At 34.0% G+C, this 144,179-nt stretch overlaps 3 protein-coding genes, 1 long non-coding RNA gene, 2 other non-coding genes and 4 pseudogenes across 7 annotated transcripts; 5 read left to right on the top strand and 5 right to left on the bottom strand.

The window, feature by feature from the left end:
* Positions 1-3,566: 3,566 nt before the first annotated feature.
* On the bottom strand, positions 3,567-6,016 carry LOC120182757. 2 transcript variants are annotated; one of them, XM_039187630.1, is made up of 5 exons: positions 5,616-6,015; positions 4,822-5,507; positions 4,544-4,728; positions 4,360-4,432; positions 3,567-4,205 (listed from the first exon to the last, which is right to left on the bottom strand). In XM_039187630.1, the coding sequence occupies exons 2-5, from the start codon at positions 5,114-5,116 to the stop codon at positions 3,874-3,876; spliced, it is 885 nt and encodes a 294-aa protein (XP_039043561.1). In that variant the 5' UTR covers positions 5,117-5,507; positions 5,616-6,015; the 3' UTR covers positions 3,567-3,873. The 2 variants fall into 2 exon arrangements, with proteins under 2 accessions (XP_039043561.1, XP_039043562.1); XM_039187631.1 differs by lacking the exon at positions 4,360-4,432 and having other exon boundaries at positions 3,567-4,163; positions 4,537-4,728; positions 5,616-6,016.
* Positions 5,143-5,921, bottom strand: LOC120182920. The gene is made up of 3 exons (XM_039187746.1): positions 5,616-5,921; positions 5,371-5,507; positions 5,143-5,215 (listed from the first exon to the last, which is right to left on the bottom strand). Exons 1-3 carry the CDS (start codon positions 5,919-5,921, stop codon positions 5,143-5,145), a joined length of 516 nt encoding a protein of 171 aa, XP_039043677.1.
* Positions 6,017-16,873: 10,857 nt separating the features above from the next.
* On the top strand, positions 16,874-19,655 carry LOC120182759 (annotated as a pseudogene).
* Positions 19,656-20,206: 551 nt separating this feature from the next.
* On the bottom strand, positions 20,207-25,331 carry LOC120182921 (annotated as a pseudogene).
* A 22,395-nt stretch (positions 25,332-47,726) lies between these two features.
* On the bottom strand, positions 47,727-67,732 carry LOC120182847. The gene is made up of 3 exons (XR_005521879.1): positions 67,722-67,732; positions 51,150-51,156; positions 47,727-47,829 (listed from the first exon to the last, which is right to left on the bottom strand). It is a non-coding gene; the product is annotated as an uncharacterized LOC120182847 (long non-coding RNA).
* On the top strand, positions 50,347-50,411 carry LOC120183177. The gene has a single exon (XR_005521926.1). It is a non-coding gene; the product is annotated as a small nucleolar RNA U49 (small nucleolar RNA).
* On the top strand, positions 50,615-50,770 carry LOC120183175 (annotated as a pseudogene).
* On the bottom strand, positions 67,036-67,108 carry TRNAK-CUU. Its single transcript has one exon. It is a non-coding gene; the product is annotated as a tRNA-Lys (tRNA).
* A 5,400-nt stretch (positions 67,733-73,132) lies between the features above and the next one.
* Positions 73,133-77,183, top strand: LOC120182826 (annotated as a pseudogene).
* Positions 77,184-97,117: 19,934 nt separating this feature from the next.
* Positions 97,118-99,438, top strand: LOC120183163 (plant UBX domain-containing protein 4-like). The gene is made up of 4 exons (XM_039187917.1): positions 97,118-97,632; positions 97,714-98,005; positions 98,672-98,767; positions 98,859-99,438. The coding sequence occupies exons 1-4, from the start codon at positions 97,133-97,135 to the stop codon at positions 99,246-99,248; spliced, it is 1,278 nt and encodes a 425-aa protein (XP_039043848.1). The 5' UTR covers positions 97,118-97,132; the 3' UTR covers positions 99,249-99,438.
* Positions 99,439-144,179: the final 44,741 nt, after the last annotated feature.

Consider the following 144,179-nt stretch of genomic DNA (forward strand, 5'->3'; position numbering starts at 1 on the left):
ATGAACCTGAAAGAGTTTACAGTATTGGATGTATTATATAGTATATTCATACCGGCTCATTTATGTATTATGTCATATTATAAAGGGGAAAATCGCCAGTATTTTGAGGACACAAAATAAATGTGTAGATTTGTTTCTGAATATTATTGGGATAAGATCTATTACATAGTATACTTTTTCTTAGTTTTATACCTATTAAGAATTGTTAGATGAATGAAAATAGACGTTGAGATTAATTGTAAAAAAAGAGAAGATATTCACTAAAAAATAAAAAATTAGTCTCAACTAAAATTTAAAGATCGTTAAATGAGTAAAAATAGATAGTTGAGATTAATTGTAAAAAATGAAATATATATTCACTAAAAAACCAAAAATTAACTTCAACTTTTTAGTGTATAAGTTCATATATATGAAGAAAAAAAAAGCAAAATGATTTAGAGCTAGATTCATGGGCATCGAGATCTTCTTTAATAAAAATGATGTAGGGTCCATATTCGAGAAGCAAAAATGGATTGATCAGAAAATTTTGGTCGATTTTGATTAGGTAAGGTAAAAATACATGAATTTGACGGGTCTCGACTCGATCTTATAATGGTGCTTTTTTTTTAATTTCATGGCTCAAGCGAGGCAGATTATTGTAGACACTCATTTTTACCCGGGGCCCGACTACAAACAACATCTCAGGTCCGATACAGTTGTTCAGACCAAGCCCAAAAATAAAGTCCGTTAGTGAGACCAAAAATGATGTTGGCCACCCACTACAGCTACCAACACCATGCCCTGCTATCTGTTGACTCTGTTACACACCACCACTGCCCATACCTCCACGAGAGCAGAAGCACGACCACCATCTCCCCCAAATCACGGTACCACCAACTGCATCAACCAAATCAACGAGCAATTTTTTTATTTTTATCCTTGACAGTGTAATGGGTATATAACCTGAAAATAACAATGTAAACAAACACATTATTAGGAATAAAAAACATAACCAAAAATTAAAAGTAAAAAGGTATTCTAGCCACTGGTTTTTCGTTCTTGTTATGTATGTATGTTAGATCATTCGAAATGACAAAAAAATGATAAGAGGGAAAAGGGTTAAGACTTAGCTTGTTGTCGAGGGGTTCGGTCGAGGCCAAGGGTATCGTCGGGAGATAGATACGGGTTGGGCTAGATTGGTTTAGGTCGCGGCGCCACCACTCGTGGTGGTCTGCCTTGTGATTTGGACCTCTCGATCAAAGAGAATGGTTGGATTTACGCCTTGTTTCGTTGGGGAGGGTCGTCGAGTGAAAGATTTCCAACGCCTTGTTAGGTGTTGGCCGAGAGGAAATCGGCCACCCATATCCGATTGCCGAAACGTCGCATGCCTGGGGACTTTAGGAGTCGGTCGTCGTGGGTGTTGTGAGGGGAGAGAGTTGAGTTGAAATAAAATAGATTTTAGGGTTTTGTTGGCAAAAGTGTTTGAATAATGCAATGGAAAAAAAATTCTTCACATAGTACAATCGAATAATTATTTGCTTAAGTAGGGTGATTGCTACAGTGATCACCATAGGTCTCCAGGACCACATGGCGACCTCCAAAGGTCTCCAGGAGCACACGGCGACCTATGGAGCACTTGGTGACCTATGGAAATGCAACAGCGAGGGAAGAGAGAAGAGTTGCTGCAACTGAGGAAGCTTTGTCGCAAGGAGCACTTGCCGACCTATGGAACACTTGACGACTAATGAGGTCACTGTAGCAAACACCCCAGTTCAAGAAATAATTTGGGTAGAGCCCTATATGAGGAAAAAATTTCCAACGCCCTACATAGGCGAGGAAGTCGGGTTTTGTTATTTTCGGTTGAAGAAGGGAAGGGATATAAGTCTTTATTTTTTTTGGGTAAATCACGCTAAGGTCCCTAGACCTTATTTAAGTAAAAATGAATTAATCAAATTTATAAGTATTAATTTTCATTTAAATTTTATTTATTTATTTATTTATTTTGAGTTGTGTCTGGTGAAATCAAATAGATTTCTTTAAATTTTTATTCAAATTTAAATGTAATTATCTTTAATGTTATAATTTCAATTTAAATTATTTTCTCTAACCATATCCAAAATACATATAGATTATTTTCATATTTTTAACATCGATAAATAAGTTAGTAATTTTATTTAATTATTTAAATATCAATTAAAAATTTATTATATATTTATAATATACTTTTTCAAAGAATATATATTGAGAAGAAAGTATTGATAGGTGTCAAAAATTGATTAAATAAATAAAATGTTGTAATAAGATGATAAAATTAAATAAAATACAAAGTTAAATAGAATAAGTTGAAAAAAAAATATTATCAAAAAGAGAAATTAAAGTTTCAAAAGTATTTATAATGATTAAAGAAATATAATTATCAAAAATAAACTTAAAATAAAGGATAAATTAAAAATTAGAAAATCATATGCCAATTATTAAAAAATAAAATTAATTATCTAATGACCAAAAGATATCGTTTCAGTTTTTTATTTTCATATTTTTCGAATATTCGAATTTATATAAATTCAAACTCAACTCACACTAATAATTTAATTAATTCAACTAAATTTCAAATTGAATTGAACAACTCGAAATTTAAAAACAATTAATACTTTCGAGTCAAATCATCGTATTGTTAGAGATTAATTGTTTTTAAGAAATTTAAGAAATTTGAACTTAGATCATCGTTTCATAATACATTCAAGGAAGGAAGACAGACGACCAGCACAGGATACAAGGGATGAAATAATACAAAATACGTGGACCAATCAAAACTAGAAAACAAGGCAACCAAGACTCAATAATATAATAAAGAACTCGAATTGCTCCCACACATTAGAAGGTTAATCACATTCATCTACTTTTGCAGGTATTGAAAGATTGCTTTCTGACATAAATGAAAGATCATGCATTTGTGACATCAATCTCTCTAGTTCATCACTTTTTGAACCTGTTGATGCTGTTGCATTAGAGACATCACCATCTTTTGCACCTTCACCTTCACTACTGCTTCTTGCATTTGCATCACCCATCCTGAAACATGTGAATGCACATATTAGAAATTTCTCCTCTCTCGGCAAGTGTTGGAAATAAAAATACTAAACAAATACTACCTTGTAATGACTCCAAACTATTAGAAAAAAAAATAGTCGGAAACAAGCATGTTAATACTCGATTTTTTCTAAGTTTTCCCATATATGTGGAGAATCATTTTCATGAACCTTTGTCCAAAATATGTATCGGACAAAAATATGGAACATGGAGACTTGAGAAAAATAGAGGGATCTAGACAGCATTAATCTAATATGTAAACTAAAAAATGTGAAAAATTATGTCTATTCATAGTTAGGCTTTGTCAAAAGTTCTAGTTACTCCCTGGTTCTTCCCATAATATTCTCTCAAATATTCCCAACAACAACAATAAAATAATTGACTTGAAACTAGACATTGTATTTGCCATAATGAAGTAGAAAATGCCAGAACCAAAATGCAAGTAAAAAATCAGTTCTATAGGGAGTAAAATGACAGAACAAGTGTACACACCAGTCTGAAAGAGGAGCTGCAGACCAGAAAATATCAGTTTCGGTCGAGCCATTTTAATTGCTGAATGCCCCTGAAAAGAAATCATGTTGTGATAAACTACCGAAATTGTTAATGCCTGAAGTTTCAAGGGAAGACATTTCTTGATGGACAGCAGTTTGTTCTACAGAAATACTTGAAGGGTCTCACTCTAGCTGAGCTTGAAAAATCATTCCAGGCAGCGGACAAGCTGTTATTATCATCAATGGTCTGATTATCAGTTCTAACAGCTTGTTTCGAAGAATTACTAAGAGAATCTTGCTTAGTAGTTCAGCTTTAGAAGTCAAACCAATCACCAAACGAATCATCTGGTTCATCAATAGGTTTCGCATCAGATGCCTTCAGGTTACCTGTTAACCATTGATCATCAGGAAACCAATCAACACCCATCGAGGGGGGATCATGCACGACCCTAGCTGTTCCAGAATCCATAATGTTACCAGTTTCATCCAAGTTTTCAGCTTGCTGAGTTAAATTTGAGGTAAAATTAGACCATAGATCATCCTGAAACCACTTGTTTGCATCAGAAGCATTAGAGCTATCTTTTGCTTTCCCATCAAATAAATCTTTTCCCGATGCAAAGACAGTATCAACATGATCAGAAAGATCTACCGAGGAACCCACAAAAGGATCAGATGATTTGGACCCCACATGATTATTTTCTGAATTAGTAGACTGAAACTCAGGGTTCCATCTAGAAAAAGGGTCGCTACTCTTTACTTCAGTAGTAGTAGCATGGATAGCATGTTCAGTCGAACAAACCAATTGAAGAATTCAGGACACTTGAGCTTTTAAAATCATTCCAAGCTCCAAATGAATCATCATCTTCATCATTGGTTCCACTGTCAACTGCTTCGACTTTACCCAATGGCCATTGATCATCTTGAATTTTGTTTAGGCTCACAGAAGAATTATTTATATTTGCTAATGTACTCCTGCCCTCCTTATCACCCACATTCTCATCAGATTGCTCAGTATGATGAACCGTCTTTGAGGTGGAACTACCCCATAGATCATCCTGAAACCAATTAGTACTGTGTGATGAAATTGTGCTATCTACTGCTTTTCCCTCAAAGAAGTCTCCTGTTCCAAAGACACTATCCAAGTGAGTAGAAAGATCGGCAGAAGAACCTGCAAAACGATCCAAAGATTTGGATTCCTCATGGTGAGTTTCAAAAATAGTAGATTCAGATCCAGCCCCCAATCAAGAAAAAGAATCACTACCCTCTTCATGTATTGACTTCAAACCACCAGAAGTCTGGTCCGAAGAACTCTGAGCAACATCTTGTGCAATGGTGGAACCCTTAAAATCATTCCAGTCATCAAAGGAATTGTCATCGATGTCAATAGTCCTGTCACGGGGGGCGTTGCTGGTACTGCTTTGTGCTTGATCACTGGAAATGGAATTACTCTTTAAATCACCTTGAAACCAGTCTGGTGTTTTGGAATCCAAAGAAGTTTGATTGCTTTTTTCTTTTCCATCAAATAAACTAGTACCCTGTCCGAAGACCATGCCCATGTTGGAAGAAATATCTTTTGAGGAACTCACATAAGGATCAAACGACAGAGAGCTAATTGCACCTTGATCAGCTCTAGAATCGGAAGACTGAAAGTCAGCCTGCCAACCAGAGACCGAACCCTGAAAATTGGCAGTAGAATCAATCCCTTTCTTTACCGGCAGTGCCCCTTCAGAGGGAATCGGATCAGAATCTTCTTTCCTTTCAGCTAAAAAATCATTACCAAGATCAAGTCCGTCTAAATTCAACGGATTACTTTCTTAAACCAGAATCAAACTCCTCCGGCTCTGAATCATTCCACCTTATTTCTAAACCTAAAATATCAGATAAAGCAGACTCCTCTCTACGCTCTTTATCCCTTCCATTCCCGTCTAAAGACTCTCCCACAATTTCCTACAACACCCATTTTTATTTAATTACGAAACTTCAAAACAACAACTAAAATCCGTCATTCTTTTATGATAATATAAGAACATAAACAAATAAAAAAAAGTGACTTACAGATCCATCCAAGTTAAGAGAGTGAAGAAACCATCTGTAACCCGAAGTGGACTGGAATTTGATGGGCGGAGGCGGCGTCTCAGTGGGGAGTTTGCCGCAAAAAATGCAAAGGAGGAAGTCGGAGCCTCGAAGGAGACGGGCCTTGCAGTGGTGGCAGCGGAGGCGGGGAGAGCGATCGACCGAGTGAAGGAAGGAAGGGAGACCGGGAAGCGATGGGTCGTTGGGATCGTAGGAAGGCACGTTGGCTTGCTTGTGAAGTGAGATCTGGAGTTGGGTTATTAAATCCTTTGATATTCCCACCGCCATTTTTCTTCTGAATTAACGATCTTTTTTCTAGTTTATCGGCTTTGTGTCATGTCTGATCTCATCGGCATCGCTTTATCATTCGAATGGCGAGCCGATGAATGACGACCGAGGGTGGGGAAGAATTGATTAGCAACTCAACGGTGCCGTTTTATAACTGGTTTTCGTTCCCAGTTTTCGGTTTAATTGGGTGTTTAGGTGTCGGCCCATGTTCTATTTTGATACTATAATCGAATCAAATAGTTAAACTTTAAATTTATTTATTGGATCTAATCTAATCAAACATTCATTTTAAAATGATATACGGATTTTAATTTAATATGATTTTAATTAAATTTTAAAAATACTGAAGTTAAGTAATTAAAACAGAAATAATGAAAAAGTTAAGCAACTAATCAATGAGTTAATTCAAGTATTAAATAATTTGATATTGTTTAAGTAAGATTTTGTTTAGAGTCATTAGATATGTAAAAAAAATCATTGAGAAACTTGTGTATTAAGACTAGATGTGCGATACGGGTTGATTCGAATTAATCAGAATAAAATTCTAAAATAGATTTTTCTTTAAAAATTAGATTGGGGCTGAGTTAAATTTAGTGTGCTTTTTTTTTTAGTTTCAGTCGAAATTAGATGTAAAATAAGAAAGTCATCAATTTGATTCGAGCTCAAATATTATTAATTATGTTATATAATTCAACTATTTGCAAAATTACTACAACAACAATAAAACCCTATTTCCATGTGCAATGGGGTAAGAGGGAGGTAGGTTAATAGGTTGCCCCCAACACCAAATTGAGAGTAGCTTCCGTGGAAGATCTCCGGCAGTCAAAAAATTAAAAATAAAGATAAAATACCATGCATGTATAAATAAAATAAATAAAAACATAGTTGAACAGTATTCATATGCAGTCATTCATATGCGCATCTGTAATGGGAAGTAATCTCCGCCAATAAATCATTGCGTAAAAATATCTGCATATAGACAAAAATACTACTACACTATATATAATTATTTAGGATTTCTTTCATCTTATTTTTCTTCTTATACAACCGTTAAGCTTTTGTTTTCCTCTTTATTTTCTCCCTCAAATCTTATGGTCGGAATGAATTTAGAACCAAGAATACGAGTTACGGTGTCCTTGGCTCCTTACCAAGGGCAGTTGTTCAACCAATTATCATCTTAATTCATTTAAAAAAGATTCTATTCAGATCTTATTTCTAGATATCTTCTTGTACTTAAATAAATTTGATCATAAAGGAGAATGCTCCAGCCATGATCTACTTACCCTCAATCCTTTTACAATTTGAGAAGCAGAGAGATCCCTTCCCATTTTTAGTTCCAGAAGCATTTGTTATTTTTGAGATTTTTCTTCTGATTATTTCTTTTAAACTTTTTCTTCAATAATATATATATTCCTTGATAAAAGAATTGTTGATATTCTTTGAGGACCCGAGTTTGAGCATCATATATATTAGGAGTGTCAACATTTAATGTCACATAAGTTTGAGTGAATTAACAACTAATTGATCTAGTGAGATTAGATATTATATTCCTTAAGCAAGGATAGAGTTCAAATCTCGGAATTGTGAATATTGAAAACTATCTCTCAAATATATATTTATATTTTATTTTTAAATTAAATATTATTATTAAAATCAGATTATAATTATAATCTCATTATATTAAATTAAAATGGGAATATATAGAAATCCAACCAAACTCACTGTTCTCAAAGGCCTTGCCGGTAATAAAAAAAAAGATTTAATATACAAAAGGTACCCAACGTATGCTCATTTTTTCAGTTCAGTACCTAAGGTGTTTTTCGTTCTAGTTTGGTGTCTAACGTTACATTCCGTAACTCATAATGAGTCAAGTTGTGACGGACCGTTAATTTTCTCCATTAAGTGACATATGTCACAATATGATAATTTAAAAAATTTCTTTTTAAAAAAAATATTAAAAATATTATTATATTTATAAATAAAACCCCTTATTTTTTTAAAATTACAAAAAAACTCAAATCTTAACACCGAAGCTTACCCACGACTGCAGACAGTGACTATGATGTGACCCACCAGTTGGGTTTTGAGCGGACGACGAAGAGGAATCTAAAAATAGTGGCGGTGAGGCGAACGGAGGTTTGAGGCGGTTGTAATCGTCCAAAATCCGAGGCGTCGGGTGGGTTTTTGGCGAAACTTCAAGGATTCGTTTCCGGTGAACGGAGACGACTATCCACGAATTATTTTGGGGGCTTTGATCAGGGCGGCGAGGCGCTTTGACTGGGTTGGGCAGTGACAGGAACGGAGGAGCGACGACGGCGGTCGGCGTGGTTTAGGGGTTGAAATGAAGGTTTTTTAAGTTTTGAAATTATTTCGAAATTAATGTATTTTTTATTTTAAAAAATATATAATTTTTGGATTAAAATCCACGGTTCATCGCTCGACAGAAAAGAGAACAGCTAAGTGGGATCTTGCACCTTCAGAAACAAAAAATGTGGTTTCTGATTCAGCTTCTTTTAATTTACAAGCATCAAGTCAAATGGTTTCCTTAAACAAGCATGCTATAGTCAATCCTGTTCCCAGTGTTTCAGCAACAAGGAAGCCTCTAGTTGTGGCTTCAACCAGTTCTTTATCCTTTGACTCAGTTCAACTGACAGAAGCTACCGGGCCTAAGGGTTGTCTCAGAAAAGTCGGGCTAATATACGGCTAATATATGACGTTACCGGATACATTAAAAGATATTTAATAAATTCGGTTTAGCGCTACCGGAAATGTTGAGTAATAATAATGTAGTAGGTCTAAATCATAAAGAAATATTAAAAAATTTGGCAACCGACAAACTTAGCTTGTCGGTTTATGTCGATACTTTATAAAAATGTATCGATCCATATCAATATAACATGTAAAAATATGACAAAATCGGTCTCAAAAAGACAAAAGCGGTAAAGTGTTACCGGATATATTAAAAGTGTCGATACTTTATATAAGTATCGACACTTTGTGAATTTAAAAGAGAAGCAGTTTTTGTGCCTATAAAGTGTCGATATTTATAACAATGTATCGATCTACAACGATATAACAGGTAAAAATATGACAAAATCAGTCTCAAAAGGACAAAATCGGTATAGAGCTACCGGATATATTGAAAGTGTCGATACTTTAATATAAGTATCGACATTTTGTGAATTTAAAAGAGAAGCAGTTTTAGCGCCTATAAAGTGTTGATACTTTATAACAATGTATCGATCCACAACGATATAACAGGTAAAAATATGACAAAACCGGTCTCGAAATGACAAAACCGGTATAGAGCTATCGGATATATTGAAAGTGTCGATACTTTAATATAAGTATCGACACTTTGTAAATTTAAAAGATAAACAGTTTTTACGCCTATAAAGTGTCGATACTTTATAACAATGTATCGATCCACAACGATATAACATATAAAAATATGACAAAACCGATCTCGAAAGGAAAAACCGGTATAGAGCTACCGGATATATTGAAAGTGTCGATACTTTAATAAGTACGCGTAATAAAGTATTGATACTTTCAAAAAAATAAGTAATTATACTATCGAAAGTATCAACACCTGATATAAAAGTATCGACACTTTGATAGTTGTATCGATTAATTATAAATAACATATACGGGGAAAATATAAATGGCATCCTTTGAAAAATAGATATAACGGACGAGTTTTTGAAATCGAAGCGTAATTATTGCTGCATTTCAGAAGGTGTTTCTAAAGCGAAGTTTGTTTGTTTGTTGCTGCAGTCGAATCGAAAAGTATGTTGTCGAAACCCTAGTTTTTTATTATTACAGTAATCGAAAATAGGGTTTTTATGTGTTGTTTGGGGTTTTGGAGTAAATAAGCATTTGAGACCGATTACAGGTAGAAAGTGATATTCTAGGTAAAATATAAATATCGATACTTTTATTAAATATTATAGGTAGAAAATGATATTATAGGTTGTATAAATGTGCTGATACTTGGAGTATTGAGTGTTCTCATTCGTTTGAATGAAATAGGGATTAGGGTTTGATTTGTTGATTATATAATATTATAGGTAGAAAATAAATATAAATACATGTTTATAATATTGTAGGTAGAAAATGATATTGTAGGTTGTATAAATGTGCCGACACTTGTTGTAGTGACCATTCAAATTCTTTTGAAGGAAACCGTTTTACTACAAGAGTAGTTATCGATTTTTGTATATTGAATAAAGTGTATGTAACCAGTATTTGATTTTATTTGCGTAAACTAATATATGAAGGAAAAATAAAGTCAAATGATCTTGGAATTGTTGGTGATGAAGATGACGTTGAAATTGAGGTCGAGATTCGAAAGTAACCAAATGGTGGATATATGTATTTCTAGTAAGTATCAATGTCTTATTGTTATTATTGTTGAAATGGTAATTGGATTAAAGTATTTAAGAACTTTAAATTGATTACAAATTCTAAATGTTGATAGTATGACCGAATGCCAAAGGATGAAGGAATGTGACGAACACATCGGTTCGGTATGTAAATTGAAATTGACATTGAGTATTATTTAGCGTTAATATATTGAATAAGAAATTTTTATGCTTAATATTAGGTGAGAAATGATGTGTTGGAGAAATGGAATTCGATGAGTGATTCTGACAATGAACCTTACATTGCACATTCAAAGATGGATAGTGAAGATTACAAAGAATGGAGGAAAGCACATGAAAAAAAGGTATTCATTAAACTTGTAAATACGTTGATACAAAATATATAAGAACTATAACAATATATATTGTTAAAAATGTAGGAAGTGTCGACAAGGTGCAACATTAAAAAGGTGAATTCATTAATTAAACGCCTTAAAGAGAAGGGCCAGTTGAATGTGCTGGGAGAAATGGGGTTTGGATTATTGGTAGGAGTAAGGGATCGACCTATTCGGAGGGAATTGTGTCGATCATTGATGGAGCAATTTAATGTCGAACAATGTATTGTTAAATATGATGATATTCATTTCCTCTGGGGATATCATGTGCTGCAGCCGTCTTGGGGGTAGGAAATGAAGACAAAACTGTTGTAGAAGTCTCTAAGAGTAAGAACTGGAAAACACTTGCCTCCAAATATGGTTTGAAGTAGAAGGTGACATATCCTGAACTTGAAGAGGAAATCAAAAGTGGATCTTACGGGGGGATGAGCTGAAGGCCCGAGTTCTATTGTACTTTGTTGGTATCTTTCTTTGTCCAACGGGTGATACGTCAACGAACAAGGATTATATGAAGCTCATTTGCGATGAAGGCTTGAAGGGTGAATTCAACTGGGCTGAATATGTCCATTCAAGATTGATTGAATCAATAATCACCTTTAAAAAGGGCAGTCAGAGATACCTCAAAGGGTGCATAACAATCTTAGAGGTAAATGAGTTTAAGAATGTTTTTGTTTTTTATATAAAATGATAGTATAGTTACTATATAAAATTATAAATTTTATTATAAATACAGGTTGCACTGTTTGATTTTTGGTCGGGCTGTGAGGCAGTGCCGGCTTATGAAAGAATCGGAGTGGCACGCATCTGTGCATGAGGAAAGGAAGAGATGGTTAGAGTGATGGCGAAGTTAAAGTTGGATAGACCGAGGAAGCAAGAAAGGGTAATAAATGTAATTAAATAATATTAAGAATATAATCAATGTCTTAATATTGTAATTTAATTTTTGAAGGTTATTGGCAAGGAGGTAGAGGAGACAGAGGGGAAGGAAGAAGAGATGGTTGTATTGGGGGATGACGGTGAGGGAAAACAGAATAAATTCGACATTTTGACGTCTGAATTGGCTGATATCAAAAAATTCCTTTTTGATATCATGCAAAGACAATCAAGAGTCGAAGAGACACTTGAGAGAGTCGAAGAGACACTTGAGAGGCAAAAGGGGGAAGTGAAAGGAAAAATAGATGGAGTGGTGAAAGAAGTTGAGGTGTTGAGGGTGAAGTGATGAAAGAAGTTGAGGTGTTGAGGACTGAACTTAAGATGGTGACGGGTGAATAGATTGATGGAATGGTGAAGGAGGTTGTGGAATTGAGGTAAACTTATAGGTGTGAAGGGGTAGTTGATGAATACTTAGATGAAGGGGAAATATTGAAGGGTGAAATAAAAGAGATGAAGAGCTATGTAGAGCAAAAATACGATGAATTGAAAAAATATGAAGAAAAAAGATAGAGGAAATGAGGAGGAACGATGTCGATGTGATCTATACACCGGAGAGTGTTATAGATTCATATTTGGATTCAGAATGTCCTTCACCCCAAAAGAAGAAGCAGAAGGTTGTTGTACATGTTTCTTATACACAATGGGAGTCATGTTGATACTTACGATATATGGAGATGTTGTCATCACGTGCGGGACTGAATGGCCATTTCATTCCATCTTCGAAAATATCAGTTGATGTAGGTTATGTGCTTGTATTCAAATTGAACTTCACTTGAGGACATGTTAGTTTGTTATGTCCTTCACCGTTGCAGTACCCACATTGCCTAATTTTTTTCTCGACCTTGTTCTTCGGTACTTCTTTTCACTTACGTTGTTTTCGTTGAGGGTCACGAACATTGTTTACTACACTGCTCTGGTTGACTGAATCATTCAAATCAAATGAGTTTTAAAATTCTTCTGTTAGTCTTTTCATCTCATCTCTTGCGGTTTTGAAAGACGCATCTGTCTTTGATGCAATGTAACATAAGCTACTTGATGTGTTGAACGTAGAACAGCGAACCTTGCCATTTGCATCACTTCTGGAGGCACATTCAAGTCAACATAACTAGGTGCAGAAGCCTTCGTATCCTTAGTCCACCTACTTTCAATCAAAGTCTCGGGCAAATATGTGTAATCCAAGTGCTTCAAAATGTGAAGTTGATGGCAACACGGAAGTCCAACGGTTTCGAATTTTTTATATGAGTAAATTAGGGTTTCCGTACTAGAATCAAAACTAATTTCAAATGTCATGTTTTTTTCTTTGTACTTTGTCAAAATATAATGTTGACATTCATCTGATAAAGACTGAATATCTTCCTCAATCTGGTACAATGTCTCCCGTAGAAGTTCATCTTGGAACACACAAAAAGATTCGCGGGTAAAAATCTCAGCAGCATGGCTTTCAAGGTCGACCCAGTTTTGTGATCTGGAAGGGCTTCGTCTGGGAACTTAAGTAATCCACTTTCAACTCGTTCATACGCATTCTTCTATTTCCATCTTCAATTGCACGAACAACATCTAAATATGTCTTCTTGTGTTTCAGTACAATCGTTAGTGAAGCATTCATAGACTCGCACCTTTGTGCTGAGCGAATATTGGCAAAGAAATGACTGGTTAGATATGCTTGTGCCCATAAGTGTCGAGTATTTCCCTTCTCAATCACCAATGGATGTTTTTCGACGTTGAATTCTGAAACAACTGAATTCCATTGAATATCAAATTCCTCGGTTATCCACCAGGAAGCCATGTATTTTGAGAATGCTGCTGTAAATTTTGGGTCACCAATGTTAGCTTGTGTATTGTGAGAAAGATGACAAGAATATAATATGTGCTTAGCATAAGGGATAACAGATTTAATAGCCCTCTACGTTACTCTATCCCCATTGGTGACAACTGAAATAGGCGATTTATTCATCACGGCTTCTAAAAAATTTTGTAGCACCCACTCGAAAGATTGGGACGTCTCGTCAGTGATTATGGCAGTGGCAAACACAATTGTGTTATGGTGATTATTGACACCAACAATAGGCATAATTGGTCGATCATACAAATTATCTTTGTACGTTGTGTCGAACGTATTTACATCATCGAAGCATGTGTTGATCTCGATGTAGAATCCGACCAAATAAGATTATGCAATGCCCCTGATTCGTATATCGAGTATGTCATAAAATACCCGGGATCATCATGTTTCTTATAATCAAAGTAAGCAATAAGCGCATTCACATCCCCATCGACGATTTCCTCTGTTTTACCTCTTTGAAGTGCATTGTAGAGGTCTTTATGTAAATCCAACATTATGATAGCCCCCTGCCTATTGCGTTAAATAGTTCATTACTTGTGACGTGCCAACACCGACCTCTTTCAATGCTGTTGCCTCATCGATATCAGCCTTACTTGTAGCTCTATTAGAACGCATAAATGGTGTCATGGAACGTGTGCACAATGCATGATTATGTTTCTGATAAGACTTACTTATAACCAATGATCGTTTGTATTTGTTGTTGTAACTACGACTCTAACCTTGCATCCTGTTCTTGTGACTGGCGTATGAGCACGTTGACGATCAACAGTATTGACTTTTGATACTCGAAACCCTTCTTTGGAACAACAAAATTCTTGTGTCTTCACATTCCCTTCCACGTCAAGCCGTGTTGTTCCCTTACGTTCACTAAACCCACGTTCCGTGTGAATCCCTTGTAAAAGTATCAAGCTTGATCACGTGAAGAGAAGAGCCCCAACCAATTTGTCAGATTCATCAACATTATGTACTTCATGGCATTCCTTGGCTGGATTAACATTGTCTGCATCAGTATGATCATTGGAAAAAATTTTGTTGTGCAAGTTCAATGGTCCCGGAGTTGATGGAGATGTAAGTAAAGGTTCATTGAACATGTTTCAGTCGTGCTTTCAATAGGATGTAGTATTGGTAGTGGTAGTTGAAAGGTAGGTACAACATTAAATTCGTTGGACATATTTAGGTATGTACAATAACTACCTAAATATGTGTTGATACATTTTCTAAAAGTATCGACCAAAAAAACATCGAAACCAATAATTATAATGTAATAGGTAAATTAACAATGTAACCGGTATAAATATACCGGTTAATTAGAAAATAGTTCAACATAATGTATCGACACTTGTGGAATTTGTGTCGATACTTATTGTCCAGAATGAATACCCAAACGAGGTGCACGCATAAAGTGTCGATACATTTATTAAAAGTATCGATCCCAAAAACATCGAAACCGATAATTATAATGTAATAGGTAAATTTACAATGTAACCGATATAAATATACCAGTTTTATGAGAAAATATGCCAGCATAAAGTATCGACACTTGTTAAATTTTTGTCGATACATTTTGTCCATAATGAATGCCAAACGGGGTGCACGCATAGAGTGTCGATACATTTATTAAAACTATCGATCCCAAAAACATCGAAACGAAGATTACAATGTGATAGGTAAATTTAGAATGTACCATGTATAAATATATCGGTTTTATAAGAAAATATGTCTAAATAATGTATTAACACTTTTTAAGTTTGTGTCGATATTTTTTTCCAGAATGAATGCCCAACGATGTGCACGCATAAAGTGTCGATACATTAAAATGTATCCCAAAAAACATCGAAACCGATAATTATAATGTAATAGGTAAATTTGCAATGTTACCGGTATAAATATACCGGTTTACTTAGAAAATAGGTCAATATAAGCGCTACTTATTACATTATAAAAGCGCTACCTAATATGTTATTGTACTTGATAATATTTCCGGTTAAATGCATATTTTTTTATATAAGTGATACCTAATATATTATTATACTTGATAATATTTCTGGTTAAATGATATAACATAACTAGTCTATATTTTAACCGGTCACGTTATTTTTTAGGCGTCGTACAGCAGAAGTTCCCACCAGACCTATGAGAAGGGTTTATGTAGAAAATGTTCCTGCTTCAGCCTCTGAAAAAGCTCTGATGGAATCCTTTAATAATTTTTTGCTTTCATCTGGAATTAGCCATATCCATAGGACCAAACCATGTATTAGCTGCATTGTAAGTCTGATATATTATTCTGATGGTGTACATTTTCTCCTGCTAAACATATGAATGCCATAAAGAAAGATGTCATGTTATGCCCTATAAATTGAAGATACACAAAGGAAAGGGCCAAGCTCTTGTTGAATTCCTTACGCCAGAGGATACTTCTGCAGCTCTTTCTTTTGATGGCAGTACTTTCTCTGGTTCCGTTCTCAAAATCAAACGGCCAAAGGACTTTGTCGAAGTGGTAGTACAAATAATAACTCTATTACTTTAATTATTGATTATTGATGGTGTACAAATAATGTGTTTTAATTTTAAAAAATATAATTTTTGGATTAAAATCAGATAATTTTTAGATTAATTTCAAGCTTGGAATCAAGCTTCGGCCGGTTGATCGGATACATTTCAAGTATCTGATTTTAATCCAAAATTATATATTTTTTAAAATTAAAAATACATTAATTTTGAAATATATAAATTTTGAAATATTTATTTCAATCCCTAAACGTACGCCGAGCGCCGTCGTCGCTCGTCTGTTCCTGTCATCACCCAGCCCAATCGAAGCTCCTCGCCGCCATGATCAAAGCCCCCAAAATAATTCGTTGATAGCTGTAGCCGTTCGTCGGAATCGAACCCTTGAAGTTTGGTCGAAAACCCACCCGACGCCTCGAATTTTGGACGATTCTGACCGGCTCGGACCTCCGTTCGCCTCACCGCCACTATATTTAGCTTCCTCGTGGCCGTTCGCTCAAAACCCAACCGGTGGGTCACGTCGTAGTCGCCGTCTGCTACAGTGAGTAAGATTCGGTGTTAGGATTTAGATTTTTTTTAGAATTGAAAAGAAATAAAGGTTTTTTTATAAATATAATAATTTTTTAAAAATTTTTTTAAAAAGAAACTTTTTAAAACTATCATATTGTGGTACGTATTACTTAACGGAGAAAACTAACGGTCCGTCGTGGCATGAATCATTCTGAGTTACGAAATGTAACGTTAGACATCAAACTAGAACAAAAAAAATTTTAAATACTAAACTGAAAAAGCAGACCTTCATTGGACACCTTTTGTATATTAAAAAAAAATAGCAGTAATAACGCTTTTACCTCAAACTGCTCTCTGAATCTATAAGATTTTGTCAATATTCTATCTTAAGAACAGCGACCGATAAAAAAAAAAAAAAAAGAGATGGCCGTGAACCATGCGGCGACGGTGAAAGTGGGGTTGGGTTTATTGGGCATTTGTTTGTTCGGGTACATAGTTGGTCCAACACTGTACTGGCACCTCATGGAAGGCTTAGCCGCCGTCAGCCGCACCTCCAACACTTGGCCACCTTGCCTTTGTGATTGCTCTTCTCATCCGCTGCTCACAATCCCCGAAGGTATTTCCAGATCTCTTTTCTTCATCCGATTCTTCTTTTCTTCATTTGATTTATCTTGGATTTCATCAATTTCCCAAGCTCAAAATTGCACCGTAGTAGTAAGCAATCTAGTTTGGTCTATCTGGAATCATTTGATTCCTTTATTTGGTTAGCTCATATTGTTTATTTCTTTCTCCTTTTTATATTGGTCCAAATCTATGCTAAATTTGAGATTCTGTTTGCAGCAGGGATTTAAACTGCTGTCGTCTCATTTTTAGTCACGATGCTCTCATCCCGATTACAAATGTTACAGATATTATCGTAATTGTCACAGACGTAAATTCTTTTTAAAATTTACATCACTTATTAAAATATAATAATTATATCACGATTCTCATCCCGATTACAAATGTTACAGATATTATCGTAATTGTCAGACGTAAATTCTTTTTAAAATTACATCACTTTATAAAATATAATAATTATATTATAAAAATCATCTTTACTGATTTTGGAGAGTTTTCTAACACATATAAACTTCTATTAATACGTGAATATAATTTTTAAAAGTTGAGTTCAACATGAAACGAAAACTGTACAAATTTTCAATGCAATAATTAAATATTACTAAAAAATAAATGTTTATTGAAATCTTAAAACTATTAAAGAACAAATTAACTTATAAAATTATCTATTATTTATATACATAAACATGAAAATAAAATTATAATTTAGAAATATAAACAATTCATTGCTTGTATTATCAATAATATAGATAATAAACATTACTAATAATAAAAAAAATAAGCTTATTGCATAAAATAATAAATTATAAAAATAATTTTAGTGTATAAAATTTAAATTGAACATTTAATCTTACAAATAAATCTAAAAAGTATTAACCCATAAAATTACTCATTATTATTCTCTTACCAAAATTAAAATATAATAATTTAAAACTCATAAAATTAAAAATAATCTATCATTTATTTAAAAGAAAATCCATAATACTGTAAGCTTATAACCCAATTCTAATTAAATTATTAGATCTGTTTTGTTCCAAACCCAAAACACTAAAAGTAAAAAAAAAAAATTAAAACATTAAACATTAATAAAATAAAAAATTATTAACTCTTTAAATCCCTTCTTCTTCTTCTGTTGCGTGCTTGAGTGAAAGAGGGGAGACAGAACAAAAATTAAGAGGAAATTAAGTTTAATTTTTTGAAAAAAAACCGTCCATTTTCTCGTTAATATTTTAAGTTCTTAAACTTACTTTGCTTTCCACTTTATTTTTTTTTATAAATTTAAATTTTATTACTTAAGATGGAGAATTCTTCTGTAGAAAAAATCCTAATAATAGGGTAAAAGATACAAAATATTATTCTAACATTTGGATAAAAGATTGCCTACTTATAACATAATTGGGTGGTCAACACTCTAATTATTACAAAGGTAAATATTAATATTATCTAATTTATTTATGTTCCTTCCTCTTAATTAGATACGTACAATCTCTTTAATAGAGTTCAAATATCTTTCACACTTCTTTGTTCCTTGGAATAGTCTTCTGTTGCTTTCCACTTAATTCCCATTGAAAGTATTCAAATTTTTTCTCAAAATTGTGCATGTTACACCAGAAGAAAAACAACACGAAGAGCAGTTATAGAAAGAATCAAGATGATCAGGTACTATTCAGTTGGGTTATTTTTTCTTTTGTTTTTGAATTATTGAATCTTTATTCTTGACTTGGTGTAACGTGAAAAACGGCAATAGCCGTATGTTATCACCGCGATCGACCGTTAGCCGTTAAGTTGCGGCCGCTATTGAATCCCGGGACTCTGCAGGACTGAGCAATGCTTCCTTAGTAGGTCAGTTTTCTACTGTCTATATCATGGATATATTTACCGGAATATGGAACTATATAAACTTAATTCTAAGGAAATTTGTGATTTTGGTTATCACTGGTTTCACCCTTGTTTATCAATTTTATTCTAGGGTAATACTAGTCTATCTGTGTTTTTTATACAGCGTGTGTATTGAAGGTTTTACGTAAATATTCCGCAGATTGAGCGAAGCATGATCCAGAGGTGAACGAGGATACCGAAAAGAACTTTGCAGAACTTTTGACAGAGGAACTGAAGCTAAGAGAAGCTCAAGCTTTGGAAAGTCAGCAACGGGCCGACATGGCATTACCCGAGCTAAGAAGATAGCATCGCAGAATCAAAGGAAGCAGACAATTGTAGTTCAGGTATGGAAACATGTGAAGAAGCAAGGGAGAAAGCCGAAGCGGCACTGGTGGCTCAGAAGAAACTGACAGCGATATGGGAAACAAGAGCTCGTCAAAAAGGGTGGACAGAAGGGGTTGCTAAATCTCATACAAACCGCAAGGTAATGTCCAAGCTGTCTAAATGATCCAGCATGGCCTCATAAAAGAACTACTAGAAAATGCATTGCATTTTTCACACTGCTCGGTGCTAGGCATGTTGATTCTGGAGTAACTTGTTGCATCTTACCGTTGAAGCTGGTCTTATAGTCGAGAATTCCAGAGTTATACTATAGGTAGTCTAATTTTGTTTTGTTATCTTTTAAGTAAGTGCCACTTGATACAGCGACATCCATTAAAAGCTTGAAGATGTTGGTGTTCTTGATGAATTGTTGCTCTTGTAAGGCCGTTTTAAATTCTTTTGGATTCTTCTAGGACTCTTAAAAGTGATTATGATTTGTGATATAGGAAAAAGAGTAGTTTGGAACATAAACTTGTGACCGGTCCATTGAGCATTGAGGTTCACCCCATTTATAAGATCACAATATTCAGTTATTTAGTGGGAATTTATTTGATCTTTTATTGTGATTAAATAATTTCAGCATTATAATAAAATTCTTATAGTTAAAACAACAATTGGCGGAAAGTAACCTTCCAACAACATTATGTAGCAAAAATCAACAGTTCTGAAAGAATGTTGGATTCTGAGGTACAGAGCATCAATCTCTTAGTGTTGGATTCTGAGGTAAAGAGCATCAATCTCTTAGTTTGAGGCAGAGATTATGCAGCCTATTTAAAAGTATGAACAAGATCAAGTTTACAACACTGTTAAAAGCACCAGCAACTCAGTTAATGTCGACCTACCTTACAAACAATTTTACAAGCAGTATTGAGTTTTTGGAGATGAACTAGATCGTTTCTGTTGTTGCTTCCAGTGAGGAAGTTGTATATCAAAATCATCCAGTTGGGGCAACCATGGAGGCACATTCCATGCTCATTGGCCAAATGTAGCAGGCATATGAAACATAGATGAGGGGAGATCTCCTTGGTTGCTGAAGCAGCGTTGCAATCGGCAGGAAAGCTTGCCAAGAGATGCTTGAATGATAGTTTCTCTACAGGGCTCTTCACAAAAGAAACAAGCTGAAAGTTAGAGTGATAGAAGTGAGTGCCCCGATCCACATTTTGACTCCGACAACATCAATGTTAGAGCTCAGTCAATGAAAGAAATCAAATTTCTAGGGAACCAAATCAAGTTCTCATTTCATTATCCTGCTTTGATTTTATTCTTCATTAAACATGGTAGTGGTATTCAGCTTCATTTTATAGCTCACCTTTTTTATATACTCTTTCATCTTTTTATGAGTGGCCTTACTTAAATGTTTTGTGTTTGCACTCCTAATGGTGCAATCGTTGCGGATGAATTTGAGGCCTCCAGGTAAAGGTAAAGCCAATTCGAGGATATTCTAACCACTTACTACGTGAGCAAACATAAGGACATTAAGATAACTATCATCTATGTTTTCAAAACAGTGTTACAAAAAGCAAAAGAAAATTGTACCTCAAATGATGTTCTTGAGATTGTTGTTGTATCTGATCCCAAAGAGTTTCTTTCAAAGCTTGGACATCAACTTGTTGATGTCTTATCATACTCAACTTCAATTTACTAACCTGAAATGAAATGAGAGGTGAGAAGTGAGAACCATAAAATAACTAGCATTTAACGACATATTTCAATGTATGAGAGAAATTTTAAATTAAAAATAATCCATCCCAAAAACTCGCAAAGCAGTAGTTAAGGTTGTAATTACTAAAATAAAACAGTAACTTCAATTCCTTGTTTCAATCTAGTGGGGACCAACAAGGGCCAGCACGGAGAAACACCAGAAAGCTAAGAGAACAACCTGTCGAGGCTGAGAAACAAGCATGCCAGAGTCATCAATATCGCTATGATCAACTTCATCATCAAAACCACCAAATGCACCTTGCTCTTCCCAGGATGGCTGTGATCATAATCATCACACTGTTCCCTCGATTCATCTGAAAATCAATTAACATGTGAAGATAATAACTATGCAAGAGCACATCATTAAATGTTCTACATTTTATAATCAATAGATGCATTTGAACAAGATCCCTTCTTTTTAGCCATGAGACAAGATATAATATATTAGATACAAAGCAAGACGAAACCATTAAGATGAACATTTTTGAAAAGGCAAGTTCATACTATGCATTCGTGAGCCGAAAAGAATAGTTTCTGTAAGAGGTTATAATCAAATTACATATTTTAGAACATTTTAAATGAATAACATTAACATTGTATCCTCTATGCTGAAGAACAAGTAAAAACCATCTTTTTAGCTTTAACTCATTCAAACAACAAACTCCATCCATCATGATGTGAAGGGAAAAATACAAGAAACAACTAGCAAAATATGACAGACTACAATGTTGTTAATATCAACATGGGAAAGATAAATTATACTGATTGGCTGTTCACAAACATTCAAGAAAAATACTACCATTTGAGAAGTATTTATGAGAGAATTACCTGACAATTTCCTTCTCCTCCTTCTGCCAAGGCACTGCAAAAGAATGTCATATTAAAAGAAAATCAAAAAATGAGAAAAAAATTTGACCAAGTAATATTTTAGTAGCAAACTTGTGATCGCACATTACCATCACATCTGGTAAAAGAAACAATTTGACAAGATCCTCAGGTTGATAGTGGCAATCTTCAGGAAGCTTTGTATTACAAGGTGCTCTATTCGAAGGTAGCAATAATGACTTTAGATTTTTCGGAGGAGCAAAGATGTCTGGCACTTCATTATCCAAGGCTTTTGTGAAATCAATATCAGGCTCAGTTGTTTCTTATTTCTGGCTTTCTTTGTTGTTAAAGTTGCTGTATTTTCTTCATTAGAGACATCCTCAGAACCTATGGTATCAAAGCATGAAACCATGTTATTGAGCCATGAAAAATAAAAATGTTGATAAAATATAGCACCTGTCACTAGCTTCGCGACATACCTTTAGTTTTTGATATTTCCAATGATCAGGACCGGCCCAAGCATTTTGCTTCAAAGGAAATCCCAAGCTCAAAACAAATATTCATCAACTTCTTCAAATATGCCATCTGCATCAGGATTGTTGAAAGAAAATTGCTCTGTATCCTGTGGAATTCAATTACGATTAATAAGCACATAATTTATTCTCAACCACTTTAAACTATTAAGAGAATAAAATATGTTAAACCTCATGATAACTCATGAAAGATGGCTCCACTCCATTAATTTCCTCATCAACATAGCTTGGCTGGTCATCATGATCAAAACCATCAGTTTCAAAACTCTCAAATGCAACACCGTTGAACTCATTTTCATTATTTAGAGTATAAGCTTGGTCTGCTGATCTCTGACTGCAGGAAAAGTTCTCCAGTGGCCTTCTGTTATCTTCATCAAATCGATTGACTATTCTTGAGAGTTGGTGAAATCTCATCCTTTGCTTGCATGTTCAATACCATACGCTCAAGGTATTCTGTAACAGATCAAAGAATGGAAGTAACAAATATCAATACCTACTTTTCTCAAATAAAGATGTGAAAACACACCAGAGGAAACCAAAGACAAACCTTCAGCAAAAGACAGATTAATTGTTTCAGATACATCATGTTGATTTGAACAAGGAATTTCCTTCCCTGGCACTTCAAATGAATCAAGAGAACCCGGCATCCAGCATAAACACCAAGATTATTCAACAAAGACCTTTGGCTCCACCTTCATCAAATTGTGCAGATGTTTGATGATATAGAGGATCCACTGCAAAGGGCAACTGAACAAAAAGATGGTGTCATAATCAAAGCTTGTGCCTCATACTGGAATCAACATTGTCGGTATGTGCATTTACCATCAAATTTCTTTACATTAAGAGCCTCGAAAGAAGATTCCAGTGTTGATAAAGGTGACATCTGTATATATAGACAATCATTAATATATTGTTTGAGTTAGAAATTTCTTTGAATTTAAAGACCACAAACCTTTTTCTCTGACTCTTTCTTTGGATTTCCTTTCTGTGCGGTGGCAGCATTGATATCCTCCATCTCAGAATCTGGCATTGTAACATAACATCACATTTAGCTAAAATCAGACAGATAAAGTTGAGCAAGTCAACATATAGAAATCTGACCATAACCTATTCTCATTTTCCATGAAAAAGCATATTGATTAGTCTGCATCAGTTGAGGTTTTAGAACTTGAAGTCGGTATAAAATGTATGTTTGGACTTTGGATAGCATAGGTGGATTAACTTGTCTGTTTTATCTACCATCTACCACACAATGTGTGCTTATAGAAAATGATTAGTTAAGTCCAAAGAGTTTATCAACAACAATGTCTAGTAATATTTGTTAAATGTTTAACATAGCATGCCTTTGTACAGACTCTTGCATTTCATTCCGAGCAATTGGGCAGATTACGCTCTTAGCATAGGCTGCTCCTTTAATTAACAGGTTTAAAAAAAACAAGAAGCTAATTTGAAGAAAAGCAAATGCAACAGAGAGCTTATGTAGCAAAATGTCAAATCAGACATGCAAAAAGTGATAGAGAGAAATAAGGTAGGCACCACCATAAAACAAATCTAACCTCGCTCATTTTCATAACCTGCTCTGTTTATCCCCCACCAAGAACCTTGTATGCCTCTGAATGAACCGAATCCACCCTCAACGAGTAAATCTTAACACCAGCTTCCAGTGTACAACTGGCCTGTACAAGTATATTGCAAGTCCTTCATTAAACATGAAGAAACAATGGTAATATAATCAATTAATCAGGCTATAATTTTCTTAGCCTTTTTCTCCGAACATTTCTTATAGTTTTGGCTTCCACAGTTACCACTAGACTTAGCAATATTAGACACAGACACGAATAAACAATATATGAAAACCTATATAAACAAATTCATTAATGTATAAAAAATATGTATGCAAGTATACAATACTCTAAACATAATTATGGCACAACAAATATATGATACGACAAGGATATAGGAGTTGCAAGGTCTAGTTATAAACAGCTGGTTCGGCTCACATTTACACAACAGGTACTCAGTCAGACACACAGTCGAAAATGCAGATGCACTGATCCAGAACAACATAAGTAACTTCTGTTTTGGACCTTCAGTCTAAGCATTGACTTCCGTATTAGATGGTAAAACACTATTAATAACTAAAAGGAAATGCCTTCCCTAATAATAAGCCATAAAGGTGAAACATAATCCTAACTTAATCCACCTATTATATTCCCCAGCATTAGCCTAGGAATTATTTTGTTGATCTTGTTATTAGTGACAATATCTTGTTTATTCACTTCCTACCATATTAAACATAAGAAAAACGCTAAACATACCTTTGAAAGTTCGTCTCCACATCATTGTCTTCTTCAACCTTGAAATGTCGCGAAGATGGTCTATTAAATTCAGCTCCCAAGTATTCTTTTGATTAATTTTCTGCACCACATAAAAAAAGTAAAATAATAAATTAAATGCACATAAATGACGCTAGAACAATTCAACCACAAAAGTCAAACGCTACCGCTAACTGTTTTCTTAAATTGAAAAAAGAAAGGCATAATGCACAGATTTTAAATATCATTTACTTAAATCTACAAATAAAAACCCGCATTAATGAGATAGAGAGAGTGAACGGGAATTAGAGACATTTCACTGGCAATTTGATGCAATTTTGGAACAACTCGAGAATCTGATCTTTATCGAGGCAAAGATCGGGATCAGTAGGCGGCTGAGCATGGGAAGTAACGGCCTTGCGGCGGCTAGCGGCGGCTCGCGCGGCTCGAGCCTGCGCTCGCTCGAGTTTGTCGCGTTAGAGCCCAAGAAGAAGGGCTTGTTGGGGACTGGATGCGAACAGCCATAGGGATCCGTGGCCTAGGGTTAGGGCTTAGCGCTTCGGCCATTGGCTTAAGGAGGTTTAGGCGTTTTGCTTCTTCAACAGTTCGACGGGGCCCCTTGTTCAGAGCTTCTGTAGTCTGAAATTAGCGAAAAAAGCAAAAGGGAAAAGGCAGTGTCTTCACTCTCTCGTTATAAGAAAATAATTAAACAATGAATATTATTTTCATTTCCCTCCAATTTCATGGTTTGAATCTTTTGTGGTCTTAGTGGCTTGCGGATTCAGAGATCTATGGATCAAAAAACCGTTGGTTATTTTACTTTAAGCTTTTCCATAATCCCATTGACCCTGTAATTTGTTGCCAGAAAAACCTTAGGGGTTTTGGTTCAAGATTGTGATATGGGAATCTCAGATTCCCAATTTGGTTGATCGGGAATCTCATTCTCGGTAATATTTGTTACCAATAGTAGATTTTTTTTGGGTATATTACCGGGAATGTCATTACCTCCATTCCCTTAGGTATTGTAACATTACCGGCGTTTTGGACTAAATGCCTTAAATTTTTATTTTTTTTCAAAAATATCTTCTTCTGTCATTGAATAATAAAATTCTACAAAGGTTAAATTACAAATTTATCCTTAAATTATTTTAGATTTACAAAAAAAAGTCTATAATTAAAATTTATATGAAGTTCAGGGATTAAAAAAAATTTACCCTTTCATTAAACATTTTTTATATTTTAATTTTGTAAAAAAATATAAATATTATGAATTTAATTTTTTAAAGAAATATATAAATATTTTACAATTTGTAATATTATACAAATATATAATAAGGACAATTTGGTCAAATATACATTCCAATAATCTTTTATTCCTTTAACCAAACCGGTAATCTTACATTCCTGCTAAACCAACCAAACACAAAATACAACATTTCAGTAATCCTATTCCCTGGTAATCTTTATTCCCACTGGTAATCTTACATTCCGTGAACCAAACGCACCCTATAAATTTGATGAATAGATAATTTCATGTAATTAGAAGTTTAATACAAAATATTTAAATTATATTTTCATTTAGATATTTGAATTTTTTAATATAGACGTTTAACTTTTTATGTTAACAGTTTAAATATTTGATCCGCTATAATTATTTTATTAATAAAATGGGATTGCGCCTAAGAATAATGATTCACTAAGAAATAGATTGTGATATGGAATGTTAATATTTTTATTAATAAAATTAATTGCATCTAAATGTTATCAGTGTTTAAGCTGATAGAGTCTTGGTTTTTCCCCTGAAAGAAAATAAGATGAAATGTTATAATTATATAAACGAAATACGGTTGCACCCAAGAATGTAATGATCCACTAAGAAATAAGTTGTGATATGAAATGTTAATATTTTTATTAATAAAATGGGATGCACCCAAGAATGTTATGGTTCAATAAGAAAGTAAGTTGCGATCTAGAATGTTAATATTTTTATTATAAAAAATTGAAATTGTGGATACTTTTTCACAAGTATCGATACTTTAGAATTAGAAAAACATGAAAATGAGAATGTTACAAAGTACGGATATTTTTCCAAAAGTATTGATACTTTTAAATTCAAAACTTAAAATATCATCTTTTATGTTTTTTTTAATTCGAAAGTATAGATACTTTTTCACAAGTATTGATACTTTCGAATTAAAAAATATGAAAAATGAGAAGGTTAGAAAGTATCGATACTTTCTAATTTACAGAAAAACATAAAAAAAGAGAAGAGACTGCAAAGTACATCTATTTTTCTAAAAGTATCGATACTTTTAAATTTTAAAGTAAAATATAATTTTTCATGTTTTTAAATTTAAAGTATGTATACCTTTTACGAATACCGATGCTTTCGAATTTTTTATAAATATCAATGTATTAAATTTTGATCTTTTCTTTAACTTTTTCAATATTTAAAAGCATCATAATAATATATTAAGTATCGATATTTAAATTTTTGAACTGTTTTTTAATATTTTAGGGCACAACTTATTTAATTATAAAAATATTAACATAACATGTCGCAACTTATTTCTTTGTGAACCATGACATTCTTGGGCGCAATCTATTTTATTAAAAAAAATTAACATTACATTAAAGATTGCAACCAACTTTCTTAGTGTACCATAACATTCTTGGACACAACTCATTGTATTAATAAAAATATTAACATTTCAGATCACAACCTATTTCTTAGTGAACTATGACATTCTTGGGGCAATCGTATTTCTTATATATAATTATAAAGATTTTCAGCTTTAACTTTTTCTTCTCATGAGGGATCTATGAGTGATAACATTTTAGGCACACCTATTTTATTATAAAAATATTAAGATTCGATATACAACCTGATTTCTTAATGAATCGTGATATTTTTGGGCACAACCTATTTTATAATAAAAATATTAACATTACATATTGCAATATGTTCTTACTGAACCATGATATTATTGGGCGCAACCGTATTTCTTATATATATTAATAACATTTTCAGCTTTTAAATTTATTTTCTTACGCGGGAAAATTTAAGGCTGCATCAATTTATACTCTAGTAATATTTTAGACGCAAACTATATTCATAAAATTGCAATTTATAACTCATTTTCTTATCTTATATAATATTTTAGTAGCAACCTATTATGTTCTCCGATTGATAATTTTTTTCGATTTCAACTTATAATATTTTAGGTAACGCTTTTAACCTATAACTTTTTTATCGGTCAAACCGTTTATTAACCTTATTTTAGCGCCTCACACATAAACTCCCATATATGTATGCTTTTTTTAAGATATAGATGTATGATTCGTGTAGAGTTATTCCTTTGCAAAATGATTAACTTTTCCAAGGTTGAAGAGTAAGACCCAAAAATAAGTGGGATTAGCGATTAAAAGTCCGAGAAATACTGTATCGTCTTTTAATTTGGAAAACTATATTAGGTAATTCCTTATGTTTTTAGTTCATTCGATTATGGTCAATGGCTAAAAAATAGTTTTAGTTTTTTTTATTTGGCTTAATTATAAAATAAGTGTCCAAACTATAGCGCGTTTCACGAATAGATGTCTAAATATTTTTGAATAATCCCGGTGCACGTGAGAAATGTTATTACTTTAGATGCCCGAGCCATAAACTCGTTAATTTCCTTCGTTAAATAACACGTGTCACATTCTGTTAATTTTAAAATTTTATTTAAAATAAAAAAAATTAAATTATTTAAGACACAAAAGTTTCACAATAGCACCAAAACTTTGAAAATTTTCATTTCAACCCCTAAACCCACGTCGACCATCGGCCTTTGGGCCATCGACGAAGCCCAACTCCCTTCCCCCGACAATCAACATCCCCATGAAATTGTGACCAATCAACGTTTGTCCAGCTCAAACCTTAGGATGAAAATCGCAATCCCACGTGATTTCAACGGCCAACGATGGCAACTACGATGACGTATGACTAGGAGACGGTATATAAGCGGTGATGGTTGTGGTCGGAAGTGGTGGTGAGTTAAGGTTAGGGATTTGAGGTTTTTTTTTGTAATTTAAGATAAATTAGGATTTTTTTCAATAAATATAATTATTATTTTTTAATTTTTTAAAAATAAATAAATTTCAAAATTACTCGAATGTGACACGTGTCACTTAACGGAGAAAACTAACGCAATTACATCCCGGGTACCTAAAGTGGTAGCGTTTGTTACGTTAGAAACCCGGATCATTCAAAAAATAGTTTAGGCATTTATTCATGAAAAGCATTATAGGTTGGGAACTTATTTTGTAATTAAACCTTATTATTTTTTGTCTATCTTTTTAGTTATTGTTTCAGCACTTAGTTAAAATTACTCATTTTAACTTGATCCCTAATTTTAGATAGAATACTAGAAATATTAATTTAATTTTTAAACTTTATAGATTAACATAAAAATAAATGCTCAAATTATATCATTTTTTCAATTTAGGTACCTAAATTATTATTTTTCGGTCAATTCAGGTATCTAACGTTACAAACGTCACCATTTCAAGTATCTCGGTCGTAACAATCATTAAAAAATTACGTTAAACGACACATGTCTTATTTATATAATTTAAAAAAATAAAACTTTAATTTTTTTTTAAAAAAAACCTCATTTTTTTCAAATCTTAAAAAATCCTCCAATTTTAAAAATTTTAATTCCAATCCATATACCCGTGTTGGTTGTCGTCCTTTGTTGTTGCCTCCACCCGAAAACCAGCCACCAACGAACCCACCAATGATCAATCGTCACATCGATCCCTTAAATTTCTAAACTTAAATCTCTAAAATCTTAAATATTTAAATCCTTAAAAATACCTTAAATCTCTTTGACCGACCATTTGGGAAGTGGCAGTTTATCAGTTGTTTGGGCAGTGACAGTCGAACTAGCCATTTGTGTAGTGGTAGTGATGGTTAGGTAGGCCGTGGAGTGATCACAATCTTGAAAGGGTTGATCGAGTACAAGTCAAAAAAAAGGAGCCAACTTTTTTAAAGATTCCAGTAGCGGGTTTCATGATTTCATAAAGAAAAGGTTCCAAAACGACTTGTTCAAGAATCGGTTGTATGAGAAGATAAGAAGACTGAAGAACAGATACAATGGCAACACTGAAAGGGGAACACAAAATAAACCCGAACTTTAAACTCCCAGGATCGCAAAATGTTTCCCGTCATCAAAGAAGATTTGGGGTAATGAAACTATGAAAGCACAACAAGACTCGAAAGAAAAAGAAGAATTCAAGCCGCGCGTATGAGGAAAAGCCTCAAAAAGAAATAAAGACTGGGATCATTGAAGAAGACAAGACTCAAAAGAAAATGAAGGCTCTGAGCATTGAAGATGGAATCAAGACTCAAGTTAACGGAGGGAGAGACTTTTGGGTTGCTCTGTTTTGTGAAAGACAATGAACTGGCTTGTAAATGCTCAATTCGAATTACCATAAGTAATGAAGAGGATAATGTAGATTCTTGGAAGGAGTTGTTGGTTATGTCGCACGTTGTGAGGGTAAATCCCTTGAGAAGAGTATTTAAAGAAGAGAAAATAACCTTAATGACCCAAAATGTCTTATAATATACGAATTTAACCAACTTTTTTTGGATTTGCCAAAATGACCAACAAATTCGCAACGCGAACTCCAATTTCGCAACCCAGTTTCCAAATTCGCGTTGCGATTTTCCAATTTCGCGTTGCGGTTTTCCAATTTCGTAACGCGAATCTGTAAATCGCAACACAGAAGTCAAATTCGCAACGCGATAGTCAAATTCGTAACACAAAAGTCAAATTCGCAACGCGGAATTTCAAATTCGCAACTGAATTTCAAATTCGCAACTGAATTTCAAATTCGCAACTGAATTTCAAATTCGCAACACGAATTTAGTTTCGCAACACAAATGTTTTGGGTTTATAATAACGCAACAGCAGCAACTCATAACCTAAATCCCTAAATCACAACTCATTCCATCTCCATCTATCACTCTCTCCGGCAACATCCGTTCCTATATCCAACGACATCCTTCCCCATCTCTAATTTTTTTACATAATTTTATTTCTATATAGTTTTTCAATGATTTCTCTCCCAAATTATCAACTATCAACTTAATAAAGGTATGTTTTTCTCTAAGTTAGTGATGATATCTAGTTTATAGCTCGTTTGTTTAGTAAATTAATTTACAATTTTTAGAATGAAATCATCTAATGTTGATCATGTTTGGATAGATTTGTGTTTTGGAGGGTCATGGGAGAATGTTCATGGTGTTTTACAATATGTGCCTTTACCCGTGAATCTTCAACTAAAACTGTCATTAAAAAAGTTAACTTATGAAACTCTAATGTTACGTGTTGCAAAGAAATTGAATTTAGAGCCTCTAAGTGGATTTAGGCTATCTTATCTGAGAAAAGGTAAAGTTTATTTGTTAACCGACAATGAAGATGTTGAACGATTCATTGCTTACATTAGTGTTTCGCAAGAAGATGATGTTACATTGTATGTTGTTGAACCTAGAAGTAGTGAAGTTGGGTCAGTAGCGGGTAGTAATCAACTAAGTTCTTCAACCCAAAATTTAATGGTTCCACCACAATTTTATCACCAAACAAATTTTGTTTCACCACATTTCCAATACCAAACACAATATCAAACACAATCTCAAAACCAACAACTTTTTCCTAATCCAAATCCCAATCAACTTTCAACACCAAATTCCGATTTTCGTATTGTCCAGTTAGAGGATTATGAGCCAACAGAAAAAATTGTGAGTACTAGTCAGTATTCGAAATTTGATCTTGGTCAATACCCGAACTTTGATCTTGGTCAATACTCGGATTTTGATGATGTAATGGAAGAAGAAACAGACCCTGCATGTAATGATTTTGATATTGGTCAATACCCGAATTTTGATGATGAAACAGCCGCTGCCGAGGATGATGTTGTTGATGATAATGAGGAAGAAGTTACGACTGTGAATGAACATGTTGAACATCCATTCTGTAATTCATATAACCCTGAAGAAGAAGAAGAAGAAGAAGAAGAAGAAGTCCCCGAAGAAAGAAAAAAGAAGAAAATGCCACGGGAGTATAATTGGAATATGCCATAATTACTTCAGATACCGGAAGAAGAGTTGGTAAAGATATCAGTTGATTGTTACACAAAAGTTATTCGTATCAAGAAAGATGATTGTTTTGATACAAAGGAAGACTTGAAGATAGCTTTGTATACGAAATGTGTGAAAGATGGCTATCAACTAAGAGTTAACAAATCAAGCAAAAATCGTTTCGAAACAAGGTGTATGATTGAAAAAAACTGTATGTGGCGTATGATTGCAAAGAGGATAAAAGATTGCGAAATGTTTCAAGTTATGACTTTTATTGATAAACATACATGTTCAAGAACCCAAGTTTTTCCTCACCATAGACAGGCAAACAAAAAGGTGTTGGGTGGTTTTCTGGCTGAGTTAATTTTTTGAATGGAAGGGTATATCGGGGACATGAAATTATGACTGACATGAATGCTCGGTTCAAGATTAGTATCTCATATTCTCAAGCTTGGAGAGCCAAATGTTATGCCTTGGAATTGTTGAGGGGGTCGCCAGAAGCATCGTTTGCCCAACTGTCGGCTTATTGTCACAATTTAAAGCTGAAAAATCCTGGGTCGGTAACTCATATCAAAACATATAGAGATGGACGCTTTGAGTTGCTGTTTATCGCCATTGGTGCTGCGGTTAGTAAATAATTATAATTTTGTTGACTCATTTTTGTTAGTTGCATGCATTTCACATTTAAATGATTATATTTCTTGTGTATATGATTTTGTAGATTCGTTCGTTTATTACTTGCATGCGCCCAGTTATTATAGTTGATGGAGCACATTTGAAAGGTTGATACCTTGGAGTAAACTTATTAGCAGTAGCCATGGATGCTAACAATGGGATACTGCCAATAGCTTACGGGGTTGGTAAATATGAAACCTCTTATTCATGGACATGGTTTATGGGGCATCTTAGGGATTACATAGGTCCTATTAGCAATCTGACAATCATATCCGATAGGGCAAACTCAATTGACAACGCTGTTAGAAGGTGTTTCCCAGATGCTTTTCATGGACTTTGTGGTGTTCATTTGTACAGAAATCTAAAATCAAGGTCTGCTGTTATAAAAAATCAAAAATGGACATACTGGAAGACTGTAAAAGCTTATCGGGAAGTGGATTTTAATAAGCATATAAATTGTTTAAGACGTTTTTTGCCTCAATGTGCTCAAACACTAGAAGATGTCGGGTTTGAAAGATGGTCAAGAGTACATCAACTTGGAGCAAGATATGGTTTCATGACGTCTAATAGTGCAGAATCAATCAACGCTCTAAGTTGTCATTCCCGGAAATTACCCATTACTATGTTAATGGAGTTTTTTCGAGCCTCTATTCAACAGTGGTACTACAAGAAAAGAAACCATGCAGGTATTATTTCTTTAAATTCGTAACTTATCATATATTTTACTAAGTATTATTTATTTAAATTTACAAGAACATTGGAACATCGTGTTACACCATGGACTGAAAAAAAGATAACGAAACGTGTTGTGAAGTCAACGTCCTGGAGAGTTGAACCATGTTCAAACACTTTGTTTGAAGTATTGGATAATAACTTAAATGGGCTTGTCGATCTAAATGCAAAGACGTGTAGTTGTAAGAAATGGCAAACATCTGGTTATCCGTGTGGCCATGTTATAAAAGTTGCTCTTCATCTAAACCAAGATGATTCAAGCGCATACGATATGGATTGTTACACTACAGAAGTATATCGACAGACTTATGCCGAGATTGTCTACCCATGTCCACATCCTTCTAAGTGAGATATACCAGATGACTTACAAACAGTTTTGCCACCAGTCATGGACAGCAGGCTACCTGGCCGACCAAAAAATCACGATCGTATACCGTCTAAGGGTGAAGAGAAGAGGATATCGACATGTAGTCGGTGCAAGGAAAGTGATCATACAAGGTTGACCTGTGGATCACCAGTGCCATCACAATCATCTTTTTCTATACCAAAAAATGGATCCTCATCAAAATCCAAAGCTCATATGATGCCAAGCAAAAGGAAATCAAAATCGCAATCAAAATCAAAATCCCAATCACAACCGGCTTCACCTTTTGAGACTTATTAACTTAGGTGATTTTTAAATGTAAACGTTGTATTATGTGTATTTTATGTGTGAATGCATACATTTTCAGTTAGACATTCATTAGTAACTTGAGTTTGAACATTGTTATGATCTGTTCAATTGTTATCATGTTAGGATTTTCTCTTGTGTTTGATTGCTTGGATAGTTGTTCTCTTGCTTCTTTAAGGGTCCTTAGCTTGTATTTATAGCTTGGAATGTGTTTGATGTTGTATATACCTTGATGTTGTATGTTGCGATCAACGCGAAAGGCAAATTCGCAACGCGATAGTCAAATTCGCAACGCGAAATCGCAAACCGAATTTGACTTTCGCGTTGCGAATTTGACTTTCGCATTGCGAATTTGACTATCGCAACGCTTATTTTGCGTTGCGAATTTACCTTCAACAGGTCTTTTTTACCTTCAATATAATACAGATTGAAAATTAAACAACAAATCAATTAAACATTGTTGTGGGTACATTATTTGAACATTGTATGTATAAATTTTTTTCAACTTTAAACGCGAGGGAAATCCCGACCATCTTATTTTTTGGTCAACTTTAAAGCGTCATAAACGTTTCGGGCATATGATATGGGTGGTATACGAGAAATGCAACAAATGACAACTAAAAATCTCGATAATTGAGGGCTACAACTTGTAATAATAACAAAAATAATAAGTCTGAAATGCTTCTGAGCACCACCCAAATTATAAGTCTGAAATGCTTCCGATGCTCATCAAAATCCAAAGCTCATATGGTGCCAAGCAAAAGGAAATCAAAATCCAAATCTCATATGGTGCCAAGCAAAAGGAAATCAAAATCTACAACTTGAGTTTGAACATTGATATGATCTGTTCAGTTGATCATGTTGGGATTTTCTCTTGTGTTTGATTTTTTGGATAGTTTTTCTCTTGCTTCTTCAAGTGTCCTTAGCTTGTATTTATAGCTTGGAATGTGTTTGATGTTGTATATACCTTGATGGTGTATGTTGCGATCAACGCGAAAGTCAAATTCGCAACACGAAAGTCAAATTCGCAAACCGAAAATCGTGTTGCGAATTTGACTTTCGCGTTGCGAATTTGTACCTTCAGCAAGTCTTTTTTGCCTTCAAACATAATGCAGATTGAATTTTTTAGAAACAACAAATCAATTTTTACAAATCAATTAAACAAGCAAAAAAATAATTCTTATTTATAAATCAAATTAAACAAATCAACTTTTATAAATCAATTAATCAAAAAATAAATCTTATTTCCTCATCAATTAAACAAATCAACTTTCAGTGTAAAATTCAATTAAACAAAGAAAAAAAAGTGTACCCCAGACTGTTGTTTATGCACAAATACATTTCACGCAGCTCACTTCAGGATTAACCTGCAGAAACCAAACATTTGCTCAAACAACACTTTCTACACATCTAAAACCAACAAACAACAAATTACTGAATTCTAGGTACTTAACCAAATATTTTCAAACCAATTAAAGAGTATATATGTTAACAACACTTGCTCAAACTTACCAATTGTTTATGTACAACTTTCAGCACGCGGACGCAGGTAGGCAGCGTCTCGCATATATCGATCTGGCCATATAATGCCGAAACCACAAGCCTACTACAACTCTATCTCTATCTGTGGGAGGCAGATATTGTATACTTCCTGTCGTCAAACGTTCCAAGCACAAGCATACGAGAGGACCACAATCCCCTCTGGCTCCCTGTGTTTGTTATGGCGTAGTCTCATCTCTGATCATTGTAATTTTGAACTTCTTTGGCTTCTTGTTTCCAGAATTTGTCCAATAATCAATCACATTCAAGTATTTAGCCAAATGATCGCTCCATCCATTTGTAATAATATCTCTCAAATCAGATAATGATATGTAATTTAACATGCTGTCATATACCATTGTCTTTAGGGATGAGAACTGAAGCTTGACGAGAAGCCAATGACGATGTTCCAAAATAGAGATAAACACCTGCAATCATAAATAATTGCGCACATCAAATAAAATTTATGAAAACCTTTAAATATTCAAAAAATAAAAACTAACCTTATCGACCTCCCACCACGCAGGATAAAGTTTAGCTTTTCCATTAGCCAACTTATATGAAGCATCTTTCTGATCCTTCAAGTGAGCTGCGTGAAAAGACGTCGGCATAATAGTCCATCGAGTACCTCTTTTCTTCAATTTCCTTATTATTAGAAGACGTGACACTCATGCATCAATATGTTGTTTTATAAAAAAATAAATATATTAGTGAATTTATTAATAATTTTAAAAAAATTAATCAAAATGCAATATAAGAAGAATATAATACTTACCACCCCTTCGAGATAGCCATTATCTTTAACCCCTAATAAAACACCCCGCCAAGACCGATCAAGAAACAAATGAATAACATCGTCGATTTGGCATAGGTCAGAATAACACCCCTTGCTCTGCTCATGTAGATAAAAATCAAATGCGGTCTTAGCTCAAAGGGTATTATCCGTAATTGTGTCCGGTAGTGTTTCCCTCTCCTACTGAGGAATGGTACTGGCCGGTAACACATACGAAAGCCAACTCGCATCCATCATATCGGGCACAGGAGGGGGTTTATCAATATGTCGACATATGATGCCATATGAATCGGGCTCTTGAACGGCAGGCGAGATCTCTTGAACGATGACGTGGGCCTCTTGAACGGTGGGAGGGGATTCTTCGTTGATGAGAGGGGCCTCTTGAACGATAGGAGGCACCTCTTGAATGATAATAGGTACATCGGGCTTCTTCTTATGGAGTCTTGGCACTAGTGGGGTGAATGGAGACGTAATGGCATGTGCACGACGTCTAATGCGTGAACCCCGTCGTGCAAGAAAAACCCGACGTAAAACATCTACCTTATCGAGTCGCTGAAAATAAATTAATACATAAATCAGTAAATAAATAATACCAAAAAAAGGTTAATTGCATTTTTAGTATAGTATTAAACAAATTTACCTTATTGCGTAGAGTATGAACCTCATTCTGCAACGATAAAACAATCTCGCGTAGAGCGACAACCTCATCACGTAAAGTAGATACCTCACAACGTAGCACACTATTGTCATCGCGTAAAAAATCCACCTCACCACGTAAAGATCGAACCTCATCACGCCATGCACTATTATCTGTAAAGTCCTTCCTCATGACAACGACCCATCACGTAATTCCCCTAACTCATCCCGTGGAGGTGGAGAACAGGGAGATAAATGTCTTGGCCTATTTTTCGGTCGCCTATCATGAGGTGATGGTGGAGAAGAGTTCGATGATGTGATGGAATAGGTGATGGTGGAGGTGGAGAAGAGGCTCGATCAGGTGATGGCTCCGGGTGTCGGGCTGTAGAATCGGCCCGATCAGGTGATGGCTCTCGAAGTGGGGGTGCTCATCAGTCCCATCAAAAATGCTTACTAGCTTGCCACCAATCGTGGCAAGCTCAGCCTCTGTGGGTGTCAGCCTCTGTAATGGATAGTTGACCTCCTAACAATATAAAAGCTCAAACAAAGTTAAACTTGTACTAGTAATAACTTGTTTATATATGGTATTATTTGTGTGTTAACTTACATCATTTATCGTCGTATATGGGAGTAAATCTTCCCAATCCAACATGCGGATCCTCTTCCAGGTAATAGCCCTAGGAATATCATTTGATCTTTTTATCGCATATGTCCGCATGCTGGGGAAAACCTCAAATATCCAAATCTAAAAAAAAATAATACACAAACATTAGTAATGTTAAATAATTAATTATAATTTTGAAAATTATATAGAAATTCTTACCTTAAAGGCCCAAGTAAAGCCTGTCAAAGTGTATTTAGAACCATCGCCCCGCAAACTTTTTAGGTCCTCAAAGGCAGACGACAACTTCTTCCAGGTAGTTTTCCATAGATATGAACCCCACGGAAATAGGTTCCATGCATTTAGGTCCTCTACCAATAATATTAGGTCCTCAGAGATTGGTTTTCTGCCCTTTTTGCCTAAAAAGCCGACATGTAAAAGTAATAAATGGTATACTCGGACAACATCAAAGTCATCCATCCGAGTAAAACCATCTTTATCAAATAATCTCTTCAAGTCGTCGACGTGTATACTCGGCTTCGACTTTGTCAGCTCAGGAAAAACCCGATATAACCATGATGGGCGGGCGATATGACTAGTGTACCGACCTACATCATCGTGTCCGAAGCATAGACTGGTGATTAAGTAAAACTCCTCCCGCCCAAAACAAGTATACGCCGGTGCCAGAGGAAAATGAAACCATATCTCCTCATCACCACGTTGTACCTGCTCGGGTAGATCGTTAGTCATGGTCTGAAGAAACAAATGTGTCAACATAGCATCTCCACCCGTATGTTGCACTTTCAGCCATGGCCCGAAGCAAGTATCCTCAAACAATTTTCTTTGTAGAGGTGTAAGCGTCGACGCAATTTTAGTGGCTAGGCTTAATTTATTCCTTAAGGTCAATGCAACCGAAAAATATTTCTACAAAAACAATAAACATACCAAGTTAGATATACCAAAAACTACAAATTATACACTATAAACAGACATGATATTAAATAGTGAAAACAAAGCCAAATATGTTTCAAACTAGCACGGTATTCACCCACGTCATTATTCCATCATAGTTCACAAAATGCATCAGATAACATTCTAGAAGTAAACACTTATATAAACATTTAAAAGGACAACATATAGGTTTAATGCAGGTTCAAGGACAACATAAAGAGTAGTAGTTTATTCTTGAAACTTAAATTAGCAACACTGTGAAGTTAGTATTTGTCTTTGTTTTTTGGTTGAAGTAATGCAATTCATTCAAGTTTCAATTTGCAGAATAAAAGAAGTTTCTGAAACTTAAATTCGCAATGTGAAAATGAAAATCGCAACGTGATTTAATTTTCGCATTGTGATTTTTGCATTGCGAATTTGGTGTTGCGGTTTAGGGTTTCTTCAACAAAAAGACAAAACAAAAAGACAAAACAAAGACAAATACTAACTTCACAGGGTTAAAGACTAAACAGTTTAGCAGTATTGGCAGCAACCGAATGAATTTAGCAATCTTAGTAAAATGGTTAATCTAATAATAATATAAAAAATTCAAAATAAAAATAAGAGATTAAAAACTAACCCTCGGTGGTTGATTTTCCATTTCTGACCGTGAATGGTTGTGAGGGTTGCTCTGAGAGATGGAGATAGACGGATTTCGTCGGAAATGGGGATGGATTTTGACAGAGATGGGGACAGATGTCGCCGTAGAGAGTGAGAGATGGAGATGTGACTAAGTTGTGCTTTAGTGTTTTAGGTTAGAGATGATTTGCGATAATACTGTTTACATTTGTGTTGCAAAATTAATATTGTGTTTCGCGTAAAAACATTTGACTTTCGCGTTGCGAATTTGACTTCTGTGTTGCGATTTACAAAATCGCAACGCGAATTTGGAAAATCGCAATACGATTTACATATTCACGTTGCGAAATTGGAAACTGGGTTGCGAAATTGGAATTCGCGTTGCGAATTTGTTGGTCATTTTAGCAAATCCAAAAAAAGTTGGTTAAATTCATATATTATAAGGCATTTTCGGTCACTGATGTTATTTTCTCTTTAAAGAATTTCTTTATTTTATTGAATATGGTTAGATGACTCCTCACAAGCATGCGACATTATTGCTATCGTTCGCACTTGTTGATTTTTTTAGAAAAATATAGAATAATTTCTTTAAAACTAATGTTTAAAACGTATTTATAGGAAAAATAATTTTCAAATAGTTAGATTATTGTATTTGTGCTAGCTGATAATTGAAAATTAATATGTTGTAACAGTTGTGCTATTTGGTATTTTAACAGCTGTGCTAGCTGTTAATAATGAAATTTGAATTTTCAGAGTTTAAATCAAGACATTTTTTAGACTGGGTTCAAAAATTTATTACAACAGACAACATCCTAATTTTCGGAGCTTAATTTCAGTAATTTATTTTGTTGATTTAAAAGTTGTCTCAACAGTTATTTTATGGATCAACCTGAACGGTTTTGGGGCCAGGTTCAATCAGCTACATTAGATAAATTATTTGGTAATTGATAAAGGACCGTCTACACTCCTCAAGGATGAAAAGGAATGAACTGCCTTGATTGCTTCCTGATCTGGGACGAATAATAAGTGTTGTTCTCATTTTGAAAGCTTGGGCTGCAAATAAGAAAAGTTTAGGTTAGAATGATAATAATGCTAAAGAAATAAATGAAATAGATGGAATAGGATAAAGATAAGATAATAGAATATAAGAGTTGACTGCGGAAGAATGTGATGAAGATGATGATATTTGCATGTCTTGAAGATGGCCTTTGTTGATGAGATGATGCACGCTAATGGTGATGATAATGGGCTGGAATTTGATGTTTTATCTCAAAGATTTCAAGGAAGAAACAAAGTTATATTAAAGATTAGCCCCGAACCTTATAAACTTCTTTGAGAGGTGGCAAAAACGAAATTAGACCCACTATCTATAAAGAGATTGGAACTACATGTATCAAGGTGAAAGTGATAAGATTGATGCCACAAGTATAGAATAATTTATAAGTCAATATAGTTCTAACAAGAACTTTAAAGAGAGAAACCTCACAAGACTAGTTTGATTAAAGAATGAAGTGTGTGTTTACAAAGCCAAATGCCTGGCTATTATAGTTTTCAAAGGGTTTGATGAATAAGCATGTAACCCTTTGAAAATACATGGCTTTAAGCAAAAATAGGTGATCTTAGACGAATGGAAATGAGTTAGTCGGCCTAATTGATGAATGCACGTCTTTAGGTGAAAATGATGTGTTGGTTCGATTTTGAAGCTTTTTGATCCTTATGTCCCTCCTTGAATGCATATGACTCTTCGAAGGTTGAATAGACTTGTATTATTCATGTTGGCACCAAAATTGATGAGCTTGAAGCTTTGGTTGAATGGTTGTGATGCCTTTAATGCTAGCCTCATGTCTCTTCATGATTTAGGCTTAGTTTGAGAAAAAACTCTTCACCACAATTGTACCTCTTAAAGTGGAGACTCTTCATAAATAATACCTGATGAAAGGTCATAACAGTTGGAGGTAACCCTTCATGAAAAGGTATGTTGTAGGATGAATGAGCTAAAAGTGAGTTGGCCATAGGTGCAAGGAGGCATGATGAAGTGTTTGGCAGCTTCTTGTGAAAAGGCACGTCCCGAAAAGACACCTATTCGCGAAAGGCACGAATTGTGAAAAAATGACTTGTGTAGAAATTATTCCTTTGATGGAGGATTGCATTCGTCCAGCTCCCCAATTGATTTGAGTAGTTTAGCCAGCTCAAATCTTCAGCTCAATCCAACTATGAGCACAAGTGCAACTGACAACTTTTCCTAGCTTTGACCGTGAGCTTTCATAGAGTTGTCCTAGATTGATTCCACTAGCTTTCAGCTTCATCTTGTAGCTTAATTCAACTCCCCTCCTCATGGCTAAATGTACCTAATCACAAAGCACAAAAGGTAAGTTAAGTAATGATAATAAAACTTATAACATATAATGCAATACTAAGTATGGATGAAATGCATATAATATAAAAATGATATGTATAACCTAAGGTAATGGATGCATACTAAACATATAATAAACTTATCATGCTTAGCATAATCATGTGAACTATAGGTTATATGCATGACTATTATTAATATGGCATTCATAGTAAATGATAAATGGAAACACATAATAATAATATCCTAAAAAATGATATGTAATCATGACATATACGTGAATGATGAATGACTTGATATCTAAGCATATAATAATTTATGAATGCAAAGGTATGCATAAAGGATAAAGTAAGAATGAATATAATTCCTTCATGAAAAACATCCAAGGTATATGAAGTATATGAGAAATGATGAGGCTGATTAGGATCACATCAATAATTAATTTTGGTAATAAATCAAAATTTATGATTGATTTTTTTGACGTTTACCCCTCTATCGTTTTATAAATAAATAGGTTTTCTCTCATTTGATTATCCACAAATCAAAATATCATTCTTTTTCTTAAAAATTCTCTCAAAAGTTTTCTTCCTATTTCGGTAAGAAAGCAATTCATCATTGACTATTCTAAATTTAAGTGTACGAATTTTTAGAGAGTCATGCTAATATCGGGGGACGACCACCTCTAGAAACGATTACACACATCGAGGCAAAATTCATTTCTAAGACAGTGATTTTACCACGACATGATTGTTCGATTTACTATTTCATTTTTATATTCCAGTCAGTGTTAATGATTTTATTTTATGGTTTCTATTTTCAACAGTTCTACAGTGTGGCACCCTTAATATATGGCTAAAAAAGGCGATATTGGTTTTGTTATTAAAATAATAAAAAAACCGGTAAAAAATTACCTAAAACATTATTTTTCTACCGACTATATTACTAAACCCACTAAAACACCCAATAATAAAATTGATAAAATAATAATATTTTCGTAAATTTTACTAATTTTATTATTTAAACAATAATAAAACGATAGTTTTTTTAATTGTATATTGAGGCTAGCCGAACCCCATGTTTCGTGTACTGAATAACTGTGTTTTGTTTGAAGAACACCCCCAAAAAATAATGGCAGCCGATCAACCTGGAGACAAAGTTGGACCGAGAGAAAGCAGAAAGGCGCATGCTATAGTTGCGGAAAGCCAGGTCACTGGTCATCAGATTACCCTTCCTATCAACGAACGGTGAGAGCTTCATCCTCGTGTCCTCCGGTCGACACCAACCTCCTGCCTGTGCTCCGCTGCCACTACGGTGTGGCTTGCACCGTTTGGTTTCCCACACCGTCGCCAACAATGGAAGAAGGTACTATCGCAATTGTAAGTGCGGCAATGTACCCAAGGCGGACGTTTCTACAAATGGTGCGATGGTCAAGGCACCCATGTGTGAATGGGGAGACGGAGCCTGCACCGTCAATATCCAGGAGAGACGATAACGGGAAGGAAACCAGTACTATACTTGCCGAATTAGAACGGTATGCTGTTCTGTTCTTCTCTTCCAAGGTTTGGGTTTATATTTGTTAAAGTTCTCATCTTAATCGGATAAAGTTCTCAACTTTAGCAAAAGCAGCTTAAACAAAAACTGGGTCCACTGGTTGAACAGAAAATTATGAAATTCAAGTGCAGATTTGCTTCTTTGTTCTTGGATTATATTTATTTTTTTCCCTATGATTATACTTTCATCTTTTTTTATTACATCTATATAATATATAGTTTGTAAATAGTTTTGAAATATATATATATATATATATATATAGATATATATATAGTTTTGAAAACATGTTTGAAATATTTATATTTATATAGTTTTTAAAATATTTGAAAATAAATATAAGATATAGTTTTAAAATATTTTTGAAAATAAATATTATATAATTTTTAAAAATATTTTGAAAAATATATAGTTTTTTAAAAAAATATTTTGAAAATATATATATATATTATATAGTTTTGAAATCATTTTAAAAACTTATATAATATATAGTTTTAAATTTTTTTTTTTGAAAACTATATAATTTTGAAAATATTTTTTTAAAAAAACTATAATATATATAATTTTAAAATACTTTTGAAAATATATATTATATGGTTTTTTTGGAAAATATTATATATTATATATATATATTATTGTTGTTCATTTATTTACCTTTTTTATTATTATTATTATTAATAATCTTTATTTTTGTTTTTGCAGGGTCTAGTCCAGCAGAGTCCAGTCCAACAAAGTCCAAATAAAGCAGTTCTGGGCCTGATCTAGCCCGTCAAAATTTAGGGTTTGGGAACCCCAAAATGGTATCATCAACAGCGTCGCACGAGTCAAGGAAACCAGACAGTCAAAGGGCAAGTCGGTCGGCCGAGAAAATCGAGACTACATCATCCTGAGAATCCCGACCATGTGAACGTTGAGGGGAACAACTCCATTATCATCGAAAACAACCTTCACCGAGTGGTTATAAATACCCCGGTGAGGCCATGCAAAGGGGAAGAAACAGAGTACACCGACCATCAACAGTAAGCCAACATTTTTCACTAAACGACCACGAAATATGAACAGAGAGCAAACAGTACACGAAGCATCATCAAGAGCAAACCCATATCCACAGTGAGCCACAAAGAACAAAACCGTCTGAAAAACAAAACCCAAATACAACATATAGCCTCAAACCACACAAACACAATATCAACGAGTAAACCACAATAGACCATCATCAACACAAAAACCAACAAAAAAACCAACCAAACACAAGGCTCGTACCACAAATAAACCAAAACAAAGTACAAAAAGATCAAAAGCCGAAGCCTCAACCAGAAAAGGGCACCGAGAAGGGGAAAAGTCACCGGAAAAGGGTAAGGCCTGAAGGGTTTTCTTTATATCTGCTCTGATAGGGGGTTGTTTGGGTGTTTGGAGGTGGTTTTGGGTTTGTGAGGCCGAGGGGGTCATTTCTTTATACTGCTCCAGAAAATGGTAAAATTTATTTTACATTTTTTTGCAATTTGATCCCTAAATTCTTATTTTTTTTATCCAACTAAAAATAAACCAAAGAAATAATAATAATAATAATAATAATAATAATAATAATAATAAAATATGTATACCAAATAAATAAAATTAAATTAAATAAAAAAATAATAAAGAAGTATTAAATGGATAAAAAAATTAATTTAAAAGTAAAATGAAAACAATATGAGGTAAAAAATAATACTACTAATAATTAAAAAGCATGATAATAATAAAAATAAATAAAATATAAAAAAATAAATAAGAATTTAGGGATCAAATTACAAAAAATGTAAAATATAAATGCGAACCAAATTGAAACAATTGAAAATTTAGCGGCCAAATTGCATGTGGTGACTAAAATAAATTGCGACTCAAACTTACAGGGATCGCGGAAAGGATTTAACTATCCTGTAATTACATGGTAGTCCCTGGTATATAAATACCCAAAAACACATATTTCTCATTCATTCTCACCTTTCTTAGAAGCTCTCCCTTTTAAACGAGAGAAAACTCTCTCGATGCCTCTCCCCGGCCGATATCCGGCCACCACTCCGGTGGCCCCTCGCTGCTAGGCGGCCGGGCAAAACTGAACTAGCCCGAAATGACCCCCTCGATCTCACAAACCCAAAACCAACTCCAAACACCCAAACAACCCCCCTATCGGAGTAGATATAAAGAAAACCGTTAGGGTCTTACCCTTTTCCGGTGACTTTTCCCCTTCTCGGTGCCCTTTTCCGGTTGAGGCTTCGGCTTTCGATCTTTTTATGTACTTTGTTTTGGTTATTTGTGGGTGCGAGCCTTGTGTTTGGTTGGTTTTTTGTTGGTTTTGTGTTGATGATGATCTGTTGTGGTTTACTCGTTGATATTGTGTTTGTTGTGGGTTTGAGGCTGTATGTTGTATTTAGGTTTTGTTTTTCACATGGTTTTGTTCTTTGTGGCTCACTATGGATGTGGGTTTGCTCTTGATGATGCTTCGTGTACTGTTTGCTCTATGTTCGTATTTCGTGGCCATTTAGTGAAAAATGTTGGCTTACTGTTGATGGTCGGTGTACTCTGTTTCCTCCCCCTTGCATGGCCTCACCGAGGTATTTATAACCCCTCGGTGAAGGCCGTTTCCGATGATAATGGGGTTGTTCCCCTCAACGTTCACGTGGCCGGGATTTTCGGGATGATGCAGTCCCGATTTTCCTGGCCGGCCGACTTGCCCTTTGACTTCCTAGTTTCCTTGACTCGTGTGGCGCTGTTGATGATACCATTTTGGGTTCCCAAACCCTAAATTTTGACGGGTTGAATCAGGCCCATAACTGCTTCATTTGGACTCTGTTGGATTGGACCCTGCTGGACTGGACCAGACCCTGCAAAAATGAAAATAAAGATTAATAATAATAATAATAATAATAATAAAGGTAAATAAATGAACAACAATAATATATATATATATATATATATATATATATATATATATATAATTTTCCAAAAAATACATATATATTTTTAAAAGTATTTTAAAATTATATATATTATAATTTTTTTTAAAATGTTTTCAAAATTATATAGTTTTCAAAAATGTTTTTAAAACTATATATTATATAAATTTTAAAATGATTTCAAATTTATAATATCTATATGTTTTCAAAATTTTTTTAAAAAACTATATATTTTTCAAAATGTTTTAAAAACTATATAATATATAAATGTTTTCAAACATTTTTTCAAAATTATATTATATATATATATTTTTTCAAAAATCATTTACAAATTATATAATATATAGATGTATATATAATAAAAAATTGACGAAAATTAGTGTCTACTCCAACTATTAAACTACTGTATGATTATACCAATCATGGGTTAAGGTATGAATGATGGATACAGATTTTTTACTGATAAAGGATTGCTATTCTTTACATAGGGACACGGAGCCTGTGGTTTCTTGCTACTCGATACTCCTCCAAGTCTGGCGAATTCATGGCCGAGGTCTACGAAGATGGGCAAAAGGCCACCAACATCGAGTCCCCAGCATTGTACGTACCTCTTGCAGTATCCTTTCTTATCCATTGATTATGTGTTCATTGCAGTTATTCTGCCATTTTCGTATATTGGGAATGCTCTTAGAGGGATCGTATCCTCCGTGTCCATGCCGGATATGGGTGTTCAACATGGATACTTATAGAGTTGGAACAACATAGATATATTTGTTTCTTCCAAATCCCAAGTCAACACTCTAGTTTTCCCTCTTTAACAGATATATATCTTATTTGATCCGGTATTTGTTTCTGAGATATCTCAGATAGAAGGTGATCAAGTGTAATAGTTCTTGTTTTTGCAGATGCTGAAGTTAATGTACCACAAAATGCTCTCGGAAATGGTACAAAAACATTGGGTGTTCCTTTGCGGACTTCGAACCTTGAAACAGCATTCACTGCTATGGAGGAGGAAGGTGTAACAAATACAATCGTGAAGGAAGTTGGAAGGGATCTTCAGAAAGACCAGCTCACTCGTTTGGAGTCAATCGAGCCACCTGATCACAATACCATGTTACCAGCAGTAAATGATACATTTTATGCTTCGGTTGATTCGTTGAATGAATGCAGACCTTTTGTCGAGCGCCTGGTGTAATCTATTCGGGGTATATCGATAGTTGCTAGAATGGGGCCAACCCTCCAAGATAACAACAATCATGCTGTGCATTCCATTCAAAATACAGGGAAATGTTTAAATAATATATCTGGCATCAATGGAGATGCATTTGCTGCCTTTACAGACTCTGGAAGTTGTCATCTCCAGCCAGTCCATGAAGCGGCTTATCGTATTAAGGATGCACTCTGTCAAATTGATAAGCTCGAGATGTATCTTCTAAAAACTGCAATGGATGTAGGGCAGGCAAAGAGATGCATGCAGGCTACATAGCAAGAGCTGACAAAACTCCTTGAAACTTCCACAGGAGAAACAAGAGCAAATGCATTGCAACAAGGACAACACTAAATGAGGTAAGAAGTCACCTTGAACATATGTTATAAGGCTATGTTACAGTCGAGTGTGGATGACTGAAACAGCTTCATGCTAAATAGAAATATATGCATTTTTAGAGAAGAAAAGAAGTTTCATGTATTTTGGAAGTTCTTTCGGATTGTTATGCCTTCCTACCTATGTTCAAACGTGTAAAGGAAACGGAAGCAAAAGACGAAGATATGAGATAGTAGAACTACTTCGATGAATAAGGGTGATGTCTGGCTGGCAGTAGGAAAAGCAGAGGGAACGGTAGGACCTCATTTAGATTAGAGGACAGCAGTTGTAGATGTGTTTAATGTAATACTGCTAATATATTTCCGTTAGCATAACTAGTTTGCATGCTCTAGGATCTGAGGTTCGTGTAACAGAAATATAATATCAGTAGAACGAGGAACAAGTCGTACAGCATGTAGTTCAACAGGAAAACAAAAGTTGAAAAGCATCCCGAACTCTGTTAGCTGGGAATGAGTGAAAATAATAGATGAACACAATGCCCATTGATAAAACAGTCCATAATATTTTACATAATGAAGAGATGCAAACAATGGCAGCAGAAGTAGAAAGGATAGATGGCAACAGTTTTAGTATACACTATACAGCTTAGCCAGACACAGAATATTAGAATGGATTTACATTGTTAATTGAATCGTAAATGAAATTTGGTGCTATAATGCCTTCTATATTTGTATTCCACACAAAATTACTCAACGGCCCGGGTAACAGAATCTAACTATTTTTAACAATTTAATAGACAACTTTAAAATTGACCTGAATAGTTATTTTGGTTTCTATTGTTTAAAGTACTTTAGTGTTCAACATTTTTCTTTACCAAATAGTTTTTTCATGAAAACCATTAACTAAATAATAACTAACATTTATTACTAACTTCATATATTTATGTATGATTTGACATAATCTCAAATTAGTAAAAAGTTAATACATATATTAATATCATATCAATACAAAAATAGCACACAAATTGTATTCTCGAGTTTTGGTTCACGGAAAAAACATTCTCAAGGGTAATAGTCTTTTCTAGACTTATATTCCCACGTTTAGTCCACAAAAATGTTATTAGTAATAATCTTTTCTCAACAGTAACATTTTTTAGTTAAAATTATGAGAATGTCATTACCTCCAAGTTCTTAGGTATTAGACTATTTCTAACACTTTGGACAAGAATACTCTGAGAGTAATGCATTTTTTATAATGATTCTTTTTAATTCTTTTTTTTGGTACTTTACTCAAAATTATAAATATAATAATAATATACAAAGAGTTTAATTTAGTAAAATATTAATAAATTTGAGTATTAATATTATTATATTTTTAATATTCAATATATTTGTTATTTATAATTTTACGAGGTGAAAAATAATATGATTGTTTAAATGTAATTATTTAAAATATATGTAACTTTAAGCAATTAAAAAATAGATCTTATACATTGAAAAATAATATCTTTTTTCACTCGAGATCATAATATTATTTTTTTTCATATTGTATTATATTTTATATAAATCAATATGTCGCTTATGAAAATTATTTAAAAATATAAGTTTAATATACAAATTGTGTATTAAATGTTTTTTCTCAAAAGTTACATAATATAACGATTAAAATATTTCTATGAATTTTTATTCAAATATTAGTAATTTAATATTAAAAGTTAACTTTTTAAAAAAACATATATCACAAGGATAATTTGATAAAATATGCATTCAACTAATCTGATATTCCTCCAATTAAACACTGTAATTTTACATTTTTGTTAAACAAACCAAACAAGGTAATACAACATTATCATAGTAATGTTACATTCTAGTAATATTAATCCCAAATGCAATCTTACATTCCGTGAACCAAACACCCCCTTAAGTTAAACTATTAGTCCAACTAATTTAAAATAAGGAAAGGATTGAAAAAAATAAAAATAAATAAAAATAAAACTAGGTATGAGAATGGTAGGGTTTTCGGTTACTCGAGCACTCTTCATTTGATCTGAATTCGATCTGAAAATTATACATATTTTATCCAACCCGAATTTGATCCATCTTTTTGGGTTAAAATTCGAACTCGATCAGACTCGAAATAATATATTTATAAAAAATATTATTTTTATTCAATAAAAATAAGAAATTAATTGAAAATAATATATAGAAGGATTTTATTATACTTTCCATAAATATATGAGGTAAAATTATTTTTTTGGATCGAGTCGAATTTTTTACCCTAAATCCAAACCCAATCTGATCTGAACGTAATCTTTAAAAATCCGACTCAACCTGATCCAAAATTGATATTTTTTAAAAAAAATTCAACCCGATAGATTTAGGTCCATTAGGTTTGGATCCAATACCTATTCCTAAATAAAACAATAAAGTTGTTTAGTTAAAGATTAAAATAGTATATTTTTTAAATTAATAAAATTTAAATTTAAAATGCTAATTCAAAATGAATTAAATAATTCAAAATATCATTTTTTGTAATAAAGTTTTTAATTATTTAATTTAAATTAATTAATCAATAAAATGAGTAAATAATTATTAAAAAACGAATATTTAGATTGAAAAAGGAATCATTGTCACTTGAGTTGGAATCACCGGGACCAGAGCAAACAGTTTGACCTAGTTACGACAAGCCGATAGGCTAAAACCAGTTTCGTACATTTTAAACATCAAAGAAGCCTTCAACTTCAGGGCCCATTTCTCATATTTCTAGGGTTTTTATTACTTCACTGCTCTCTATAAATGAGCACGCGGCTCCTGCTTCATTTCCTCAGTACGAAAATCATGGAGTATATATAGGTTTATTTTATTTTTTTGCTTAAATAATCGTAATTGATTTGTAGAGCGAAATCCAAATGAGGAAGACATCCCATAGATAGGAAGTGCCCTATGACACTTTAATCAGCAGCGGCAACACGGTGAGGAGAGTCCCCCTTTTCCCATCCGCCAAAGTCAGCCCTCTGATTGGTGCTCCATCACTGGCCGGGAATCCACGCGGGGGTTCTCCTCTAAACCTGTTACGTTGTGTGGGTGATTTCAAACGGGTCTATGAGGGTACGCTTTTAAGTTTTAACAATTGGATCCATATTCTTTTTCTAATTTGTAAGCGTTGTGTTTTGGTCCGATGCCACGTCGCCAGTAGCAAAAAAACGAGAAAGCAGTGACCGGCGATGCTATGATTGGACCGAAATAAACCTCATGTTTCGCTTTCTGATAGGAACCTGTGGATCTGAACTTTTGGTGATCTACAGAGCCGTTTTCGGCGATTACATTTTCATTTTCAATTGAGTTTTGCAGTCAATGGTGATTTATTGCTGGAATTACCCACTGAATCATTCCATTAAATTGATGTCTTTGTTGTTTCTGTTCATGTTGTATTGCTTGTAATGAAACTGTGTTTTTAGAGGCTTATGGTGATTAAGAATTGCCTACATTGTCTGATATTCTATCTGACGACAATGAACATTACAAATCTGAGGCCTAAAGTTGCTGCACATAACTTATTTCTTATGCGGTGTGTTTATCATAAACATTTTTTTTAGTTTTAAGTTAAATTGTGTTCCTTTATCTCCTCCTTGCCTTTGTCGTTCGTCGCCTCCGCTGCAACATCACCTGAAAATCGATACCTGTGACATAGTTTCAGAATTCCAAACACAATGTCTACTATTAGTGCACTGACACTAAGAACCTTGGGCGGTTGGACAATCAAGAGACTATTTAAATAGTGTAAACTACTCATTTAGTCATCAATCTATTATATTGTTTATGTTTGGTTACTTGACAATTAAGACGAACATACCTAATGTCAACACACCTTTTCGTCCGGGTACAACACTCTCAACAATCCTGATTTAGTGAGATTTAGAAAATAAACATAGCGTTAGAGTTTTACTATGATTCAAACTCCTAAAAATATGATAGAGTTTTACTAGGATTCAAACTCCTAAAAATAAGATAGAGTTCTACTATGATTCAAACTCCTAAAAATAGGATCCAAAAGCATTATAAATAGCCATTGTAACTCACTATTGTAACAGACGATTTACATACAAAATACAGAGGAAAGCACGAAAAAATACAAAGGCAAAGCTATTGTAAACGATTCGAAAAGGAAATAAAAGGTAGCATCTTTTTTACCTTAATTCGTTCATTTCTCGCATGTACATGTTATTTTTCTTGAGATTTGGTTCGAATAACCCAAAACGTGGATTGCGCCGATGACTAAAAAGGGGTGGGGTTTCGAAGTTTCGAACCTAGATCTACCCCCGAGGCGTGTTCCTATTTTTAAATATTCAATTCTCCCCCAAAATCAATTTTTTTCTTCAAAATTTGCCCATTGATTTGTTTTTCCTTTTGATTCGGTCCCTTACATTTACGTTTTAATTATTATTATTTTCTTTATTTACCTTTATTTATACGCACATTTCCCTTATTACTCATTTTATTTAATTGCTTTGTTATTTTTCTTTTTTCTTTTTTTCATGTAATATTTTTTTACATTTTATGCATTTTCTTTCTTACTTTAGTATATATATTTATTTTTTAGATTATATATATATATGTGTTATTTTTTATTATATGTTTTATTAATTTATATATATATTTACTATTTTTTATGTTTTTATTTATTATATATATATTATTTTTACTTTTTATTATTATTTTATTTATATATTTTTCTTCTTTTTCTTTATTTATTTTATATTTTATTTATTTATTTTACTTACTATTTTATCTTTGCTTTCTTTATCTTATCTTATCTTTTATTTAATTTGTTTTTCTTCATTTTAATTTATTTATTTATTTATTTCTTATCTTTTTATCTAACATGGTTTCTTGACCTTCTTAAGAGCACACCTTTAAAACTATCTAAGGTAAGTAATTGAGATCGTATTTTTACCTTTTAATTTTAAATTACAATTTTTTTAATTTAAGACAACTGGAAATTGCGTAGTATCGAAAGGGCAGTTCAAGGGTGCTAACCCTTTCTTGACTGTAACCGACTCCCAAATCCGACACATCTTTGGAAAGACGCAGATCAGGTAAGAAATAAGGTATCCGATCAACCCATTTGTTTTAAAATAAATGATCGGTGGCGACTCCAATTCATTTAATACAAGTTGAAGCCTAAATTCGGGGTCTACCCGAAAGACGGTTACGACAGCTTGACGACTCCGCTGGGACATGTAAGTGAGTCAGACTAAGGTAGTTTCTAGTTGTATTTTTAACGAAAATGGTAAGTTTAAATTTTAAGGTAACATTTCGATCTTTATTGCTTACTTTTGATTATATTTTCGAGTAAATAGTTGTACTAACCTTTTTCTAATGATTTCAGCCTCCCAAACTTGTTTTTCACTTAAGGCTCTAAACCTGAACTCTGAACCCTATTTAAGTGGGGGTGAAAGCGACGCCTTCGTGTGAATTTATTCACCGCACGGGCCTAACAAGTAGCCTTCGGGATTCATATAACTTATGTCTTCGTGTGAATTTATTCACCGCACAGACATAAGGGAATGTGTCCTCTCGAGTTTAACTTAGTCCACACAAGCTTGTAATAGGCTTAGGACTAAGGGTCTGGCAAGCCCAAGGGGGCACCCGCAAGGAGAACTCGGGTACCTTTTTTTAGAACCTAAACTGAGAGAGTACAGGGAATTAGAGCCCACCCTAAAACCTCATTTCCAAACCCTAGGCTGTTTTGATATTATTTCATGCTTTATTTCATATGCAAAGCATGTGAACTAGAAATTTATGCGGTTAGGACTTGTTCAAAATTAACTTACGGGATAGAGATCATATCTGGGTATGAATCATGAGCATGTGGGGTATATATCATGTGGGGTAGGACTTTTATTTTCATGACTGATTTAATTATTTTTGTCTCACTAACTCTTTTCATTTTTGTTCATTTTTATTTTATTTTTATCATTTGCATCATTCAAAAGAGGTGTTGATCCACCAAAAACGTGTTTGTTAGACATAAATAATTTGTATTAATGGACAAAGGGTTGTAATACAAGAGATGAAAATGCAGAGGACAGTCTACAAAGCGACTATGTGTCACATTCAATCCAGAAGACGTGGTGCCCACAATTGAAGAGTATATTACTCTGCTGCATTATAAAGAACTCATAATAAACCGGGTTAACATCAAGCACAATGAAAGTCTATTTTGGAAGAACTGACTGGCAGAGGTTGCAGGGGCAAGATGAAGGTTACTGATCTTGGGGGTCCCTTCAAATACAACAATGGTAAAATGATAGCTGAAATTGGAGACCATTGCTGACGAATTCAAGAAACAGGCAAATGAATTTCACATAGTTCTTATCAATTGAGGGCTCCAATGACGTATTCATTGAGAACATGTTCAACAGAAGATAAATGCCAGAGATGCAGTCATTCAAGACTTCTTGGACTAGTACAAAAAACAACTCAACATTTGCACGGTTCATCCAGAGAAGCCAGAGCGGTTCGACATGTTATTCAACCGGTGACAGACGAAGGCAGAAGACTAGTCAACATATCAGAAGCTGTCAGGATATTTTTGTCTCTTAAAAGATAAAACATTTTTATCCCCAATAAGGATTATTTATGATAACATACATGTTTTCGGATCAATGTCTCGAGCATTTCATGCATTTTTGCATCTACATTTCATTTTTAAGCATTTTCATAAACATGAAATTTCTTCATGGAGGATTTGATGAAGTGGTCCTAATCACGTGACACCATATACAAGCGAGATTTTAACAATTAAAAAAACTGAAATCAATACAATGGGAGTCTGATCAGCTGATTGTAGGACAAAGCCTGCCAGGATGATCTGAGAACAGAATCCCCATATCCTAAGGGCTACGATGTTGAAGTTGTGTGCAATTATCATGCAGAAAGCTTTAGATACTCCTCAAAGAATTATAAAGCACCGAAGCGCAAGATCCAAAACCTAATGGATTCAGGGGCATTGACAACCGAAGAAGGGGACATTGCATATATCATTTGCACTTAGAGCATTGTTTTGTTTGAACACGTCTTTGATCTTTCATGTTTGCTTAATCTTTTAGACGATTGAATTTATGCTACTGTCTAAGGTGGAGCAATTGAACAAATTTTAATCTTTAGTTCTTCGAATATTAAATGAATTAAGGATTCTTTTAATTATTCAAGAATTATATATTTTTGACATATGGCAAGATTAGACCTTTTTTATTCTGTGTCAAAACCCAAAATAAAATACCTTGATTCTTTACCCAAAATAACTCATGGTCATTACCAAAAAGACCAAATTTTGACATTACATCCCTTTGAAATTTTTTAACAATACATTTATCTTTTTGATACACCCATACCTTTCTTTGAGTCAATAAAATCACACCATTGTCTTTTTAGACTCAAAATTGGCATTTTTATACCACTAAAACCCAAGGCATTGAGTTGTTCATTTGAACATGAGCATTCTTCTAAGATACAACTTGGGGCATCTCGCAGGGAGCCTGAACATTGAGACATGTTGGGGGAAAGAAGCAGAAAGAAGAATTCACTCGAAATAATTCTATCATGCATTAACTGTTTTCATGTGAATAAAATTAATCCTGAAAATCTATCCCCCTGGGGAAACCTCTTATATGAAAGCTTCCATGTATGAAATGATGAACCGCTTTCTTTCTTTACCCCTTCACAACAGGAGAAAATATATATCTTTTGTGTCCCTTTTTGAGCCTATATTATTTTTCTTCTGATTCAACCCTAACCAATGATCACCCTCTACACTGGGGGGCAAGGTGGAGAAAATCTGCTCGTATGAGTGAAGACATTGATTCAGATGAGATACCGAAAGGTGAACCAAATGCCTAGTGCGAAGATTCAATCAGAACAAAAAGAGAAAAAAAGAGAAAAAAAGCAAAGAGAAACAACAAAGGAAAATTGAAGAAAAAATAAGACAAGATGCATATACAAAGATTCTCTCGATTCAAACGACGTATCGAGATTCAAACTATGAGATTGATCAAGCACAATCATTTCTGAATCACTGAACCACTTCACTCGAAGATCATAGAGCATCAAATGAGATTGATCAAGCACAATCATTTCTGAATCACTCCACTCGAAGATCATAGAGCATCAAGAGAGAGACACATACGAGCAGATTCAAATTGAGCAAGATATGATTGAAGACATCAGAATGAATTGATCTTTGGTTCAATCACCTTTAAACACTTGTTTGGGCCTTTTATCCATTTCTTTCATAACCATGAACCATGACCTACGTTACGTGCCTTAAAAGTTCATTCTAATCATACATGTATTTCTAAACAGAAGAGACTATCTTTAGATTTCATCCCGCCCATCAGGATTAATCTTTATTTGTAAAAAATAGTGTAATTAATGTATGATAGAGAAAAATAACAAAAGGGGGTTCAAGACGTAAATTACAAATGACGTCTTGAAACCAAATGAGGATTCGAGTTGAAAACCTGAAAAGGCAACTCGAATACAAAAATTGGGCAGCTGAGGCGATCGCACAATCCGAGCATGACCATGAAAGCTGGGAATCGGAGAACACTTCCAATAGAGAAGCATACAAGCTACCCCATCAAACCTTTGAGCATCAAATATACAAAAATGTCAAACCTTTGACCAAACACAATAACCTGAGACTTTTTTATCATTTCCTTACTTAACCATTTCCAAAAATAGATTTGATCTTGGCACATGTCAAATAGCTATAATTTATTGAAGGATTAACAATGTAATTAATTCTTTGATATCCAATGAACTCTAGTTTTATGATTTGTCTCAATTGTAAAACCGTGAAAGGGGCAATATTTTCAAAACTTTTGATTAAACATTTTTCGAAACTCTTTCTTGATATTTTCATAACTTTGAAAATAAAAGAGAAAGAAAAACATTTTTTTTTCAAAACAAGACAATCTCTCTAGAGTGGATCTTGGTAAATGACATGTGGCTCTCAAACACAAAGCTCATGCTTAGAATCAGTGTTGAAGCAAGAAATGAGGAACAATGAGGGTATTGTAACACCCCAATTTAGGGGCTAAATTTTAAGAAATTATAATGTGGTAAATTTAATTGGTATTTTGGAAGAAAATGAGGATTAAATTGCAAAATTTCATAGTTGGAAGACCGTGTTATAAAGTGCAGAAAATTCAGTGGCTAAACTCATGGTTTACCCATTTTTCTTTTTGAGATATTATAAACCCCCATCAGACGCATATTTTTCTGGAAAATTCCAGTTTTCCTCTTCCCCTCAACCCCTTTTTCAACTCCGATCTACTCGCCGTCCGACCTTCGATCGACGAACCGAAACCACCATCGTGTTCGTTGTCAACCGAGGAACAAAACCCCTCAAACCTTTCGTCGTGAATCATTGTCGTTCGTCGTTAATTTCAGTCGAAAGTATCGTCGGTAATAACTCGATTTTAGTTGGTTTTTCATTGATTCACGATGATCGGGTCATCCGTTTACGACACCTCCCGCACCATCGCGTTCCTTGCATCGTTCCGAGTCTGTCGGTGTCATCCTTGGTCTCCGTCGACGGCGGCGCGTGAGGAGGTGAAGCGATCAAAGTTTCCGAAGTTTCGGAATCGAGCTCTCCGCCGTTCAAAATTGTGAACCTATCTTTGTAAGTGCCTCAAAATCGCTTAAAATAATTTTTAGGAATTTTTTCGAGAATTTTCCGACACTGGGTTACTTTTCACGCGCCGCACGCGCCACCACCTGAGAATGGGCTTCGTCTGGAAGCCTGAGGAGCCGTTTGAGCTGAGCCGAGCCGTTTGAGCTGAGTCGAGCCGTTTGAGCTGAGCCGAGCCGAGCCGCCTAGACCGAGCCATTTACTGTTGACCACCGTTGACTACAGTTAATTAAAACTTTGACCAGCTTTAACCGGGAATTAAACGACCTTTGACTTCGACCGATTATACCTATCTTGATAGTTTTCGACGTTCCAAATCCGATTCCGTAATTCGTTTTCCGAAATTCAGACCCGAAGGCCTCGATATTTCCGGTCAAACCCGTTGACTTTGATTTTGACCAAAAATTCCAAATTTTCGAAAAGTCATACTTTATGCTTTTGACGTCCTGAATCCGAATCCGAAGTCGGTTTCGCCAAATTCGAACCCGGTAAGCTGTTTTTGACTGATTTATCACCCGATTCGATCCGTTTATCGCAATTAAGCTCCGTTTCTGATATAATTTATGTTGATATGTATCTGAGGAATTATTGGAAGTTGAATTGAAGATCAAAGGCGTTCGAATGGAATTTTTATGGTCGATCAGTATTGCATGGAAATCGAGGTAATACTTTACTACCTCTTTATGCTTTATGGAACATGTTGATATTGGTAAATGCATGAATAAGATAATGTTGGTCACTTTGGTGGAGTTAAATAATTTATACACTCGATATAATGTGGTAGAAATTCTGTAACTGATTACGGATCGAATGACTAATATAAGAGATTGAGGAATTGCTAGATTAAATTACAAGTTTGTGATTGGTGATAAGAAATCAGCCCTGTATCTGCAACTTATAATTTATTCATCAAAGGTTAAATGTTAAAGGTACTTGGATGAGAAATTATGAGAATACTCCGTAGGGTAAAATTATGAAAATACCCTTATGTTATAAAAAGACAAGATTTGAATATGGAAGTTAGGTAAGAGGATTTTACAGACATATTGATCTGATAAAAATATTGATGTGCATAAGAAATGTTAGTTTTTTTTGGAAATTATGGATAATCGATTTTAATCCTAGGAGAGTTTGTGAAGGATATTAGAAGTCTGTTAGAGAACCGTTTCAAGATCAGAGAGTGTTCAAGAAAGCATTTAATCATAGGATCTCTAAATTATATTATTTTCGTTAAGAGATAATATCGAAATTATCTGGTTAAGAAATTACGAAATGCCCTTGAGAGGTAAATAGTCAGAGTTGACCCTGAAGGAGAAAGTACTTTGAGAATTTGTACTTAACTCGATTAAGTACAAATTTAATTATTAATATTCTGTCTTTGTAAAGAAAAATTCATAATATTGCGTTTGTAAAATTCGAGAAGGCACTTGACCCGAAAATATATGAGTTATGAGTAAATACCTGAAGAACAATTTATCGGAGGGTGCTCTTTTATCAGAATTGTTCGAACGGACTGGAATAGATGATAAATTAGAATTAAAATAATAAGACCGGATGAAGGAAAAAAGATTGAAATATCGTAGATATGTAAAATGACCAAAATACCCCTATAATGGAAATGACCCAAGAATATCACCAAGCTCAGGAATGATTGAATATCCTCGAGCTCTGAAATGAATGGAATAAAACTGAACATCAAAATTACCAAAATACCCTTATGGCCTAAATTAAGTAAATGTCTTGGATTAATTAAGGAATCCAAGTAAGAATAGGTATTGGACTACCTTTAAAAGTAATAGAAAATAATTTAAGTGAGTAGATCAACCCTAAAGCTATGTTAATACCTGAATGACATAGATATTACTGGAACATGTGTTCGTCTTCTCAAGTTTGGCTCGATGAAAAATTTTGGAAGTATTCAGTTCAACTTAGATCTAGATCTTATTACTAGGAATTGGCGTTTGTTCGACAAATCAACCACGAAGACCAAATTGAATGGAATGAAGTACAACATGTATCTGAAATTCAGGAACGTTTAAATTATTCTGGAAAATCCCGAAGTAACTGGATTGGACTTGAATGTTAAATGAACTAAGTAACCTCAATGACTGAGGATTAAGTAAGAGATTGGAATAAGTTTGGAAACTCGGATGAACTTATGTGATGTATCATCCCTATGGATTATGAACCACAAATCAAGTACGTCAGCATTTCATGGTATCGTTGAAACATGGAAATAAAATAAAACCATTAGAATATTTGCTTGTCTCCTTAAGATCTATTCAGTGATGACTCAGATGATTTGTGGATAAGAATATTTGGTATAAAGAGTAAATACCCTGAAAGGTTATGAATTGACAAGTTGGTAGTATTGGTTCTAGAAGCTATTCTGGTGTTGTTCGATAATCGGATTAATCGTTATAGATTGTAAAGATTCTGAATACCTTCAAATTTCGTAGGGCTTCAGAAAAGTGTACGAATAAGATGATCCCGATGAATCATATCCTGAATAACCGATGATTTTGTTAGTTAACAAACTCTTCTAATAGTGATTCTAATTTCCGGCATCCTATTGGTAAACTGAAGATTTGCGTTTCTCTGCCCGATAGATTATCCTGTATCTCTAATAATATCTGGAAACTCTAGTGTGTTCCCTACTTATATGAATATTTTATCTAATTTCTGATTTAAATTCTGTTTTGACATCTGATCTGAAATCTGTTCTGATTCCTAACTTGGATTTTGTTATGATATATGATCTGAATTATGTTTTGATTTTTGATATCTCCGTTTACCGACGGAGAAATGTTTTAAATGGGGGGTATTGTTAAAGGAAGAAGTTCCGCAGGTTCCTCGGCTTTGTGCTCAGGGCCTTATATGTTGTGTTGGGTTGGGTGTATGGTTCTGGGGAACCTACACATTATTTGTTTGGGATGGGGTATATATATATATATGTTTTAAAAAAGATCTGAAAAGTTACATGGTTTTTGGGAATACACTAGAAAACCTATTCTGATCTCCTGAACCTAGACATCCGAAATATTTCCATCTGGAATGAATACTATTTGTTACTACCTGAAATATCCGTAGAATCTCTGCTCAGTATAAAGATCTGTAAATGTCTGAATCGATAAGGAAAAATATGTTTATTTGTATCTGCACGTTCTTCAGCATCATCTGGTAGTTCTGTATTACTGAGCTTTCCAAAGCTCACTCTATTACTCATATTTTTAGGTTAAAAGAATTGTATCAGTGCATCTATCGACTTCAGTAAGGGAGTTCTTCCGGCGTTGTTGCAGAGTATGGTACATGTGATTAGGGGGCATGTAATTGTATTTTTATTTATATACGAGTTTGTAAATCTGTTTTATTTTTAAATAGTGGCAAATGATTTTATAAGTTACACGTTTCAATAAAAGTTTTAAAATTTCTGCTATTTTTACGGTGGGTCGCTCCGGTGGCCCAAATGTGACACCCCGGATCGGATCGGGCTACCCGCATTGGTATGGGGGTTACAGGTATCTTTGAAGATTCAACATCAGATGTTGGGGCATTTTTTGAGATTTAACATCAAATGTTGGGGTATTTTTTGAGATTCAACATCGAATATTGGGGCATATTTGGGAATTCAATATCCTGATGTGAATTATCAGATCTTCCGAAGGTATTTCCTCTACGTACAGGAACCAGCAGACAAAAAATGAGATTTTTTTCGATGAATAAAACAAGAACTAATTCATTATGCATGCATTTTAGAGCATCAATTTTTTCACATACATAATCTTTGCAGCTTTAGAGTCAAGTTTCAACTTCAAGATGAAAGATACTCGATTCAAAGCACATTCAAAAATTGATGGTGGTTGCTCAACTTCACAGTGAAGGCGCAACTGTCTGTCGACAAATAACTTCTCAATTTCATTCAGAGTCAATTTCAACTTCATAGCGAAGGATATTGGACTCAAAGCGACACAATTTGCTCGAGAGTAGATTTCAACTTCACGACGAATGATATCTAGCTCGAAGCCAAACTTCACAATAAAAGGGTCATCCACGGTTTCAATTTCACGACGAAGGGAATCGTGTCCACCCGGCAACATACAATACTTGGATTTCAACTTCACGACGAAGGATATCCAAGTCAAGGCTCAACTTCACGACGAACGGGACATCCACGATTTCAACTCCACTACGGAGGATATCGTACCCACACATCCACGATTTCAACTCCACGACAGAGGATATCGTTCCATTTTGAGGCTCAACTTCACGACGAAGGGGCTTCCCAGTTTCAGAACCAATTTCAACTTCACAGCGAAAGATATTGGACTCGAGACAACACAAGTTCAACTTCATAGCGAAGAGACGGCTGGTTGTCAACAAACAATTTCCCAGTTCCAGAGCTAATTTCAACTTCACGGCGGAGGATATTGGACTCGGAACAATACAACTTACTTGGATTTCAACTTCACGACGAAGGATATCCAATTCCTAGCTCAACTTTACGACGAAGGGGCCACCCACAATTTCAACTTCACGACGAAGGGAATCGTACACACAAGCAATATCCATCTCCAGATTGGATTTCAACTTCATGGCAGAGGATATCCAACTCAAAGAAGAAGTGTCTGTCAACAAACTTTCCAGTTTCGAAGTCAATTTCAACTTTACATCGAAGGATATTGGCCTCGAAACAACATACTGGATTTCAACTTTACGACGAATGATATCCAATTCCAAGGCTCAACTTCACAAGGAAGTGGCCATCCACAGTTTCAACTTCACGACGAAGGGAATCATACTCACCATTGTCTCTCTTGAGACAATTTCCAAGTTTTTTCTCTCTTGAGACAGTTTCCCTTGAAACAAAATCTTGTCTCTCTTTAGACAGTTTCCCTTGAAACAAATTTTGTCTCTCTTGGGATAGTTTCCCTTGAAACAAAATCTTTGAATATCTTTTCCTTAAAACAAATTTCGTCTCCCTTGAGACAGTTTCTTTTAGAACTAAGTTTTGTCTCTCTTGAGACAGTTTCTTTTGAAACAAATTTTGTCACTCTTGAGACAGTTTCTCTTGAAACACAAAAAAACCCTCGAAATTATTTCTCTTGGAAAAAAAACTTTGAAAATGTTTCTCTTGAAACACAAAGCCTTCGAGTTCGATTACACTCAGCTTCAAGGGCACATCATTTGCAGCATAACTCAAGGCTAGAAGGGTTATCTGTCAACAAAGACCTTCGAGTTCGACTACGCTCAGCTTTAAGGCACATCATTTGCAGCATAACTCAAGGCAAGAAGGGTTATCAGTCATCAAAGACCTTTGATTTTGATTACATTCAACTTAGAGACAAATCAAATTTACAGCATAGCTCAAGGCAAGAAGGGCTATCTGCCAACAAAATTGTCGAGTTCAATTCCATTCAGCTCGATGACAAATCAATCACACTACTTTCTGGTTGCAGTCAAAGTTTTCAAGTCGAGAAGAAGACCTGGGTTAGCCGTGCCTTAGTGACAAGCAACCATTTTCAAACAACATAGCTTAAGTCAAGAAAAGCTATATGTCAATGAAGATTTCTAAGTTCGATCCAAGAAGAAGACCGAAGGGTAACGAGAATCCACGTGCTGATTCAAATTTTGAACTACGACTTCAATTTCATATCATGAACTCGACTTCATGACGGAGGAGTCATCTGGAACTCAATTCGACAGGGAGTTATTGAAACATCAGAGTCAATTTTCAACTCCACTGAACGAAAAATGTCTTTTAATCTTTGACCTATCCCCGTTAAGTGACTATGGGCAAAAAGGAGCAGCTGTCAACACCCCTTTTCGTCTGGGTACAATACTTTCAATAACCCTGATTTAGTAGGATTCATAAAACAAACATAGCGTTAGAGTTTTACTAGGATTCAAACTCCTAAAAATAGGATAGAGTTTTACTAGGATTCAAACTCCTAAAAATAGGATAGAGTTCTACTATGATTCAAACTCCTAAAAATAGGATCCATAAGAATTATAAATAGCCATTGTAACTCACTATTGTAACAGACGATTTACATACAAAATACAGAGGAAAGCACGAAAAAATACAAAAGCAAAGCTATTGTAAATGATTCGAAAAAGAAATAAACGGTAGCATCTTTTTTACCTTGATACGTTCATTTCTCGCATGTGCATGTTATTTTTCTTGAGATTTGGTTTGAATAACCCAAAACGTGGTTTGTGTCGATGACCAAAAAGGGGTGGGGTTTCGAAGTTTCGAACCTAGATCTACCCCCGAGGCGTGTTCCTATTTTAAATATTCAATTCTCCCACCTAAATCAATTTTTTTCTTCGAAATTTACCCATTGATTTGTTTTTCCTTTTGATTCGGTCCCTTACATTTACGTTTTAATTATTATTTTATTTATTTACATTTATTTATACCACATTTCCCTTATTACTCATTTGTTTAATTGCTTTGTTATTTTTTTTTTCATGTAATTTTTTTACATTTTATGCATTTTCTTTTTTACTTTAGTATATATTTTTATTTTTTAGATTACATATATATATATGTTATTTTTTATTATATGTTTTATTAATTATATATATTTACTATTTTTATGTTTGTTTTATTTATTATATATATTATTTTACTTTTTATTATTATTTATATATTTTTTTCTTCTTTTTCTTATTTATTTTATATTTTATTTATTTATTTTACTTACTATTTTATCTTTGTTTTCTTTATTTTATCATATTTTATTTAATTTGTTTTTTTTCTTCATTTTAATTAATTAATTTATTTCTATCTTTTATCTAACATGATTTCTTGACCTTCCTAAGGACACACCTTTAAAACTATCTAAGGTAAGTAATTGGGATTGTATTTTACCTTTAATTTTAAATTACAATTTTCTTAATTTAAGACAACTGAAAATTGCATAGTACCGAAAGGGCAGTTCAAGGGTGCTAACCCTTCCTTGACTGTAATCGACTCTCGAATTCGACACATCTTTGGAAAGACGCATATCAGGTAAGAAATAGGGTATCCGATCAACCCATTTGTTTTAAAATAAATTATCGGTGGCGATTCCAATTCGTTTAATCCAAGTCGAAGCCTAAATTTGGGATCCACCAGAAAGACGTTACGACACCTAATGTTAAGTTTATTTTTCTTTTGGTCGGTTATTATCAGTTTGATCACTTGACTTAATAAGAGTGATGTGGCATGGTATGATAATAGTTTGTCTCAAATTTACACAGTTGATCAATTGATCATAACTCAATAATTTTAAAAAGGATCTCCAATATTTAGAAAACCTTTAATTTGGTCTAACATAAAATCCCTCCCCTAAGATCATCGTCACTATCGATGTGCTCAATCGATGTTGTTACCTCTCCATGTCGGCCATGCACCCTTTATCGTCCCTTTGAAATGCAGTTTAGGTATTATAACCACCACTCTCGTAAGTTATTAGGTCAATTTTGAACTGGGTTTTTGATGAACGACTAGAAGTTGGGGTCATGTAAGTTGAACAATTGTGATAGCAACAACGAGGAGAAAAAATTTATGAAAATGATGAAAAGTGGTGTTTGGTATGTTTTGTAAAAGAGCGATGATGATGACAGATTAGTGAGATGTGCGATGGTGCCAGTGAGCAAAACTACGATGCGAGTTCGAGGAAATTGTCGAAGTTTTAATAGGAGTCTAGGTAATCAAAGACAATAAGGTGCGTTTGGTTCACGGAATGTAAGGATTATCAGTGGGAATGTAAGATTATCAGTGAGAATGTAAGATTACCAGTGGGAATGTAAGATTACCAGGAATAAGATTACTGGGAGATGTTTTATTTGTGTTCGGTTGGTTTAGCAGGAATGTAAGATTACCGTGTTTGGTTTAAATGAATAAAAGATTATTGGAATGTAAATTTGATCAAATTGTCCTTATTATATATTTATTTTTAATAAGTTGGAAAATACTATATATTTCTTTAAAAAATTAAATTCATAAAATTTATATTTTTACAAAATTGAAAATAAAAGGTTTAATGAAAGTGTAAAATTTTATTTTAACCCTGAACTTCATATAATATTTTTGAGAAAACATTAAGGGCATTTTAGTTCAAAAACGTCGGTTAATCCACAATACCTATGGAAAGAGGTAATGACATTCCCGATAATATACCCCAAAAAATCTACTATTGGTAATAAAACATTACCGGGAATGAGATTCTCGGCCAACCAAACATGAAGGGAATCCCACATTCCTTGATCTAAACACCCCCTAAAGGAATGATGATCAGTGTCGTGAAGATTGTGGTGAGACATGAAATCATATCGGACCTTTAAATATTAAGTTTTTTTTAATAGTGATCAATTTGATAAAGTATAAGTTTTGTATATTAAAATGTTATTATACTAATGACACATCACAAGTTTCGTTAAGTCATAATGAGACATGTAACAATAGATGACCAAAACAGAATGAACCATAACATTAGATATAATTTTTAAAAAAAATTAAGTGATCGAAACATTATAGATTTTTTAACTTAACTTACACATCTTTAAATCATTCTAACAATATTTTTTTATTTAATGGTATATGAAACCCAAACTTTGAAAAACAATCAATATGGTCCCTAAACATTTTTTACACTCAATGTAATCCTTAAATTAATTTATTTTAATAATTTATTTTAATTTTTTATATTTAATTTATTGAATATCTTAATAATTGTTTACATTTTATATTTTTAATTAATAAAATTTTTATTTTTGAAATTAATAAGTCCTCAAACTTTCTAAAATAATCAATTAAGTTCATCTATCACATCATCTCCATTGAGTACTGTCACAACAGTATCGTGAACTATCACATCCATATTATAGATTATCAAGTTTATGAACTATCATGTAAGTCTCATAACAGTCAATGTTTAATTTTTATTGTTCAAAAAGTTTGATTAATTTTTTTCTAAGTTTAACGATCAAAATTGGTGCAAAAAAAGTTTAGGGACTACACTAGTTATTTTTTTCAAAAGTTTGAAGGTCTCAGTTACTATTAAACATATTTTTTTTATGTTATGACACTTTTCTGTGCTATTTCTTATAACAATATTTTGTGTATTTTTAAAATTAAATTAATGTCTAATATGCATTAACATTATATTGTTATTATAATTACAATAAATTTTATGTTATGGAATTTTTTATCAACTTTATTGTTTTATATTTGTATAACTCATATGTTAAATTTATGTAATGATTTTTTAATAATTATAATCTAATATAATTATTTAATAATTATTCTTTTTATTTCTATTTTAAAAAATAAGATATCAGATATATTTTTTAGTATTTTAGTTTTGACTTCAAGTTTTCATTTTATATTAACCCAACATTTTTTTTAATTTTAATTTTAAATTGAAAATGAAAATTATTTTCTAAAAACAAAAATAGAAAATAAAAATAAAAAATATTTTCTAGAACCAAACGAATCCTAATATTGGGAAAAAAATTATAATCTATACTATTGTTTATAGAGAAATGTGAACTTGTCATTTTAGTAATACAAATTTTTAAAACAATATTATTTAAAATAATTTGCATTTCAGCAAGAAAAATATTATTTTTACTACTATTGGTGTTTGCAGCCTGTGTGGTGCTGCAAACGAGAGCATCTCTTTTTTTGTTTTATTTTTTTCAAAAAAATAATTGAGTAGCTGCAATCTTTCTATACATGTGCCAAGAAACTTAATTCTAACAAATTTCTAAATAGAATTCAAAATCTCATATCAATAATAGTTGACCCTTATTCCCATATGTAATGGGATAAGGGAAAGGTAGGATAATAGGTTGCCCTCAAAACCAGGTTGAGAGTATCTTCCGTGGGAGACCTCCGAATTATGAATTACCTACCGTGGGACTCGATCCCACGACCACAAGATTAAGAGCCTTGCGCTCTACCAACTGAGCTAGACGGGCAATTCAAAATCTCATATCAATAATAGCTTACCCTTATTCCCATATGTAATGGGATAAGGGAAATGTAGGATAGTAGGCTGCCCCCAAAACCAGGTTGAGAGTATCTTCCGTGGGAGACCTCCGAATTATGAATTACCCACCGTAAACTGAGCTAGACGGGCAATTCAAAATCTCATATCAATAATAGCTTACCCTTATTCCCATATGTAATGGGATAAGGGAAAGGTAGGATAGTAGGCTGCCCCCAAAACTAGGTTGAGAGTATCTTCCGTGGGAGACCTCCGAATTATGAATTACCCACCGTAAGACGGTATCCCACGACCACAAAATTAAGAGTCTTGCACTCTACCAACTAAGCTAAACGGGTAATTCAAAATCTCATATCAATAAACACTCTTATTCCTCTCTTTGTAATGTTTTGGGATTGCTTAAAATGAAAGTGGTGATCTGGCATGATATGATAATATTTTTTTGTATTTTTTACGTAATAATTTTTTTTATTTTTTAAAAATTAACCAAAAGAAAATTATTATTTGAAACTTTGTATACCGCCACAAAATAGCAACAAACCATGTGCTTAAATCAGGCAATATGATGTAATGAGACCGCTCACATGTAGGGATTAAGGGTGTAAATAAGCCGAGTCGAGCTCGAGTAATTCCGAGCTCAACTCGAAAACTTTAAATATAAACTTGATTCAACTCAAAAACTCACGAAACTAAAATTTAAGTTTAACTTGAACTCAAAAAATAATATTGAAACTCGACTCGAAATCGAAAAGGCTCGAACTCAAAAAAAATTCAAGAGCTTGATCAAGCTTGAGACTCGAGCTTGATTCAAGCTCAATTCAAATTCAATTCAAGCTCAATTCAAACTCGAGTGCTCACCACGTGACTCCGTAAATTAAATCATTGAGTTTGAACTTTAATTTATAGGATCACTTGTGGAGCACTTGCTTCTATCTTAATGATGTGGGATATAAGGCCATGTTTTGTGTGGGATACAGCCAGAAGTTCACCCTCTTTCCCATGCTCTTCACCCTCTTCAACACCTGTTCATCGGAGACTGCTAAACAAGATCATTGAAGCCTCCAACACAGCAACATCAACATCATCATCAAGATCAAGGGATACCACCATCAAGATCGGTGGCACCAAACGGAGAAGACCGTGCCAACTACTTCTCCTGCAAAACAGCAACAACTTCTTTCTTGGCATCTTATCCAGCAGCGAAGCCAGTGGTTACTAATACCACGGAGAAAGTTTCACCTGCCAAGACACCTCCAACCGCAACATCAGTGGCAAGTTTCCCAACCCAAATGCCTACCTCATCTGTGACCACCACCACCCGTATCACTTTCAGAATGCGCAACTCGTGTTATATCTTGAGCTGTCTTGCTTTCTGTTACAGACTGTTGATGTTTTGCTATCGTTGCCTTATCTGGAATTTTAAGAATATTACTCAGTACTGGAACTGTTCTAGTTTCTACTAGTAATCGGGCGCCAAATGATTTAAATCAGGTATTTTCAGAAAAATCAATTCCTTTCGAGTCAATTGATTGTATGACTTCAATTATTCCGTAGTTAACAATTAATGAGGCTTTTCCCCCTCTTCATAATTTCTTATACAGGATGGTATGCAACGAGAGACTTCCTAAAATTAGTAGATAAGTTGGAAAAAACTGTGAGATTATTTTGGTTGGAAGTGAGATTGATTATCGCCGACAACTAGCAAATAGGTCTATAGATAAGGTGATTTTATTATGTTTTCCTTTCGTTAGTTGAGATGAACAATGTTTTCGTTCCGTATTCCTAATTGTCTATAATCAATCTCTTTTCCCGTTTTAAAGCAACCTGAAAATCTATTTAGTGTTGAATTTTTTTCTTCTAATAGTAGTGGTTGAAGTTAGATTTTGCATATGCAGGTTCATTATTTTTGGCCCCTAGATGGCACTGCTCAAAAGGAATTTGAGAAAATGTGGTGTCAAGTTATAAACCAGGCTGGATGAGAAGTCACATCCAGTTCTGTTCCAGTGATGTTCGGAAGGTAATGTTAATCTAAGGGCATATGTTTTAGATCCATTAATTCTAGTTTGGTATGTATAAACATGTATATGCATGTTAATAAATTTATAGTTTGGTATGTATATTTTAATTTTTGTATTTCAATCACATTTGTTTAAATTTTCTTATTTGTTTTAAATGTTCAGGTGTCATTATGTTATTTTTCATATTATTTTATCTTAACCGAATAAGATCAATTGCATATAAGACCCTATAGTTTATACACATTTTGTATTTAAGTCATTGGTTTAATTCCAATTTGTAAGTTTAATTTTACATTTATGTGAATTTAATCATCATTCTAAAGTTAGTATGTTTCTTAAATTAGTCCTCGCATTTAGATTTCTTAATTTAGTCCCTGTTTAGGATTGTTTTCTTTAATTTTGTGTATATTATTTTGCATGTTGATATGTTTATGTATAAGTATACGATGATTTATTTAGGAGTCACATAACATTATTTGCATAATTTGTATGTTACCTTCATGTGCATAACTTAACCCCTATCACATAATCAGATTTAGGTTTTTAGGTTTTAGGGTTTATAGTTTATGATTTATGATTTATTGCAAAGACATTAATTAATCGACTTGGTATCGATTTAGAGATAAGTTCAATTTAGGGTTTTATGGTTTATGGTTATGGTTTAGGATTTATGATTTATGATTTATGGTTTAGAGTTTAGGATTTAGAGTTTAGGGTTTATTATAAGGACATTAATTAAAATTTGAAGTAGTTGTATTATAGAATTTTAATATATTTTTAAAATTTTATAATTATCAATAGTGTATTTTAATAATATAATTTTAAAAAATCTAAAATTATAATATAACATTTTTCGAGCTGCTCACGAGCTTTTCGAGTCGAATATCGAGTAGCTCGTTTAGGCTCATTAAGTACTCGAGTCGAGCTCGAGTCGAGTCCATTCGATTCGAGTATTTATCGAGCCTTGATCGAGCCAATCTCGGGTAGCTCGCGATCTGTTTCGTCTCATTTACAGCCCTAGTAGGGATGACTCGAGTATCGATATAAATGAGATGAGATAGATTGTGAGTTATTTAAGATTGATTTGACCATAGTTTAATAAATATTCTATTTGAATGGACTCGACTTAGTTTTTAACGAATCGAAACGAGTTTAAACATCTTACTCAAAAAAACTTGGAAGTAACTCGAAAATATAATATATTAGATTTTGTTTTTTAAAAAAAATTAATAATAATAATAATGTGTTGATTTTTTTTAAAAGAAAATGTAATATTAAGTTTTCATATTTAAGGTTTAGGTTTGAGTTTGTGATTTCATCGAGTTAAGTTTAAGATTTTTTTTTCTATTTCGAGCTTTTACGAGCTTCAATTCATTGTTTCAAGTTCGAGTTGAGCTTGAAAATTTTAGGCTCGCGAGTTTTCGAGCTGAGTCAAACTCCATTTAGAATTTTTGAGTCAAGTCAAGCTCAGCAACACTCGAGCTCGACTCAAATTGACCCGACCCGAAATTATATATTATTCATTCGATCTAAATTCAACCCAAAAAATATACACATTCCACCGATCTAAATCTGATATGTCTTTTTGAGATAAAATTTGAACTCGACCGATCTAATCTGAAATAATATAATTGTTAAAAGATATTACTTTTATTCAATAAAAGTAAGGGTTTAATTAAAAAAATAATATAGAGGGATATATTACAATTATCCCTAAATATATAAGATAAATTTTTTTTTTCGAATCGAGTCGGATCAAATAATTTTTCACCCTAAATCCAAATCTAAACATAACCTCTACAAAAACTCGATCCGACTTAACCCAAACCTTAATTTTTTTTAAAAAAAAATATTTGATCTAATCGGAGCAGAACCAATCATATTCGGATCTTATATCCATCCCTACTAACATGCCCATGAAAATCACTCAACTCGACCGTCGTGAAAAAGACACATTTAAGAAAGGGGCGGGGGGGGGGGGTGCGTGCCGATATTTTCCCTCACGGTAAAAAAAAACCTAAGAATTTGAAACTATCAAGTTCAAATTTAATAAAATAAAATTTAAAAAATTACCTCAGAATTTGAAACTTTCAAGTTGAAATTTAATAAACATAAAATTTTAAAAATTACCTCAGAATTTGAAACTTTCAAATTCAGATTTAATAAATATAAATTTAAAGGAATTACGTCAGAATTTGAAACTTTCAAATTAAAATTACAAAATATATAAATTAAGAAACATAGTTAGAATTCTATTTTAATTTTGAAACCCTTTCACATTTTATATCATTAAAATAAAACCAATCTTTAAAGTGTTGAAGAATTTACCATCGAGATTAAGAAATCATCAAGTATCGTTAATTAATTTTACTTTTTAAATTTCAGCAATAAAATATATATAAAAAAGCTACCATTTGTATTTCAAAAACCTCAAACTTATTTCAGTGAGTTTGGGTCATTACCTGTCTGACGATTGCTCCACTGATTTCAAAACCCTCTTTCAATCCCAATCACGGCAACGCCCCGCTGATTACTACAACTCATCCCGATATAAATCCCGTTCGTTGTGCATAATTGAAATGCCGCTAGATGAAGTGCAAATGTAACGGATTTAGGGTTTCGACCCAAAAAGAAAAGCAAATCTTCAGGCGAAAGCTTAAGCAACTAAAGCAAATTATAAAGCAGGTATTGGAAGGAAAGACGACTGTTGCAGGTAATAATGATGATGAAGCTAGTTTTGGGTAAAATAGTTGTGCTTAGTTGATTGCGAGGGTGAGGATTTGGAATTTTAAATTTTACATGACATAAATATTTTATAAAATACAAGTTATGTCTCAACAAAATATTAATAAAAGTTTATGATTTTTTTAACCTTGTGATTTCATGGTGGCATTGGCCAGGTTGGTGGTGGTGGGTTATATCTTTAAGTTTTTATGATTTCATGGTGACATTGGCAATGTGTATTGTGTTTGTACTGTGACCACAAACGAAAAAAAGACAATGGGGCTGTGAAAGAGCAAAGAGAGTGAAGCTCCATACCCTCAAAACTCCGTCGGCAGCTTTTTTTCTTCATTCTTTTATTATTATTATTATTATTATTATTATTATTGGTATCAGCAGTCCCCTTATTATGAGCACGGTCCCCCATGAATCTCACAACTCATTCACTCTCATAGGGAACGGAGATGTAAATCTTATGTAACGCTCAGAGCATTAAACAATTCAAATAACTCTCTCTTTTAACATTAAATATTATTTTATATGCACGAATCAAATAATTTTTATAGTTAAAAAAATAATTACTTTTAGAGATATTGAGTTCGAATAATATATTAACATGATTATTTAAATTTTCATTGTCAAATAATTAAAAAATTTCAAACATATAATCTCTTAAAACTAATAAAAAAAATATTACTTTACAAATTCCCTCCAACTTATGTGAGATTAAGAAAAATAATTAAAAAGTATATGGTTGAGGTCAAAATTTCCACAAAATCTCACTTCCAATGACTTTCCTAGGGGTGTATTCGGTTCGGTTCGGTTCAGTTTTTTATCAAAAATTGAACCGAACCGAAATAAACGGTTTTTTCAATATTTAAACCGAAATCGAAACCGAAACCGAATAGTTAAAAAATCGAAAAAACCGAAACCGGTTTTTTCGGTTCGGTTCGGTTTTTCAATGAAAAAATCACTTGAAACTATATTTTTTTTACAAAAATTGCCTATTCGGTTTAATATGAAACAAATGGATTCCATATGGAAAACCCGAACCGAACCGAATCAAAAAAATGAAGCCTTTAAATCGAACCGAAAATCGAACCGTTTAAAGTCAAATCAAACCGAACCAAACCGTTTTACTCGGTTCGTATCGGTTTTTCGATTTTCTCGGTTTCGTTGATCACCCCTAGACTTTCCCATGTTTTCCGTTTCTCTCACACAAGTCCACTCTGGTTCAAACTTTGTATACCACCACAAAAATAGCAGCAAACCATTGCTTAAATCACGCTTTTGATTGTAAAGAGACCGCCCGCATGCCCATGAAAATCAATCACCGAGTCACTCAGCTCGACCCGTATTATAAAACGACACATTTCAAAGAAAGAGGGCTAAAGCCAAAGGGGGTGTGCTGCTATATTTCCCTAAAGAGAAAGGGACAATGGAGGAGCAGAATCATCAACAAATCCCCAGATTTGCATTGTTGCCTTTTTTATTCTCTGTTTTCACCGTTTTCCTTGCAACAGCTCAAGCGTTTGATTACGGCGATGCATTAACGAAGAGCCTCCTCTACTTTGAATCCCAGAGATCCGGCCGGTTACCTTACAACCAACGTGTCAATTGGCGAGACCATTCTGGCCTCACCGACGGATTGGAACAAGGAGTATGACCCTGATTCCCCAAACTCATTGAAATGCTTTGGTTTCCCTAACTGAACTGTTGTAGGTGGACTTAGTTGGAGGATACTACGACGCCGAGATCATGTCAAATTCGGACTCCCGATGGCTTTCACAGTAACGATGTTGTCGTGGGGTGTCATCGAATTCCGAGATCAAATCGCCGATGCCGGTGAACTAGAGCATGCTTTAGAAGCCATTAAATGGGGGACGGATTACTTCATTAAGGCACACACGAGCCCAAATGTACTGTGGGCGGAGGTTGTTCCATTTCCCAAACTTTCAAGCGAGTAAGTTTCATAATTATAAAATCTCAAACGCATAACGTTTGTTTGTTGGCTGTTGTCAATTGCCATTAGGTAGGTGATGGTGACACCGACCATTACTGCTGGCAACGACCAGAGGATATGACCACCTCACGCCGAGCATACAAGATCGACAAGAACAACCCGGGGTCGGATCTCGCAGGTGAGACGGCAGCGGCAATGGCGGCGGCCTCGATCGTGTTCAAGAAAACAAACCCACATTACTCTAACTTGCTCTTGCACCATGCCCAAGAGGTACTTGTAAAGGAAACAAATGTCATTTGTTAGCTACTTAGCTTATAAAAAAAATGACATTATGTTATGTGATGATGGTGAAATGGTTGTTGGTTTTGGTGGTGTAGTTGTTGAGTTTGGGGACAAGTATAGAGGGAAATACGATGGGAGTGTGGGGGTGGTGAAGAGGTACTATGAGTCGGTGAGCGGGTTCAGGATGAGCTGTTGTGGGCAGCGTTGTGGTTGTACGAGGCCACCGACAAGGAGGATTACTTGAACTATGTGATTAGCAAGGCTCTTGTTTTGGTGGGATTGGTTGGGCCATCTCTGAGTTCAGCTGGGATGTCAAGTATGCTGGTCTTCAAGTTTTGGCATCAAAGGTAATTCTTCTCCCTCCCTTTCAACTTTCCTTTTTCTTTCTTTTATGCAACATGACATGACATGCCTTTGCCTTTTTGTTTTCGTTGGGGTGTTTATTGTCATTTCCTTTTTATTGGGAGTTTATGATCACTTCATAATTAAAGTTATAATATATATCAAAACTTGATGAACGCATGGAAATTTATTTGATTCAATTATTATTTTTTAAAAATAAGTATATTTATTTATTTTTATACTGAAAATATCTTTATTTGTATATACAATATGTAAATGACAACGAGTGTTGATACAAGTTGTTGAGATTCAAAAATTTGAGCTTGTAAGGTCAAATTCGAATCCCGACACCGTCACTCTTGGTGGACAATATGTAAAGTCCTATGTAAATCCCAATTGGGTTTAAGGTATGCCCTGACCCTGGACTGGGGAGCCACCATTGACCTAAACTTTTGTGTATAAAAAAATACAATATGTAAATATAAAATGATGTTATATTAATTTGTAGAAATTGAATATGATCAAAATTTCATAATTTAAGTTTGGCAAGTAAAATAATTAAATTATTGGAATTAAAAAAGCTAAAGACTAAATTTGAAAGTCCGAAAGAGTAGAAGAACAAAGGGAAGAATTAGACCAATAAGATATCTGTGGTCATTTGGAAACCCCAAATCCTCATGGGATTTTGCTTTGCCTTGATTCAAACATCCAATAATAGTTTCACTTTTCACACCAAAGTGAGTAACCCCTAATTAAGGTGCCGTTTAAATATGATCCCATTACATGTGCCTATTGTAACGTAAATCTTAGATTTTATATATTCTATAAAGGTTTCACATATTAATAACTTTTATCATATGCTAAATAAAAAAAAAATACAGAATTCACTTATGTTGTTTAAAATTATTTAATTTTATATTAATATAATATTATTAGATAAATATAAATAGCTGACTGAAATTTAAAAAAAAGTTACATTCATATTATATTATTCATTCTTTTATATCTTTTCTCAACCATCTATTTATATTCATATAAATATTTTAAATTATATATATAATTGTGTCTTATTTTAAATTTTAATAAATACATAGCATTTATATCATACTCTATTTCAAAGTTTTAAAATTTCATTAATGTCAAAAATAGTATATTAGTGCCACGTAGCTTACAAGTGGAAAAGACCAGATGTGCTTAGCAGCAAAGTGTATGTGCTCCACAATTAGAGGGGATAGATAATAGATAGATAGGAGAGATGAGGAATGGAGCACCGTGGCAGATCCTGGAGTGTGTGTGATAGGGTTGTCTGAACTTTGTAAGGTAGGGCCTCCTATATTGAAAATAACCACACAATTTTTTTTATCTGGACTGATTTAAAAATATTTTTAAGATAAATATATTTTAATAATATATAATTTTAAGTGAATTATGTTTAGTATTTAAATTATTAATTTTAATCTTTTTAGTATCTAAACTTTTAATTTTTCAAAAATACATAAAGTTATTTTTTATTTTATTTTAGTACTAATCGTTAAAAATTTAATTTTTGTTTTATTAGCATCTGTTCAAAATTTATCTTTAAGTTTTGAAAAATAGAAAATTGAGGTATTAAAACGGATAATTTAAGTAATAAATACGTTAAGTTGTTAACGATGAATATAAAATGAAATAAAATTAGATGTTATGTATGATTTTAAAAAATAAAAATTTAAATATTAAAATAGATTAAAATTAATAGTTTAATTATAAATATGTAATTTACTCTAAAGTTTTCGTACAGGTACATATAAATAAATTTTCAGTTATACGTAATTAATAAAATAATAAATAATATAAAAAAGTTTAAAATTAAAAACAGGAACTTGCACATCCCGAAAACAAGCCACATCCGCAGCAGGACTTGGTCCCACTGCTAATTCCAGTGAGTCGATGCGATGTTTTATTTTTACAATTATATTTAATTTTTAAATAATATTTTTCATATGTAGAGAGAATATTTAGAATACTTTATACATATTGAAATAAATCCAATGTGTTTATAATGAATATTTCAAATGTTCTTTCGCAGTTGTTGAACAAAGCAAAACAAAAGCGGCAGGCTCACATTCTGAAGCAATACCGATCCAAAGCCGAGTACTACCTATGCTCATGTCTCAACAAAAACAATGCCACCAACGACAACATCGAACGTACCCCGGGCGGTCTTTTATACACCCGGCAATGGAACAACATGCAATACGTGTCGACGGCGGCGTTCCTTCTCACCGTCTACTCCGACTTCCTCCGCTACTCGAATGAACACCTCCAATGCCCTTCCGGGACGGTGGATCATGAAGAGATCATCAGTTTTGCAAATCTCAAGTAGATTACATACTAGGGTCTAACCCTGTGAAACATGAGTTATTTAGTGGGTTATGGTTCAAAGTACCCCACAAGGGTGCACCACAGAGGGGCATCCATACTGTCATACAGAGAAAATAAAGGGTTCATTGGGTGCACCAAGGCTATGACAATTGGTATGGTCGGGTCGAGCCGAATCCAAATGTGCTGGTTGGGGCATTGGTCGGGGGACCTGATTGTCAAGATAATTTCATGGATCAAAGATAATTATATGCAGACCGAGGCCTGCACATATAATACAGCGCCACTAGTCGGGTTTTTCGCAAGATTGTTGCAATTAGATGAAGTAGAATCGGTTGCCTCCTTTTAGAAACAATATATATATATAGGGTTGATGAGTATTGTAAGATACTTGCATGGCTGAACTAAGAGGTGTTCAAGCCCCTTGTATTATTCTACCTTCATTTGTTGAAGGTTTAAACAGTGAAAACATTACTTTACAATTATGAGAAGAGGTGAGATTGGGACTTGTCTCTAAAATTTTGCCGATAGTCCCCTCCTAAAAGTTTTAAATTTGTACAATTTAGATAGGTTCTATTAAAATCTATTTATCTCTAAAAATTTATAAATTCTTCCCAATATAAAATTATGTATCCGTCTACGTTTCATATTAGTGCATCTCATTAAAATAAAATAAAACAAGAAAAAGAAATGTTGCAATCACGCATTATGCTAATGTATATTTTATTCGAGGGTTAAATGAGACATTGGTCATACGGCATTGCTAGAATGCATATTTATCTTTAACCGCAAAGTATCATATTTTGCTTCAACTTCAAGTATCATACTATACTTCAACTTCAAGAAACAAACCTCTTTTGGACTGGAAAATAAACTTTAGCTTTGACTTACCTATTCAGTCTATTTGGATAATTGACCAAATTAAAGTTTTACTTTTACTATCATTAAGTTGGTTTAAGTGATAAGCAGCTTGATATCGCTTAAGCTCTCTCATTCGAATTCTTATGTATGCAAAAAAACCTTGCTGGGAGAAAGCCAAGTGTTCAACGTGAGTCAGTCCGGATTAATCAGGAAAAAACTTTATAACCAGGAGGGCAACCAAAAAATTTCCACTTTTACTGGTTAAAAAATAAAGGTTTTATCACTGAAGTTGAACTATACCAAATACTTAGATTGGTCCTTAACTTCTTTTTGTTAAAATTAGTACCTAAATATATTTTTTTCTCAGTTTACCCCAAAAATATATGGTGTCCAATAAAAACGTGTCCTATGTTATATTCTTACTAGTTGGTAATGTTTTTTTATAGATAAACTAGGAACAAAATGATAGTTTAAGGATCAGAAAAAGTTGAAGGATCAAGCTAGGAATCATAGTGAAATTCAAGGACCACTTTATTATTAAAACCAAAAATAAATAAATAATAGTAAAAAGTATAATTATATAGATTTTAAATATTTAGCAGACTTATATAGATTTTAATAAGTTAATGGATTCAATTATCTGTTTATATTATATAGTTTTTTTTAGTGCGAATAAAGTAAACATAATCTCAAAGCCTATACATCCTGGGCACTAGGAAAGTCATTCTGCATTGTTTCGATCACTTCTGCAGGAGGAAGGAGTGCATCTTCATGCCATACGGTAGGCTCCAAGCTAATTTCGAGAAAAGGTCTGCCACGAATTACACTCCCGAGGGTGTGCTGCAGCGACGAGTCAATAAGAACAGCAATGGGGCATCAAAGAAGACGTGCCTGCCATTGAATTCTGGTTTGAGAGCTTCGATATCATCCGATGTAACACCCACATACCGATGCGGGTGACCGATCGATTCGAGGTGTCATATTAGGGTCACCGGAAGACCCACAATAAAAATCCATGAAAAATAAATCTTGTTAAACGTGTAAAATCATAAAAACAATTTATAATTAAAATACAAGTTCAGAATTTACGATCCAAGTTATCAGCTTTTCCAGACTTATCCAAGTCATCCACTTAATTCTAAGTCGTGAGGGTACTTAGGTCATAGTATTAAGTTTTTCCCGATCATTTCAGAGTTTTAGAGTAATTCGATCATTTCAACAATTCGGATACGTATAATACTTCCATTCAGTTCAACTTGTTATATATATAATCATTTCGAGTAATTCAGACGTGTAAGTATTTTCAGTAATTTAGCCTCCGGGGTGTTCGCATGAATTAGAAATTCTAAGTCATTTTTTCTTTGAGGATATTTCAATCATTTCATTTAATTATGACATATACATTACTTTTGGTAAATTAGTCTTTAGGAGTTTATTCAAGAATCAGAATTCTAAGTCTTTACCATCTCAAAGGTTATGATCGATTAACAGTGTTATTTTCACTTTCAGGGACAATCTTATCTTTTACATCACACGAGTATTTTCGTAGTTTCTTATCCAAGTACTTTTGGCATTTAACCTTTAACGAGATTAATCATAATTTACAAGTCCTGAGACTAATTGACGTAATGATTAAATACTGAACTTAAACTTATCTCTTATTGATATTCTAGTTCCTTACACGAGTCAATTGAGTCTTATTAAGTTTATTGTCTTTAGACTGAAGACATCGAATTTCATCCATTGATATAGTTTTTATAATATTTTTTTATTTTTCAAACTATATTATAGAATATAATATTTATTTGTTTATTCATGGGGTTACATATTACAGGCCCATTACACGAAAATAAAACAGCCCACTGCATGCAAACCATTCCAGCGAGCTAGGGTTTCCAGAACCCTAGCCTCCCAAGCGGCGCCTCGTCCCACGCCGAATCTCATGGTCGTATGACTCACCTCCAACAGTCGAGTTCTCCGGCGCAAGGAAAGCACATGAGGCCAACCATCATCAACAAAACAACGCATAGAGTTCTATTTTTAAATAGGAGTCTAAAAAATAGTTGTTTTCAGTATAATAGATCCATTTGTAAACACTACGATGGGGGATAGCGCAAAAAAAAATACACAGACAAAGCAGTGAACCAAATCATTTTGTACAACTTCGAAATTGAATAAAAAGGGTAAGCATGCTCTACCTCGTTGGTTACTGTCGATCTCGCATGAGGGCCGTGATTTTTTTTTTGCATGTTGTCTCTCCCATATTTAAGCGTTGAAAGCCGATGACCGGAGTAGGGGGTGCGAAAATTCTTTTCTAGATCTACACCCCCACGAGGCTATTTTAGAAAATGGTGGTTGTTTTAGTGACGAGGGGTGTGGGCTTCAGAAAAAACGAAACTTTCAAGGTTTGCGCCGAGAACGGCGGCCGGCGCGTTCTACGGCGGCCGGCGAGGCGGCTTGAAGTGGCCATGGTGGCCGGAATCTGGGATCAGGGACCTGTTCTTCAATCTCGAAGAACAGGCGAGAGAATGCTGTGAAATGGGGAAAGGCTCACGGTTTTTGGGTTGTATCAAATGAAGGAAATAAGTTTTTTCTGAAACGATTTTTGATTTTATGCCGGTGACCCACGTGTTTTTAATAAATTAGGGTAGACTACCCTTTTGGTCCCTCGCAGCTTCTAAAGATTATCTTGACCCCGATATTGCTTTGAATTTTGACCTCTAGCCTGCAATTCTTTCATTTTAGTCCTTTCTCGGGATATTAGTTTTAATTATCTTTTTATTACATATAATATTATATATATTTATATTATATTTTTTTTTAACATTCGTATACATTATTTAGTATAGTATTATTTCATTTATATGTTATATATATATATATGTACACATTTGTATTTACCCTATTTTTTACTTCTTTATATTATATTTATTTACATTATTATTTTTTTCTATATTATTATTTTTCCCTCCCTCTATATTTAGCTATTATATAAGGGTATTAATGTTATTATATGTTCGTATTAACTTTATGTGTTTACTTTATACGCTATTATGTTACACTTTTTTTTATTATTGTTTATATATATTTTCTTATTTCATTTTCATTTTTTTTATTAGTTACATGTACATATTGATTATGGTGATTTATTTTAGTTTTTAGTTTTATTTATTTATTACTATTATATATATCCTTTTATTTTTCCCATTGTTTATATCTTTATCATTATTACCACCATATACATTATTTTTATACTCGTATTTTCCTCATCTTATTTGTTTTCCATTTTACCTTAGGTGTTTTTATTTGCATTCTTTATCTAATATGTGTCTTGATTTCTAAGGGTACAATTTAAGCAATCTGAGGTAGTAATTTGGACCGTCATTTTACATTTTAATTTAAATTTACATTTCTTAATTAAGACAACTGGATTACGTAGTACCGAAAGGGCGGTTCAAGGGTGCTAATCCTTCCTTGACCGTAACCGACTCCCGAGCCCGATATAGTTCTGGTAAGACGCAGATCAGGTAAGAAGTAGGGTATCCGATCAACCCATTTATTTTTAAATAAATGATCGGTGGCGACTCCAATCCACATTTTTCTAAGTCGAAGCCCAATTCCGGGGCCCAACTGAAAGACGGTTGCGACAGCTTGGCGACTCCGCTGGGGACACAGGTAAGTGAGTCAGGCTAAGGTAATTTCCAGTTGTCTTTTTAACGAAAAGGGTAAGTTTAAATTTTAAGGTAATATTTCGATCTTTATTACTTATTTTTGATTATATTTTTCGAGTAAATAGTTGGACTGACCGTTTTCTAATGATTTCAGCTTTCCAAACATTTTCATCTAAGGCTCTAGACCCGAGCTCCGAACCCTATTTTAAGTGGGGGTGAAAGCGACGCCTTCGTGTGAATTTATTCACCGTGGGCCTAGCAAGTAGCCTTCGGGATTCATATACCTTATGTCTTCGTGTGAATTTATTCACCGTGCGGGCATAAGGGAATGTGTCCCCTCGAGTTTAACTTAGTCCATACAAGCCTGTGATGGGTTTAGGACTAAGGGTCTGGCAAGCCCAAGGGGGCACCGACAAGGAAAAACTCGGGTACCGTTTTTAAAACCTAAACCGGGAGACCATGAAGAATTAGAGCCTACCCCAAAACCACGTTCCAAAATTAGGATTTTTTACCCTAACCATGTTTTTGTTGCGTTTTTTTTTTTCCGTCATTTTTATTTGTATTCTTATTTTACTAACGTTTTTGCCTTTGTGTTTGTTTTCTAGCATTTGCATCATTACAAGAGGCTATTGATCCCTAAAAAGCGTTTGTTATACACAAAATAATTCGAATTAATGGACAAAGGTGTTGTAATACAAGAGATTGAAAACGCTGAGGCACGACTATGGTCCGAGAAGGCTCAGAAGGAGAAGGGAGACAGTCTTCAGGGAAACTATGGTCAGAACTGGTTAGTTATGCCGCTGTCAGCCTGAAACAGAATAATGTCCAAGAGCTGCGAAACATTTGGGACAGTTGGAAGAATGACAGAAAGCAGAAGTTCAGCCAACGATATGGTGATATCGCCCTCTTGCTCCATGTCAAGACTGATGAGCCCTTGCTCCGAGCATTAATTCAATTCTGGAACCCGGGATATAGTTGTTTCACCTTTAACCAGGAAGACATGGTGCCTACTATCGAAGAGTATACTACTCTATTGCACTGCGAAAGCATCAAACTAGAGAGGGCATATATTAAACATATCAAGAGTCAGCCCTTCAAGAACGGACTGGCCAGGATTGCAGGGGTTGATGAAAAGTGGGTGACTGATCGACTCCGGCACAAAGGTAGCGGGGAAGGAATCGAGTGGATCCATATAAAGCAACTAATGAAAAACCCCCCTGATGAGTGGAAGACTATAGACCTTTTTGCACTGGGTCTGTACGGTTTAATCATATTTCCGAAGGCTTTGGGGTGCATTGACGCTGCCGTGGTGGAATTATTTGAGCAACTTTCTAAACGAGTTAACCCAGCACCAGCCATCTTGGCTGAGACCTTTCGATCGCTCAACCATTGCCGAAGAACTGGCGGAGGAAGATTCACCGGGTGCATTCAGCTCCTTCAGGTCTGGATTCACAGCCACTTCTGGAAGACTGACGGGGTTGCCTACCGCCGTTTCAGCACCTATTCACCTCTAGGTGAATTATTACCTTAAAATGGCATGAAGGCGCTTCAAAAGAAAAATGGATGAAGGTCTTTACGCACCTTCAAGACCGAGATATTATCTGGAGAGCCCCTTGGTTACCTCAGCGATGTTCTTTTTCGTGTGGTGACTCCGACACTGTGACCTTACTTGGACTTTGGGGAGCAGTCGGGTATGCTCCGTTATTAGCACTTAGACAGTATGGAGCACGTCAGTTTGTCCCAGCAACATGCAGTTTAGCTAGGTCAGAGTTTGAGTATCACGGCGACAGCTATAAGAAGATGATCAAAGAAGCAGCCGATTCGTGGAGGAAAGTATTCCGAATGGATGTTGTAGCTGCCAGAAGCATGCTCACTCCAGATTATATGGAGTGGCGAAGATTGAGAAAGAATGACAATGTCCCGGTGCCAGACTGTGATGACACCCGGACCATGGAAGAACATCTCAGACATGTCCCTTCTGAACTCGAGATAGCCAAGACCGAGTTTGAAGCCGTGAATAATGAGCTGAAGCAAAGAATAAAGGAACTTGAAGCTGAGCGTTATCAGTGGAAGCTTGATGCTGACTCTCAGAAAGATCGGGCAGAAAAACTAGAAAAAGAACAAAAAAGAGTCCGTTTTGAGCTCGAAGACTTGAGAAAGGGGTATCAAGATAAGGTCAAAGATAACTCCAAGTTGAAGGTAACCTCTGAATACTGGAAAGACGAAGCTCATAGCCTGAAAAGGAAGTTTGAGGGGCCTGATGAGAAAGCTTGGAAGGAACAGATGAAGACTGCCCAAAGACGCTTGGCAGATAGTCAATATCAGAACCAGCGCTTGAGAGTTCGGGTAGCTGACTTAGAAAAACAACATGAGAAAGATGGCAAGACAATAGCTGAGAAGCTATTATAGGGTTCAAGAGACAAGCAACGAGCTTCAGATAGTGCCTTTCGACGGAGGATTACAATGGCGTTTTCGTTGGGAACAAGCACAGCGAAGGGTGAGGCCCGAGACGCAACCATCCGAGATTTCCTAGATCAAGTGCAAAAGCAGCCCGTCATCTTCACGGTCTAGCAAGGGAAGCTGGTGTGGTTCGACAAGGCATTCAACCAGTGACAGATGAAGGCAGAAGCTTGTCAACCTACTGGAAGCTGTTCGGGGTCTAGAGGATTTAGTCCGAATGTACCTTTAATTTGTTTTTATGTCTCTAAAAAGATAAAACATTTTTGTCTGAATAAGGATTATTTATAATAATGAACACTTTTATGGATCAATGCCTCCAATTGCATACATCATGCATTGCATTTCTTGCATTTTATATTTCATGTGTTTTATATATATATATTTTTTTTTTCTCCATGTTTTTACATTCGTATTAACCAACAGAATATGTCTCAGACACCGAGCTTACCACCACAAGATCAGATACACATCACCCGCACAATACTCGAGCAAAAAGAGACAAATGGAAGCCAGAATGGAGAAGATCGAAGAACACATGGCAAGACTTCAAAAGGAACTAGAAGACAAGATGGCTCAGAACAGTGAAAGTACTCTTGAGTCCATCAGAAAAATCAGGAGTCCTTGGTCGACCAAATCGTAGCCAAGTTGTCAGGTCTACAGCAAGCTAGTGCATCAGGGGGCATCTCTTCCGAGGGGGTGGCCATACCACCAACCCCGCAAGTGGTTCTCTCACCCGGAATATTACCCGGGGACGCATCTGCTACTAAAGGGAAAGCAGCACTACCCGGGGACTCATTCGCTACCAAAGCGAAAGTTGCACCTGTGAAGATACAAACTTCTACAATCATCCCTGATGATCATCCGGATGATTATAATGTCCCAGACTTTGACGAGGAAGATAAAGCCAAAAAGATGGAAGAAAGATAAAATATTAGAAGATCAAATAAAGATGGTCCAGGGAGACCATGATTATTATGGATGGACGCAATGAAGCTAAGCCTAGTTCCAGACTTGGTGCTTCCACCAAAGTTTAAAGTTCCTGAGTTTGAGAAGTTCGACGGGAACAGTTGCCCTTCGGCCCATATTACTATGTTCTGTCGAAAGATGACAGGATATGGCGGGAATGACCAACTCCTGATCCATTGTTTTCAAGAGAGCCTGTCCGGTTCAGCTATTCGGTGGTACAACCAGCTTAGCCGAACTCATATCAAGACGTGGAAAGACTTAGCCAAGTTCTTGGAGCAGTATAAGATATCAACGATATGAGACCAGACCGGGTCATGCTACAAAGCCTAGAGAAGAAACATAATGAGAGTTTCCGACAGTACGCACAGAGATGGAGGGATTTATCTGTGCAAGTTCATCCACCCTTGGATGAAAAGGAAACAAGAAAGCTATTTGTACAGACCTTGAAGGCACCTTACTTCGGGCATTTGGTAGCAATCACGTCAGGGAGTTTTTCAGATTTAGTCATGGCCGGTGAAATGATCGAGTTGGCCATTAAACAAGGGAAGATTGAGGGAGGAGACTCCAGTAAAAAGCCTCCCATGAAAAACAAGGAGCGAGAGATCAACAATGTGAACACCTACAACGTCAGCAAGGGGTTACGATCTCAAGCTCAAATTCCACAGCAGCTGTACCATCCGGTACTTCTAGACAGAACCAGAGAGAACCAAGAAGAGAAGGGAAAGGGAACAGTTTGACCCCATTCCCATGACGTATAAAGAATTATACCAACAGCTCTTCGACACTCATGCAGTGTCGCCTTATCCTATGAATCCAATAAATCCCCCTTACCCGAAATGGTATGACGAAAGCGCCCACTGCGAATACCATGGCGGTGTGCAGGGGCATTCGATTGAAAGTTGTCTCGCATTCAGAGACTTGTGCAACGAATGCGTAACAAGAATTGGATCACTTTTAACTCCGGAGCACCAAACGTCGCCCAGAATCCCTTGCCCAATCATCAGGAGACAGGAATCAATGCCGTTACACCGAGGGGGGCAAGAAGGTTAAATCAAGTGTTTCAGAGATCAAGTCTCCTTTGGCTTGGGTATGGAGCCAATGGTGAAGGCAGGGCTTCTTGCACCATATCCAGATACGACAGAAAATGAAGATGGTAACCATTGTTGTTACACAACAAAGAAGGGCATAAAGTGCAAGATTGTCCAGAGCTCAATTGTTAGTCCAGCTCATGATGGATCGAAAGGAGTTGGAATTTTACGAAGAAATTCAAGATTCTTGGGAAGCAGATGTTTGTGCCACCGGAGAATCATCAGATAGAAAATTTGGTAGGGGTAATCCTTTGATAATTACCCCTAAGGCAAGCATGACAGTGAGAACACCAGCCAAGGTGGTAATCTCCGCACCGCGGCCTTTTCAATATAAGGACAATCGGCAAGTGCCATGGAAGTACGAGTGTCAGGTGAGCACTTCCGGAGGAGGCAATAGTAAAGTGGGGCAAAGACCACTGGAGCCATTCAAAGAAGATGTGCTAGTCGTCAATGAACCTATAAAGGAGGAAGAAGCTAAAGAGTTCAAGATCTTGAAGCACAGCGAGTACAACATTGTAGAACAGCTCCACAACTTACCTACACGTACTTCAATGCTAGCACTATTTTTAAGCTCGAAGCACACCGAAAGCGTTGTTGAATGTCCTTAATCAAACGTTCGTGCCACAAGACATACCAGTCAGCAAGATGGATCGACTGGTGAACAATATTCAAGCTGATAATCTCATCTCGTTTTCAGATGATGAGATTCCATCCGGAGGAAGAGGCCGAACAAAGGCGTTACACATTACTACCTACTGTAAGGGGCACGCTTTACCAAGTGTCTTAATAATGGTTCAGCCTGAACGTGATGCCTTCGATTACATTGAAGAGGCTACCAGTAGATACCTCTCATATGAGACTTGTCAGAATGTGGTCCGAGCATTTGATGGGACCAAAAGAGAGGTAATTGGAAAGATTGAGGTACCATTGACCATCGGACCAGCCACCTATGATGTTGAGTTCCTTGTGATGGATATCATGCCGTCCTATAGCTGTCTTTTGGGAAGGCCGTGGATTCATCAAGCAGGTGCAGTACCCTCCACGTTGCACCAGAAAGTTAAATTTGTCATTGATGGGGCCTTAGTAATTGTCAACGCTGAGGAAGATATCGTAGCAAGCGTGACCACAGAGGCTCCATACATCGAAGTAGGCGAGGAAGCGGTAGAATGTTCGTTCCGTTCCCTGGAATTTGTGAATGCCACATTCGTGGCAGAAGGAAAAGAATCCCAAGACCTCGACTCTCCAAAATGCACAAGGATGGAGATCAAGCAAACCCTAGGCCAAGGCGCAAGAACCGGGAGAGGTTTTGGAAATGTTTGCAAGGAATGATCAACCCTGTACGTCCTATCCCAAAATTAGACCAATTTGGGCTCGGTTTTCAGCCCTGTTATCATGAAAAGAGAAAGGGATCCAGAAGAACCGGAGAGAAGGATAGCCAGATTAACTGGAAACGAACTCCAATGGAAGCCTATGACATTCCCGCCGCTCTTCAGAACATTTAAGTCAGGTGGTTATGTTTGAGACCACCATGTCCGAGTTACAAACGGCTCTGGAAGATCTGAGCGTTAATGCCGTGACCACAGAAGATGTTGACAACGGAGATAGATCCGGGATATGCCTTCTGCCACATGGTTCGTGCCTAGCAGTTGGTCGGTGGAAGAACTACCTGTGGTTTACAAGAATCTTTCAGAGTAATATTCGAACTATCCCTATTTGCCTATACCGGGGCAATAGGTGATCTTTTGTAAGGGTGAATAAATGTTTTGTTTAAGTTTAATAAAGGATGCATTTTCTTTTCCATGGCAAACAAATTTTTTTATTTATTATCTATCTCCCTCATTCCAGTACTTCATTTCCAGTTACTCTCAAAGTTAGTTCTTGACCATTCCGTGTGGGATATTATCCTCTCACACATACACATCTTCCTCCTTTCAGGTTCCCAGATAACAATAATGTGGGCACTAATGACCCTGATCCGGAGGTGGATTTTGAATCAACCATTTGTCTTGGGGAATTTGAAGAATGCGATAATGAAGAAGGGTACAACTTGCCTACCGAATTGTTGAGAATGATAGAAAAAGAAGAAAAGCAAATACTGCCACATGAGGAGGCGATCGAAATCTTAAATTTGGGCACTGAGGAAGATCGAAAGGAGGTTAAAATCGGTACAACTCTTTCGACTGAAGCAAAAAAACCTGATAGCCTTACTTCAGGAGTACGAAGATGTGTTTGCTTGGTCGTATCAAGACATGCCGGGACTAGACACAGATATGTAGTTCACAAACTGCCAATCAAACCAGAATTCAAACCAGTGCAGCAAAAACTGAGAAGAATGCGACCAGAAATGCTCCTTAAGATCAAGGAAGAAGTCAAGAAGCAATTTGCCGGTTTTCTCCAAGTAGCCAATACCCTGAATGGGTGGCCAACATAGTGCCTGTGCCGAAGAAGGACGGGAAAGTACGCATGTGTGTCGATTACCGGGACCTTAATAAGGCCAGTCCCAAGGACAACTTTCCTCTGCCACACATAGACACTCTGGTGGACAATACAGCCGGGAACGCTACTTTCATTCATGGATGGATTTTCGGGTACAATCAGATCAAGATGCATCCCGAAGACATGGAAAAGACCACTTTCGTCACAATGTGGGGAACTTTCTGTTACAAAGTGATGCCTTTCGGATTAAAGAATGCTGGGGCAACATATCAGAGAGCTATGGTGACCCTGTTCCACGACATGATGCACAAAGAAATCGAGGTTTATGTCGACGACATGATTGTCAAGGCACAGACCGAGAGTGAACATGTCAAGAATCTGAGGAAGCTTCCAGAGATTGAGAAAGTTCCAACTGAGACTAAACCCTAGCAAGTGTACCTTCGGGGTAACATCTGGAAAACTACTAGGCTTTATAGTCAGTAGGAGAGGCATACAGGTCGATCCAGATAAGGTTAAGGCTATCCAGAATCTACCTCCACCACGAACCCAAAAAGAAGTCCGAGGTTTTCTGGGCAGACTAAACTACATAGCTCGGTTCATCTCTCAGTTAACCGACAAATGTGACCCCATCTTTCGTCTCCTCCGAAAGAATAGCCCTGGGGCATGGGATAAAAACTGTCAGATTGCATTCGAGAAGGTAAAAGAGTACTTGTCTCACACTCCTGTCCTGATGTCCCCTATCCCAGGAAAACCTCTGTTTTTGTATCTCTCCATATTCGAGAACTCCATGGGGTGTGTTCTGGGTCAACACGACGAGTCTGGAAAGAAGGAAAGAGCCATCTACTACTTAAGCAAGAAGTTCACCGATTGCGAGGTCCGATATCCTCCTATGAGAAGGTCTGTTGTGCCCTGGTATGGGCTACAAAAAGGCTTCGACAATACATGTTGTATCACACCACTTGGCTGATTTCCAAGTTAGACCCTCTAAAATACATGATGGGTGTACCTGCTCTATCCGGAAGGCTAGCCCGATGGCAGATGCTTTTGTCTGAATTTGACATCGAATACGTAAGCCAAAAAGCGGTAAAAGGCAGCGCCATATCCGATTTTTTGGCAAGCAGAACTGATGAGAGCTATGAGCCGCTGGACTTTGATTTCCCGACGAGGACTTAATGGCCATATCTTTAGAGGAAGCAAGCATTTCAACGGACGGTTCCTGGAGAATGCACTTCGATGGGGCATCAAATGCACTAGGACATGGCATCGGGGCAATTCTAGTCTCCCCAGAAGGGAGTCACTACCCATTTACCAGCAGACTGACTTTGATTGTACCAATAACATGGCAGAATATGAAGCCTGTGTCTTGGGAATTCGGGCTGCACTGGGGCAAAATATAAAGACTTTGCGGGTGTATGGAGACTCAGCTTTAGTAGTCTATCAGCTCCGAGGAGAGTGGGAAACCAAGGATATAAAGCTGTTGGAGTACCGAAAACTAGTGTTGGATCTGCTCGAAGAGTTCGACGAAGTCACCTTCCACTACGTGCCTAGAGAAGAAATCAAATGGCTGACGCTCTAGCTACCTTGGCAGCCACATTCAAGGCTGGCGGGGAGTCTGAAATGATGCCAATTAACATGCAGTCGTATGAGTACCCAGCTCTGTTACCAAATTGAAGAAGTGAAAGACACTAAGCCTTGGTACTACGACATTCTGCAGTATATCAAGCATCGGAGTTATCCAAAAAAACCACTGAAATCGAGAAGAGAACCCTTAGAAGGTTGGCAGCTGGATATGTCCTTGACAGAGAGGTTTTATACAAGAAAAGCCATAACCAAGTTCTGTTAAGGTGCGTCGATGCTGAAGAGGCAAAAACAATAGTGGGAAGAAGTACATGATGGGGTTTGTGGAGCACATGCAAATGGGCATATGATGTCAGACAAATAAGATGCGGATATTTTTGGTCCACACTGGAAAGTGATTGCATCAACTATGCTAGGAGATGTCATAAATGTCAGATTTATGGAGATAGATAAATGTTCCACCCATCCGCTTCATGTAATGACGTCACCATGGCCTTTCTCTGTGTGGGGCATGGACGTTATCGGGCAAATCCATCCGAAGGCTTCAAATGGTCACCGTTTCATTCTCGTAGCAATTGACTATTTCACGAAATGGGTAGAGGCTGCGTCATACGCCAGTGTCACTCAATCCACTATTTGCAAGTTTCTGAAGAAAGAAATTATATGTCGGTATGGTCTACCTGAAGGATTATCACCGATAACGCAACAAACTTGAACAACAAGATGATGAGTGCTGCTTGCGAACAGTTCAACATAAAACATCACAATTCCACTGCTTACAGACCAAAGATGAACGGAGCAGTAGAAGCAGCAAATAAAAATATTAAGAAGATAGTGGAGAAAACAACTGAAACTTACAAAGACTGGCATGAGAAGTTGCCTTTTGCTTTGTTCGCCTATCGAACCTCGGTACGAACTTCGACTGGGGCACTCCATTTTCACTAGCCTATGGAATGAAGCAGTGCTACCCATTGAAGTCGAGATTCCGTCTCTCAGGGTCTTGTCAGAAGTCAAACTGGATGATGCAGAATGGGCACAATCCAGATATGATCAGCTTAATCTGATAGATGAAAAGAGACTAAAAGCCATTCATCATGGTCAAATCTATCAGAAACGAATGATCAGAGCACACGACAAAAAGGTGCGCCCGAGAATATTCCGTGAAGGGGATCTAGTGCTGAAAAGAATTTGGCCCGTCCAGAAAGATTTCCGAGGAAAATGGACGCCAAATTGGGAAGGACCTTATGTCGTGAAGAAGGCTTTCTCCGGAGGAGCCCTTATCCTGGCTGAAATGGACGGACCTGAGCTGCCACATCCCATTAACTCGGACGCCGTCAAGAAATACTTCGCTTAGGATGAAAACCCGAGAGGGCGTCCTAAGTTGAAAAAAAAAAAAGAAAAAAAAAAAAAACTTTTTTGAAAAAAGAAAAAAGAGAAAAAAGAAGAAAATAAGGTGGGTTCAAGATGAAAACCCGCAAAGGGCGTCTTGCAACTAAGGATGGGTCCAAATTGAAAACCCGGAAAGGGCGATTTGGATATCAACAGTGGAAACATCCCGGCACATGAATCTTCTACGAACTCAACAAATCGGAGAAATGTTGTACCCTCCCAAACGTTGTCGCATCTTCAAAGATCCTTTGGCAAAGGCTACATTCAAGATCACCAAACGGCTTTTCAACTCAGAAGTGCCCACGTTATCGAGATCTAAGACATTCATTTACACATCATGTGTATTCATTTTCTAGAATGTTTGCCGTGTATTATTTGTTCTTCTCCTCTCTTATGAATAAAGACCATCTTTCCTCCAATTCCTTTTGAGCATCTTGAATTAGATTTAAACCTAATGGTTTATTTATTTTTATGGAAGATAATCGCATATTACTGTACAAAGATTCATTGAAAAGTACAGGTACCCAGAAGCCGATCAAGGCTCACACATGCTTGAGATGGTTGAGGAGCATCTTCAAAAAAAAAAAAAAAAAAAAAAAAAAAAAAAAATCATCAAACATTTGAAGAATTCAGATCAGAGATCGGAACTTCAAGCTCAAGAATCAACAACGACAGGCCACCGGAGATCGAGATTACTCTCCAGAGCTCAGAATAACATATGTTGCATATGCATTTTAGGCATAACTAAGAGCATGACATCCATAGCATCACATATATGCATAACTTTTTCAGGTTTTAGCTAGAGTCAATTTCACTTCGCGGCGAAGGATATTGCACTCAAAGTGACACATTTGCTCGAGTGGATTTCAACTTCACGACGAATGATATCTAGCTCGAAGATACTTCACAACGAAGGGGCCATCCGCGATTTCAACTCCACGACGGAGAATATCGTGGCACTCGAGACAACACAAGTTCAACTTCACAACGAAGGGACGCTGGTTGTCAACAAACTTCTCAATTTCAGAGCCAATTTCAACTTCACAACGAAGGATATTGGACTCCAGACAACGCAAGTTCAACTTCACGACGAAGGGACCGCTGGTTGTCAATAAACAATTTTCCCATTTCAGAGCCAATTTCAACTTCACACAAAGGATATTGGACTCCAGACAACGCAAGTTCACTTCACGACGAAGGGACCGCTGGTTGTCAACAACAACTTCCCAATCTCAGAGCCAATTTCAACTTCACAACGAAGGATATTGGACTCCAGACAATGCAAGTTCAACTTCACGACGAAGGGACCGCTGCTTGTCAACAACAACTTTCCAATCTCAGAGCCAATTTCAACTTCACAACGGAGGATATTGGACTCCAGACAACGCAAGTTCAACTTCACGACGAAGGGACCGCTGCTTGTCACAAAATTTCATTCAGAGCCAATTTCAACTTCACAACGAAGGAATTGGACTCCAGACAGCGCAAGTTCAACTTCGCGACGAAGGACCGCTGGTTGTCAATAAACAATTACCCAATTTCAGCTTCACAACGAAGTATCTTTGGCCAGAAGACGATTCAAAGGCCACTAGCCAGAAACTTTGAGCTCGGTTTCAACTCCACGACGAAGGATTTCGTGCTCAAAATTTTCCAGTTTCAACTTGACCTCACGACGAGGGAGTCATTCATATTTAGTTCAATTTGATGAACCAGTTTCAATATCGGATTTCAACTCTGTGACAGAGGATATTCGATATGACCGAAATTCATGTCTTTTAATCTTTGCTACATTTTCGTTATCGATAATGAGCAAAGAGGGGCAACTGAACTGAAGACATCGATTTCATTGATATAGTTTTTATAATATTTTTTATTATTTCAAACTATATTATAGAAATATAATATTTTATTTGTTTATTCATGGGGTTACATATTACAGGCCCATTACACGAAAATAAAACAGCCCAAGACCCACTGCATGCAAACCATTCAGCGAGCTAGGGTTTCCAGAACCCTAGCCTCCCAAGCGGCGCCTCGTCCCACGCCCGAATCTCATGGTCGTATGACTCTCACCTCCAACAGTCCGAGTTCTCCGGCGCAAGGAAAGCACATGAGGCCAACACCATCATCAACAAACAACAACGCATTAGAGTTCTATTTAAATAGGAGTCTAAAAAATAGTTAGTTTTTCAGTATAAATAGATCCATTTAACACTACGATGGGGGATAGCCGCAAAAAAAAAAATACACAGACAAAGCAGTGAACCAAATCATTTTGTACCAACTTCGAAATTGAATAAAAAGGGTAAGCATGCTCTACCTCGTTGTTACTGTCGATCTGCATGAGGGCCGTGATTTCTTTCTTTTGCATGTTGTCTCTCCCATATTTAAGCGTTGAAAGCCGATGACCGGAGTAGGGGTGCGAAAATTTCTTTCTAGATCTACACCCCCGAGGCTTATTTTAGAAAATGGTGGTGTTTTTAGTGACGAGGGTGTTGTGGGCTTTCAGAAAAAACGAAACTTTTCAGGTTTGCCGCCGATGAACGGCGGCCGGCGCCGTTCTACGGCGGCCGGCGAGGCGGCTTGAAGTGGCCATGGTGGCCAATCTGGGATCAGGGACCCTGTTCTTCAATCTCGAAGAACAGCGGAGAATGCTGTGAAATGGGGAAAGGCTCACGGTTTTTTGGGTTGTATCAAATGAAGGAAATAAGTTTTTTCTGAAACGATTTTGATTTTATGCCGGTGACCCACGTGTTTTTAATAATTAGGGTAGACTACCCTTTTGGTCCCTCGCAGCTTCTAAAGATTTATCTTGACCCCGATATTGCTTTGAATTTTGACCTCTAGCCTGCAATTTCTTTCATTTTAGTCCTTTCTCGGGATATTAGTTTAATTTCTTTTTATATTACATTATAATATTTATATATATTTTATATTATTATTTTTTTTTACACATTCGTATACATTATTATTAGTATAGTATTATCATTTATATGTTATATTATATATATATATGTACACATTTTGTATTTTACCCTATTTTTTACTCTTTATTATTATATTATTTACATTATTTATTTTTTTTATTATTATTATATTTTTTCCCTCCTCTTATATTTAGCTATTATATAAAGGGTATTAATGTTATTATATGTTCGTATTAACTTTATGTGTTTACTTTTACGCTATTATGTTACACTTTTTTTTTATTATTGTTATATATATTTTCTTCTTTTCATTTTCATTATTTTTATATTAGTTTACATGTACAATTTGATTATGGTGATATTTTAGTTTTTAGTTTTTATATTTATTACTATTATATATCCTTTTATTTTTCCCATTGTTATATCTTTATCATTACCACCATATACATTATTTTTTATACTCTGTATTTTCCATCTTATTGTTTTCCATTTTACCTTAGGTGTTTTTATTTGCATTCTTTATCTAATATGTGTCTTGATTTTCTAAGGGTACAATTTAAGCAATCTGAGGTAAGTAATTTGGACCGTCATTTTACATTTTAATTTAAATTTACATTTTCTTAATTAAGACAACTGGAAATTACGTAGTACCGAAGGGCGGTTCAAGGGTGCTAATCCTTCCTTGACCGTAACCGACTCCCGAGCCCGATATAGTTCTGGTAAGACGCAGATCAGGTAAGAAGTAGGGTATCTCAACCCATTATTTTTAAATAAATGATCGTGGCGACTCCATCCACATTTTTCTAAGTCGAGCCCAATTCCGGGGCCCAACTGAAAGACGGTTGCGACAAGACCGTATTTAATTCAAGTCCATCAATAATTTACTCTATGTAATTGACCAATAACTCCAATCATAGCATTAACATCATCAATATGTACCATAAAGCATGCATAGGATAGTAAAGTATACATTGATCTTCTTGGGGTGATCGGTCGATAGCTCCTCGCGTGTCCACTTACCAAAATTCATCAAATTCGACAAAAAATCCAAACAAAACACAACGAAATAATCGATTAACGGCGATGATAAACTTAACGCAGACGGACAAAACGACGACGGTGGATGACGGCTTCAGTCGGAATCTCCTGGGGAGTACAATGTTGACTGGCATGATGCTCACCGACGGCTGGAGCGGTCAAAAAAAAGTGAAAATCGAGGGGAGAGAAGTTGGTTTTTTCGCCCCGTTTTCGAACGCTTTTCACGACGGACATGGGGGTATTCGGCGAGTGGGTTGGGTTTGCTTTGCAGTGGCCCGACGCTTCAAATGGTCGGGAGTGACACGCATCAGCAGTAGACAAGGAGGGCGAGTCGACGGGAAAAACTTGACCGAAGATTCTGGGAATGGTTTCACGAATTGGGGTATTTGCCTTTGGTTTTGGGTTATAACTCAACCAATTATAAAATATATATTTTATTATTATGCCCAAATAGCAGCCTAATTTGGTGGCTAGGGCATTAGTATCCACGACCTTAGGTCACGATTCAAACCCCTAAACCATCAAATCTTATTTTCTTTTTGGTGTGAGGAGAGTATCGAAAAATTACAAGTCTAGTACTTAACTTCCTATATATTTAAACTTGATCTAAAAATTTCAAAAAATTACAGTTTAATCCTTAGAATCAATTTATTAATCTATAAATTGAAAATTGAAATTGAAATTGGGGTGTGACATCCGAGCAATCCGTTTCAACATAATATTACTCCACTCCATGTCCCGAACAATAATATAGTTGTTTTTATAGATGAATAAAGTATATATAATAAAACAGCTGTTAAACATATGCTTTATATTCTCGTTGAGAGGGTAGTCCATTAAACATTTTTTAATCAATGACTTATTTCTTTACATATGCTTTATGTTCTCGTTGGGTTTATAGGAGTCTTATATTTGGTTAAGATTTTGTTATATCAATCCAAGTATATGAGGTTTTAACTTTAAATATTTTTAAATGCAAATATTCTCCCTCTTTTATTATTGTAGTGATTTAAAAATTTTATTTTTTCTCTTTTTAATGTATTTTTAGATTTTGAAGTTTATTTTGTCAATTTTTTAATTAATCTTTTATGGGGACGAGTATTCATTATTCAAGGAGTAAAAAAAAAATTGAATCAAGTAAAAAAATTAAGTTATTCAAGTTAAAAAATATTATTTTATTATTTAAATATTATTTTAATTTTTTAGTTGAATTAAGTTTATGAAATTTAAACTGAATTCAATCAAATATTTTTATTTCAGTTTTAGTTTAAAAATAATTATAATTACTTATAATATTATGATACTAATTGATTTTTTATTTAAATAAGTAATATATATATTTCATATTTTCTCACGTGTAAGTGTAATTAAAAATTTATAATGTTAATTAATAAATTAAATATTATCTAAAAATATAATATTTAAAATTATATATAACTATATTTTATTATATTAGTTAGAAATAAAAATATTAATTTTATTAAAATTAAATAATAAATAAAGTTCAATAAAATGTAAAATTACACCTCATATTCATTTTGAATTATACTTCATTATAACTTAAAATATTCTTTTTATTATTATACTACGGTTATTTTAAAATTTAAATAGACAACAATTAATAAATATTAAATTACACCTTACATTCATCTTAAATTTAATTTTATTATAATTGAAACTATCCATAGTTTTATATAAGCAATATCTTATTATTTTAAAATACACTTGTATTATAAAATAAATTATTAATATCATAAGATAATATATAAAAAAAAAGTAGAAGTAATTAATAAAAATAATTAACCACATAAATACACCTGCATGTTACTTTGTAAAGGGGCATTCAACCAGTTCTGCTTGTCCTTTCTAATTTTATCAGAAAAAGAATTGAAGAATGGAACACGAAACTCAGCAGCAAGGAAATCCCAATAACCCATCCGCCGATCAAAACGCGGCTTTGATCAACTCCTTCATCGAAATCACTTCTTCTTCCAAAGAAGAAGCCCTCTTCTTTTTGGAATCCCACCAGTGGGACCTAGACGGCGCCGTTTCCACTTTCTTCGACAGCAGTTCCACCACCGCACACCAACCGCACTCAATTGCGCCTCCCGTTACCGGCGCCGTTAACAACTCCCCGACTTCCTCACCCTCTGATTCTGCTGATTATTCTCCCTCGCAATCGCCTTCTAGGTCCCGCTCGCCTTCTCCTGCCCGCCCCTCGCGCCCCCCTTATACGCTTAGGTCGCGCCGCAACGCTGATAAGAAACCGTCTGGTAGCAACGGCAGCAACGCTCGTGGCGTTCGTACCCTCGCCGATCTGAACCGGTCCCCTCCTGGTGGGTCCGAAAGCGATTCGGATGAAGGCCAGGATTATTTCACCGGTGGTGAGAAAAGGTATAATTCTCTTACCTTGGCCTTCACTTTTTGTTATGAATTTTTGTTTTGCTTCTTTAATTTGTTTATCTGCGTGAGCAGTGGGATGGTGGTTCGAGATCCTTCGAAGCATCAGGATGTGGATTCGATTTTTAATCAAGCGAGACAAGCAGGAGCAGAGGAAGGATCTGATGATTACTTCCGACCATCGTCTTCGAGCACGAGAAGCTTCAGTGGGACGGCGAGATTACTCACTGGAGAAACCGTGGCACCTGCTCCACCACCACCACCTGAAGTTGTCAATCACACTGTTACTTTCTGGAGGAATGGTTTTACAATTGATGATGGGCCTTTGCGTCAACTCAATGATCCTGCCAATGCTTCTTTCATGGAGGTACAATTTTGTTATTAGGTATATTTGATATACAATCGTGTACAATTTACTCTGATATTTGATATATTTTATATATATGCGTGCTTGACGAGTTTCAAATTTAGTTGTTTTGGACATAGGGTTGTGCTTTTTAGATTTCTGGTTTTATATCAATTAGCTTTAGGAGAAATGGCCATCCAGCTCAGTTGGTAGAGCACAAGGTTCTTAACTTTGAGGTCGTTGGATCGAGTCCCATGGAGGGCATTTCATAATTCGGAGGTCTCTTACGGAAGCTGCTCTCAACCTGGTGTTGGGGGTAGCTTACTATCTTACCTCCCCTTATCCCATACATATGGGAAAAAGGGACAGCCATATCAATTAGCTTTAGGGTTAATCATTAATGTTGCTTCATGACTTAGCTTCTTGATAACAAAGTTTCTGGTGCCTTCTCCAATGGTTCTTGTGTTTATTTGCTGCTATTTATATGTATTTGTTAGTTGACTCAGGAACCGAGAAACAGAAGTTTCGTTTTTAGGTAAAATTGATGTGATTACATGTTTGAACAATCTTGGGCATTCTCGATAAGTTCAATTTTACCAGTGTCATGCGTGTGCGTTTGTGTTTCTGCCTAGTTCTTGTTCGGTATAGATTACTAATGTGCTTGTTCTTGGTCTACTCTGAATGCAGAGTGTGATGAGGTCTGAATGTCCAAGAGAACTTCAACCAGCTGATCCGATAACAAAAGTGGAACTTCACCTCCTTAGACGGGATGAAAACTATTCTGTAAGCCCATTATTTCTCCTAGTTCTTTGTATCTCAGTGCTTTTACCTGTTTCTGCAATTATGTTAACTTTCTGCCCTTGTTTTCATGCAGGAACCAAAGAAGACCCAAGGTGCGTTTCAGGGTGTTGGAAGAACTCTAGGCAGTAGCAGCAGCTCAAGCCCTACTCCCTCTGAGCCAACTGCTGCTGCTGCCGGTAGTTTCACCACTGCACCAACCCCGTCTATGGGGTTGGTTGTGGATTCATCATTGCCAACAACCTCTATTCAGCTAAGGTTATCGGATGGTACACGCATGATCTCACGCTTCAATTACCATCATACGATCAGAGATGTCCGTGGGTTCATCGATGCATCAGGGCCCGGTGGTGCAAGAAACTACCAGTTGCAGACAATGGGTTTCCCTCCTAAACAACTGACTGATTTGGACCAAACTGTAGAGCAGGCCGGCATTGCTAATTCAGTTGTTATCCAGAAATACTAGCCAGGGTTTTTATTTTATTTTTTTATTTTTATTTCAAGTGCTGGTTGGCTCCATGAGATATTATGCACATTGAACATTACTCTATTGATCAAAACTGGTGGGGATTCACAAATCTTCGACATTGTTTATGTTAGAAATGTTTAGGCAGTACTCGGTATTTTATAGGGATGAATTTTCAAATTCATCTTTTTTAAAACATAAGGTGAATGTCCATTGCTATTGTTTTCTTGGCCATTTTGTCCTCATACTTTGGTTCAGGTGTTGTATGGTATAGTCATTACATTCTTTTTATATGGGTCAAATTATATTAAAGAGTATAGAGTGATTATAAAAGGCTTATATAACAAATAAGCATCTAAAATATATCAATTTTTTCAGTTAAGTACCTAAAGTATATTTTTGGTCAAAATAAGTATATAAACTTATTTTTTTAATCAAAATATGTACCTAATTTTTTTATTATTAAAATAGGTATTTTAAGTATTTAATTTTTTTCCATCTAAATACCTAAATTATTCTTTAATAATATCACACGTAAACTTTTTTATATTTTAGATGAAAAATTTTGAATATTTTATGTATCTATTTTGACCAAAAATACTTTAGGTGACTATTTTGATCAAAAAAATAAATTAAGATATTTCTTTTAACCAAAAAATAATTTAGGTAGTTAGATGAAAAGAGAGTATATTTTAAGTATTTGTTTATAATATAAATCATTATAAAATAATATTTGTGAACCCGAATTTTTTTAAAAAATAGCATTCGATTTTATTAATATCACTAATGAGTTTTCATATGGATTAATTTCAATTAGGGTAATTAACACAAAAGAAAAGGGCACAAAAAACTCTTGGGATATCTGATTGAGAGAGTGATCTGAGAGAATTGAAGCTCCTACCCATTGCTTTTAAGCAATCTATAAATGGTATATACCTAGATATTTTTATGTATTGAAAAATAGTGGACTAGATAGATCTTAACCCACTTGGAAAAGATAGCCGCAATATTAACCAAATGGACATATTTTGTACCTATGATTTTGATACACAGCATACAACTAGAAGCAACAATAATATAAGCTGCGGTCATGGAAAAAACATGCAAGCAAAAATATGAAAAGGTAGATGCAGGTGAAGCTGTAAATATGAAGGGCTTCTGCATTTGCTGCAAGGCCGAATAGAAATAATTGTTTTAGGGTGAGATCGAAACAATTTATTAGGAAATGGAATAAATCCTCAAACATTAATTGTGTGGTGGTTGTATGAAATTATGGGATATTTAAAACTGCCATTAAGACCTGCACCTCACTCACACCAGCAGACTGAAAAACTGGCTAAAACAGTCCTATTATCACTGCACACAAGTGGAAAAAGAAAACAAATTCAAAAAGGTAATTTATGAGTTTTTGGCCTTGGCTTTCCTGTACTAATATTAGGGGCTGTTTACTTCATAATTAAGCGCTGAATGATTCAAATGTTGAATGATTCAAATGTTGAATGATTCAAATGCTCTGTATGAATTAGCTTTGAATATGACATGATGTTTGATAATGGCTCTGAATCATTCAGAATGTACTTCTGTGCTGAATCATTCAGAACTGTTTTGCTAATCAGTCAGTACTGAATCATTCAGAGGTACGAAACAAACGCGCTGAATGTTGAACGGTTCAACATTCAGCGCTGAATGATTCCGTTAAGAGGCAAACAAACAGTCCCTTAATTTGAATTGCATTTAGTTCCAAGCAAAAAAGAAAAAGGTGATAACGATGGTTGACAAATAGGAGTGTAAAAAGATGATATGACCTGTAAAACTGATTGAAATCGACTCGAGTCAAATTATTTTTGACTTGCGCTGTGGCTATCCGAAACCGACTCGAGTCGAAACTGGTGTTGACTTGAACCCGAGTTGGACCTGGAAATTATGGATCTGAACCTGAACTGCACCCGACCTGAGAACGACCTGAACCCGAATTGAACCGAAAATATGATACCCGAACCCGAACTGCATCCAACTGATATGAACCCAAACTCGAGATTGACCTGGTAAATTACTGGTATTACCCGACCTGTTTTCAACCTGACCTGTTATGAACCTGACCTGTAATTAACTCAACCTGTAAATGATCCGACATGTTATTAAAGTGATATGATATTATTCTGACTTATTGTTGAGTTAATCGATTGATGGAATCGGACAAGAGGGGGGTGAATTGGCAATTAAAATTTTGGTGGAAGCTTTTGCAGAAAATTGAAAAGATTTGCACAGCGATTTAGAGTGGTTCGACTTTCTCAACCAAAGTCTACGTCCACTACCTTAGCTATCCACACTAAGGTTTTTTCAACAAATTCACTAATTTGTTCTTTCTTTTGAGGCCAAAGAGATAACCTTACAACTCCCTCAAGAATATACCCCAATTCTTGAGAACACTCTTTCTCAAAGAGAAGATTACAAATCTGCAAACTTACAAGGAAAAACCTCACAAGGCAATATGTTTGCACAATTCTAGAACAAAATAAGAACACTCAAAGATGATTACAAATGATCACAAATAGTGTTCTTGAAAGAAAAATGAATATTGAAAGGAAAATTGGCTTGAATTGCACAAACTTGATGTTTGATGCTTTCTCTCTTGTTTCTCTATTGATTCTTCTTTCTTTTTGTTTCTTGTTATTGATCAATGGCTTCTAAGTTTGTTTAAATACTCATTCAAATGATTCTGAACGTTGGGGATGGTTAGTGGAGTCAATAGAGCCGTTTAAGTGTGAAAACAATTAATTAAAGTAGTTGGAAGCGTCAGTGCATCGATGCATACCCATGGTGCATTAGAGCATCAGTGTAAAATTCAAATATTTTGACCGTTAGACCCTTAGTGCATCGGTGCACTAAGAGTGCATCGATGCATAAAATGCATTCGATGTTTCAAAATAGCCAGAGTGCATCAATGCATCAAATGCACTGAGTGTATCGATGCATAAAATGCATTCGATATTCAATTTAATCCATGATGCATCGATGCATGGATTGGTGCATCACTTTGAAAAATTGATTTTAGGCTTATTTTGGTTCAAAATACTTTGTGAAAATTGTTTCAAAAATAGTTTAAGTATAAAACACAATTTTACACATTTAGTAAGGTTTGAAATTGATCTTGAAAGACTTGGAGTAATAATTTGATATTCGATTAATTAAATCAAATATTCTTAGAAAATCATTTGTAAAATCTTAAAATTCATTTAAACTTAATTTGTTATATCGAAACATCAAAATGTTTTCAACACTTATAAGTAATAAGTTACAATTAATATAATTATGTTATTTTAAATTTATAATAAACTTATAATAATTAAATTAATATGATCACTTTTTGAAATTTAGTTTTTAGATTAATTATAATTTGAATACTATAAATTTAGTTTTTATATTAATTCCAATTCTTTTTATTAATTATAATTCTTATATTATAAATTTTATTTATAATCACTAAATTAAATTTAAATATTGTCTTATTGAACATAATTTTATTAAATTATATAAATTGAATTAAAATATTCATAAATCTAATTTACTTTTAATGTGAAAATTGATTAATAACTTAAGTATAACTTAACTTGAAATTTTAAAATAAAAATATATTAGTTGAAATGATAAACTTATTAAATATTTGAAACTTGAATAACATTACAAATACTAAAACAAAAAATTTATAAATGAAGTTAATTTTATTACACTTGAATACACTAAAATTACAATAAAATCAACTAAACAAAATAAATTTATGTTGAAATAAATGCTCTCAGACCTTATAGCTAAGGTTTTACAAGGCTAAAAGCCTAACTATACTACCAGAAATATCATCATCGAGCCTTTATACCTAAATGCTGCTAATGTTTAATTATGGGCAACTTTTTAGCTTTAAAAACCAAAATGCCACCAACATAATTCCATATGAGTAACTATTTAGATAAGAATTTATAAGGTTCAAAAATTGATTTAAGTCAGACCAACAACAATAATTTACAAGGCATCAGTGAGTAATAGACATCAACAACCGACAAGCATCAATGTACCAATTCAGCAAGCATCATTGCATTAATTCAGCAATCATCCTGCATTAAGAAAACATACAATCAGTGGTAAAGCCAAAGAGAATTCGATGGCCAACAGTGCCAAACATTTTCGACTTTACCAAACCCTTACAAATATCAAGTAGAAGCAAGCAATATCAAACAGAAGCAAACAATATAAAACATAATAAAGCAGAATCAACCACCAAGTATTGCTTCTTGTAAGGCACCCTACAAAAAAAGAATTATTAATCAACTATTTGAAACTTTTATTAAATAAACATAATAAATATAAAATATTAAGTTACATTTGAAGGGAATAAAGAAGACTGAATCTCCAATTCCAATGGTTTCAAAGACCATTAAACACCCTAAAAATTTAAAAGAAAAATTAAAATAATTAATAAACAATTTGAAATATTATTGACATTAACATAAAAAAACAATTTGGATTACCTTTACATAGAATACTCGTTAATCACAGTAAGGTATTCTTCATCCTTATCCTCTGACTCAAAACCATACAACCAATTACGGGTTATTACAAAAATCTCAATATTTTTAGGTAAGAGTTTAGCTCTTAATTTGTTCAAAATTCGACCCCCATACTAAAGGATGATTTAGATGCAACAGACGTAATTGGAATAACTAATATATCTCTCGCCATGCGAGAAATTACCGGATATGAAATACTTTGATTTTTCCAATAATCTAAAATATCAAAGTCAGTTTCTCCAGTATGAGGGACAAGAGGCAAACTGATCTAAGAATCAACATCAGATCGTCCACTCCTTGAAGCAGCTAAATTGGCATCAAAAGTCTGAAAAATATAAGACAAAAATTAGTAAATGAAAATAGGAAATAAATAAGATAAAATTCAACTTAAAATTGTAATAACTAACCTGAAATATATCTGATTTTCTAAATGTTTGAGGTCGATTGGAACTTGAGTCACTTCTGCCTAAGGATGTATTACTTTGGATAGAAGAATAAAAGGAAGAACCATAAGGTGTATTTTTTTTAATAAAATACATATAACTCAAGAAACTCATTATAAATGAGACTTACCCTCCTTTGAACCTCATCCTCAACATAAAGAATATTGTACAACTCTTTTAGAAGTTGTAATTTATATCGAGGATCAAGTAAAATAGCAAAAGAAAAAATCATTGAGTGATCAGATCAATATTTCTCATATAGTTCAAGCATGAGTTTAGCCATTGTAGAAATACCTTTACAGGGATCATTATGAGCATTACACAATAATTTTTCAATTGCAACAACGTTAGCCAAATACAAGTTAGAAGTGGGATACTTAGAACCAGAGAACAGAGTAGTAATTTAATAAAATGGCTCAAAAAAATCACATATTGTTTGAACAATTTCCCACTCATGATCATTAATGAAATCCAACTTATTTTCCCTATTAACAAACAAGTTAATTGCTAATCTAGCCTCAAGTGCCCTAAGAACCATCAAGTAAGTAGAATTCCATCTTGTAGGAACATCCAATACTAACATACCAGAGAAAGAAGAATCACAATCTTTAACAGCTAATTCAAATGCACAAAGTCAAGAATCAGAAGAATCAATAAACTTAACAATCTCACGCAGTTTAATAATAGAAGAATCAATTACCTTCAAACTTTTTTAAACTATCAAGTTCAAAATATGGGTAACACACCTTATATAGAAGTACTTACCATTTTATCATTTGCAGAAACATTATCAAGTGTAATGGTAAATGTTTTTTTTCAAGACCCCACTCACATATTATATTTTTAACAAACTTAAATATTGACTCACCATCATGAGAATGAGGAAAACGATGAAAATTAAGTATTTGAGATTGAAGTTAATAGTTATTATCAACATAATGAGCAGTAAGAGAAAAATAAAAATGTGAATTGCAGGCAGACCAATCATCACATGTAAAACAAACACGACTTGAAACAATATGCATTGAATCAAGTAGCAATTTCTTATAATTTTCATGCTTCAACTGTAACCTCCTCAGACCGATGTGGATAACCCGATCTGATCTGGGGTGTCACATTAGGGGTTGAAAAATGGTGACCGAATAGTGGAGAAATCAGGAGTTACAAAAAGGGGTTGACAGGGGAGATGAAATTGGGGGAAATCTGGGAAAACTGAGCACGGGGGAGGAATTTATTTTTCAACACATAAGAAAAATGAGTATATTCAGGACTGGGTCCCTAAATTTCTTACACTTCATAAAATAGTCTTCTAACTTTTCGATTTTACACTTTAATCCTCAATTTATTCCAAAATATCACTTAAATTCAATACTTTATAATTTTTAAAATTTAGCCCCTAAATTGGGGTATGATAATTCTCTCATCCTTAAAATAATTTCGTCCTCGAAATTCATTCAAGTCACATAAATGCATAAATGATGCTTTCATTAGTTCTTTCATATCTTCAAGTAACTTTTACAAAAGTATTAGTCCTCTATTAATCTTTAACCAATTGAGTATATATTCTCATCAGAACTCTCCCTCATTCCAGTAAAATAATCATAACATATTTATCCTTGTGGAATCAATTCAGCCTTGGTTACGAGAATAAGTTCATATAGCTGTAACATATCCCAATTTCATTTCTGGAGTCGGGTCAGAAATTCTCAGATAAGTAACTCTCACATTACTCGTGAGGTATTTTATAATTTAGACAGACGTTACTGGTATTCTTTTATGCAATGGTAGAGCCCTAACGGATAGAAAACTTAGGTTAGCTCGTTACAGAGAGGGACTCAATCTTGGAATTCTAGCTCGGTGAGATACAATTCTAGTCTAGAGGCATATACTGATCATACATCTTTTAAAATTCGATCGACCGGTCTATCTTGAAAATTTTAACTCGACCTAAAGCTATGATACCACTAAATGTATCCCCCTCAGACCGATGCGAGTAACCTGATCTGATCTGGGTGTCACATTAGGGTCACCAGATCGACCCACCGTAAAAATCTTCGAAAATTTAAAACTTTTATTAAAACATGTAAACTCATAAAACGATTTATCATTATTCAGAAATAAAATAAATTTTCATACTCATATATAAAACAAAATACAACATACATGCCCCCTAATCACATGTATCATACTCTACAAGCAACGCCAGATGAAATCCCATACTGATGTCGATAGCTACACTGGTACGATTCTTGTAACCTGAAAAGGTGAGTAATAGAGTGAGCTTTGGGAAGCTCAGTGATACAATACTACCATATGATGCTGAAGAACATGCAGATACAAATAGACATATATTTCCTTACATGTTCAGACATCTACAGATTTTTTGGCTAAGCTGAGGTCCCACTGATATCTCAGGTAGTAACATACATAAATTTTAAGTTCAGATGAAAATATTTTGGATGACTGGGTTCATGAGATCAGAATAGGTTATCTAGTGTGTTCCTGCAAAACCAGTGAGAAGATACAGATCTTTTTAAAATATATTTTTAAAAACCATAGTAATCCCTCTAACCGACAAGTCCAAATATGTAGGTTCCCCAGAACCATATTAGATATCAGAACGAATATATCAAAAATCAAAACATAATTCAATTAAGATATCAGAATAGAATTCAGGTAAGATATTAGAACAGAATCCAGATCAGGTATCATAACAGAATTCAGGTCAAAAATTAGATAAAACATTCATGTAATTAGGGAACACACTAGAGTTTCATGATATTATTCAGAGATACTGGATAATCTTATCGGACAGAGAAACACGAATCTTCAATGTACCGATAAAATGTCGAAAGTTAGAATTACTATCGAAAGAGTTCATTAACTGACAAATTTATCAGTTATTCAGAATGTGATTTGATCTGATAAGGAAGAAATGAAGGTTCAAGACATTTACAGTCTCTGTCGATCTATCTGATTATCGAAATAACTCAAGCTTAACAACTCCCAAAACTAATGCATGTTGACCGGTCTATTCGTTGCCCTTCCAGTATTCACTCTTTAATACCAACAATTCTTGTCCATAAATCATATTCTAAGTCATCGCTAAATGGATCTTAAGGAGACAAACAAATATTCTAATGGTCTTTATTTCATTTTCATGTTTCAACTATATTAGGAAATGCCGACGTACTTGATTTATGGTTCGTAACCCATATGGATGATACATCATGTAAGTTCATCCGAGTTTCCAAACTTATCCCAATCACTTACTTAATCCTCAGTCATTAATGTTACTTAGTTCATTTAATAGTCAAGTCTATACTGGTTACTCCAGAGTTTTCCAGAGTAATTCAGGCATTTCTGAATTTCAGATACATATTGTACTTCTGTTCAGTTCAATTTCGTATTTATGGCTGATTTGTCTAACGAATATCCATTTCTTAGTACCAAATGCGCTCTAGAGTTGAGCTGAGCTGAGTACTTCCAGAATTATCATCAATTCAAACTTGAGGAGACGAACAATGATTCAAGTGGTATTTATGCTATTCATGTACTAACATAGCATTAGCGTTGGTCAACCCACTTAAGTTGAGTTCCATAAATTTTAAGGGTAATACAACACCTATGTTTATTTGGATTCCTTAATTAATCCAAGACATTTACTTAGTATAGTCTATAAGGGTATTTTGGTCATTTTGGTGCTCGATGTTATTCCAGTCATTTTAAAGCTTGAGGATATCCATTCATTCTTGGGCTTGGTGATATTCTTGTGTCATTTCTATTCTAGGGGTATTTTGGTCATTTTATAGATCCAATGTATTTCAATCCTTTCTTTCTGTCTGATCTTATTATTTAATTCAAACTTCTAGTATCTCGTACAAGCCATCTTGGGTTTAGAAATCGATTATCCAGATTTTCTAAATAAAACTACCATTTTCTATGCACATCAGTAGTTTCATCAGGTCAATATGTCTTTACAAAGTTCTTATCCAACTTCCAAGGTCAATTATTGTCTTTTTACAACATATTGGTATTTTCGTAATTTCACCTAACCGAAGTATTCTCTTAATTTCTCATCCAAGTACCTTTGGAATTTAACCTTTAATGATATAAATTATAATTTATATATCCAGGCGCTGATTGCTTTATCACTTAATCATAGAACTTGTACTTTAATTCTAACGGTCCTCTAGTTTCTTATATTAATCATCTGAGCCATATTCAATTACTGAATTTTTACCGAATTCAGATCGAGTGTAGAAATTAATTAACTACAAAGATGAGACCAAACATTTCCATTCATGCAATTACCAATACAAACATGTTCAATAAAGCATGAAAAGATAGTAATGTATTACATCGATATCTGTGCCATATCGATTGACCATTTAAACTCCATTCTAATGCCATCGATCTTGAAATCAATGTCTAATAATTCCTCAGATACACATCAATAGAAATTTCATCAAAAACGGAGCTTAATTACGAAAAACGGATCGAATCAGGTGGTAAATCAGTGAAAAACAACTTACCAGGTTTGAATTTGGCGATACGGACTTCAGCATCGAACTTAGGACGTCAAAAATATGAAATATGACTTTTCGAAAATGTTGACTTTTTTGGTCAAAGTCAAAGTCAACAATGAATATTGGACCGGATCATATCGGGTTGGGCAGGCGGGTCGGGTCGGACCGGGTTGAACAGCTAATTAAAGGCTGTCCACCACTCATGGACCTTCCCCACGAACAGGGATGACGTGTGGGGGTGAGTGCGGCGTCGTATAGTGTCCGAAAAATTCCACAAAAATTCCTAAAATTATTTTAAGGGATTTTGAGACACTTACCAAGTGATAACTCCATAAAAAAACTCAATTTCTATTATTTTCACTTAAGTTATTGCTCGTCTAAATAATGTTTGCACAACGTTTTAGTTTCATTTAGTTGCATTTAGGTTATATTTTTTTGTGGTGGATAAGTTTTGCTTCGGCAAAATTTATTTGTTTTGACTGATGCTGGTTAGGAGAAAGGGTCTGTGTGGATAATGTATGTGTAGGAAATTTACTGAGGAAGAACATTTCAGTCGCGACAACGTAATTTGTAAGTGCCAATGGAATAGAGAAGTAAAAGAAAGTGATGAGCATATTTATCTCGCCAGGGCAAGGTTTATCTGGAAAGTCTGAAGCGGATATGATGAAATCGCCTATGTCACATGGCAGCTGTATGGCTTCCTTCACATGCAAGCAAGCCCTCAAGATTCTGACAACAACCAACCCCCTTTCATTTTTTAGCCTGGGCAAGACAATAATGGGTATATAGGGAATCTTTAATTATGTGAAACCCTAGGAGAATTCCCTTTATAAATACCCAACCATAGCCACCAAAAAGGGGACAAGGAAGTTAGAAGAGCTTTACTTAAGTGTGAGTGAGCAACTGCAGTGCTTCCCCACTGTTTACCAACTGACCTTCCTTGGTGTCCTCCATATCCAGATTGTAGCAGAGCGGTGGTCAGGTTTCGAGAGAGGCTGACCATCAAGGCAGGCACGATGTTGATCAGAATTGTCACGACAGAGCCCCCAGTTTTGGGAGTCGTTATTCCTTTGTTCTTAATTTCTTTATGTATTTGGGGTTGTATTAAAATAATGATACTTGGTTGACTTTTTGATAACACCACGAACTATCTTACTTGGTGTTAATCTTTGTTTTGCCTAAACAATTATTTTCTTCTTTATGAGTGAAGAATTATGATTCTGCTCATGACTGTTTTGTTCATTGTTTAAATATTTTACCTTGACACTGTAAGAGCTTCGAGAGATTGCCTGAGGTCTAGGTGAAACATGTCTTGGCAATGTAAGAGCGTCGAGAGATTACCTTTTGTCTAGATACTGATTCTTAGATTCGAGAGAATTAAGATAGATCTACGTTAACAATGGAATGGATCCGGGATGGTGATGTTCTAACTTGTCTACCTTAGAGATAAATAGCGGGTTTCAATCGACGACTTAAGTAGGATAGACAACGACTATAGTTTACGATGAGAGGTATTGCTACAACAACAGTCTGACAAACCAAGGGTTATAGTTAACACTGAGTAGTATTGCCGTAGCAACCGTCTAAGAATACTTAGTAATCCTGTCGGGCAGCTTAAGCATGCCAAAACAATTCATTATGGACTTAGAATAATTGCGTGTCAATACAAAAGATTAGCATGAGTGCTCTTTGATAAGTCTGAATATGTGAAGTTGTTTTGAATATATTTGAATCAACATTTGTCTTTGCTTTATTTATTTTACTTTGATAGTTCTGCATATTTATTTTGTCTCAACCAAACTTTTCTTCAATCATACTTTATAATATTTTCTTGTTTTATTATTAATAGTTTTCTAGTTCGAAAGATGGTATGAATTAGCTTGTGACAACTAGTTCTGGTTGTGGTGAAACTTAAAAACTTTCGACCATTCCCTGAGGAGACGATACTTCACTTACCCTATATTACTTGATTCGATTGTTTATACTTGCACATAATTATTTGCCTTAGCATATACATTTACAAGCGATCACCAAACTCGGTTCACAGTTTTTTAATGGCGGAGAGCTCGATTTTGATACGTCAGAAACTTTAACTTCCTCACCCCTCACGTGCCGGCGACGACAAAGACAAGGACACCGGTGGACTCAGAACGATGCAAGGAACACGATGGTGTGGGAGGTGTCGAAAACAGGTGGCCGGATTGACTTGAATCGATAGAAAACCAACGATAATTGAGTTAAAACCGATGAAACTTTCAGTTGATTTTTACGGCGAACGGCGTCGATTCACGATAGAATAGAGGTCGAGTTTTGTTCTCCGTTCAATGGTGAGTCTATTGGTGGTTTCGGATCGACGAATTGTGGCCAGACTGTAGAGAAATCGGTGTTACAAAAATGGGTTGACGGGGGAGAGGAAATTGGGGGGAAATATGGGAAAACTGAGCATGGGGGAGGAATTTATTTTTCAACATATAAGAAAAATGGGTAAATTTAGGGTTGGGTTAATGAATTTCCCACACTTCATAAGATGGTCTGCTAACTTTGTAATTTTACACTTTAATCCTCAATTTCTTCCAAAATACCACTTAAATTCAATACTTTATAATTTCTAAAATTTAGCCCCTAAATTAGGGTGTGACACCAACATGCAATACTTAGTAACAATATACCTAGATATATCCTTAACAGAGTAATTAAGGTAATGATGCAAATCCCTAAGTTTTTCATGCTCAACAATACTATACGCATAACTATGACACAAAATAACCTCAACAAACAATTCACAGTACTTGTTTTGATCAAAAGAACTTACCAAAACAGGATTTTCAGCAAGATATTCCTTATAAGATTGGCATTTTCAGTATACCTTATAGGGTTAGATGTACCAATATAAGAATCAACTTTATACCTTTTATTTTTGCAATACTTACACTCAGCATAAACATAACCATCGACAGATATGATAAATGTGTAATGCTCCCAAACAGGAGAAGTTCTTCTCCCAAACTCAGCTGAACATTTAGCCTTCCTCTTAGATGATTTATTGATATCAATTGCTTCTGACAGTATATCATTTATATCACCTTGCAAAAAAAATTAGGGTTACTTTACATTAACTACTTCTGACAGTATATCATTTACATCAACAGTTTTATACCAGTGTATATATATAAAAAATATACAAAAAAGGGAATGGGTAATTTACCTCTTTCAAAATGTTCTTCATTCTGATCTATTGGGTTTTCTCCTACAAAACAAATAAAGAAAATATTAATTTGAATATTAACATAAAAATAAAAAAAATAAAAAAAGGAATGAGAAATACATGTATAATTCAACTCGTAAGACAAACAATCCATGAAATCGTAGAAAAAAAATAAAGGTTTTGAATAGTTTGAATTTGGGTTTGGATTGAGTTTAGGTTAGGGTTTAGATTTGGGTTCGAGTTTGGGTTTGGGTCTAGGTTCTGGTTTAGGTTTAGGGTTTAGTTTTAGGTTCAAGTTTGGGTTTGGGTTTTGGTTAGGGTTTTGGTTCAGGTTTGGGTTAGAAAAGATGAATAGTTGTGGGTTTGATCTAAACAAATAGTGTGGGTTTTGGTTTTCAGTGTTTGTAAGGATCAAAGAAGGGTTTCGGGATGAACATGGATGAACTGATGTTTGGGTTTGGTGTTTGATCGAAAAAACTAAGTTGATTTTATGTTTTGGGTGTTTGTAAGGGTTTGGGGAAGAACAAGGATGAACAATGGATGAACTTTTGGGCGTTTGATCGAAAAAAATAGGAATGAGTTTAGGTTTTGGTGTTTGTGAAGATCAAATAATGGTTTAGGGAAGAACTCAGATGAACACGGATGAACACGAGATGAATTTTTGGGTGTTTGATCGAAAAAAATACGAAATGGTTTGGGTTTTGGTGTTTTGAATATCAAAAGAGGGTTTTTGGGATGAACATAGATGAATTTCTAAAGAGAAGACTGAGGATTTTGAGGGAATTGGAGAGTGAGAGAGAGAGCAAAATAACAAACTCGGAAAAAGAAAGGAAAATGGCCGAAAAAAATGAAAAATTTTGCCTTTTATACGGGTTTGTTTGGGTTTCGGGTTTCGGGTTTGGGTTTTGACCCGTGTTTTTTTTAACTTCATTTGGCATTGTAGCGTTGTCTCCTAGTTTTAAATTTGTTCAATTTAGTCCAAATTTAATGATGCAATATATTAATTTAAGCTTCATTTTTCAAATTTCTTTAATTTAGTCCAAATTTAATGTTACAATTTATTAATTTAAGCTTCATATTTAAAATTTGTTCAATTTGATCCTTATATATTTTCCAATTATTTCAATTAATATATATGTTTATATTAATAAATTAATATATAGGTTATATATACTAATGAACTATATAATATATAGTTTATATAAACTAATTAACTATATATAATGTATAGTTTATATATACTAATAACTATATAATATATAGTTTGTATATACCATATACTTTATATATATAGTTTTTATATATAGTTCATATGTAAACTATATAGTATATATAAACTATATATGTAGTATATACTATATAAATCGTTTATTAACTAATGTATTCAACTATATAGTATTCATACATATAATATATATAAACTATATATTATATAGTCCATTAGTATATATAACCTATATATTAATTTATTAATATAAAAATATATATTAATTGAAAGAATTGGAAAATATTTAAGGATCAAATTGAACAAATTTTAAATATGAAGTTTATATATATAGTTCATATGTAAACTAGAGTTCATATGTAAATATCAACTATAGTTTATATGTAAACTATAGTTCGTATATAAACTATATAGTTTCACTATAGTTTATATATAGTTCATATGTAAACTATAGTTCATATATCAACTATATAATTTATATAGTTTATATATAGATATCAACTATAGTATATAGTTTATATATAAACTATAGTTTATATAGTTTTTATATATAGTTCATATGTAAATTGTACTATATATACTATATAGTTTTTATATATAATATATAGTATATAAATATCAACTATAGTTTGTAGTATATAAATATAAACTAAAGTTTATATATATAGTATATACTATATAATTAGTTTATATAGTTCACTAATAAACTATATATATAGGTCATATGTAAGCTATATAGTTTTCATAGTTTATATATATAGTTTATACATATAATTCATATGTAAACTATATAGTATATATAGTTTACATATAGTATAAGTTAATATATATTGTTTTTATATAGTTTAAATACTACTATCTATAAACTATATAGTTTATATATAATTCCATAAATTAACCCTAAATCATAAACCCTAAACCTTAAACCATATATACTATATATATAAAAACTATATAGTTTATATTAATAAACTATATAGTTTATATTAATAAACTATATAATATATACAATATATATTATTTATAATTATACATAATATATAAATATAAATTTTATAGTTTATATATAATTCATATATAATTTATATATAAACTATATAAGTTATATTAATAAACTATGTAGTTTATATATAGTTCAATAGTTCATATATAAACTATATAATATTATAGTTTATACATGGTATATATAGTTTATACATAATATATATATATATATATATATATATATATATATATATATATATATATATATAGTTTATATATAAAGTATATATATTATAAACTATATAAACTATATAGTTTATATTTATATTATTATATACTATATATACACTATATATATATATATTAGTTGTTTCAAATTTTTTCTCAACTTTTGAAATGAATGCAATTTAGTCCAATTTACCGATTTTTTTTACATTTTACAATCATTTCGATTTTATCCCTTTGTGTTGTTTAATTTATTTAAATTTTTATTTGAAATTTCATATTTGTTCAATTTAGTCCTTAAAATTATATTTGTATCTGAAATTGGCCCATACTTATTACTTATTTATATTTTTTAATTGGCCTATAACTTTTTAAATGGGTATAATTTAGTACTTTTTTGTATTAATTTAAACCTCACAATTTAAAATTATTTCGATTTGATCCCTCATCAATGTGTGTTGTTTAATTTATTTAAATTTTTATTTGTAATTTCATATTTGTTCAATTTAGTCCTTAAAATTATATTTGCATATGAAATTGGCCCATACTTATTACTTATTTATATTTTTTAATTGGCCCATAACTTTTTAAATGGGTATAATTTAGTACTTTTTTGTATTAATTTCAACCTCACAATTTAAAATTATTTCGATTTGATCCCTCATCAATGTGTGTTGTTTAATTTATTTAAATTTTAATTTGTAATTTCATATTTATTCAATTTAGTTCTTAAATTTATATTTTTCATAAAATCGAACCATGATTATTATATTCTTAGTAATTTACTCTAAATCATATACAATTACAAATTGTAATTAAATGTTCGCGAAATATGAAAATAATTAATCCAAAAATAAAAATTAACCCGATTTGAACTCAATCCGTACCTAATAGAGATCCGACCTGAATTTTATCTGTCAATGATGTGACCCAATCTGAACGAAATTCGCCTGAAGACCATCCGAACCCGAACTGTACCTGGTGTCAAATAAACTTGAAAATGACCGACCTGATCTGAGTCGAAGCATTAAATTTACCTGACTTGACCTGTATCCGATTTTACCCGACCTGACAGGATCCGACTCAATCCTGAACGATTACCCGATTTTACATCCATATTCATAAAGCTTCCATAATATTCTCTCCTGCTGCAGTTTCCCAGATAATCAATGAGACAAAAAACCCTATCTACTCACAATCACAAATCCAAACAACGTTCCAAAGGAGGGCAACAACATGCAAAGCAACTCAACCCTATTTGATCATGCTGAAACTACGTCCATATACAGTGCCTTTGTGATTAATCTAAAATATAAAAGAGTTTTAATTGATTAATTCATCTCTTCCTTCTGTACTTTGTACAATATCTGTTTGCTCTCTACTCACCAGCTAATTCTACGTATACCATAGTAGTAAATCGCAACCACAACGTAGCGTAACGCTTGCATCGTAACGTTTTTAAGGTTACCGAGACGCAATATCGACGCAACGCGATAAGGGAATCGCATCACGATTGTTGCGGTCAAAAACCGTTACGTAACTCCGCAACACGCTATAAATTGCGCCGCAGCGCACAACAAACTTTAAATTATCTGAAATATAAAATTACATAGATGAATTGTTCTAGTTTAATTCTTAAAACTGGATTATAAATATATATCATTAATAATATTGTAATAGTTATGTTTAAAATTAGTTACTTAAATTTGAATTAATTAAATTATTTATTAACATTATTTTAAAATTAAATTAATTTAAATTTAAATTGATTTTTTCTCATATCTAAAATTGACGTGATTAATTTTAAATTAAAATTTTATATTAACACTAAGTATAATAATTATATATTTGTTTATTATTATATAAATTTTGTATAAGAGAGGAATTCACTTTATAATACTATAATAATATATGTATTTTATCTATTTACTATAAAACTATAAAATTTTATCTAATTTATTTACTATAAAATTTTATCATAGAACATGTTTTCTACCAATGATGCATCTTATGATGCACATAATGTGATGTATTCTTCACATGGAATAGGAAGGAAAAAAAACCAAGACAATGACGAAGATATAAATGTTTTAGATCCGCCACGCCATTCATTTTCGTGGTGAACTGTAAGATATATAATTTTTATATTTGTAGTTATGTATTTTTTTTCTTTATAAGTTATGTAAAATGAACATTTTTATGTTACAATATAAAAAATTTGATATGATTTTAGTTATATTATTTATATGTTATTCATTAACATTATAATTGTTATTACCCATTATCCATTAATATTATCCAGTATGATAACACTTCTATAGTTTATATTTATTTTTAATAAAATTTTATCTATGAAATTAAATTTTTATTTTCAAAATAAAATATTAAAAGAGTATATTAATATTAGTATATTAAAAGAAAACTGTAAAATGTATAAATATAATATTTTAGACGTATTGTAATTTTTTAGGAAGAGATCACGCCCCTTCAGCCGTAACACGTTACGTAATATCCGCAACATCCACAACAATCGTGACATCACAACCGCATCAGTAACAAAATCTGCAATCGCAATTTGATACAATGGCGTATACTAAATTGTTATATCGCGTCTGATATCATTCAAAAATATGCTCATAGCATAAGATGGTTGAGAGAGAGAGAAAGAGAGATTATCTGAAATTTGTGTTGATTTGTAGATGGTTTTCTTGACCTGCATCACCTATTGTGTAATGGGTTGGAGCCGGTCGGGACTCTTCGTTTTTCTTCACCGAAGTGGGAACTGGGTTGGTCTTTGAAAGGGGAACTAGTTGACGACGACCATGGATGAAAAACATGTTGACGAGGTTGTCTGCTATGTTGGGTCGAAACACCAGATGCATGATTCCTGGAAGTAAATAGGAAGAAGATAACAACAAGGGAACAAAGCTGAAAACGATTCATCTTCTTTTTTTATTTCTGTTGTTGATCTGAGAGGGGTCGATGGAGAGATAAGGGAAATCAAGGCACTAATGGCAAAGCCAGGTTGATATTAAAATATATAATAATATAAGGACACAGGCATTGGTCCATTTCTTCAACTATATGTACGCAAGTTTTTTTTTGTTTACCTTGGGATCTTAGTTAGATGGGCGTGTTATTATTATTATGGTTATGCGGTAGGACCATGGGATGAAGATGATCAGACGGTGGAGGAAGATCAAAGGAAGGGGGATGACCCGCATTTGACGGTAGGGTGCGGTGGTTGAAATTGAAAGCCAAGGGGGACAATGACACAAACTCTTATGTGAAAACTTGGAGTGGAGGGGAAGGGAAGCCATCGCTGTCTTCCAAACTGCAGATGGGAATGGATGTTGGAATTTGAGTCTTTTCCATTGAAAATTAAAATTGACAAGTGGAGTCCTCAATTGTAGGGTTTTTTTTCCTCCAACAATTTTTTTAATATATGCATGAAGAACAAAATTAATAAAAGTGCTAGGGAAAAAAACCAAACAAAAACCCTAGCTTCCACTTCCTAACTGCATGTTTGTTTGGTATTAAGACTGCTGTGTGCTATTTCAAACTAGTAATAAAATAAAGTATTGTTATTTTAGATGTTTTAAGTTCAAATGATTATATATATATATAATTTGTATTATTAATGATTAATTTTTAAATAAATATTATCTTATTATAACTATTTGAAATTATTTAAAAATAAATAAGAAAGGGGAATGGAGAATTTTGATGTGGTAAATGATGCGAACAATGTTATCGTGGTGGAGGCTTATGATAATGGTGCAAAGGAGGTAGGTTTTTATCATTGCAAAAGAGCTACTTTCAAAGATATTTTTTAGGTTTCTAAAGTTTTGATTTGATTAATCTGGATCGACCCAGGTAACACACATGGTTTTGATATATGAGTCTCTCAATAAGGATTTTCTACATACACAAAGAGTTAAACTCGAGACATTACTTAAGCGATATCAAATTGTTTACCACTTGAACCGACTTTGTTATTCACCTTCAAAGATCTTTGTACGTCATGCTTAAAGGTAAATTGGGTTTCTTAATAAATTTAATGGTAAAGTATACAAATAGTCCCTAAACTTTTAGGACATTTACATTTTGGTTATCCAACTTTAGAAACTTGCAATACAGTCATCAGACTTTTAGTTCGTTTTCAGTAAGGTCCCTACCTTTACCTCCCATTAGTTTTTGTTGATGTGACATTTAACTCCCGTTAACTTCCCCCTCCTCCTTCTTCTCTCTAAACTAAACCCAATCATCAGACAAACCATGCAAGACCCTAAAATCATTAAGAACCCTAAAAATTCACCCATTTCTAAATTCTTGAGCTTTGCTTTGAGTTTATCCCTGCAAAATCCAAAGCTCTTCCTTTCCCCTCCATTTTCGTTTCTCACAAAAACAAAAGGCAAAGTGTAGAAGAAATCCATTTGAGCCCCAATAAAGATTCATTGCAAAATCTAAAAAAGTTCATGTTTTTTCTCCGTGAAAAGTAAAAAAGATTTCATTTTTATTTATTCTGGATCAATGGCAAAAATGGGAAAGAACAAGGTGAAATCATCATCCTCATATGGGTTTTTAAATCGTTCCTTTACGATGCATGTGTCATCCAAAGTTGATTCCAATTATCCCAAAGTTCATTTGTTTTTCTTAAGAATCAACATTCTCAAAATTAACCTGGTCCGATTCCCGAATTCCATGATTCGATGGATTCCCTCAAAGGTAAAGTTAAAAAGCTTCGCAGTTTATTCGAATAGGAAACTCTTCTTCATCCTTATCCAACTTGCCTAGTCCTAAAGAATCTGCCTCTAAGCCCATTTTAGACCCACAAAATCGATGATTTCGTCAGGTTTTATTAACCCTTCAATAAGATTACCCGAAACCAAAGATCGAATCGTCATTTATTTAACCAGTTTACAAGGAATTCAAACGACTTATAATGATTGTTATATGATATTGATGATTTTTAGATGGTTAAGACTTTGGGTCGATGAAAGAGACATTTCCATGGATGTTGCTTATAAGAAAGAGTTGCAGAGCATCTTGAAAGTGAAGAACCTGTCTTTCTTAACGGGAGTTAAGTGCCACATCAACAAAAATTAACGGGAGGTAACTACAGGAACCTTATTGAAAATGAACTAAAAGTTCGATGATTGTATTGCAAGTTTCAAAAATTGGATGATCAAAATACAATGCCCTATAAGTTCGGGGACTATTTATATACTTACCCTAAATTTAAGCAAATTTTTTTAGCGTTCCCGACCTCAACTTTACCACAATTTTTAATTATATTAAAAGAGTTATATTCATATTTATAATTGAAATTAAGTAAAAATGTTCTGCTAACTAAATGATATTTCAGTAAAATTTATCAAAATATTCAAAGAGTTGCATTCATATTTATAATTGAAATTAAGTAAAAATGTTATACTAACTAAATGAAATTTCAGTGTAATTAATGTTTAAAAAAACTATTTCAAGCTTGAATTCAATTTAAATAAAATATTTTCAGTCTTATTTCTCATAACGAATGGACAAATTTTTGTGTACGTGGGTGGTTGGTATAGCTGTCTTATATATTATTCACTCAAATTCCCAGTCCAAAACATCGAACGATCTTTTTGAATACCAAAATATTTTTTAAAATCAAATGAAACCTTGAATTTCAGAGATATTCGTTTCATATCACACTTGCAATTGTCATCAATGTTTTTTATTTTCCATTTGTATATATAATAAGTTAGTAACATATGCATTTTTATTAAATGAATAATTTTAAGGAATGAGTTTTAAAATTATACATGAACTTTTATTGAATGTGCAATTCTATACATTAATTTTTATTTTGTATAATTATATATATCAAATTTGATTTTAATTTAATTCTTATAAATTATAAAGTTCCTTACATATTACATTATAGTATGTTTTATTGCTTATACTATTTATAATCGAATTACGGAGTAATATTATAGAAACTAACAACTCATTTGATGTACATAATAATCATAAAAAAACTTTGTTAAATAATCGTCTAATACATGAACTAATCAATATCAATGGTTAAAAAAATATTGTTAACCCTTAAGATACAAGGTTCAAACATTGTTAATATCATATATATGAGTTTTTATTGTCAAACGGTTGAGAACCTTTGAATAAATAATGTCTTATATTTATTTCAAATAATAATAATAATAATAATAATAATAATAATAATAATAATAATAATAATAATAATAATAATAATAATAATGGGTCAATAAATAGGGAAAATACATGCATTAAAACATAACTTACCTCATATTAATAAAAAGTAAAACATAACTTTTTATTTAGGAATGAATACAAGACTTTAGGTCAATTTTTTTATAAAAAAAATCATATAAAAATTTTAAAGAGGATAAAATTATAAAATTTTAAAAAATATAAAATTAATAATTATTGATAAAAATATAAAAATATCTAAATTATATAAAAAATTTAAATATCTATAGAATTTGACCACCGAACATTCCATTAGTTCATTCATGTCCATCATTATTGATGCCTAAACTAAAAATCAATACAAAGAAGCACCCCATTAATGTGTAGAAATGAAACAGCAACGCCACTTCAACAAATGACATGCACTTGTTTCAACCAAACAGTTCTTTAATGGGGGTTTTCTAGCAAATGGATTGAGTTGGCTTGAATTAATAAATAAAAAATATAAAATGTTAGCAGTGAATATATAATTGAAGGTACGCTAAGTAAAATATGAGAGATATTAAAATTTAGTTACCAAACGTGTAGTTTACCCATATATAATCCATTTGTGAATAGTCGTCTTCATTATCTCATGAAATAATTGAAAACCCTAATAAACCCTATTGACATGTGGATAATACTTCACTCTTGACATGATCATATGAAGCAAGTATGAAAGAAAGAAAACCCAAAGTTCTATTTCCTAACTCACCCGATATACAAATTAAGATTTTGGCAATTTCATTAATCAATCAACATTCAAGCTGAGGCCAAATGTGATGGGAATTTCATCAATAAAACTTTGTTGAAATAATGATTCTTTTTATCAAATTAATTGTATACTTAAGGGTGTTCATGATTGTTGAAAATATGTATATTGTAAAACCACATTGTTAGCTCTAACAAGACAATTTAAATAAAAATAGCAAATGGAAACCAAGAACCGTGTTGTGATGAAACCATTATCTTAGAAATAAATTTGTTCCGATGTGTGTAATTATTACGTTAGGCAAATCGTCCCCCGAGATTAACGCAGTCGTTCCAATGTTCCGTACACCCAAAAATCAAAATGGACTGTAGTGGTACTGCTCTTTTGAATCGTCGGAAAAACTTCAAAAAGCTTAGAAAGCTTTAGAGAGAAATTGAGAGGATTTTTGAGTTTTTGATGTGTTAAGAAGCTGAAAATGCTTCTATATTTATAGTCTAGGTCCAGGGACAAAATTGTCTAAGCAAAAATCAAATTGAATTATGATTTTAATATTACCAGATTTTATGTTTGTCATAAATGAATGAACTTGGTCTTAAAGCTATCCAGGTTTAATGATCTTGAGATAGTTGTTACAACATCTAATTATCCTGTGTATAGCTGAAATACTGTCCAGATACGTCATATTTTACATAAGACAGAAATCTAAAAATAATGCTTCTCAATTACAGCTGACTATTATGATTTTAATTCTTTCACATTCTTTATTTACCTAGAAAATTCCCATGAATTTTCTCCAAAAAGATAATACGCACGTGGATGTGTCGAAGACACGTATTACCACGCCACGTAATGTCCATGTCCACGACCATGAGGGCGAGCACGAGCTGAGTCGAGTTGAGAAGGACGGATGACAACGATGGCGCGTGAGATGGTCCATTGTTCTCTATCACTCAACAAGGAAAGGAAGAATGAATACTATAAATACCCTTGCAAATAGTATTCCCCACTCAATTTGGGAATGTGTCTAAATAGTACGAACATTTCCCCACTAATGCGAAAGAATTCTTCTAAAATCCAAAATATAACCTTTTCAGAAGAACAATAATGAGATTAGTTGCTTAAGCACTAGTTGAACTAGTACATAGTGATGATGAGTAATCATTCTCTTTGATAAGTGAAACTAGTCTTTAACTTTCTAAGATAGGGGTAAAGTCATAACACACAGCTAACCCCTTCATCCACCGAAGTCTTTGATATGTAAAATATATATATATACACACACACACACAAAAGTATATATTTGGCCATCTTACCTCATGATTTTAGTAAGTGTACTAGAAAAATAACCCAATATTTTTCATAGAAGGTGGCTAATCCTTCTCACTAACATAGGTTATTTCATCAGGTTTATCTCAACATAAACCACCCTAAAATCGGAATATGAAGTAATTAAGAGTTTTACAACAACTCAACCTCTCAATAGTTATGGTGACTTTCTTCAAGGCCATTTTAAATGAACCACCTAAACTCTGGGATAATAAATCATTAACAATAAATATTCAACCTCATTAATTGGTAAATTTAGTATGTCCTTGTCACTAGGACCATCCAAACTCTTGGATTTGAATTTATTAAGAGTTTTAATAAAGCTCAACCTCTCTAGCAGTAAGATCATATTGTCCTTCTCAATTAGGACTACCCACTCAACTCTAAGTTATGAACTTATTAAGAATAGATAATCAGCCAGAGTCAGTAAATTCATCAAGTCTTTCTCACTGATACCACCCAAAGTCTGGGCTATGAATTTATTAAGAGCAATCAAGCTCATCCTGTGCATGTACGATGTTCATCATAGGGACAAGTAAGTAAAAATGTACACTATGAATCTTTGCATGACTTTGTTTGACCACATTGAACTTAGATAACTAAGTTGTGTATCCACCATGAATTCCTCAACCAATGGGCTTAAAACCCATCCCCATTGATGAATCTAGGAATAATTTCCTACTCAACCCTTTGGTAAAAGAATTTGCTAGGTCATTTTCTTACGTCACATGCTCTAAATAGAGTACTACATTCCTTATTAAGTGTCTAATAGATTCATGCCTTATGCGAATGTGCCTTTTCTTACCATTGTAAGCTTGGTTCTTAGCTACACATATTTCTGCTAATAAATTTCTAGAGGAGTCGGTCTTCCTCACAACGAAATTTCTGCTACTAAATTTCTAAGTCACTCAGCTTCTTACCCAACTAAGTCAAGAGTTATAAACTCTTACTCTATGTTGGAACGAACAATACATGTTTGCTTCGCAAACTTCCACAAGATCACAACTCCACCTAAAGTAAAAATATACCCACTCGTAGAGCTTACCTTATTATTATCATAAACCTAGTTGGCGTCATAATATCCTTCTAAAATCGTAGGATAGCCCGCAAACTCTAGTTTCCAATATTTATATCATTAAGGTACTTGAGTAAATCTCTAAGTGTAACCTAATGTTCACTACTTGGGTTATGAGTATATCTACTAAGTCTACTCACAGCTTAGGTAATATCAGGTCGGTTATAGTTCATTAAGAACAATAGGCTTCCAATTATCTTAGTATATTCTATTTGGGAGACACTACTTCCTTTATTTTTAAATAGATGTATGCTAGGTTCATAAGGAGTTCAAACAGGGTTGGCATCAAAACCATCAAATTTCTTTAACACTTTCTCAATATAATGTGTTTGGTTTAAAGAAAATCTCTTTTTCAGTTTTGGTAACTTTGACTCCTAAGATTACATCGAATTCTTTCAAATCAATCATCTTGTCGACAGTAATTTTCGTCCAAGACTATCATATTATTATTATTATTACAAAATAAATTGGGAGCCCATTTATAAAACTGGAGGCCCAGATCAGATCCAGACCCGACCCAAGACCCGATTCAAATACTTCTAGGGTTTTCTGCTCATCTTCTCCAGGTGCTCCAACCAGATGCTCCAACCAGATGCTGCCACGCCTCCACCAACTTGACGGAAGACTCTAGAAGCCGTAGGAGAGCCGCACACCTCGCCCTATGGTGAGTCACCATTGTAGATCCGTTAACTCACCAAAATAAACGGTTGTTTGAACCTTCCCGAGGCCTATAAAAAGCCTTAAAAACCTGCAAGAAAAGAGAAAGAATATACGAAAAAAGAGATAGAGAGGAAAAGAAGTGAAAGAAGACTTACCGAGGAGCCCAAATGTCGTCAGAAACCGTCGTGAACCGAAGGCTTTAGGGTGTTTCGATCTACATTTTGAGCTATTTTGATTTTTTCTGGTAGTAAATAGTGATCGGAATAGTAACCGACGGTGGTGAATAGTGATCGACCGTTGGCCGGAATAATGATCGGCCGGTGGTCGGAGCTCCCTCCGGTGAGGGAATTTAGAGAGAAGGGAGAGCTTCTCTCTCCTTAGAGAGAGAAGTAAAACAGAAAAATGAGGAAAAATGAGGGAAAATGGCCATTTAAGGCCTATTTATACCCTCCTCAAAACTACGTCGTTTTGGGGATGGAGTGTTTGTGTAATTTTATTATGAGAAAACCCTTTCCGTGGTCCCTTAAATTTGTAATAGTTTCAAATTGGTAACTAAAATCATGTTTTTGTGCCTTTTAATTTGGACTTCGCATTTTGTTTTATTTATATTTTAGTCTCTGCTAGTATTTATATATATTTAGGGTAAATATTAGATTTAATCCCTTAGATTTTAATAATTTATAATTTAATTTGAATATTATTTAGGGATAAATTACACTGTTAATACCTATATTTTATTATATTTTGAATTAGGGATATTAATTTATATATTTTTGTAAATTAATCTTGTTTTTAATTTCTTTTATTTTGGTCATTGTTTAATTATAATTTTATTTTATTTTTATAATTGTCTTTTTTAAATACTTCTAATTTAGTACTTTAAATAGTTTTCTTTATTTTATCTTTATTTAATTAATCTTAGACACATTAAGATATATATATATATATATATGAAAAATTGGTAAGTATTATTTGATTAATTTTGTAAATTAATTAAATAATAATATTTATTTATTTTTTAAATACTAAGAAAGGGTTGTCTTAAAATAACTAGATGTCATATTCTAGTATTTTAAAAATAAATAAATATCTTGCTTATATAAAATATATATATTTACTTCATTTTATTTAAATTATTTTTAGGAAAAATTATCATATTCTTATTAATATTTATTTATTTTTAAATATTAAGAAAGAGCTGTCTTAAAGTAACTTGATGTCCTATTCTGATATTTTAAAATAAGTAAATATCATGTTTATAAAAACCTAAAAACTAAATTTATTTTAGTTTTAGTTATATGAAATATTGAATTATTATAATTTTCTATTAAATAAAATTATGCGGTTGAATATGGAATAATAGGATCATAAATTAAATTTATATTTGAATTCTTAGATTTTCACTACTAGAGACAATTTTATAATCAATGAGTACCAATTTTGGGCATTGTGGGAGTGCTAATCCTTCCCCAAACGTAACCGACCACGAATCCCTTTTTATTACTAAAAAGAATGAATTTTTGGTTATACGCAGACCGATTTATCTTTTAACTGATGTTTTCTTAAAAACTCTCTTAAAAGGTGATTTTGAGGTATTCGACCTGCCTAACTCAAAAAGAGATCGATGGCGACTCTAAAACATTTCCTTAAAAAACCATTTATTTCATTCACATATTTTTCCGCCAAGGAAATTCGTGCCTGGGCGAAAACTGGTTACGACAGCTTGGCGACTCTGTTGTGGACTCTGGTCAAGCCTTAAATTGATTATATATTGTCTCTATAAGTTAGAAATTGAGAATTCATATTTATTTAATTTACGATTCTTTTGATTTCTTTCAATTCATTTTTTTATGTATTATTTTATTTTTTATATCCTTATATACTAACATTTATTTTTGATTAATTTTCAGATATTAGGATTCATTTTTTAACGGTTGTTTGACAAGGTTTGAGAGTTTATCCTCACACACAACACGTGCATTACATAAACATAAGCTCTATAATTGAGTTATTTTCCCTTTTAAGTGGGAGTGAACGCGACGTCTTCGTGAGAATTTATTCTCCGTGTCAGACATAGAGAAATGTGTCCCCTCGAATTGAAATCGATCCACTTAAGTCTGTAATGGATTAGGATTGAGGGTTTGGTAGCCCAAGGGGGCACCAACAATGACAATTCGAGTACTTTTACTCTTAGAGCTGAAACCTTGCATATAATAAATCATAGAAATTCACCCAATCTAAGACAATACTGAAACTCTGTTCGTAGGTGTACACAAAGGAGAAATAAGCTCTAACAATTTCTTTTAATTTTTTTGAATAAATGCATGCGAACTAGAAATCATGCGGTTAGGTTAATTTTTTCAAACAAAATATGGAACTAGAAAGAATGAGGTTAGAATTTATATATAAATACTGTGATAAATAGAATCTTTTATTTCCATAAATTGGTACTAATCATTTTATTATTTTTTTCTTATATATTTTGTAGATACATTTTATTGTGCTCTAACTTGTTTGTATTAATTGCTTTGTTTGCATTGCATGATCATGACATGATTAGAAGGTATTGATTCAAGAGTGGACATCAAATTGAAAAGTTTTCATATATGGACAAAAAGTTTTATGCTCAAACAAAATATAGCGCAGCTAATGAATGACATCTTAAAGAAGCTCTAAAAAAAATGGTAATTTGGATGTTAAGAAGTTAGGAGTGAAATCTATCCCCTATATATAAAGTTTTGTTTGATGTACCGAAACTTTTGTGTTCAATGAAATATGTTTTAAGATGATCACTCTTGATTAACACCTTTTTGCATATATGCATTTGCATTTTATTTGTGTTATTTTTGCATTATTATATTTATTTATTTATCATTTTTTTGCATTCATTTTCAAAACTTAAAATTAAAAAAAGGGTTTTTTCTTTTTCGAAGAATACTAGACACCTACAAGCATCCATATCATACTTGGAAAAAAGTAATGGATGATAAGATAGATCAACTCGAAAGGACTCAGCTGGAATGCAAGAAAGCTTCAAGAAAGTTCAGGAAGAAATGCATGAACAAATGATGAAAGCCCAAAATGATATGATGAATAAATTTGAAAGTATGTTACAAGGAAGAAATATGGATCGAGAAAATACTCCAGCTGTTGCTACTACTGAAGAACCTTTGCACCATCCGGGTTTTACACCACGAGCAGATCGTCAAAAAGCTAAAGTTATTGAGGAACCTTTGTATCCTCAAGGCTTTACACCACCTCATGTTAAGGCCCAACAAGGAATGGCTACTCAGTCAGGAAGAGTAAACATAAACTTACCTAGTGCCTCTATAAACCAACAACAAACTGAAGATATTCATGATCTTGATGAAGAGCGTAAAAAAGAACAAACCAAACAAGATGATGAAAAATGGAAACAGTTAGCAGAGGAAATTAGGACTATGAAGGAGGACCCTAGCATGTATGGAATTGAGGCTAAAGAATTAAGTTTGGTGCCTGATTTGGTGTTACTGCCTAAGTTCAATATTCCTGATTTTGAAAAAATCGATGGTACGAAATGCCCCTCTGCTCATATCACAATGTTTTGTAGAAAAATGACAGGTTATATAGGGGATGCCAAACTGTTGATTCATTTAACAGGTTCGACTATTCGATGGTACAGACAGTTAAGTAAAGCTCATATTAAATCTTGGAAAGATTTGGCAAAATATTTTCTTGAACAATATAAGCATGTAAAAGATATAAGGCCCAATCGATTGGTGTTGCAGAGTATGGAAAAGAAATCCAATGATAACTTCAGACAGTATGCCCAGAGATGGAGGGACATAGTTGTACAAGTACATCCACCTATCGAAGAAGATAAGACAATTGTGCTTTTTGTGAATACTTTAAGAGCTCCTTTCTTTACTCACCTCATAGGGAATTCCTTCAAGAGCTTTGCTGACATAGTCACAGCTGGTGAGATGATTGAAATGACAGTTAAGAGTGGGAAACTTGATAGTGGTGAATCTAGCAAGAAACCACTAATGAAAAAGAAAGAGAATAGGTAAATAACGTGAGGAAATACGAATCCAATAACATCACGGTGTCTCGACCTCAGAATACAAGATCATCTATACAAAACCCTGCCACGGAAGGGATAAGAGAGATGTAAGAAAGAGAGAAGCCCCAGTTTGATCCAATTCCTATGACCTACAAGGAATTATTTCATATCTTGTATGATAAACATGTGGTGTCACTTTATCATATATCACCTGTGCAATCTCCATACCCTAAATGGTACGATACTAGCTTGCAATGTGAATATCATGTAGGAGCTCATGGACACTCTATTGAAAACTGCATGTCATTTAAGAAACTTGTTCAAAGTCTTAGAAACAGGAATGTCATCAATTTTGGTGACAATGAGCAGCCTAATGTGGCCCAAAATCCATTGCCAAACTACGCAGGTATGGGAATCAATATTGTCAGTGAAGAAAAAAGAAAGAAAATTATAATGGAAGTCAGTGAGGTGGAATCACCCATGTGTTGGGTGTGGAGTCAAATGATCAATGTTGGTCTGTTGATGCCTAGTTTTCTAGTTGAAAATTCAATAGTGAAAATACATGTCATTACCACCAATGTGAAGGACACGTTATACAACATTATCCAGATTTTCGAGATTTGGTATAAAAGTTGATGGATGAAAAAGAAATGGAGTTCTTCAAGGAAGTACTAGAATAAGAGGAAATGGATATTTGTGCCTCTGAGGGATCACCTAGAGGGATCTACAATTCTGATTGTCCTCTAATTATTACACCAAGGATTCGTGTATCAGAGAAAATAACTCCAAAAGTGGTTATAATACCTCCATCTCCATTCATGTATAAGGATGACAAGCAAGTACCATGGAAATATGGTTGTAAGATGGATGAAATAGTAAAAGAAAAGAATAAAGTAGATGAGGTTGGACATTTTACTCGAAGTGGAAGATGTTATTCCAAAGAGCCTGAAAATCAAGTTGACAAAGGGAAAAGGTTGATTTACAGTTGAGAGAAGATGAACATGTCATCAACGAGCCAATAACTAAGAATGAAGCTGTAGAATTTCTGAAATTTCTCAAACACAGTGAATACAATATTGTTGAACAATAACATAAGTTGTCTGCTCGTATATCAGTCTTGGCACTTTTAGTAAGCTCTGAGGCACATCAGAATGCCTTACTGAAAGTGTTAAATCATACTTTTGTACCAAAAGAATTGTCGGTAAATAAGCTGGATAGGTTGGTCGCAAACATACAGGCTGACAATTTCATTTCTTTTCTAAAGATGAAATCCCCTCTGGGATGAATGGTATTCCTAAAGCCCTGCATATCACGATTAAGTGCAAAGGACATATTCTATCTCGAGTGTTAGTTGATAATGGCTCAGCTTTAAATGTAATGCCATTAGTGACTTTGAAGAAACTACCAGTTGATAGCACACTCATGGAAATAGTTAGAGCATTGTTAGAGCTTTTGATGGAACCAAAAGAGAAGTGTTAGGAAAGATTGACATTCCTTTAACTATCGGCCCAGCTACATATGAAGTGGAATTCCTTGTGATGGATATTATACCCACTTACAATTGCTTACTGGGGAGGCCTTGGATTCACCAGGTAGGGGCAGTTCTATCTACACTTCACCAAAAATTAAATTTGTGATAGATGGAAGGCTGCTATGTCTTAATGGTGAAGAATATATCATTGCTTCTGTCTCTACCACTGCTCCATATATTGAATTGGATGAAAAAGGTATTGAATGTTCTTTTAGATCGTTGGAGTTTGTTAATGCCACATTTGTGGCCGAAGGCCAAAGGATGCCCAAGTCTAGAATTTCAAATTATACTAAATGGAGCTTAAATTAACCATGGGGAAAGGAGCAAAAGCTGGGAAAGGATTAGGAAATTACTTGCAGGGACCAATTTATCCAATTTTTTCCATCACTAAGAAAGATCGATTCGGTTTGGGATATCAGCCGACTGTAAGGGACAAACAGAGAAGCATTGAGAAGAACCGGGAAATGAGGAAATCGAAATTATCTGGAGAAGATCTTAGTGGGAACCAATGACTTTTCCACTGTTGAGTAATACTTTTATGTCTGGAGGACATATGTTCTGAGAAGATCAGCAAAACGAAGGGCTAATAGTTGAGGATGCTTTGAAAGAGCTGAGTATCAATGTCATATCAAATGATGAATCTGAAGAAAAGAGAGTTATGGGCATTTACCCCACACCACCAGACTTTGAATTGAATAATTGGACTATGGAGGAATTACCTGTAGTTTTTAAGTCTTTTTCAGAGTAATACACTAGAACTTCCTCTATTGCTTATACCCTGGAGCAATAGTTGATTTTGTGTAAAGGGTTAAACCATGTGTTTTTCTTTTTCAATAAAAGATGCATTTCAGTTAATTTCACTTGGCAAATATTTTCTATGCATTTTTATTATTATATGTATATATACTTTTGTTCATTTTCCTTTCAGGAACTCACATATCAATAACATGGATGTTGATGACACTGACACGAAATTTGATTTTGAGCAGCCCATTTGTCAAGGGGAAGTTGAGGGTTGTGATAATGATGATAGATGTACTTACCTTCCGAGTTGTTAAAATGGTGGAAAAAGAGGATAAGAAAATTTTGCCTCATGAGGAACATACTGAGACCTTGAATTTGGGATCAGATGAGGATAATAAAAACGTGAAAATTGGCACTATCTTATCTGATAAAGCATAACAGAGTTTGATTAATTTGCTTTGGGAATACAATGATGTATTTGCTTGGTCATATGAAGACATGCCAGGTTTGGATACAGAAATGGTAGTACACAAGTTACCAATAAAGCAAGAATATAAGCCTGTTCAACAAAAGTTGAGAAGAATGAAACTCGAAATGTTGCTGAAAATTAAGGAAGAAGTAAAAAAGCAATTCGATGATGGGTTTCTTAAAGTGGCCAAGTACCTGAGTAGGTGACAAATATTGTCCTTGTACCAAAGAAAGATGGTAAAGTCCGTATGTGTATTGACTACCGAGATCTCAATAGAGCTAGTCTGAAGGATAATTTTCCTTTGCCACACATAGACATATTGGTGGATAACACTGCTAAAAATTCTTTGTTCTCATTCATGGATGGTTTCTCCTGTTACAATTAAATTAAAATGTACTCTGACAATATGGAAAAAACAACATTTGTCACCATATGGGGAACATTTTGCTACAAAGTAATGCCATTTGGGCTGAAAATACAGGAGCAACATATCAAAGGGCTATGGTAACATTATTTCATGACATGATGCATAAAGAAATAGAAGTTTATGTCGATGATATGATTGTCAAAGCCAAGTCAGAGGATGAACATATCAAGAATTTGAGAAAGCTTTTCCAAAGATTAAGGAAATATTAGTTGAAGCTTAACCCAAATAAGTGTACATTTGGGGTAATATCTGGAAAGCTCTTGGGGTTTGTCGTGAGCAAGAAAGAAATTGAAATAGATCTAGATAAAGTTAAAGCTATTCAAGATTTTCCACCCCCACAAACACAAAAAGAGGTTCGATGATTCTTGGGAAGATTGAATTATATAGCTCGATTTATCTCTCATATAACTGAGAAATGTGATCCCATTTTTCGTCTCCTTCGCAAGAATAATTTTGGGGCATGGAGTGAAGATTGTCAAGAAACTTTTGAAGCATTAAAGAGATATTTGTCAAATACTCCAATCTTAGTACCACCTATTCCAGGCAAACCCTTAATTCTCTATTTATAGGTTTGGGAAAATTCAATGGGGTGTGTATTAGGACAACATGATCAAACTGAGAAAAGAGAGAGAGCAATTTATTATCTTAGTAAGAAGTTCACTGATTGTGAAACCATATACTCGCCAATTGAAAATTTATGTTATGTTTTGGTATAGGCCACTCGAAGGTTTAGGTAGTATATGCTATATCACACCACATGGCTCATATCCAGATTTGATCCTTTGAAGTATATGATGAATATACCTGCATTATCGGGAAGGTTAGCTCGTTGGCATATATTTTTGTCAGAATTTGATATCCAATATGTAAGTCAAAAAGCAGTAAAAGAAGTGTCATAGATGAATTTATTGCAAGTAGAGCTTCTCAAGAATATGAGTCAATAAGTTTTGATTTCCTAGATGAATATTTAATGGCAATCTCAGTGGAAGAATCAACTACATCCACTAATGAATATTGGAAGTTGAATTTTGATGGTGCTTCGAATGATTAGGGCATGGAATTGGGGCAATCTTGGTTTTACCAAATGGAGAACATTATCATTTTATTAGCTGACTCAATTTTGATTGCACAAACAATATGGCTGAATATGAGACATGTGTTCTGGGTCTTAAAGCTACCATTGAACGTATGATAAAAATGCTTAAGGTATATGGGGATTCAGCCCTAGTAATTTACCAAATCAGGGGGAATGGGAGACAAAAGATCCCAAGCTTATAGAATATCGTAAATTGATTGTGGAACTTATCGAAGAATTTAAAGAAGTAACATTCAATTACCTCCCTAAAGAAGATAACCAGATGGCAGATGCCTTGGCCACTTTGGCAGCCGCATTCAAGGTAGATGAGCATTCGAGCATGATGCCTATTGAAATGCAGGCTTATGAGTACCTAACCCATTGTTTTAACATTGAAGAAAAAGAAGATGAGAACCCCTGGTACTATGATATTTTGTAATACATCAAATAACAGACTTATCCTGAACAGACAACCGAGAATGATAAAAGAACTATCAGAAGAATGGCATCAGGGTATGTACTCGATGGTGAAATAATATACAAAAAAGCTCGTATCAAGTCTTATTGAGATGCATGGACACCAAAGAGGCCAAAATAATTCTTGAAGAGGTGTATGAAGGAATATGTGGTACTCATGCCAATGGGCATACTATGGCTAGATAAATTATGAGATTTGGGTACTATTGATCAACTATGGAAACTGATTGTACCAATTAAGCCAAAAAATTTCACAAGTGTCAAATTTATGGAGATAGGATGCATACCCCTCCTCATCCATTGCACGTGATGACAACTCCATGGCCATTTTCTATGTGGGGCATATATGTTATTGGACAAATTTTCCCAAAAGCTTCAAATGGCCATCGCTTCATTTTGGTAGCAATAGACTCTTTTACCAAATGGGTAGAAGCGACTTCTTATGCAAACATCACTCAGACTACACTCTATAAATTCTTGAAAAAGGAAATTATTTGTCGATATGGTCTACCAAAAATGATTATTTCTGACAATGCTTTGAATTTAAACAACAAGATGATGAAATCGGTTTGTGAACAATTCAAAATAAAGCATCATAATTCTACTACCTATCGCCCAAACATGAATGGAGCAATTGAGGCAGCTAATAAGAATATCAAGAGGCTTATAGAAAAGATGACTGAAACTTATAAGGATTGGCATGAGAAACTACCATTTGCTATGTTGGCCTATAGAACTTCAGTACGAACATCGACCAGGGCAACTCCGTTTTTGTTAGCTTATGGAATGGAAGTTGCCCTACCTATTGAGGTAGAAATTCCTTCACTTTGAGTTTTATCAGAGGTAAAACTAAATAAAGCAGAATGGGTACAAGCCAGATATGACCAGCTAAATTTGATTGAAGAAAAGAGACTGAAACTATTTGTCATGGTCAGATGTACCAAAAGCGGATGATACGAGCACATGATAAGAAAGTTTGCCTTCGAGAATTTTACGAAGGAGATCTCGTACTTAGAAAGATCTTACATATTCAAAAAGATTCCCGAGGAAAATGGATGACAAATTGGGAAGGACCTTATATTGTAAAGAAAGCCTTTTCTGGAGGAGCTCTAGTTCTCACTGAGATGGACGGGCCAGAATTACCCCACCCAGTGAATTCCGATGCGATTATAAGGTATTTTTCCTGATTGAAAAATGGAGGGTTTAAGATGAAAATCTGAAAAGGATATCTTGAAACTAAAGGAGGTCTCAAGTTGAAAACTCGTAAAGGACGGCTTGAGTGTTATAATTCAAGATTCATGTTTGAAATCTTGGATTCTTTAAGGATGCATAACATCTGGAGATTTGATAGTCAAGAAGAGATTTTACATCCTTAGGTATTATCACGATTCTCGAAATTCTTTTGACAGAAGCTATACTTGAATCACTTTACGACATGCCAAGTTCAGAAGTATTTATGCTATTGATATGTGAAGATTCCAACTACTTTTTCTTGTACATTTTTTAATAAAAGTTTGCCATGTAATTATTTAAAAACTCTTTACATTTGTATAAATAAAAAGAGACTTTTCTTGTTAACTCTCATTTTTGCAAGCATTTTGCTTTGAAAATTTAAAATATGTAGTTTAACTTGAAGTACATTAAATCATGGTGTATTATTGTACACAAAGTTTTTTTTTAAAAATTCAGGTTTTCTGATATTGATAATGATTTCAACTTTCAAGATTGTATAATGACAATGATATATGGAAAATAAATTTGAAGTACCTAGAAAGTTTCAATCGTATGAAGATGATCCAAAATATTTGTCATATATGGAATAGTTTATCATTAGTACTAGTGAGGTTCAAGAAGAAAGAAAAGACTATATCTGAGTAAAGATGAGATCAAGATATTCAGTTGAAGTAAATCAGCCTTGTTTGCTGTACCCAAAATGAAATGAGTCAGAAGATGGCCAATGAGAAAGGGTCCTTATTCGAAAAAGAAAATGCACTAAAATTGCATCATTGTATACATTTTAGGCATAAATAGGATCATGATATTCATAAATGAATCATTTGTTGATATTTTAGGAAACATCATCCTTAGATAACCAGACGTCCTCATCACTAAGGAACCGTGTTATCTCAAATATCTTTAAAGATGATCAGATGTCCTCATCACGAATGAACAATGTCATCCACCGATCAGAACTCCTCATCATGAAGGAGTCGCGACATTCTTAGATAACCATACGTCTTCATCATGAAGGAACTATGTTATCTTACATATCTTCAAAGATGGCCAGATGTCCTTATCACAAAGGAACAATGTCATCTACCAATCAGAACTCCTTATCATGAAGGAGTCGTGTTATCCTTAGATAACCAGACGTCCTCATCACGAAGGAAATGTTTTATCTCAAATATCTTTAAAGATGGCCAAATTTCCTCATAACGAAGGAACAATGTCATCTACCGATCAGAACTCCTCCTCATCACGAAGGAACAACATCATCCTTAGATAGCCAGATGTCCTCATCACGAAGGAACCGTGTTATCTCAAATATCTATAAAGATGGCCAGACGTTTTCATCACAAAGGAACAATTTCATCCACCGATCAGAACTCCTCATCACGAAGGAGTAGCATCATCCTTAGATAGCCAGATGTCCTCATAACGAAGGAACCATGTTATCTCAAATATCTTTAAAGATGTCTAGACATCCTCATCACAAAGGAATAATGTCACCACTAACCAGAACTCATCATCACGTAGGAGCCGAGTCATCCTTAGATAACCAGACATCCTCATCACAAAGGAACCGTGTTATCTCAAATATCTTCAAAGATGGCCAGACATCCTCATCACGATTGAACAATGTCATACACCAGTTGGATCTCCCATGAAGAATGGAACGGATTTCCCATCAAAACATGAAGTCAACTGGACGAAAATTCATTGTCTTTTTATCTTTGCTCTATTCTTGTTAACACAAAAAAAGCAAATAGGGGCAGCTGTCGACAGTCATTTTCATCCGAGACTATCATATTATTATTATTATTATTATTAAAAAATAAATTGGGAGCCCATTTACAAAACCAGACTAATATTATAGAAACTGACAACTCATTTGATGTACATAATAATAAAAAAAAACTTTGTTAAATAATTGTATAATACATGAACTAATCAATCTCAATGGTTAAAATATTATGTTAACCCTTAAGATACAAGGTTCAAACACTGTTAGTACCATATATATGAGTTTTTATTGTCAAACGGTTGAGAACCTTTGAATAAATAATGTCTTATATTTATTCCAAATAATAATAATAATAATAATAATAATAATAATAATGGGTCAATAAATAGGGAAAATACATGCATTAAAACATAACTTACCTCATATTAATAAAAAGTAAAACATAACTTTTTATTTAGGAATGAATACAAGACTTTAGGTCAAATTTTTTTATAAAAAAATCATATAAAAATTTTAAAGAGGATAAAATTATAAAATTTTAAAAATATAAAATTAATAATTATTGATAAAAATATAAAAATATCTAAATTATTTAAAAAAAATTAAATCTACAGAACTTGACCACCGAACATTCCATTAGTTCATTCATGTCCATCATTATTGATGCCTAAACTAAAAATCAATACAAAGAAGCACCCCATTAATGTGTAGAAATGAAACAGCAACACCACTTCAACAAATGACATGCACTTGTTTCAACCAAACAGTTCTTTAACGGGGTTTTCTAGCAAATGGATTGAGTTGGCTTGAATTAATAAATAAAAAATAAAATGTTAGCAGTGAATATATAATTGAAGGTACGCTAAGTAAAATATGAGAGATATTAAAATTTAGTTACCAAACGTGTAGTTTACCCATATATAATCCATTTGTGAATAGTCGTCTTCATTATCTTATGAAATGATTGAAAACCCTAATAAACCCTATTGACATATGGATAATACTTCACTCTTGACATGATCATATGAAGCAAGTATGAGAGAAAGAAAACCCAAAGTTCTATTTCCTAACTCACCCGATATACAATTAAGATTTTGGCAATTTCATTAATCAATCAACATTCAAGCTGAGGCCAAATGTGATGGGAATTTCATCAATAAAACTTTTTGAAATAATGATTTTTTTTTATCAAATTAATTGTATACTTAAGGGTGTTCATGATTGTTGAAAATATGTACTGTAAAACCACATTGTTAGCTCTAACAAGACAATTTAAATAAAAATAGCAAATGGAAACCAAGAACTGTGTGTGATGAAACCATTATCTTAGAAATAAATTTATTCCGATGTGTGTAATTGTTGTGTTAGGCAAATCGTCCCCCGAGATTAACGCAGTCGCTCCGATGTTCCGTACACCCAAAAATCGAAATGGACTGTAGTGGTACTGATCTTCTGAATCGTCGGAAAACTTCAAAAGCTTAGAAAGCTTTAGAGAGAAATTGAGAGGATTTTTGAGTTTTGATGTGTTAAGAAGCTGAAAATGCTTCTATATTTATAGTCTAGGTTCAGGGACAAAATTGTCTAAGCAAAAATCAAATTGAATTATGATTTTAATATTACCAGATTTTATGCTTGTCATAAATGAATGAACTTGGTCTTAAAGCTATCCAGGTTTAATGATCTTGAGATAGTTGTTACAACATCTAATTATCCTGTGTATAGCTGAAATACTGTCCAGATACGCATACATTTATATAAGACAGAAATCCAAAATAATACTTATCAATTACAGCTGACTATTATGATTTTAATTCTTTCACATTCTTTATTTACCTAGAAAATTCCTATGAATTTTCTCCAAAAATAGTACGCACGTGGATGTGTTGAAGACATGTATTACCACGCCATGTAATGTCCATGTCCATGACCATGAGGGCAAGCACGAGCTGAGTCGACCTGAGAAGGACGAATGATGACGATGGTGCGTGAGATGGTCCATTATTCTCTATCACTCAACAAGGAAGGGAAGAATGAATACTATAAATACCCTTGCAAATAGTATTCCCCACTCAATTTGGGAATGTGTCTAAATAATACGAACATTTCCCCACTAATGCGAAAGAATTCTTCTAAAATCCAAAATATAACCTTTTCAGAAGAACAATATGAGATTAGTTGCTTAAGCACTAGTTGAACTAGTACATAGTGATGATGAGCAATCATTCTCTTAGATAAGTGAAACTAGTCTTGAACTTTCTAAGATAGGGGTAAAGTCATAACACACAGCTAACCCCTTCATCCACCGAAGTCTTTGATGTGTAATATATATATATATATATATATATATATATATACACACACACACAAAAGAATATATTTGGCCATCTTACCTCATGATTTTAGTAAGTGTATTAGAAAAATAACCCAATATTTTTCATAGAAGGTGGCTAATCCTTCTCAATAACATAGGTTATTTCATCAGGTTTATCTCAACATAAACCACCCTAAAACCGAAATATGAAGTAATTAAGAGTTTTACAACAACTCAACCTCTCAATAGTTATGGTGACTTTCTTCAAGGCCATTTTAAATGAACCACCTAAACTATGGGATAATAAATCATTAACAATAAATATTCAACCTTTAATTGGTAAATTTAGTATGTCCTTGTCACTAGGACCATCCAAACTCTTGGATTTGATTTTATTAAGAGTTTTAATAAAGCTCAACCTCTCTAGCAGTAATATCATATTGTCCTTCTCAATTAGGACTACCCACTCAACTCTGAGTTATGAACTTATTAAGAATAGATATTCAGCCAGAGTCAGTAAATTCATCAAGTCTTTCTCACTAATACCACCCAAAGTCTGGGCTATGAATTTATTAAGAGCAATCAAGCTCAATCCCTGTGCATGTACGATGTTCATCATAGGGACAAGCAAGTAAAAATGTACACTATGAATCTTTGCATGACTTTGTTTGACCACATTGAACTTAGATAACTAAGTTAGGTATCCACCATGAATTCCTCAACCAATGGGCTTAAACCCATCCCCATTGATGAATCTAGGAACAATTTCCTACTCAACCCTTTGGTAAAAGAATTTGCTAGGTTCTTTTCCTACTTCACATGCTCTAAATAGAGTACTACATTCCTTATTAAGTGTATAATAGATTCATGCCTTATGCGAATGTGCCTTTTCTTACCATTGTAAGCTTGGTTCTTAGCTACACATATTTCTGCTAATTCGGTCTTCCTCACAACGAAATTTCTGCTACTAAATTTCTAAGTCAGCTTCTTACCCAACTAAGTCAAGAGTTATAAACTCTTACTCTATGGTGGAACGAACGATACATGTTTGCTTCGTAAACTTCCACGAGATCACAACTCCACCTAAAGTAAAATATACCCACTTGTAGCTTACCTTATATTATCAGAAACCTAGTTGGCGTCATAATATCCTTCTAAAATCGTAGGATAGCCCGCAAACTCTAGTTTCCAATATTTGTATCATTAAGGTACTTGAGTAAATCTCTAAGAGTAACCTAATGTTCACTACTTGGGTTATGAGTATATCTACTAAGTCTACTCACAGCTTAGGTAATATCAGGTCGGGTATAGTTCATTTAGAACAATAGGCTTCCAATTATCTTAGTATATTCTATTTGGGAGACACTACTTCCTTTATTTTTAAATAGATGTATGCTAGGTTCATAAGGAGTTCGAACAGGGTTGGCATCAAAACTATCAAATTTCTTTAACACTTTCTCAATATAATGTGTTTTATTTAAAAAAAATCTCTTTTCAGTTTTGGTAACTTTGACTCCTAAGATTACATCAAATTCTTCCAAATCAATCATCTTGTCGACAGTCATTTTCGTCTGAGACTATCATATTATTATTATTATTATTATTATTACAAAATAAATTGGAGCCCATTTATAAAACCGGAGGCCCAGATTCAGATCTAGACTCGTCCAAGGCCTGATTCAGATACTTCTAGGGTTTTCTGCTCATCTTCTCCAGGTGCTCCAACCAGATGCTGCCATGCCTCCACTAAGTTGATGGAAGACTCCAGAAGCCGCAAGAGAGCCGCACACCTCGCCCTATGGTGAGTCACGATTGTAGATCCATTGACTCACCAAAATGAACGGTTGTTTGAAGCTTCCCGAGGCCTATAAAATGCCTTAAAAACCTGCAAGAAAAAGAGAAAGAAGATACGAACAAGAGATAGAGAGGAAAATAAGTGAAAGAAAACTTACCGAGAGGAGCCCAAACGTCGTCGAAAACCATCGTGAACCGAAGGTATAATTTAGATCTAGTAAATTCTAGACGTTTTTAGGAGAAACGAAGGTCGGATTCGGCTTTAGGGTGTTTCGATCTACATTTTGAGCTATTTGATTTTTTCTGGCCGTGATTAGTGATCGGAATAGTAACCGGTGGTGGTGAATAGTGACCGGCCGGTGGTCGGAATAGTGGTCGTAGATCCCTCCAGTGAGGGAATTTAGAGAGAAGGAGAGCTTCTCTCTCCTTAGAGAGAAGCAAAACAAAAAAAAGGAAAAATTAGGGAAAATGGCCATTTAAGGCCTATTTATACCGTCCTCAAACTACGTCATTTTGAGGAGGGAGTGTTTGTGTAATTTCATTATGAGAAAACCCTTTCCGTGGTCCCTTAAATTTGTAATAGTTTCAAATTGGTAACTAAAATCATGTTTTTGTGCCTTTTAATTTGGACTTCGCTTTTTGTTTTATTTATATTTTAGTCTCTGCTAGTATTATATATATTTAGGGAAAATTTATATTTAATCTCTTAGGTTTTAATAATTTATAATTTAATTTGAATATTATTTAGGGATAAATTACACAATTAATACCTATATTTTATTATATTTGAATTAGGGCTATTAATTTATATATTGTAAATTAATCTTATTTTTTAATTTATTTTATTTTAATTTTTTAATTATAATTATTTTATTTTTATAATTGTCTTTTTTTAAATACTTTTAATTTAGTCTTTAATTATTTTTCTTTATTTTATCTTTATTTAATTAATCTTAGATATATATATATATATATATATATATATATATATATATATGAAAATTGGTAAGTATTATTTGATTAATTTGTAAATTAATTAAATAATAATATTTATTTATTTGTTTAAATATTAAGAAAGGGTTGTCTTAAAATACTAGATGTCCTATTCTAGTATTTTAAAAATAATAAATATCTTGCTTATATAAATATATATATTTACTTCATTTTATTTAAATTATTTTTTGGGAAAAATTATCATATTCTTATTAAATTTATTTATTTTTAAATATTAAGAAATGATTGTCTTAAAGTAACTTGATATCCTATTATGATATTTTAAAATAAATAAATATCATGTTTTATAAAACCTAAAACCTAAATTTAGTTTTAGTTATATTAAATATTGAATTATTATAATTTTCTATTAAATAAAATGATGCGGTTTGAATATGGAATAATAGGATCATAAATTAAATTTATATTCGAATTCTTAGATTTTCACTACTGGAGACAATTTATAATCATTGGGTACCAATTTTGGGCGTTGTGGGGTGCTAATCCTTCCCAAACGTAACCGACCACGAATCCCTTTTTATTTCTAAAAAAAGAATTTTTGGTTATACGCAGACCGATTTATCTTTTAACTGATGTTTCTTAAAAACTCTCTTAAAAGGTTATTTTGAGGTATTCGACCTACCTAACTCAAAAAGGTCGATGGCGACTCTAAAGCATTTCCTTAAAAAACCATTTATTTCATTCACATAGTTTTTCGCCAAGGAAATTCGTGCCCGGGCGAAAACCGATTACGACACATCTCAAATTTAGTGGATAAAAAACTTTTTTGTTTTGTTAATGGACTCAATGTAGTACTGAAAATCAACATGTCATCAACATATAAACTTATGATGACACAATCAGTATCAAACAAGTAATGACTCAAATCCCGAGTTAGGAGTTTCGGGCTTAAACCATTAGGGCCTTAGAATAATAATTTAGCTTATAGGAGACCTTAGCCTAAATTTGAGTAGTTTTGGGCTTGGTTTAAGCCTAGAATGAGATAAAAAAAGGTGTTTTTAATCTTAGTAAAGAAGTGGAAGGACCAAAAGAATAATTAGACCAAGTTAAAATAAAAGTTGAATCCTCTTAATGTTTTGATGATTCACGTCAGATTTCTCTTCCTCATTTTCACCACATTTCCTTGTCTTATTCCTTTATTCTCTTCATTTTATTTCCTCTCCAAGACTTAAACAAAGGTGGAAGCTTAGTTCTTCAAGCATAGTCCAAGAATTCTAAGGTAAGAATCTAAACCACCACTTCAAGAGCTTCAAATTAAGTCCCCAAACACAAGGTTTATGCCTTTGTAGCCAAAGGTGGGTTTAGTATGAGTTAAGGTTTTGTGGAGTTTCAGTCCGATTTTCGAGAAATTTAAGTTATAAAAATGTTTTGACTCCTTTCTATGCTTTTAAATAAGTTAGTAACTCATTTAATTTTCTTTGACTAGTGGAAAATATGGGAGAAGGCTCTAAGGTCAAAGGGAATGAAAAGTTTCACCTTAGGTGATTTGAGGGAGTTTTTAACTGTTAGGTCACTAAGGTAACACATTTACAACTCTTTCCTACCATTTGTGAATCATCAGGGATGCATTTCTGCTGTGGATTTGAGTATTAAAGCTTGAATGAGGATCCATGGTAGATTCCATGTTTTGATTTTTTTTTCCAGCATGTTCTAAGCCTTCTTTACGATCCTTATAACTCATATAAGACTTTAATAACACTTGGGAACCTCAATAGGGTTGTTAGAGTAGTTTAAAGGGACAATTTCATGCCTAAATAAGGCATTTCTTGACCCGAGTATCGATACTAGAAGAATACCAATATTCTTCTTGTACAAAGGGGTTTTTGGGAAGGGAAACATTGATACCCTTCTTAGGGTATCGATACTGATGACTTGGAATTGATACTCGTAAGCCAATATCGATATCGTGCAAAACTTAGTAAATTTCAGTAATCGAATTTGGTACTAATATCATGGGAGTATTGATACCCGATATCGATACTGGTCCAGCAGTATCGATACTTCCTTTTGAAATTCTATATTTTAACCTAGTGGTATCGATACTCAAGGGTGAGTATCGATACCCACATACATTTTCGGCCAAGAAGCCTAAGTGAATTAGAAGCAAAGATGAGGTTCCAAGAACGCTATGGTATACTCAAAAAACTCTAAGTGAGAACCACTAATTATGATTCAAGTACAACTAGAAACAATACCAAATAGGATGACATAATGTTAGCCATGTTGACACTCAGGAAAACGGCTGACACCCGGGTTATTTTAGCGGTTGACGATAGTAAGAAGTATAGATATTCCAGATATCCTTAGGTAGTGCACAAGGCACTTAAGACTAATCATGGCACAATGCCTCAAAACTCGCAAGGGGTGGGTTAGTTGGGTCTCGAATCTGATACAGTAATTTCAGATTCACATCCCTCGTAGACTAAAGGGGTAAGTGAGCTCCGAGATAGTAATCCCTTAACCTTACCATGGTGTCTACCCTAGAATAGTGTAAGTATGCGTACTCACTTAAATTGTCTTTATGTTAGTATGAGAATTTGTGAACACTTTAGTATGGCATTGTTGTTAGTGTGGAACTAGGCTAGTGAGCTTAACATTCGAAATTGTGTTTTTGTTCGCAGGTCTATGACTGAAGCACTCGAGGATCGATCTCTTGCAGATATTCCAGACATTCGAGCAGTTACAATATGTCTTGAGTCTATTTTATTATAAGGTATGTAATTAATAGACCTTATACTTAAGTCATAATTAATTTTAAATACTCGATTGTACTTTTGATATATTATTTTGGGAGTTCCCTAGTACCTTAAACTTATAATTATTTCGTATGGTTTCATAGTTTCTAAATGGTTATTAATCATTATATTATGTGTTTTTTAAGATA

This window comes from Hibiscus syriacus, unplaced genomic scaffold (genome assembly GCF_006381635.1).
Source record: "Hibiscus syriacus cultivar Baekdansim isolate YM2019G1 unplaced genomic scaffold, ASM638163v2 tig00112738_pilon, whole genome shotgun sequence".
Classification (NCBI taxonomy): Eukaryota; Viridiplantae; Streptophyta; class Magnoliopsida; order Malvales; family Malvaceae; genus Hibiscus; species Hibiscus syriacus.

What these genes read in the sequence shown, in the direction of transcription:
- LOC120183163 (XM_039187917.1), top strand. Translation starts at nt 97,133, where the DNA reads ATGGAACACGAAACTCAGCAGCAAGGAAATCCCAATAACCCATCCGCC. An exon ending in TTCACCGGTGGTGAGAAAAG is followed by an intron (nt 97,633 to 97,713) that starts GTATAATTCTCT and finishes CTGCGTGAGCAG; the next exon opens with TGGGATGGTGGTTCGAGATC. An exon ending in CCAATGCTTCTTTCATGGAG is followed by an intron (nt 98,006 to 98,671) that starts GTACAATTTTGT and finishes CTCTGAATGCAG; the next exon opens with AGTGTGATGAGGTCTGAATG.
- LOC120182757 (XM_039187630.1), bottom strand. Translation starts at nt 5,116, where the DNA reads ATGGGCATGGTCTTCGGACAGGGTACTAGTTTATTTGATGGAAAAGAA. An exon ending in GAAGTCAATACATGAAGAGG is followed by an intron (nt 4,729 to 4,821) that starts GTAGTGATTCTT and finishes ATCGTTTTGCAG; the next exon opens with GTTCTTCTGCCGATCTTTCT. An exon ending in TGTCCTGAATTCTTCAATTG is followed by an intron (nt 4,206 to 4,359) that starts GTTTGTTCGACT and finishes GTTCCTCGGTAG; the next exon opens with ATCTTTCTGATCATGTTGAT.
- LOC120182920 (XM_039187746.1), bottom strand. Translation starts at nt 5,921, where the DNA reads ATGGCGGTGGGAATATCAAAGGATTTAATAACCCAACTCCAGATCTCA. An exon ending in CTCTTAACTTGGATGGATCT is followed by an intron (nt 5,508 to 5,615) that starts GTAAGTCACTTT and finishes TGGGTGTTGTAG; the next exon opens with GAAATTGTGGGAGAGTCTTT. An exon ending in TTTGATTCTGGTTTAAGAAA is followed by an intron (nt 5,216 to 5,370) that starts GTAATCCGTTGA and finishes TCTGGTTGGCAG; the next exon opens with GCTGACTTTCAGTCTTCCGA.